The sequence below is a fragment of the Salmo salar genome, chromosome ssa12 (genome assembly GCF_905237065.1).
Source record: "Salmo salar chromosome ssa12, Ssal_v3.1, whole genome shotgun sequence".
NCBI classification, from domain to species: domain Eukaryota; kingdom Metazoa; phylum Chordata; class Actinopteri; order Salmoniformes; family Salmonidae; genus Salmo; species Salmo salar.
In genome coordinates this window covers 47,121,105-47,233,604 of record NC_059453.1, presented here as the reverse complement: position 1 = coordinate 47,233,604, position 112,500 = coordinate 47,121,105, and the positions used below count along the sequence as shown (strand labels likewise).

Genomic DNA, 112,500 nt, shown 5'->3' with positions numbered 1-112,500 from the left:
CCTCTACAGAAATGCAATCAAATATGCCATTGCTCTTTATTTTACAGACTGCAGTGGCCTAATTCAATTAGTGCCAAATTATTCAGCAAATAAAGAGTGATTGTTACCATAAAAGGTGAATGGAGTTTGATTCGTTTTATGACAGGTCTGATTTAAAATGGGTAACATGAATATATGTATGGCGTCCGCCAAGTTGATAAATATATTTCTGTGCATGTGCAGTCTATCAGAAAATGCACATGTAGATACAGTATTTAGTGTGAAATTGCAACAGTTCTAAATGAGGCTGCATGTGCCATTTTTGAAAAGAATATCTAAATAAAACAATATTGAGATTTATAAACTTAGCGCATGCCATACATAGGCCTACGCAAGTTTCCCGTTATAAATCAGACCTGTTGTAAAACAGTGCGGGTGTGAATGAGCATTAAAACTCCATTCACCTTTAATGGTGACAATCGCCCTTTATTTGCTGAATAATTTGGCACTATTGGAATTAGGCCACTGCAGTTTGACCTTTTATGGTGACAATAACACCCTTATCTGTATACTTTGGAAGTATTGTAATCGACATATACTGTATTTCCTTTTATTAATTGAATTTCCATTATCATTGCAGAATAAATTCCTGGGATGGTTTCATAGGCTACTCATGTCACGAAATAGCCTATATGCCTACAACAAGTTACTATCACGAAATAACCTATATGCCTACAACAAGTTAGTATACGATTGGTTGTTCCAGTTTAGATGATTAAGGTAGTCTCATATCTGAATGCAGGTTGCGGGTGAATAAACATTGCAAATGTTGGATATCCCCACTCTGTCTGGATTCCAATAGGAATTACACGTCACTTTGCAAGCCAGCATAAAGTGACTTGCAGGCCTAATTTTGCCTGTAAACCATGAGTTTCAGGCCACTGTATTAGGATAAAAATAGGCCCTCAAAATAAGGACTTACGAATTATGTGTTGTATTGTGTTAAAGCATTACATTTTAATGATAACATATTCGCTTAGGATCTCACTTGGTGAAGGCCACAGGGCTGAAAATAGATGAATGCAACAACCATGTCTCTGTCACTAACAAATAGTCAACAAATAGTCTACAATTCACTCAAAAGGCAAGGCACTCTGGGAAATATTCAAATAAAGGCTTTACACTAAGCAGTGTGTTAATTGAACACTGAAAAGTGTGGACCCATATAGATACTGGACCAGTGTTAAATTTAACACTCAGTGTTGATTTAACACTGGAGAATTTGCTGTGAAGGTATCAGTGAACACCATAACGGTGTACATTTAACACTGACCTGCTGTAGTGTAAAAATTGAATTTTAAGGTGTTAAATACAAGGTATCAGTGAACAACACCATCACAGTGTAACTTTACCACTGAGTTAGTGTAAAATTATAATGCCACTGGTGTTGGAAAGCATCGGTGTTAAGGGGCTTTGGTGGGTGGAGTAGTGGAGAACAATTGGAGGGTTACTTAGTAGCAATACAAATATCATGGTACAGCTATATGGACACTCAATCACTATGGTACTTTTTAATGGTACATTTACAAACATATATTGTGATAAATAGATTTGAAACTTGAATCACATTATGGTAAATGGTGAATAAGTATAGCCAGTTAGATTTGTAATGGCTTAGCAGATAATAAGAAAAGAAGAACAATATTTACCTGGCTCAAAGAGAAGAAATATAATATTGTTTTCAGGAAACTCATTCAATAATTTTAGATGAAGGTGTGTGGAAAATGGACTGGGGGGGGGTGAAATATACTTCTCCCATGGGCAAAGAAACTCAAAAGGGGCGATGATATTAATTAACAGTAATTTTGATCTGAATGTGCAAATTGTCCAAACAGATCCGCAAGGTAGATGGAGGATTTTAAATATGTTACTGGACTATAAACAGATATGGCTCATTAACCTTCACGGAACAAATAATGATGATCCACTCTTCTTTGAAAATATATATATATCATACATTGGCAACCCTGCAAGCAATACAAGACTAATATTATGGTGGGAGATTATAATACTGTTTTAAATACCTCAATGGACCATAAAGGAAATCACACTACAAACTATCACCCTCATGCTCTTAAGGAAATCATGAATGTCATGGATATATTGGAACTAGTGGATATATGGAGGCTTAAATATCCTGACCTAGTGTAACGGCTGTCTTTGGAGAGAGTGGACCAAGGTGCAGCGTGGTTAGTGCTCATCATGAATTTATTAAAAGATCGAACACTTTAAACACAAAAAGCAAGAAACCGACAGCCAAACAGTTCTGTCAGGTGCAAAACACTAAACAGAAAATATCTACCCACAAACCCCAAAGGAAAACAGGCTGCCTATGATTGACTCCCAGTCAGCAACAACGATCTACAGCTGTTCCTGATTGAGAGCCACACATGGCCAAACCAAAGAAACAAACCAACATAGAAAAATAAACATAGAACGCCCACCCATGTAACACCCTGGCCTAACCAAAATAGAGAACTAAAAACCCCTCTCTATGGCCAGGGCGTTCCACCTAGTGAGATATACATGGCGGAGGCTGAATCAAGCTAGTCGTCTTGACTTCTTTCTTATGTCATTCTCGTTGGCACCAAAAGTGAAAAAAGTGTAGAATGCAGACGGACCATTAGATAATTGGCATATACATTACTCTTACTGAATTTCCACGTGGGTGAGGATATTGGAAAATTAATCAAAGCCTATTGGATGATAACTTGGTTTTAAGACATAGGAATTTATAACTGAATTTTTCCGACATAACATAGGTACAGCAAATCCGCTTATTGTATAGGACACTTTTAAATGTGCCTTTAGAGGCCATGCAATTCAGTACTCATCTCTAAAACAAAAGCAATTTAGATCAAAGGAGTTGATACTAACAAAGGAAATAGACGGTCTAACAGAACAGATAGATAGCAATAAAAACTGTACCATAGATGCTCAGAATAAATTAGAGGATAAACAAAAAGAAATGGAGGAACGTATTCAACAAAGATCAAGTGTAATATATTATAATAATAAAGCAAACTGGATGGAATATGGGAAAAAATGCACCAAATTATTTTTTTATCTTCAACATGGAAATGCTGCCAAAAATAATTTACTGAAACTTGAAGTATAAAGATCCAGTACATTTAAAAAATTGTAGGCCCCTTACACTTCAGTGTTGTGATGCAAAAATTCTAGTAAAATGTATAGCACATAGAATTAAAAGGTATTGTCGGACATTATTCATTCTAATCTGACAGGTTTTTTACATGGACTATAAATTGGAGATAATATAAGGCAAGTACTGGAAACAATAGAACACCATGAAAAATCTGGGAAACCAGGCCTGATATTCATAGCTGACTTTGAAAAGGCTTTTTATAAAGTACGACTGGAGTTTATATATAAATGCCTGGAACATTTACATTTTGGAGAATCTCTTATAAAATGGGTTGATATCACGTATAGTAACCCTGGGTGTAAAATTATAAATAATGGCTACTTCTCAGAAAGTTTTAAACTCTCAAGACGAGTAAAACAAGGTTGTCCACTATAGGCATATCTATTTATTATGGCCATCGAAATGTTAGCTATTAAAATCAGATCCAACAATAATATCAAGGGATTAGAAAAACAGGGCTTAAAAACATAGGTGTCATTGTACGGTGATGATTAATGTTTACTTTTAAATCCACAACTTGGATCCATCCACAGCCTCATACAGGATCTAGATAATTTCTAACCTCTCTGGATTACAACCAATTACGTATTGGATCACAAAAAAATACAACTTTTACTTTACCATGTAGTTTACCAATAAAATGGTCTGATGGTGATGTGGATATACTCGGCCTACATATCCCGAAATAAATAAATGACCTCACTCCAAAAGTTTTTTATAGAAAGTTAAACAAAAATAGAATACCTTTCTATTTGTTGAAAAATCACCCCGATTAACTCTTTAGTCATATCCCAGTTTACCTATTTGCTTATGGTCTTGCCTACCCCTAGAGAACCGTTTTTTTAACTATATGAGAAAAAAAGATTCCATTTTATTTGGAACGGCAAGCCAGACAAAATTAAACGGACCTATTTACATAATGACTATGAATTCGGAGGGCATAAATTATTAAATATTAAAGCATTAGGCCTCTCACTAAAGGCTTCAGTCATACTTAATCTGAATTGGTTCTCTAGAAAATTAGTAAGTATGTCTCACCCTATGTTCAAGAAAGGCCTTTTCCCCTTTATTCAGATTACAACCTCTCACTTTCAGTTCTTTGAAAAACAAATCAAATTTTATTTGTCACATCTGCCGAATACAACAGGTGTAGACCTTACAGTGAAATGCTTACTTACAAGCCCTTAACTAACAATGCAGTTTTAAGAAAATTCCTAAAAAAAGAAAGAGATAAGAATAACAAATAATTAAAGAGCAAATAACAATAGCGGGCCTATATACAGGGGGTACCGGTACAGAGTCAATGTGTCAATGTGCGGGGGCACCGGTGTCGTGGTAATTGAGGTAATTATGTACATGTAGGTAGAGTCATTAAAGTGGCTAGGCATAGATAATAACAGAGTAGAAGCAGCGTAGGTGGGTGGGTGGGGCAGCCATTTGTCTGGGCAGCCATTTGATTAGCTGTTCAGGAGTCTTATGGCTTGTGGGTAGAAGCTGTTTAGAAGCCTCTTGGACCTAGACTTTGCGCTCCGGTACCGCTTGCTGTGCGGTAGCAGAGAGAACAGTCTATGACTGGTGTGGTTGGAGTCTGACAATTTTTAGGGCCTTCCTCTGACACTGCCTGGCATAGAGGTCCTGGATGGCAGGAAGCTTGGTCCCGGTGATGTACTGGGCCGTACGCACTACCCTCTGTAGTTCCTTGCGATCGGATGCCGAGCAGTTGCCATACCAGGCAGTGATGCAACCTGTCAGGATGCTCTCGATGGTGCAGCTGTAAAACCTTTTGAGGATCTGAGGACCCATGCCAAATATTTTCAGTCTCCTGAGGGGAAATAGGTTTTGTCGTGCCCTCTTCACGACTGTCTTGGTGTGCTTGGACCATGTTAGTTTGTTGGTGATGTGGACGCCAAGGAACTTGAAGCTCTCAACCTGCTCCACTACAGCCCCGTCGATGAGAATGGAGGCGTGCTCGGTCCTCCTTTTCCTGTAGTTCACAAACATCTCCTTTGTCTTGACCACGTTGAGGGAGAGGTCGTTGTCCTTGCACCACACCGTCAGATCTCTGACCTCCTCCTTATAGGCTGTCTCATTGTTGTCGGTGATCAGGCCTACCACTGTTGTGTCATCAGCAAACTTAATGATGGTGTTGGAGTCGGGCCTGGCCATGCAGTCATGAGTGAACAGGGAGTACAGGAGGGGACTGAGCACGCACCCCTGAGGGGCCCCCGTGTTGAGGATCAGCGTGGCAGATGTGTTGTTACCTACCCTTACCACCTGGGGGCGGCCTGTCAGGAAGTCCAGGATCCAGTTGCAGAGGGAGGTGTTTAGTCCCAGGGTCCATAGCTTAGTGATGAGCTTTGAGGGCACTATGGTTTTGAATGTTGAGCTGTAGTCAATGAATAGCATTCTCACGTAGGTGTTCCTTTTGTCCAAGTGGGAAAGGAAAGTGCGGAGTGCATTAGAGATTGCGTCATCTGTGGATCTGTTGGGATGGTATGCATGCAAATTGGAGTGAGTCCAGGATATCTTTGATGATGGTGTTGATGTGACCCATGACCAGCCTTTCAAAGCATTTCATGGCTACAGATGTGTGTTACAAGGCGATAGTCAATTAGACAGGTTACCTTGGCGTTCTTGGGCACAGGGACAATGGTTGTCTGCTTGAAACTTGTAGTTATTACAGACTCGGACAGGGAGAGGTTGAAAATGTCAGTGAAAACACTTGCCAGCTGGTCAGAGCATGCTGTGAGTACGCGTTCTGGTAATCCATCTGGCCATGCGGCCTTGTGAATGTTAACCTCTGCATAAGGTCTTACTCATGTTGGCTACGGAGAGCGTGACCACACAGTCGTCCAGAACAGCTAGTGCTCTCACGCATGGTTCAGTGTAGCTCGTCTTGTAGGCTTGTGTCACTGGGCAGCTTGTGGCTGGGTTTCCCTTTGTAGTCCGTGATAGTTTGCAAGCCCTGCCACATCCAACGAGCATCAGAGCCGCTGTACTAGGATTCAATCTTAGACCTGTATTGACACTTTGCCTGTTTGATGGTTTGTCGAAGGGCATAGCGGGATTTCTTAAAAGCATCCGGGTTAGTGTCCCGCTTTATAAATCATAGAAGCAGCAGAGATGGTGCTATGACCAGGTCTGAAACCCGACTAATTATCATTTAGAATATATTTCGTAGTTAAAAAGGATCTTAGTTGAGTATTTACTAAGGATGTTACGATTTTAGATAGGCAAGAGAGTTTGGAAATGGGGCGATAATGTTTTGGGTCACATGGGTTACAACCTTTATGAAGGAGGAGTATATGGGCCGCCTTCCAGAACCCAGAGATGGAATCAGAAAACACAGTAAGGTTAAAAATATGTATTTGAGTTTCTGCTATCTGTGGAGAATCAAGCTGTAGCAAGAAAGGATCAAGCTAATCTGCCCCAGTGTTTTTTTTTTTTTACATCAATCTTAAGCAAGGCATCTAGCCCATCACAAGTACAAAATTGTTGAAATGAAAAAGATTCACTAAAAGTTGACTGATCTTCAATCGAGCCAACTGGAGGCTGGGAGGGGGAAGAACAATTGACTGACAGACCAGGGTCAATTAAACCACAATTTATTTCAAATAAAAAAAGCATCACTTATCTAATTTTTCTCACACATGACGCCAGAGTCTGACACAATTTGCTTAGGCAGCGAATTATAGGAAATTCCTGTTTGCTTCAATGCTTCCTCTCTCTGTGTATCTCCTTTGCCCCCTTCATTGCAGCCTGACTCCCCACTGCTACCTGGCTAATAGCCAGACCAAGGTAAAGTTGGTTTTATATTCACACATTCAACAGACATTCGCCAAAAGCCATTTAAAACGGTAAAAATCAAAAACGAATTCATTGATTGTCACAGAAACAAAAAAATAGATATGGTTTATTCTATACATTTCTAGCATACCTTTACAACCTTTGTTTTGAGGAAAGAAATCCAGTTTTGACTTGATAGAAATACATAACATCTATAAAATGCTATTTAAAGCTACATAAATCAATAACGTTTTCAGTGATTATGACAGAATCATCAAACTAGGTATGATTTATTCTATAAATGTCTAGTATACTTTTACAACCTTTGCTTTGTGTAGAAATTCCAGTTTTGATTTGACAATCAGTGATATTGATTGTTATTGTTTTTTACCATTTTAAATGGCTTTTGGCAAATGTCTGATGAATGTCCAAATGTGTGAATATATATAAAACCAACTTTACCTTGGTACTGTAGGTCTGGGCTGAGGTAGTTCGTTTCACCTCTCGGCCCATGTGGTGGGCGGAGTTTCCCGTTGGACAGAGTGGTGAATAAATTGGGGTGGACTGGCAGTGTGGGTGGAATGGGCGAGCTCGCCTGTCAAACAGAGGGCAAAACACGTGAGGAAATGTAACTCGGTAGTCTGCCTGGAAATTAATTGTCAAGACCAATACATTTTTCATATTAACACATTTAATACTTTTTTTCTGTTCAAGAACAAACTTCAGAAAATGTCTGATTTAAGGTATTCCAGTACTCGAATTTCAGAGTACCAAATTCAAGTACTTTATTAAGCACCTCAACCACTTTGTGTGAACCATGAACTTAGAAAGTAGCTTGATTTAGCTTTCTTAATTCAGGAACTGCATTTATTTCTCAATTTCCTGAAAAGCTGAAAATCAGCTACAGAGTCAATTTTTTCCTAGCCTTGGCCCAGGCCTGATTTCTAATCATAATGAGACCTGAAAGTTCTACTCTATGGTGTTTAAAGGGGGCGTGTTTGTTTGCCAGAGATATACAAATAGATGAGACAAATTCTAGAGCCAATTCAGGGTTAGTTACACAGCTGATAGAGGAAAGCTCAGAGCAATACATACAGTATCTCACAAAAGTGAGTACACCCCTCACATTTTTGTAAATATTTGAGTATATCTTTTCATGTGACAAAACTGAAGAAATGGCACTTTGCTACAATGTAAAGTAGTGAGTGTACAGCTTGTATAACAGTGTAAATTTGCTGTCCCCTCAAAATAACACAACACAGCCATTAATGTCTAAACCGCTGGCAACAAAAGTGAGTACACCCCTAAGTGAAAATATCCAAATTGGGCCCAAAGTGTCAATATTTTGTGTGGCCACCATCATTTTCCAGCACTGCCTTAACCCTCTTGGGCATGGAGTTCACCAGAGCTTCACAGGTTGCCACTAGAGTCCTCTTCCACTCCTCCATGACGACATCACGGAGCTGGTGGATGTTAGAGACCTTGCACTCCTCCACCTTCCGTTTGAGGATGCCCCACAGATGCTCAATAGGGTTTAGGTCTGGAGACATGCTTGACCAGTCCATCACCTTTACCCTCAGCTTCTTTAGCAAGGCAGTGGTCGTCTTGGAGGTGTGTTTGGGGTCGTTATCATGTTGGAATACTGCCCTGCGGCCCAGTCTCCGAAGGGAGGGGATCATGCTCTGCTTCAGTATGTCACAGTACATGTTGGCATTCATGGTTCCCTCAATGAACTGTAGCTCCCCAGTGCCGGCAACACTCATGCAGCCCCAAACCATGACACTCCCACCACCATGCTTGACAGTAGGCATGACACACTTGTCTTTGTACTCCTCACCTGGTTGCCGCCACACACGCTTGACACTATCTGAACCAAATAAGTTTATCTTGGTCACATCAGACCACAGGACATGGTTCCAGTAATCCATGTCCTTAGTCTGCTTGTCTTCAGCAAACTGTTTGCGGGCTTTCTTGTGCATCATCTTTAGAAGAGGCTTCCTTCTGGGACGACAGCCATGCAGACCAATTTGATGCAGTGTGCGGCGTATGGTCTGAGAGACAGAAAAAGAGGGAGAGAGTGAGAGAAAGAGGTCAGAAAGTGAATGCAAATCTGGGCAAATGGGAAAAGAGAAGTGAAGAGCAAGAGTCAGCTGGAATTGAGAGAGAGAGAAAAAAACAGAGAAGGAGACCCAGATGGTCAGTCTGGCGCTTGGCTGCAGCAGGCCGTCTCCTGTCTGCTCCCTGCGGGCTGGCCAATGGGATGAGAGGATGGAGGGGGCCCTGGCCTGGACAGTGCCAACGCTGTCGGGCAGTGCCAACATGCTTTGAGAGGGGCCAACCAGGGGCCAAGCTGTCACAGAGGAGCCCTGTGGAGGGTACTGGCAGGGCCGCTTTCACTTTTATCACAGGGCACCGAGAGATGATGGCACCGACAGATGATGGCACTGCCAGCACCAGCGGACTGACGCCAAGGTGTCCTTCTACACCCTAAGAGTATCTATTACATTGACAAGATAGTCGAGTGACTGCTCTAACAATGGAAATACATGTTCTCAAAGATGGAAGCACTGTATTGTCTTTGATGGAAGGCAGGCGGAAGTAGTCAAGATCAGGTGGGACCATTCTAGCCAATGAAAGGGCAGATACGCGTGTGAACAACAGGCACATTTCCAATATTTTAGTTTTTTTAAGTTGCCAAAATGCCACGTACGTCCACTTATATCAGCGCATTCGTAACAACCTAAGCAATATGAAACTTCTATTAGATCAAATAAGCCTCACGTAGCAAATTAGCAATTACATTTTTTGTTGACAAATTTGACACTCTCTCATTGACCTCCAAACAAAAATTCCTCACTTTCTGGTCTTATCTTTGGGCGGAGTAAACCCTCTCACGTCACCTGTTCCTCTCTGACTACACCCTTTCAAATGCCTCCTCGCTTTCTCCCTTTCTTGAGAGGTTCGCTGATGTGTTGGCAATAAGATAAGTGAAGTTGCACAGCCACACTAACGGATTGTGTCAAAAGTCATATATAATTGAAACCTGCATATGGTGTAAACATGTCATTGTCTTTGATTGCACCAGCTGTCATCTACAGTATCTAAACAGAAGTGTGGTACGACTCAGATAGTGAGCGAGTCTGGACCCTCACTCTCAGTGTCGATCAATCGGGTCTGAATAGTTGCACATGTGTGGTCCTATCGACCGCTCTCTTTTCTGACCGTAGACATGAAAGGAAATAAGGAATGACCAGTTGTTTATAGCACACCTTGTTTAAATAATTCAGTCTGGTCAAAGAAAAGGATGTTGTCAGCCCCTGGCTCCAAATCACTTCTAAATCATCATCACCCATCCAGTCTTTATGAGTCACCAGGAGTATTACACACAACGAACTAGGCAGTGGGTGCCACACCTTGAAGGGCTGAGCTGAGGCCTGAGCTCATCGGCTGGAGAGAGAACAGTCGAGTCAGGGAGTAGACCACAGTTTGTGTATGTGTGGCCTGTCACTGTGTGTATGTGTCAGGAAGTGGACCACAGTGCGTATGTGTGTGTGGCCTGCGAGAGTGTGGCCTGTGTGTGTTCGCGCAGCTAGCGAAAATAATCACACGGAGTGTGGTCATCATCGGGTGAGCAGAGATTAGCTCTTTGGCCATGTGCGTTTCTCATCTGTGGATGGGCTCGGTCGGGAGTGGAGAGGATGGGAAGGAGAACAGGATGTGCTAGGCAGGGTTTTGGTGGGATGGGAATCTGTCAAAGGGTGTCTGAGTGTTTAGGCTTCACCATCGGAGTGGCAACTTTGAAAATAAAGCAACCATGTCACATCACTTTGTAGACAGAGCCAGCAGCAGGGCCTGGCCTGGCTTCTGTATGTGAGGCTTTGGCAGGAAAGGTGGAAAATGTTACCCCTTACCTACAACGCGCACACTCGCCTGCACACACACGCAAGACGAAACCACACACACAAGACGAAACCACACACACGCAAGATGTCACTGCTGATTGAAAACCGAAATTATGCTTTTTTTGCCTCATCTCCTTCATTCATGGGGGGAGTAGCCAGGTAGCCTAGCGGTTAAGAGCATTTGGCCAGTAACCAAAAGGTTGCTGGTTTGAATCCCCCCCCAAATAAATCGGTCAATGTGCCCTTGAGCAAAGCACTTAACCCTAATTGCTCCTGAAAAATCGCTCATTTAGCGTCTGCTAAATGACTACAATGTAGGCCGAAATAACACAGGCCTACCTTGGGCACAACACAAACATAGCAGTGCAGTCAAACACATGGTTCTAAATGCCATGTTGTCGCCGTCCCCATTCTTGTTTTAGTCAAAAGTGTTTATTGTCCGTCTTAAAGAACAAGATGTGCTGACAGGACTCAATATAACACCACACCCTATCTAAAGAACTGGGTGGTGACCAGGGCCCGTAGCCACAAAGTCTATCAGAGTAGGAGTGCTGATCTAGGATCAGTTTAGCCTTTTAGATGATAATGAATATATTGACAGGTGGGGGACCTGATCCTAGATCCGCACTCCTGCTCTGAGACGCTTTGTGGATACGGGCCCCGATTCCAGTGGACATGTAACACACAAGCATTAACCACGTAACACACAAGCAGGAACAGCACATGTACAAACACTGGCCATCCTGAAATTCAGGCAGTGCGAGAGTATATTTTCTCTGCGAAGCTCCAAAAGATCTTGCCAATACATCTTATAGGAAATAATCTTCAATATATACCTTCGCCTAATGTACATAGAGCTCCATAGAAGTTACATAGATGTTTCCCCTAGGTACAGATCCAGGATCAGCTTTCTTTTCCAAAATCCTAACCTTAACCATTAATGGGGAAATGCTAAATTGACCCAAGAACAGCATCCAGGGGCAACATAGATGTCCAAGATCAGGACCAGTATGCATCGACTTACAGCCACAACTAACTGGATCTCTTTTTGGAGACTGGTTGGATGACGCGCCAAGATAAAATTAGACCGTGGTTTTCATCAGCTGGTATAATTAACCAGTTAAGTAACGGTTCTGCTGCCACAGTGTTGGCCTGGCGGGGGTTCTCCTCATTAAAAACGGAAACATCTAACATCGACATCACCGATGCACATACAGTGAGCTCCAAATGTATTGGGACAATGACACGTTTGTTGTTGCTTTGGCTCTTTATTGCAGCACTTTAGATTTGAAATGATATAATGACTATGACCCCTCAAAGGTATTGGTACAAATTCACTTACGTGTATTAAAGTAGTCAAATGTTTTTGGTCCCACATTCATAGCACACAATGATTACATCAAGTGTGTGACTCCACAAATGTATTGGATGCATTTGCTGTTTGTTTTGGTTGTGATTCAGACACAGGAGGTTGGTGGCACCTTAATTGATGAGGACGGGCTCGTGGTAATAGCTGGAGCAGAATTACTGGAATGGTATCAAATACATCAAACACATGGTTTCCATGTGTTGTGTCATTTCCATTCGCTCTGTTCCAGAGATTATTATGAGCCGTCGTCCCCTCAGCAGCCTCCACTGGTTTCAGATTATTTTGTGCCCAATAGAAATGAATGGTAAATCATGTATTGTGTCATTCATTATTTACCATTACGTTCTATTGGGCACAAAATAATCTGAAACACAACCAAAAACAAACAGCAAATGCATCCAACAATTTTGTACAGTCACAAGCTTGATGTAGCCATTGTGTGCTATGAATATGGGACCAAATACTTAACTTTTTACTACATTAATACACGTCGAGGCATCCTTCTGAAAATCTGGAGGTGAGCGTGTAAACTCCCACTGCCTTCCATTCTTCTGGCTAACGTGCAATCACTGGAAAATAAAATTGATGACCTACGATTAAGATTATCCTACCAACGGGACATTAAAAACTGTAACATCTTATGTTTCACCGAGACGTGGCTGAACGAAGATACGGACAATTTAGAGCTAGCGTGATTTTCCATGCACCAGCAGAACAGAGACGTTACCTCTGGTAAGATGAGGGGTGGGGGTGTGTGTTTTTTTTTTGTCAATAACAGCTGTTGCACGATGTGTAATATTAAAGAAGTCTGGAGGTATTGCTCGCCTGAGGTAGAGTACCTTATGATAAGCTGTAGACCACACTATCTAGCAAGAGAGTTCTCATTTGTATTATTCGTAGCCGTCTATTTACCACCACAAAACGAAACTGACACTAAAACCGCTCTCAACCAACTCTGAGGCCATAAGCAAAGAAGAAAATGCTCACCCAGAAGCGGCGCTCCTAGTGGCCGGAGACTTAAATCAGTTTCACCACATTTTTACATGCAACCTGCTTACAAGCCAAAAAGCAGGAAGTACCAGTGACTCGCTCAATATGGAAGTGGTCAGATGACACGGCTGCTACACTACAGGACTGTTTTGCTAGCACAGACTGGAATATGTTCCGGGATTCATCCAATGGCATTGAAGAATACACCACCTCAGTCATCGGCTTTGTCAATAAGTGCATCGATGATGTCGTCCCCACAGTGACAGTACGTACATATCCCAACCAGAAGCCATGGATTACAGGCAACACCCACATCGAGCTAAAGGCTAGAGCTGCCACTTTCAAGGAGCAGGAGACTAATCCGGACACTTATAAGAAATCCCGCTATGCCCTCAGACGAACCATAAAACAAGGCTTGAAAACTATTACGGACTACAAAGGGAAACCCAGACGCGAGCTGCTCAGTGACACGAGCCTACCAGACAAGCTAAATGCCTTTTTTGCTCGCTTCGAGGCAAGCAAAACTGAAGTATGCACGGGAGCACCAGCTGTTCTGGATGACTGTGTGATAACGCTTTCGGTAGCCGATGTGAACAAAACCTTTAAACAGGTCAACATTCACAAAGCCGCTGGGCCAGACGGATTACCAGGACGTGTACTCAAAGCATGCGCGGACCAACTGTCAAGTGGCTTCACTGACATTTTCAACCTCTCCCTTACTGAGTCTGTAATACCTACATGTTTCAAGCAGACCACCATAGTCCCTGTGCCCAAGGAAGCGAAGGTAACCTGCCTAAATGATTACCACACCGTGGCACTCACGTCGGTAGCCATGAAGTGCTTTGAAAGGCTGGTCATGGCTCACATCAACAGCATCCTCCCGGACACCCTAGACCCACTCCAATTCGTATAACGCCCCAACAGATCATGCAATCTCAATCGCACTCCACACTGCCCTTTCCCACCTGGACAAAAGGAACACCTATGTGAGAATGCTGTTCATTGACTACAGCTCAGCGTTCAACACCATAGTGCCCACGAAGCTCATCACTAAGTTAAGGACTCTGGGGCTAAACACCTCCCTATGCAACTGGATCCTGGACTTCCTGACGGGCCGCTCCCCGGTGGTAAGAGTAGGCAACAACACATCTGCCACACTGATCCTTAACACTGGGGCCCCTCAGGGGTGTGTACTTAGTCCCCTCCTGTGTTCCCTTTTCACCCATGACTGCATGGCCAAACATGACTCCAACACCATCATTACGTTTGCTGACGACACAACAGTGGTAGGCCTGATCACTGACAACGATGAGACGGCCTATAGGGAGGAGGTCAGAGAACTGGCAGTGTGGTGCCAGGACAACAACCTCTCCCTCAATGTGAGCAAGACAAAGGAGCTGATCGTGGACTACAGGAAAAGGCGGGCCGAACAGTCCCCCATTAACATCGACGGGGCTGTAGTGGAGCGGGTCGAGAGTTTCATGTTCCGTGGGGTCCACATCGCCAACGAACTATAATGGTCAAAACATACCAAGACAGTCGTGAAGAGGGCACGACAAAACCTTTTCCCCCTCAGGAGACTGAAAAGATTTGGCATGGGTCCCCAGATCCTCAAAAGGTTCTACAGCTGCACCATCGAGAGCATCCTGACCGGTTGCATCACTGCCTGGTATGGCAACTGCTCGCCATCTGACCGTAAGGCGCTACAGAGGATAGTGCGAATGACCCAGTACATCACGGGGGCCAAGCTTCCTGCCATCCAGGACCTATATAATAGGCGGTGTCAGAGGAAAGCCCATAAAATTGTCAGACTCCAGTCACCCAAGTTATAGACTGTTTTCTCTGCTACCGCACGGCAAGCAATACCGGAGTGCCAAGTCTAGGACCCAAAAGGCTCCTCAACAGCTTCTACCCCCAAGCCATAAGACTGCTGAACAATTCATAAAATCACCACCGGACAATGTACACTGCTGCTACTCTCTGTTTGTTTGTTACCTATGCATAGTCACTTCGCCCTCACCTACATGTACAGATTACCTCAACTAGCCTGTACCCCACGCACACTGACTCTGTACCGGTGCCCCCTGTATATAGCCTCTTTATTGTTATTCTTATTGTGTTACTTCTATTATTACTTTTTATTTTAGTCTACTTGGTGAATATTTTCTTCTTCTTGAACTGCACTGTTGGTTATGGGCTTGTAAGTAAGCATTTCATGGTAAAGTCTACACTTGTTGTATTCAGTGCATGTGACAAATAAAGTTTGATTTGATTTGTACATGAATTTGTCCTAATACCTTTGGTCCCCTAAAATGGGGGGGACTATGTACAAAAAGTGCTGTCATTTCTAAATGGTTCACCTAATATGGATGAAAATACCCTCAAATTAAAGCTGACAGTCTGCATTTTAACCTTACAGTCATCATTTGATTTGAAATCCAAAGTGCTGGAGTACAGAGCCAAAACAACAAGAAATGTGTCACTGTCCCAATACTTTTGGAGCTCACTGTATATACAGTGCCTTCGGAAAGTATTCAGACCCCTTGACTTTTTCCACATTTTGTTACATTACAGCTTTATTCTAAAATTGATAAATAAATACAAATCTCAGCAATCTACACAAAATACCCCATAATGACAAGCAAAAACTGGTTTTTAGACATTTTTGCAAATGTATTAAAAATAAAAAACAGAAATACCTTATTTACGCAAGTATTCAGACGCTTTGCTATAGAGTCAAAATTGAGCTCAGGTGCATCCTGTTTCCATCGATCATCCTTGAGATGTTTCTACAACTTGGAGTCCACCTGTGGTAAATTCAATTAATTGGACATGATTTGGAAAGGTACACACCTGTCTATATAAGGTCCCACAGTTGACAGGGCATATCAGAGCAAAAACCAAGCCATGAGGTCGAAGGAATTGTCCGTACAGCTCCAAGACAGGATTGTCCCGAAGTGGCTTTGGGACAAGTCTCTGAATGTCCTTGAGTGGCCCAGCCAAAGCCCGGACTTGAACCCGATCGAACATCTCTGGAGAGACCTGATAATAGCTGTGCAGCAACGCTCCCCATCCAACCTGACAGAACCTGAGAGGATCTGAAGAGAGGAATGGGAGAAACTTCCCAAATACAGGTGTGCCAAGCTTGTAGCGTCCTACCCAAGAAGACTCAAGGCTGTAATCGCTGCCAAAGATGCTTCAACAAAGTACTGAGTAAAGGGTCTGAATACTTATGTAAATGTAATCAATTTCAGAATAAGGCTGTAACATAACAAAATGTGGAAAAAGTCAAGGGGTCTGCATACTCTCCTGGCTTGGAACATTTTCAAAAACCCTGAGGTTGGGCAAAAAGGTGAGTTTGCTGCTAATTACTTGGTTAGGATGTTGGGTGGTAGATGAGGATAAACTCTACTTAATGTGGCCAAAAAACAGGTCAGGAGCCACTCACGGCCCAGACTTGAATGGAGGGATTGAAAAGGGGCTTGTGTCATGGTAACTGGGTTAGATCACAGAGGGCTGTCATGTTCCCGTTAGGTCTGTTAGCTCTCCAGAGTTTCCTCTCTGAGTGATTGTTATTCCGGGTGCAACAGTGACGACAGATAGACCTACACGACAGCCTGTTCCCACGTAAGACTCCAGGTGTGGTTGACTGATGTGCGTGTGTGTTTTTGTGAAAAAGCCACCCAGCGTGCTACAGTGCTAGACACGGCACCGACACCCACAGGAAAACGCCAGGCCGGGACATTCCGAAACGAAGCGGTCCACATTCCACACCTAGCGTTACAATTCCGGAAGCTGCGCTTTGCTCATATAAACCCAATGAGTCAGAAGAAATATCAAAATATTTAGTGGAACTTTTCCCTTTGCCCAGACCCAGACGGACCAAACCCCAGTCGACCCAGAGCGTTCCAGAACGGAGATGCGCCAGCCAGTGGCGGTTCTAGACCATTTCAACTGGGGGGGCCAAGCTGGGGCCAGTTGTACTGTTAGAGGGGCCAGTTACATTAGACGTTATTGTTGTCGTATCGTTTTCTTCACTGCATTGCAGGCAGTAGCAGGCAAATGACCATGTTCATAATCATTAGTGTTCCGCGTTGCCACTGTCTAATAACGGATGTAAAAAAAGAACGATAGAAAACTTTGTTAGGTAAAATTATTTCATACTCCACATTTAGGGGGGTCACAAGGGGGTCCAAAATTGTTGTCACAGGGGCACTGCCCCCCCCCCCCCCAGAACCGCTGCTGGCGCCAGCCAGACAACGAGGGGCGGGGTGCACACTGGCACAGACAGGAGTGCAATAGAAAAAGAGAGGGAAGAACGAAAATAACATTTAAAAAATTGGAAAGAAACAAGCACAGAAATGTATGTTTAGTCCTAGGCGTCTCCCACCCTCTCTCTCGCTCCGCTGTGTGGTACCTTGGCCGTCAGAGCAGGTGTTGGGCAGGGAGGGTATAAAGGCCATCTGGAGCGCAGAGCAGTGAGAATTAAGACTTCCACACTCTGACAGGGCTCAGACGAACCATCTGGTCCACCCCTCGCTTAAAGAACCTGTTCCCAGCTTCATCACACACCGCCCTCCGGCACTTGCGCTCTCTCACTAAAAACATAGGCTACCTCTTCACTCACTCGCTTTGATTTGCTGTCGGGAGGTTAGTGGAGTGTGAAGACCTGCTTCTTCGTGGTAGATTTCCCAGTTCATTTTTCTTGTTACTTCTTGGAGCAGAGTCGGGCTGCCATGGCGTGGGTGAGACGTGTGTTTGGACCTGGGATGTCAGTCTGTCTCTGGGCTTTGTGTCTGTCCCTTAGTCTCATCTGGACCTGTCAGGTGACCCAGGCAGCCATCTACAGACACGCAGGTACAGTACAACCTTGATTATATACACTCTTAGAAAAAAGGTGTAATGAAGGGATCTGTTTTTTGCTTCCAGGTAGAAACATTTCACCCAACGAACAACCCTTTTGTAAAAAAGGTTCTACCTGGAACCAAAACAAGGGTTCTCCATCAGGGACAGCTGAAGAACCCGCTCTGGTCCTAAGTAGTGCACCAGAGTAGGCTAACATGTTTCTGGTAACTTGTTTCTCTTTTGGTGCACAAGCTATTTCGTTTTACCTTTTCTGTAAAAAAAGAGAAGTAAAACCTATATAGAATATATTTTGGCTTTGGTCAAATAAAGCTTTTGCACACATTTCTTCCTTCAATTGAATAGTGACTTGACAAAACAAAGCAAAACTCCCCTTAACAAATCAGCGTAGATAAAGATACACATTGTTGTACCATCAATTAAAATTAAAATCACATCTGTGATAATGCATTTTCACATGCATTGTATGAATCCATTTCTCAATTTGGGTCATCACTTATTTGGTATGGAACGCTTTACTGTTCAGCAGTTAAGTGTAACATTTCCATCTACTGGCCAACTGAAATAATGCTGGCAGCGCAGGGTGTGATACAGCAGGGCAGGCATACTTATTCAGGGTCAGATTGGTATCAGTCAGTAATCTCTTGAGTTTATTTGTAAATCCTTGCAATGGTGCATGCCATAGCCAGATAAATTGACAGTGCATTCTAACAACCGGTACGTTTTTAATCAATGTCAATTGAGCTCTGTATTCTGACTGCAGGTCCGTGTATTTACAAGGAGGTTCAGTTTCAGCCTGGACAGACGTTCTACAGGGGCTGTGACAAGTGCTACTGCCACGAAAATGGCTACTTTTGCCTCTCGTGAGTAAACAAAACAAATGAATAGCTAAAGTTAGAAGATACCTTAAAATGTTGAGTACTGGTATGCAACAGTGAGATATAGAAAATCTGCTAAAGCCAAACGGGAATTCTGTTGTTGCCTATATCACAAAGTGCCTCGTTTCTGTTCGTATCCCCAGACCGATGAAACCTACCACGTGGCCCAACAAGTGCCAGCGGGTTTTGACAGAGTGCGGCTACCGCATCGTTTATAAGGAGTTGCCAGAGGTGGAGTGTCGTGCCTACAGCTGGATCCGGTGAAGGAAGATGCCCCCAACAGTCAAAATACAAGACGGCAAGACTCTGGCAGTGGACAACCCTTTAATGAAGCAGTTACACGGCAGAGAACATACTCCACTCGACCTTCAATTTGGGAGTTGGTTCTCTCAAAAGGAGGAACCAATTCCCAAATTGAACAACCCAACTCCCAAAGATTCATCCTGTGAGTTGGGTGCCAGTGTGTGCACAATATTGACTGTAAAAACATTTAACTGGACCAAAGGATCTCCTCAGTTGGCATGGATTCTAATAAGGTGTTATCAAACAAGTACCGCAAAAGTAGCAAAAGTAACCAACTCCAGTGTAGTTTCCTATCGTCCCAATATGCTTGTTCAGATTCCTGCCCGTGGCCTTACTGTAATGACCACTGATACATGGGACCAACTGAGTTGATTGGTGGACTGCGTTGCCCTTCTAAGAGGACAGACCATGTATCACCTCGACAAATGGCGCTGCGTTATACATGTCAACGCTATTACAACTCCGCTGCCCCAAGTGTGGGCGCCCATACCCCAACCAGACACCCTTCATTACCACGCAGTGTTACAAAAAGGTCTATAGCCATTTCCCCATTTATAATTGTCCTATCTGTTCTTTCGTAGGTGTTCAATCTCCTATATGACATTGACTAAGTGGCGCTTTCGCACCCTGATAGGTTTTCAATGTGAAAGGTAGCGAGAGCGCCATCAGTCAACTTCACAAACGTAGGCTGGGTTTACACTTCACTAGGCGTACTCCAGAGGCTTCGCGACTTCACACAACACCGAGATTTCGGTGCATGTCAGAAATTGCAACTTTACGCAAGCATCAGTGACGTATTGCTAAGCTAAGGAAATGCATGCCAATATTTCACTGTTGACTTCATTGTATGTATATAATTTCTTTCTAATAAAAAATGGCAGTTTAACATACTGTGTGGACATTTTTTCCTCTCCATTTCCCTCACAGATTTGGGGGGGAAAAGGTATACACAACATACCATAGATAGGATGGAAGGTAGCCTAGCGGTTAAGAGCGTTGGCCCAGTAAACGAAAGGTCGCTGGGTCGATCCCCTGAGCCGACTCGGTAAAAAAAAAAAAAAAAAAAATGGTTGACGTGCCCTTGAGCAAGGCACTTAATCCTAATTGCTCATGTAAATTGCTCTGGATAAGTGTCTGCTAAATTACTAAAATGTAAACATAAGATTGTCCTTGCATGAAATATCTAAAATGGCCAATTTCAAAATACTCAATGTATTTTATCAAAATGAATTACTTATTTTCGATGGGGAGACCAAATAGTTACCACTATGCTCTGTTTAAAAATCAAAACAAAAAAAAGTTAAACCTCACCAGAAAAAAAATGCACTGTCCAGTTTTTTTGTTGTTGAGTAAACTGGATTTTCTGGACAGACTCAGTCATCCCAATCAGTAAGATCCAGAAAAATAAAGATCATGCTGCAAATTTTGTGTACTATATTTTTCATCATACAGTTTAACACATTTTATACAAGTACACATGATCTTACATTCTCGTTTGTTTCATTTTAGGGTTTTGTCTGTCTTCACTTAAGGTGCTGGTAATATTGGGTCACAAATTTCTCTGAAGTCTTCGGTCAAACATTCATGTAACAAGTGAGTACCCTTTGTCTATGGATGAGGCAATAAGAAAGGTCAAGTGTCCGGTCAAGCTGACAAGTCCCTCTGTCCAAAACCTTCCCTTAAAGCCCCAGTGTGGTTCCTGGCTCCCCAAAGACATTTACTCCCAACCAAACTAGAACGTCCAAACGAGTTCCATAAAAAGTCCATCTTCCTGCGGTCTCGTCTGTCACGAGGAGACTACATCTCCCAGTGTGCATCAGCAATGTCATTTAACATTGATTAAAAGTCCCACTGCAGTGATCATGGCACATGACTTGTTAACTTCGCTGTGTGATTTTCATCTTTTTGTTTTGTATTCAGTTGGTGAAGACCCTACTGAAATGGAGGTACAGCATTCTGTGGGAAGGGAAACGTCTTGAAGCAGCACTTGCGTAAAAATAAGGAGAACACAGCAGCTTTTTTTCCTTTTTTTTATACCATTCAAACAAATCCCGCCATAGATTATCCTCCTAGTTTCTTAGGTGGCATACGGAATGCAAGGATTGGTCAGAGGGAGAGAAAAAAATATATTCTCAATACATTTTTCATAAAAAGAATCCGACAGGATTCAAGAGAGAACAAACCCAACAACGGAGTAAAGAAAAAAAAAAAAAAAGATTATTCTGCTTCTTACTTCTCGCTCCAGCACAATAAAAGTTAACGATTACTAAGATGTATTTCTGGCAAAAGTCTTGATTCCAAATAACAAATGAGCTGAATCAACCGGATGAGTGGAACATAACTGGATTTGAATGTAAATAACTTAACGAAAACAACTGCAGCACCATGAATTACAAGATCTGTATGACTCAAGTACAATATAGCAAATCTACTGTGAAGTAGTAATACATCAAATCAAAACAGTCACGTGGGGAAAAAAAATTAAAATCATTGAACAGTAAAATACAGATCAAGAGTTTTCAGAAATTGGCTAAGTTTGAGACACAAAAAACTGGAAATCATAAGGAATGATTTTTAGGCAGCTCTTATTTGCCACCCTCTGCATCTTTATAATGGATGATACACACATACACTCTTGCTAGTATCGTTTCCCCCTTTCCAAACGAAACACTTATACTGCAGGACTGACCCGGCTTCTAGCCAAATCCAAAAAGTTACCTTGACAAAGTCTCTGCTGAGTTACACCTGCCGTCTCAGCATTATCAAATCCGGTACCAAAACAATAGGTACGCTTCTTTAAAAACAAAAACAAAGAAAACCATGAGTATCTGTACAAAGTGTTGAGTTTCCCCATCTACTTAGCCAGTCTTACACAGTCTGTTCATGTCAGGGCAATTTCAAATTACACATCTTGTTTTGTTGAACATCTCTTTTCATTTGATTCCTTGATGATGTTGAAGTTCCTCAATTAGCCATGTTTAGAATGCAGTAATTTATTTTCAGATAAAACAAAAAGACAGAAAATCAGGAGAAATCCATACAAGAAGCCAAGTCCTTACTCCTCTTAGGTCTGTATATATCCCCTCCCCCAAGCCTAGTTTCTCCACAGGGTTTAAGATAGGAGGTACACAATTTCACTCACACACACACACACTCAAGCAAACAAACACACAACATCCTAAAAGCTTCCTGACTGTGTCCTTACTCCTGACCCCTGTATGGGTGGGTGCTGGAACTGACTGAGGGGTGTCCCGCGCTGTGGGTAGTGTTGGCCGGTGGAGGCCGCCAGGAGCCTGGAGCCGGCCTGCAGCACTGTCTGCCCGGGGCTGCCTGGTTTCAGGCTCCGGGACGCCTGCTGCTGGCTCAGTCTGGAGGCGTGGTGGGACGCCGGGTTCCCCGCAGCACCGGCGCCCAAGTCTGTTTTAGGGTTGCCGTGAGCCCTGGAGCCAGGGGTGGGAGACCCTGACAACCCGCTGTTCAAGAGGCTGGCTTTTAGGTGGCTCCCGCCACTGTACACGTGGGACCCGTCCATACTGCTGCCGCCGCTCAGCTGGTGCAGGTTGCCTCCTGGCGGTCTGGAGGCCCCGCACAGCGCAGAGTCTGCAGTGGAGGTGGTTTGGTTGGGGAAGGAGGACAGGGGGTTGAGGGGCTGTTGATGCTGCTGCGAGGTGTCTTGAGACAGGGCGGAGAGGGAGGACAGGCGAGAGTAGAAGCCCTGGCCTGAGGGAGGGGGAGCCGAGGGGCTGTAGGAACCACGGAATGGAGAGGACACGCTCTGCTGAAGGAAGGCCGGACTGTCCACTGTCTGCTGGTGGCTCTCCGATAAGGGGGGCTGCACCTTAGAATGAGAAAACACGCAAAATTATTCCTGACACCCTAGTACAAAACCAGGCGAAACAAAACACTCAACTCTCACAAATGACAAGGGACACCATACCTGGTGTGTGTAGACAGACGGGCTGTATCTCTGTGGGCTTTTCATGGGAGAGGCCAGGGATACCGTCTGGATCTCATACCGGTGTGCATCTGGGATAAAACATAACAGGACACAAGCTTAACAGGAGAACAGATGGTACATGCGTGCACATTCACTGAAACCTCAGAATCCGAAATGAATTTGGCAAATGTCGTCGTTCCAAACTAGGCTAGATACCTAGCCTACCTTTCAGACAAAACAGACTTAAGACGAGAAAAACCAAGACAAACTAGCCTAAACATGCCTCTATATTTCAGACTAGAGGTCTATGTTTTAGTCTAGTCTAAAATTGGGACAGGAAGACATCTGGCCTGAATTTCCTACTACTTCATTTATGTGAAAACAAAAAAAAAAATGGTAGTGAAAACGAGTGCAGTACCAGGGTCCTTGTCTGTAGCAGAGCAGTCCGTTCTCTTCAGCACACGGTCCATCTTGAGGGAGCCCCTCAGTACCCGCTCTAAGACGCCCTGGCCCTCCCTCAGCCGCTCAACTGTCGTGGGCACCATCCTGGACCAAAGCAAAACACCAACACCGTCATGTACAGTATGTTCAGTCACACACACACTTATGTAGGACCCTATAAAATCTGTACAATATTTCTTTTTTTGTCGATATTTTCAGGTTTCGCTCTCAAAGTCACATTTTTTATTTTTTTTTATAGAAAAAAAACTAACAAATTGGATGTTCCAAGTCCACAACAATGCTTAAACCATGTCAGGAGACCACTTTTGAGGTCTGGGAAAAATCTAAAGAAATGCTTATTTTTGAGTGTAGTTACCCTTTAATTCAACTGCACACCAGCAAGACAAGTGAATGCAAAGTGACAGGGAACAAAGTGCTGTGAGAGGATGTGGTGGCGGTGTCTAGTCTTACCAGTGGCTGGTGCCTTCCTGAGCCCTGGACTGCTGCTGTGTTGGTGGTCCAGGGGCGTGGGAGGTGGTAACGTTGTGGTGGTTATCTGGGGGGCTTACCTCCTCTATCTGGGGGATGGAGGAGTGGGTGGGGGAGGAGAAGGAGCTGTGGGGGGAGGCTGGGGGCTGTAGGTGGAAGGAACGGAGGCCTGCAGGGGACTTGGAGCTGGCACAGATGGAGCTGGGGCGGGTGTCCAGGGAGCTACCCCCGGGCTCTGGGTCCCTGCTGCTCCCCTGCTTTCTCTTACGGTACTCCAGCAGAGACACCTGAGTCGTCGCGGGAAAAGAACCATCCCTAGTCAGTCATATGTACAGCCTTAGTCCTATAACACACACACACACACTACCACTGGTTGCATTGCGACACCAGTGATTACTCACCAGTACAGCATGGTCAGGACGTCATGCATCAACTCAACTGTTAAACAACTTACCTTGAATGCACGTTCGCTTACACATTATCAACGGACTGACCAAACATCCAAAATGTTACCAAACCCTGAACGGAAGAGCAACCACAGGTCACCGATCTACTACTTCTACCATCCTGGGAGTTCTATGGTGGGTCAACATCCTCAGTTGCTGTGGTTATCTGACGTGGATACAGAGGTGCAAAAATACAATACCTTGGCTGACAATTGGAATGAGTTGACTTTGACAATAACAGACAAACAACGAAGCAATCCAGGGTAGCTTTATCACGCTCTCCCTACAGTGTCGGGACAAAACCCTGCTGAATGGCAAAGAAACTGGCTTTTTGTACCAGAGTATTGATACTGGCGTCAACGTGATTACCAGAACCAGGAAGCTATCATATTCTAAAATGGGTTGTGTCACACACACCACCATTCTGTTTTGACTTTTGAAGCCTTTGTTCTTTGTGGATAGTTAGTAACGGGCCAAAATGAAACATCAGCACAGGCAACTTATCATTATCAAATGAAACATCACAACACAAAGCAACCACTGCGAGGTAAGAAACAAAACAGAAAAAGGGGGGGACGACAAAAACAGAACCACAGGGTACTCGCTTACGGTACATACACCCACACTCAAGAGACAAATGAGAGAGAACAGCCCGGCAGAAGGTCGTCATGAAACAGGCAGGAGACTCAAGGAGGGGACGGGGGAGGGGGAGGATGAGAGAGATGAAGGCTGGCTGAATGGACAGCCCGATATCAGGGCTACCAGGAGGCCCCGCCTCGACCCTAAGGACTACTGTACTTGTTAGGGCCTTTTGATTCCGCTTGGGCCCTTAGAACAGCTTCTCGGGCTCCAAAGACTACTTTTATGGAGCTTCTGCTTGTCCTTGGGCCCTTAGGGGTGCCTCTAGAAGGGGTGCTAGTATGGTTCTTAGATGGGCATTGGCCATACAGCTGGCATGGATCTGACTTGGGCATGGATCGAGGCTGGTGAAAGGGGATGCGGGCACAGGGGGACAGAACTATGGATGAGATGGACCATAGACGAATGGCCAGTGTAGCCGACGCCAACAGGGCCAAGCCCAACCTCGGCAGCCTGAAGACGACACCATGCATCATCGACGACGGGGTGACCATGTTTCTGATAGAGATGTTTTGATATAATAGGTCATATTCATGTCGTTTTTGGGGGGGGGGAAAGGGGAGTTTGGGGGGCGGGGCTGTGTATGCGGATGCGAAACAATATTTACATGCACACTTCTAAATGGTATGGAAATATTCACCATATTGTGTACTGTCTTGTATTCACGTCTTACTGCTATAGCCTGGTAACCTGGCTGTCCTGTCAGCAGACTAACGGTTTGCAGGTTGGCCCTCTGCCTTGGTAGAAACAGTGGAAGAAAGACTTGGCAAAGGTTTCAGGAGGAGCATAGGGGGGAGTGGGAGGGTGAGGAGAGGGTCGACAGAACACAAAACCTGTTGGGCTAGCTGCAGTAGGAAAGACAGAATACACATAAAGAGAGAGAAAATGTAAATCATCCTAGAAGTACGGCATTGTTTGTTTCTAAAGACATGTAATGACAATTGTTACCCCACGTCTGTTTTGATTTAATTATCTCTGCGTGGAATCACTGAGCCCACTTGATCTAGTTGACACAAAGTGAATGGGAAAACACAAAGCAAGGAAAGACTACAATGACCGAATAGTCATTCAGTTTCCACATACTCTACCACACTCAATATCACTCTTTCCCCTCAAATGTGGACATTATACCAATAAGCATGTAGGCACTTCTTCCATACTACCACTACAAACATGATCTACCTAGCATACCGCCATTTGGGAGTTTCATTTAAAACACAAATATCTTTGTTAAAATAATACAATTTCTTTGGGGGAAAAAAATAATAAAAAAAAGAAAATCAGGAAGAGGTTGAGAGAGTTGGACTTGCCTTCTTTTTCTGCGGTGGGTTACTGGTGTGGTGGGGAGGGGTGCCACTGTCTGGGTAGCCCCCGCCATAGTGCTGCTCGCCATAGGGCGATAGAGAGCCAGGCCCTGCCTCCGCCAGAGGCCCTTGGCCACTCACGGTGCTGTAGAAGGACTCGGCCGGGGAGAAGCTGCCCTCCGATTGGCTGAGGCGCCTGTCGGTGGTGGCGGGGTTGCCCAGGTTGGCGTTGAGCGGGGAGCAGGTATAGATGAGGTTGAACTCAGTCCTGAAGCTCTGCTCTCTGGCCTGCTGGGCCGACTCGGACAAGGTGCCTGGCGCCAGGGGAGTGAGGAGGCCTGCCCCGCCCACCATGGAGGCCAGCGGCCCCTGCGTGTCGGGGGGAGGAGGCCCCGTTGCCAAGAGGAGAGAGAAGTCGTCTGACATGGCGGGCACAGGGCCATCGAGGCCCGAGGACAGGTTGGGGAACTGCAGGGCGCAGCGCGGGGCATCAACGTCCGGTTGCAGACACGGCTACAGGTGGAGGAGGAGGAAGAAGAGGGAAACAGGGTTACGAAACTTGTGACAAAGGAGAAAAAAACCCACCTGCCCTCATCTGTCCTGTGTTCCCTATCCGGTGACACTAAAGCTAACGCATCTAGCCCCGTCTCCAGTGCTCTCACAGTTACTCTGGGTCTGTGGGGTGAATGCCTACCTCTGGAGAGATGGACTCAGGCCTGTGCACAGGAGAGGCCTCCGGAGATGATATGTTCTTGATGGGTAGAAGAAAGACATGAAATACCATTATAAACAGATAGATAGCACAGCGAAAACAACCATGTCTATGCACTGTAGCGTTGTACGCAGAAATGTCATGTGTTCTGGTACCCCACTGACACACGCTCAGTATGTCGTGTGTGTGTGTGTGTGTGTGTGTGTGTGTGTGTGTGTGTGTGTGTGTGCGCGAGCGTGTGTATTTCTGTATGTCTGTGTGTTTATCCGCATCCTTCCAAAGTACCTCAAACTGCAGTGGCGTGTTGCAGCGGCTGGTTGGCAGCGAGGGCAGTGGCGAGTAGCCAGCCATGCCGTTGGACAGCCGGCGCTCCTCGTCGCCGTAGCAGCCCAGCAGCGCGGCGTAGGAGGCGGGGCTGGGCAGGGGTTGGTCCGACGGCAGCGGGGGAGTGATGGGCGACAGGGGCCGCAGCAGCAGACCATGTTCTTCTGAGCCGGGCAGAGGCGGCGCTGCCTCCACCTCCGGGCCATATATGGACCGCCGCTTCTTGGGGGGCGCCGCCAGTTCTTTTTTTTTTTTTAATTGGAAAGAAAAGCAATAGCGTCAGACGATCTGCTGTGACTGGTGTCAGCGCACACCGATGAAAGATCTTTGTTTGGGGTTAGGTTCACTTAAAATGATGTACATGGTTGACTAATTAGGATAAAGTAAGTAAAACAATACCAGACTAATAATAGCCAACGCTAAATACTGGCATGTCTGAGGAAGTGTGCTCGTCAACAGCAAGACTGTTATACCGGACCCGGGTTCCAAAAACAATTTTTTCAACTATTATAAACCTTTCAAATGCTGCATCTGTGCTTGGCTGACCTCTTGCAATGGAACAAAAAAAATGAAAAGTCCCAAAAGTGCAAACATCGTCGACCTTGAAAATGCTCAAAGTATTTGAAAGACTTGGAATAGTATAAACCAGGTCTGTACTAAACTCAGCAAAAAAAGAAACTTAACATGTGTAAATTTTTGTATGAACATAAGATTCAACAACTGAGACAAACTGAACAAGTTCCACAGACATGTGACTAACAGAAACAGAATAATGTGTCCCTGAACAAAGGGGGGGGGGTAAAAAGTAACAGTCAGTATCTGGTGTGGCCACCAGCTGCATTAAGAACTGCAGTGCATCTCCTCCTCATGGACTGCACTAGATTTGCCAGTTCTTGCGGTGAGATGTTACCCCACTCTTCCACCAAGGCACCTGCAAGTTCCCAGACATTTCTGGGGGGGAACAACCCTTGCCCTCACCCTCCGATCCAACAGGTCCCAGACTTGCTCAATGGAAGAAAAACGTTTCTTTTTTTGCAGAGTTTAGATTACAAATGCTACTAGACTTGTTAGTAGACAGTGAACAGAAAAAAAAAGACGTTTGTAGATACCGGCTTTGAAAGGGTTGGGGGTGGAGCTGCTGCTGTTACTTTGGTGGGAGGAGGTGGACTCGGTGCCGTCCTCCAGGCCCCCCGAGCAGAGCCCGCTCTCATCCTGGGCTTGTTGGATCCATCTCTGCACATAGGGGAGATACAAACAGGCATCAGACAAAATACCGGAACACTGAATATCCTTCAAACCTATGAAGGGTAGTGGACAAGTGCACACTTGGTATGCATCCATTTCTAACAGCCCTGTCCTTCTCAAGCACCCACTACACATCACATTATCCATGTACCCCTCTATTCCCCATTGACCCCAACAACTTCCACAACTCCCTCCACCGTTACCTTTTTGAAGGAGCCGTAGGTGGCGTCCACACTGACGGGCCGGCGCCGGCGCTCAGGGTTGAAAGGCGAGCCGAAGCGCACGTAGTGTTTGGGCGCTGTGCAGATGAGCGGGGAGGCCGCAAGGCCTGGCAGCATGTTGAGTGTAGTCGCCAGCACCGTGGGGTCGGTGGTGATGCGCAGTTGCCGCTCCACCGTGGGTGCCTCCTGCTGGACTACCTTGTCCAGCACTTTGTCGTTCAGCCACTCCGTCACCAGATACTGGGGGAGGGAGAGATCATTATTTGCAAACAAATTCTGGAAGACTCGTTACCGCCAAATTCTAAAAAGGGACTTTTTAGCGAGAAATTTGGGAATTATTTTTAACTAATTGTGGAAGAGACTTTTAAGAGCCAAATTCTACATGTGTGTATATTGGACTATAAATGTTGTAATACAAACACAAAAAACAAAAAAACTAAAGAGTTGTCCTGGTTCATTAAATGTTTAAGAAATAACGATTAAATACAAAACTAGATGGTGGTTGGAAGTCAGCCCCATCCCGCTCACCTTCTTAGTCTTAGGCAGGTTGCGAAGGTTGCCCTTGTTCAGAGCACTCAGGCCTTCTCCGTCGAGGAGTTGCCCAGCTCCCAATGCTCCGTCCCCCAGCCTCAGCTCTGTCCCGGGTCCCCCCAGGGGACCCTCCTGCCCCTCGGCCACCACCGCCTGCTCCAGGGCTGCCTGCTGCAGGGCCAGGGCCTGCCGCTGGCGGCGGGCTCGCTGCGATGAGCTGGAGCGGTAGCGCGAGATGCGGCTCTTGGGCCGTGGCTTGGAGGAGCGGGCCGGGGGAGGCTTGGGGGGCGCCGCGAGAGGGGCCAGGAGGGGAGCAGTACACACCAGGGCCTTGTCTGCGTCGGCTGCTAAGGAGGGTTCCTGGAGAGAGAGTCGGGGGGGGTCAATATTGAAATTGGTCACAAAGTTCAAAGAGAGAGTGGCGGTAAGGGGGATGAAAGTCTGACTCACGGTGACGTAGGTGGCACGGCGGGTGCTTATCCCCACCCCTGCTTGGTGGGCCGCAGCGTTAAGCCCCGTGGGGTTCCCTCCGCTCCCCTCTCCAGGCTCCAGGCCCTCCTGTTTAAACTCGTCTATGCCCCCTGCGCTGGGCGTCCTCTTCTACAGACAGAGAGAGTGGGTTACGAACTGCAGACTTACACTATGATTTGATAGTGACAGTGGGTTGGTTGGTGCGACAGGAATTATGTGGCACATACCGGTCTACTGGAGATGAGGACTCCGTTCTCGTCCAGCTCTTCCTCCTCTCCTTCCTCCAGCTTCACCCCATCTAGGAGTCCCTCCTGTAACACACATTACTTTGTGATTGCGAAATGGCGCATTAATTTTCATTACACACACCCCAGTGTGTCTCTGTAGGAAAGCACCACGAGTTGTAAAATCCTCTACAACCCACCCACCCCGTCTCTATACATACACGTCTTTGCACCAAGACAAACACACACCTCTGTGTCACTGTTGCCCAGGCTGACGTTGCCCTGCAGCGTCTCCCGGACCTCGCCACTCTCCTCGGGCGGCTGGTTACTGTCATCTGACATGCCTAAAGGTCCCTTGCCGCCACCTGGCCCCTCCATCTCTCTCCGCTGGGCCTTCCGCCGCCGCGTCTCGGCCCCCGTGGGTTGGGAGGGCGGGGGCAACGACCCCGTTGCGTGGCAGAGCAGGGTTTCGCGCGGGCTCAGGTTGTGCTTCAGCACGGGGCAGTTCTGCTGGTTGCCCTTGTAGCAGGCACAGTCCACCTTGTAGTTACTGCAATAACGATAACAATAAAAGTATTTTCTAAAACCCAGATGGACACTTTAGGGTCGAGATAGAGAAGAGCGAAACCGCACTTTGTGCTGATATAAAAAGGCTTTACAGATATACTTGATTGACACTGACCAGCTATTGAACTCGTAGTCAAAGCCGATGGTGACCTCGGCGTCCTTGATGATTTGCGTGACGGCGTAGATACAGAGGTGGATCATGCCATCAGCGATCATATGCCGAACCTGGAGGGGACAGAAGACATTTTGCATTAGCTTGGCTAGGACTGTATCCACTTCCCCCTAGAACAGGGGTCTCCAACCTTTTCCAGCATGATAGCAACATAAAAAAATAATAATAATGAAACATGTCACAAGCTACTCTTTTTTTCTAGCTTTCAAATAGGCACATTCTTCTCTTCTCCTCTCCCCTGCAACTCTTCCGCAGGTCCTTACTGTACAAGAGAAAGCAGTGCACTGTTTTCTGTCAATATACCTGGTAAAATTATGGTTAATAAAAAAAACTAAAGGGGCGCACTTTCAAATCTGTGATTTATTATAAAATTATGTTTTACTCACTTGTATTTTTCCTGGTTTTAGATTTTAGTATTTCACTCTCAAAATGACAATTGTTCATAGAGAAACAACAAAATTGGATGTTCTGAGTCAATGGTTAAATCATATCAGAAGACCATTTTTTGTTTAGGTCTGGAAGAAAACTACCAAATTGATTAAGTGTAATTCCCCTTTAATTGCACATCTAGCGAGTGAGGAAAGTGCTGTCTAATGTGCTGGTCTAGTGATGGTTCTGTACTGCTGCTGCTCATTTCAAGGCAAAGTTCGCAAATAACAATAGATTCTCATGATATACTTCTGCCAGGTAAGCCTACAATGCAGTTAACATTTCATTGAGAAGGTTTTGGGGAAAGCACCACAGATAAACAGGGGCAACTTTTCTGGAAATTAATTGGCAGATATTGTTTTAGGTTTGGCTTTTTAAGCCAATGGGTGGCTAACCAGGGGTGGGATAATGTCAGTGTTGCGTTGATTAGATAGTAGTTGGGAGCTTGCGGTGTTTGATACTTGTGAGATTGGTCAATAGGCATACATGGCCTCCTCTCCCTATCTCTTTTCCTTCATCTATACTGATGTAAGAGCCCAGGAAAGGTGAGAGCAAAATTCACCTGGTCTGACATTTCAAATGATGAAGTGAACTAAGGAGAGGAGATGAGGGAGTAAGTGTAAACTATTGAGATACACCCAATGCCTTTCTTGAAGAAAAATTAAACAAGATGGCTGACCTCTGCGCTGGGTGTACAGGACCTCCGGATGAAGCGTGCATCATTCCCAAATGTCCGCGCGTCCACACACATCTCCACGTCGTTGAATTTGGAGTAGAACAGCACGAAAGGGTAGGGCCTAGAAGAAGTCAAAATCATGTCAAAACTTGTATTTTTTTCATAATAATACATCCTCAATTTCCTTCATAAAAACCATGCAATGGTGCAGCATATGAAAACAAATATTCCACCTTAAATGTCAGATTTGACATCTTACATATTAGTTGGTTGGGTTGCAAAAAAAAACAAAGATGCCAAATTTTTATTGGGCCTGCTTGAAAAAGCATGGAAGTTTGGGGAACGTTTAGGGAATTCAGCAACCATATGGAGAAGTGTAATGAACGAATGCATACTTTTTGAAGAAGTGTCCGTTGACCTCAAACTGCTGTTTGAGCATGACCTTGCCCCGGTACTCAATGATCAGAGTGTCTGGCTCTAGATCCCTTGACGCCCGCAGGATCTTCCGGTGCTTCTGCACACGCGTCACCCGCCCCAGTTGTAACTGCATCTGAGAGCCAAGCACCGTGTTGTTGCACGCCAGCTCCGTTCGGTTAATTGTGTCCATGGCATTGGCCGAGGCGTTGACCTGGGCCGGTGAGGTCGTCGTTGTCGCTGGCGTTGTATCACCCACTACCACGCCCTCGGCAGCAACAGTAACGGTGGCGGCACGGTGCAGCTGGAGCAGTGTCTGGACGTCAGCACTGTACTGGTTGGCCGTGGCCTCCTCGTACTGGTCCGTCCACTGGCGGATGCGGCTCTCCCATCCCTCCGCTGTGGTCTCGTCCACCGCGCTGGCCTCTGTAGTGGAGTTCTGGGAGGGGAGTAGAATGTTTTTACTTCAGAGCCGTGTTGTGTTGAAAATACATATCTTTTTATTTTATTCACCTCCATTCTAAGACCTTTCATAAATGACCATGTCAGGTGTACAACCTGTGTTTCTTCCCCTTAGATGAATGTGTTATCATGGGTGGGTGGTGCACTGTGCTCTATATCAACTTAACATATGATAATAAAATGGGTGTATTTGTGTTATGCTCAAAGGAACGTGTCACTCAATAGAACCCTGATGCTAACAAAGTGGCACTGATTTCTTCATCCCATTAGCTACTGTTGTGAAGTGTATTTATACATTGATATACAGGACCAGTGAAAAGTTTAGAAACACCTACTCATACAAGGGTTTCTTTATTTTTAGCATTTTCTACATTGTAGAATAATAGTGAAGACATCAAAACTATGAAATAACACATGTAGAATATGTAGTAACCAAAACAAAATAATAATAATAAAAAAAGTGTTAAACAAATTAAAATATATTTTATATATTTGAGATTCTTCAAAGTATCCACCCTTGGCATTGATGACAGCTTTGTACTCTTGGCATTCTTTCAACCAGCATCATGAGGTAGTCACTTGGAATTAATTAAATTAACAGGTGTGCCTTGTTAAAAGTTAATTTGTGGAATTTCCTTACTTCTTAATGCATTTCAGCCAATCAATTGTGTTGTGACAAGGTAGGGGTGGTATACAGAAGATGCCCTATTTGGTAAAAGACCAAGTCCATATTATGGCAGGAAGAGCTCAAATGAGCAAAGAGAAACAACAGTCCATCATTACTTTAAGACATGAAGGTCAGTCAACCCGGAAAATTTAAAGGACTTTGAAAGTTCCTTCAAGTGCAGTCACAAAAACCCATCAAGCGCAATGATGAAACTGGCTGTCATGAGGACCACCACAGGAAAGTAAGACCCAGAGTTACCTCTGCTGCAGAGGATAAGTTCATTAGTTAGCAACCTCAGAAATTGCAGCCCAAATAAATGCTTCAGAGTTCAAGTAACAGACATCTCAACAGCAACTGTTCAGACGAGACTGCTGTGAATCAGGCCTTCATGGTTGAATTGCTGCAAAGAAACTACAAGTAAAAGACACCAATAAGAAGAGACCAAGAAACACGAGCAATGGACATTAGACTGATGGAAATCTGTCCATTGGTCTGATTAGTCCAAATTTGAGATTTTTGGTTCCAATCGCCGTGTCTTTGTGAGACGCAGAGTAGGTGAACAGATTTTCTTTGCATGTGTGGATCCTACCGTGAAGCATGGAGGAGGTGTGATGGTGCTTTGCTGTTGACGCTGTATGTGATTTATTTAGGATTCAAGGCACACTTAAACAGCATGGTTACCACAGCATTCTGCAGCGATACGCCATCCCATCTGGTTTGCGCTTAGTGGGACTATCATTTGTTTTTCAACAGGACAATGACACACCTCCAGGATGTGTAAGGACTATTTGACCAAGGAGAGTGATGGAGTGCTGCATGAGATGACCTGGCCTCCACAATCGCCTGACCTCAACCAAATTGAGATGTTTGGGATGAGTCGGACCGCAGAGTGAAGGAAAAGCAGCCAACAAGCGCTCAGCATATGTGGAAACTCCTTCAAGACTGTTGGAAAAGCATTCCAGGTGAAGCTGGTTGAGAGAATGCCAAGAGTGTGCAAAGCTGTCATCAAGGCAAAGGGAGGCTACTTCGAAGAATATCAATTTGTTTTGATTTGTTTAACACTTTTTGCTTACTACATGATTCCATATGTGTATTTCATAGTTTTGATGTCGTCACTATTATTGTACAATGTGGGAAAAAAGAAACGTTTAATGAATAGGTGTGTTCAAACTTGACAGGTACTGTATATAAATTAACTTCACAGCAGTAGCTAATGGGATGAAGAAATCAGTGCCACTGTTAGCATCATGGTTCCATTGAGTAACCTTTGACTGGTACTGTATAACTAAACAAAAGATCCTCGGGAAGGAATTCATCTTACCTTCATCCTCATGGACTTTCTAGAACCCTCTCTGAAGGCCTGTAAAGACAGACACTCATTTACACAACATTTCAGAGTCTACTCACAGCGTTTAGACAACATTCAGAGGGTCTCCTACTCACAACGTCTAGGCAACGTTTCAGAGAGTCTACTTGTGTTTACACGTTTCAGAGATTCAGCTAAATAATATAGCAAAAATAACTTTATGCTACTAGAAAAAGACCGCAACTTCTCTCTTGGGCTCTAGAGGTATAATTGGCATATTAAGAGCAAGTTAAAACCAGGAACTTTACCATCTTGGTCCTCTTCCTAGCTGTGGGTTTTGCATTTGCTCCCTCATGCCACACAAAAAAAAGTGTGAAAAGGGGCTTTGGCACACTTGGCCATTTTCCCCATACTTATTGGTGTCTTTAGCAAGGATACTCTTTCCATCGCTACCACCTGCATTTAGCCCACATGGTGGCTGGCACCTTCCGCTAGCACTTCATTTGGCACTCTTGCCTGGCATGTCTCGCATTTCACACACACTTAGGACTCTCTGCTAACTGTGCTCTTTTGAGGACTGTGCTCTTACTCCCAAGTTCCTACCTTTATTTTCTTGCCCTTGGGCACTCCGCGGGCCTTCTCCGTGCTCTTCTTCCTCTTCTTGGACTTGTTCCGCTTGACGCGGTTGACTGTGAGTGTGATGCTGGTGGGCGTGTGCTGCGTTGCTGTGTAGGACACCGTGGCGGGCGACACTTCCTCGTCGCCACTCTCCGTGGCGCTGCTATCGCCCACTAGAAGCGCAAGAGAGACTTGAGCATTCACAGGTACTTGGCAAAGTTAGTTTCCACCTGGTCACGCCAACAGTAAAGACTTAGGGTGGGTTTCCCGGAACAAAAAGCTTTTTAAAATAGAGATTCTGCATTGAACTTTTTAGACCAGGTTTAAGGGTGCTTTCACACCAAATTGGTTTGGAACATTTTTTCCGAACTCTGGCGCGTTTTCTCCCTTAGTTCAGTTCGTTTGGACTGGTGTGAACACTATCCACACTAGTGACCGCACTAAACACACCGTGGTTCGTGCAAAAAGGGTGATCTCGGTACGATTCCATTTGTACTGTGGTGTGGTTCGCTGCAGGTGATCATGCAGTCCGGACCAAACACAGTAAAAGAACCAGAGGTTCATTCAGTATTATTGGTTGTTTGACTGCGAGCATTTGATCAAATGCACGCAGTACATTAACATACGGTGAGTAATAGCACATTTATGAGTGCATTCGATGCAGATGAATGGAGAAGGGGGCTATACTGTAGGCTACTGAGCCGGTAGTGAAATTCTACACACCCCTTGCACACAGTCTTCACATTTTGCGGCCTTAACTTCTTATGGCTTGGGGGGCGCTATTTTCACGTCCGGATGAAAAGTGTGCCCAAAGTAAACTGCCTGCTACTCAGGCCCAGAAGCTAGGATATGCATATTATTAGTAGATTTGGATAGAAAACACTGAAGTTTCTAAAACTGGTTGAATGATGTCTAAGTATAACAGAACTTATTTGGCAGGCGAAACACCGAGGACAAACCATCCAGGAAAAAAAATTAAATAAAAATCACTCTTTTCAATGGGGTTTCCTTGAGAATCTAGAATTCTAAGACCGTTGCTTGCAGTTCCTATCGCTTCCACTGGATGTCAACAGTCTTTAGAAATTGGTTGATGTTTTTCCTTTGTATAATGAAGTAGCAGCCCTGTTCAGAACGAGGGTAGAGTGAAGTGTACTGTTTGATAGAGGCGCGTGACCTGAAAAGCAAGCTCCACTTTGTTTTCCTCCGGTATTGAACGCAGTTTATCCCTTCTTAAATTTTATCGATTATTTACGTTAAAAAATACCAAAAATTGTATTTGGAAAGTTGTTTGAAATGTTTGGATAAAGATTACAGGTAAGTTATGAGATATTTGTAGTCATGTTGCGCGCGTTGGAACCGGTGTTTTTCTGGATCAAACACGCCAAATAAATGGACATTTTGGATATATAACGACGGAATTAATCGAACAAAAGGACCATTTGTGATGTTTATTGGACATATTGGAGTGCCAACAGAAGAAGCTCGTCAAAGGTAAGGCATGAATTATATCGTTATTTCTGAGTTTTGTGTCGCGCCTGGCGGGATGAAATATGTTTGTTTGATGGGGTGCTGTCCTCAGATAATAGCATGTTTTGCTTTCGCCGTAAAGCCTTTTTGAAATCTGACACGGTGGCTAGATTAACAAGAATTTGAGCTTTAATTTGGTGTATTGCACTTGTGAATGTATGATTATTATTATTATTTTTTTTAAATAGATCTTTAAAAAAATACAAAATATTTGGCGCTCTGCCATTTCACCGGATGTTGTCAAATCAATCCCGTTAACTTCTTGGTGACAGGGGTCGTTTGACATGTTTCTATGAACGGTAATGGAACTATGACTTTTCGTCTCTGGTTCTGCGTGTTATGCCTTTGGATTAGTGACCTGAACTCGTGAACAAAACGGAGGTATTTGGACATAAATATGTAGTATTTCGAACAAAAAGAACATTTCTTGTGGAAGTGGGAGTCCTGGGAGTGCATTCCGACAAAGATCAGCAAAGGGAAGATGTATAATACTAATTCTGAGTTTAGTTGACTCCAAAACTTGGCGGGTAACTGTATAGCTTGCTTTGATGGCTGAGCTATGTACTCAGAATAATGATAAATGTGCTTTCGCCAAAAAGCCATTTTAAAATCTTACACAACGGTTGCATTAAGGAGTAGTATATCTATAATTCTTTCAATAACTGTTGTAAAGTCTATCAACGTTTATGATGCGTATTGATGTGCTCATTCACCGGATGTTTTGGTGGGAATACATTTTCTGAACATCACGCGCCAATGTAAAATGGGGTTTATGGATATAAATATGAACTTGATCGAACAAAACATACATGCATTTTGTAACATTGAGTCCTGGGAGTGTCATCTGATGAAGATCAAAGGTTAGTGATTCATTTTAGCTGTATTTCTGGTTTTTGTGATGCCTCTCCTTGCTTGGAAAATGGCTGTGTGGTTTTTCTTGTCAAGGTGATGTCCTAACATAATCTAATGTTTTGCTTTCGCCGTAAAGCCTTTTTGAAAATCGGACACTGTGGTTAGATTAAGGAGAATCTTATCTTTAAAATGGTGTATAATACTTGTATGTTTGAGAAATTTGAATTATGAGATTGTTGTTGTTTTGAATTTGCCGCCCTGCTATTTCCCTAGCGTCCCACATAGCCCATATTAGTTAACGGGATTTGAGCTTTAAAAAGTTCATAAAACATCTAAAAAAGGATTACATAGTATTTTCAAGTAATGAGGTGGCAGCATCCTGTTATGCGTGTCATTGGCAGGGACTGGGGTGTTTCATATGTCTTTTGATCCTGACAAAGGAGCAAAGCTCACGTAAAAAGTTAAAGGAAAACCTGCCTCAGCCTTCTGAAAACCTAACCTTGGGATAGAGTTTTATCAGCAAGAAATTTACACAGATTTCTATGCCAAAGACACACCAGAATGGCTCTCCAAGAGATGTTGCGTGTTCATGAGTGGTCTAGCCTCTGTCCGGATTTAAATTTGTTTGACAATCAGAGTCAAGGATTAAATATCGCTGCGCATCAATGATTCCCAACCAAATTTACTGAGCATGAGAAATTTTTACCAAAACAATGGACATATGTTGCCCTAAGAGTTGTGCAAAGTTGGTAGAACACTCTTCAAAATGATTCACAGCTGTAAACTCTGAGGTGTGAAGACATACGCAACCAAACTTTCACTTTGAGTATGTGGAGTAGGTCGTTCAGATCTGAAGGAACAAAATCCAATGCAATCCATTTTTATATTTAATTTTAAGGCAGCAAAATGTGAAGATTAGTTAAAGTCGACACACCCCTTGCACAGGCACTGGAGTATACTCTTCTCCTCCGGCGGCCGTTGTCACAGTTAGTGGATATTGCGCGGTTTCCTCACGCATTTTGTTGGATGACCAAAGCGAAAGTAATAAACTCAGCAAAAAAAAGAAGTGTCCTCTCACTGTCAACTGCGTTTATTTTCAGCAAACTTAACATGTTGAATCTTATGTTCATACAAGTATTTACACAACAGACAAACTGAACAAGTTCCAGACATGTGACTAACAGAAATTGAATAATGTGTCCCTGAACAAAGGGGGGGGGGGTCAAAATTAAAAGTAACAGTACTGCAGTGCATCTCCTCCTCATGGACTGCACCAGATTTGACAGTTCTTGCTGTGAGATGTTACCCCACTCGGCCCTAGCCCTCACGCTCCGATCCAACAGGTCCCAGACTTGCTCAATAGGATTGAGATCCAGGCTCTTCGCTGGCCATGGCAGAACACTGACATTACTGTCTTGCAGGAGATCACACACAGAACGAGCAGTATGGCTGGTGGCATGCTGGAGGGTCAGGTCAGGATGAGCCTGCAGAAAGGGTACCACATGAGGGAGGAGGATGTCTTCCCTGTAATGCACAGCGTTGAGATTGCCTGCAATGACAACAAGCTCAGTCCGATGATGCTGTGACACACCGCCCCCAGACCATCCACCTCCAAATCGATCCCGCTCCAGAGTACAGGCCTCGGTGTAACGCTCATTCCTTCGACAATAAACGCGAATCCAACCATCACCCCTGGTGAGACAAAACCACAACTCGTCAGTGAAGAGCACTTTTTGCCAGTCCTGTCTGGTCCAGCGACGGTGGGTTTGTGCCCATAGGTGACATTGTTGCCGGTGATGTCTGGTGAGGACCTGCCTTACAACAGGCCTACAAGCCCTCAGTCCAGCCTCTCTCAGACTATTGCGGACAGTTTGAGCACTGATGGTGGGATTTTGCGTTCCTGGTGTAACTCGGGCAGTTGTTGCTATCCTGTACCTGTACCTCCAGGTGTGATGTTCGGATCCTGTGCAGGTGTTGTTACACGTGGTCTGCCACTGCGAGGACGATCAGCTGTCCGTAATGTCTCCCTGTAGCACTGTCTTAGGCGTCTCACAGTACGGACATTGCAATTTATTGCCCAGGCCACATCTGCAGTTCTCATGCCTCCTTGCAGCATGCCTAAGGCACGTTCACGCAGATGAGCAGGGACCCTGGGCATCTTTCATTTGGTGTTTTTTTAGAGTCTGTAGAAAGGCCTCTTTAGTGTCCTAAGTTTTGATAACTGTGACCTTAATTGCGTACCGTCTAAGCTGTTAGTGTCTTAACGACCGTTCCACAGGTGCATGTTCATTAATTGTGAAACAGTGTTTCAACCCTTTACAATGAAGATCTGTGAAGTTACTTGGATTTTCACAAATTATCTTTGAAAGACAGGGTCCTGAAAAATGTTTCTTTTTTTGCTGAGTTTATGAAGCTTGGGACACAAGTTATGCTTCTTGATAAATCTTTCAGTGTTAACTACCATTTTCTCCAATAAACAAATTACTCGTATGAACACATGGTTGTTTAACATTTGGCAATGTGAAACCAACCTGACCAAACGCGAAAAATACAACGTAACAGATAAATCCAAAGTCGGATTCGTACTATAGCTACGAAATGTGTGTGAAAAGCCCTAAACATAATCAGTGTCCAGGAAAACTGGCCCATGGAGTTTACGTGGTTTAGTTGAGGCCAAGTGGCACCATGTATATACGTAACACCAATGCATTAATGTGGTGGCTGTATGCGTTTTCCATACTTGGAATACGCACAGTGAGATGTATGTTATGTAGTCTGTCATTCACCATACCTGATACATTTTCTTGTTTCCGGCGTTGGCCGTCCAGTCCTTTCCTCCTGTCTAGCCCCCTGAACTCACAGAAATGAGAACATTACAATCAGGAAATTGCAGATCTTATAGGCCTTTAGCAAGGTGATATATATACACATGACTTATACTATGTCTATTAATCTAAGACAAATAGAAGTGGTGACCCACCATTAACGTAGATAGATACACACACACAGTTGAAGTCAGAAGTTTACATAAGCGAGTTTTAATGACTCCAACCTAAGCGTTTCAACCACTACACAAATTTGTTGTTAATAAACTATAGTTTTGGCAAGTCGGTTAGAACATCTACTTTGTGCATAACACAAGTAATTTTTCCAAGAATTGTTTACAGAAGATTATTTCACTGTATCACAATTCCAGTGGGTCAGAAGTTAACATACACTAAGTTGACTGTGCCTTTAAACAGTTTGGAAAATTCCAGAAAATGATGTCATGGGTTTAGAAGCTTCTGATAGGCTAATTGACATCATTTGACATCATTTGAGTCAATTGGAGGTGTACCTGTGGATGTATTTCAAGGCCTACCTTCAAACTCAGTGCCTCTTTGCTTGACATCATGGGAAAATCAAAAGAAATCAGCCAAGACCTCAGAAAAACAAAACAAGTCTGGTTCATCCTTGGGAGCAATTTCCAAATGCCTGAAGGTACCACGTTCATCTGTACAAACAATAGTATGCAAGTATAAACACCATGGGACAACGCAGCCGTCATACCGCTCAGGAAGGAGACTCGTTCTGTCTCCTAGAGATGAAAGTACTTGGGTGCGAAAAGTGCAAATCAATCCCAGAACAGCAGCAAAGGACCTTGTGAAGATGCTGGAGGAAACCGGTACAAAATTATCTATATCCACAGTAAAACGAGTCCTATACTGAGATAACCTGAAAGGCCGCTCAGCTAGGAAGAAACCACTGCTCCAAAACCGCCATAAAAAAATCCAGACTACGGTTTGCAACTGTACATGGGGACAAAGTTCATACTTTTTGGAGAAATGTCCTCTGGTCTGATGAAACAAAAATTGAACTGTTTGGCCATAATGACCATCGTTATGTTTGGAGGAAAAAGGGGGAGGCTTGCAAGCCGAAGAACACCATCCCAACCGTGAAGCACAGGGGTGGCAGGATCATGTTCTGGGGGTGCTTTGCTGCAGGAGGGACTGGTGCACTTCACAAAATATATGGCATCATGAGGAAAATTGTGTGGACACATTGAAGCAACATCTCAAGATATCAGTCAGGAAGTTAAAGCTTGGTCGCAAATGGGTCTTCCAAATGGACAATGACCCCAAGCATACTTCCAAAGTTGTGGCAAAATGGCTTAAGGACAACAAAGTCAAGATATTGGAGTGGCCATCGCAAAGCCCTAACGTCAATCCTATGGAAAATTTGTGGGCAGAACTGAAAAAGCGTGTGTGAGCAAGGAGTCCTACAAACCTGACTCCGTTACACCAGCTCTGTCAGGAGGAATGGGCCAAAATTCACCCAACGTATTGTGGGAAGCTTGTGGAAGGATACCCGAAATGTTTGACCCAAGTTAAACAATTTAAAGGCAATGCTACCAAATACTAATTGAGTGTATGTATGTAAACTTCTTACCCACTGGGAATGTGATGAAAAAAATAAAGGCTGAAATAAATCACTCTCCTATTATGGTGACATTTCACATTCTTAAAATAAAGTGGTGATCCTAACTGACCTAAGACAGGAAATGCTTACTAGGAATTGTGAAAAACTGAGTTTAGATGTCTTTGGCTAGGTGTATGCAAACTTCCGACTTCAACAGTACACACACACAGAGCGTACCATGTATTCAGAACCTTTTCTCAAAATGGCTACTGCCGGCTCTCACCTGCAGCTCTCGCACTTAATGAGGAAGCCATCCTGAGTCAGGCTGCAGTGGCACCAGCTGGCCACGGCCCCTTCTTCCTCCGACGAGCTGTCGCTGTCAGCAGAGTTCTCCTCCTGGTGGCCGTTGTCATGGTAGCGGGAGGTAGGGCCGCGTGCCACGCCGTTGAGCTCCATTCGAGGGATGATGGTTTGGGAGAGCGGTGAGGCGGGTGGGGTGGGGGGAGGGGGCGCGCCATAGTTGTGATCCTGACAACACACAACGGAAGACTGTTGCATCTTCAAACAATGGGTGTTCAGGTACAAAAAAAAAAAAAAGAGGAAGGGGGAAACGGAAAATGGAAGACGAATGAAAATGAGGGCAAACAAAATGGTACGTGACAATACAGCATGTTAGCTAAAAACGCACGAGGGCGCTGGAAACGTGTTAATCAGCATTAGCGATTCATAGCATTGAAGCCTTGCGCCGACTATTTTGCTACGTTTTTCTAGATACTTAGCATGTCATGCGGGACTCTCCTTCCTCTCGGATGTAAGACTACGCTTGCAACAGTACTGGCCTTACGCGCTCATGGGCCGACACATTCATTTAGTATACTGCCGAAAAGTCCATAAGGAACATCTTACAAAAAAGGTACTTGATCGGAATGTTGATAGTCAGATATGAGAGAGACTGGCCTATAAAATTGGCCACATTGTGATAAAGGAAGAAAAGAGCGGTGTACTCACAGTATATGGTAGTCCCCGATACCCATGACTCTGTGCACTCACACAGCTGTGGTTGGGGTAGTTTTTCTCATTCACGGCAGGGCTTGCTTCCACTGACTCAGGGCTGAGAGAGGGAGAGAGAACGAAAGCGGTAAGCAGGAGAAACATACATGGACAGTAAAAGAGTAATGGAAACAGACACACCGAGAAATCGGACTGCTGATAGGTACTTAGCACAGTTGGAGGCTGTTCCTTCTCTTGCAAGAACAAAGATGAACTAAATGCTTTACCAATAAATAATTGAATTCACTCTCCATTATCCCATACTGCCAGTGTCAGTTCGCTTGCTAGCGTCGCCATTTAGCACAACACAGCTAGCTACTCCATCGACTCGACAGACAGGCAGCTGCTTCATTCAAAAAACAAATCCATTGTGATTTAATTATAATGTTGCTAACTACACTAGTTCTCTATACAAATATAAAACACAACATGTAAAGTGTAGGTCCCATGTTACATGAGCTGAAATAAAAAGATTCCAGAAATGTTCCATACGCACAAAAAGCGTATTTCTCTCAAATGTTGAGCACACATTTGTTGACATCCCTGTTACTGAGTATTTCTCTTTTGCCAAGATAATCCAGCCATCTGACAGGTGTGGCATATCAAGCTGATTAAACAGCATGATCATTACACAGGTGCACCGCGTGCTGGGGACAATAAGGCCACACTAAAATGTGCAGTTTTGTCACACAAAACAATGCCACAGTTTCAAGTTGAGGGAACGTGCAATTGGCATGCTGATTGCAGTAATGTCCACCAGAGCTGTTGCCAGAGAATTGAATGTTAATTTCTCTACCATAAGCCACCTCCAACATCATTTTACAGAATTTGGCAGTACGTCCAACTGGCCTCACAACCGCAGACCACGTGCAACCACACCAGTTCAGGACCTCCACATCCAGCTTCTTTACCTGCGGGATCATCTGAGACCAGCCACCCAGAGAGCTGATGAAACTGAGGAGTGTTTATGTCTGTAATAAAGCCCTTTTGTGGGGGAAAACTCATTCCTGATTGGCTGGGCCTGGCTCTCCCGTGGGTGGGCCTAAGCCCTCCCAGGTCCACCCATGGCTGCGCCCCTGCCCAGCCATGTGAAATCATAGATAAGGGCCTAATGAGTTTATTTCAATTGACTGATTTCCTTATATGAACTGTAATTCAATAAAATCGTTGAAATTGTTGCATGTTGCGTTTATATTTTTGTTCAGTTTAAATAGCCAAGAAACACAAGGACAGTCTCACTTCCATAGACTTTCGTTTCAAGTAAATAAGTAACAGAGCAGCTTGCTAGTTAGCTTACATTAGCTCCAGCATGCACAAGCCAAACAAGCTACTGCCACCTTGTGGCCTGGAGTACTTAAATGAAGCAAATCGGAGGCAAAACTGTTCTTTGTGAACAACAAAAAGTTAACTGCCGACATTCTGGGCAGAGGTACTAAGTACCTACCGGCAGTCAAATTTCTCAGTGTGTCTGACCCTTAAAAGAGTGTAAAACAAAAGTTGGAGAAATGCAGGAGTTAAAGATAGAACAAGATCCAGATATAGGGAAAAGTTAGGAGATTTAGAACGAAATGTCATATCGAGAAAGAGTAAACAAAACTACAGGGAAAGCCATTTTCTAACTACTAAGCAGCTAAGCTTGGTCATATACATAACGCAACAGACTGAAAACAGAAAAACAACAGAAGACAACCTAAACTTGCCAATAAGACATGCCCGTTGTCACTTATCATCACAAAACGTCTTGGTATAGTTTGTCTTGATGAATACTACCATGTTGGGGGGGTTCCTGCATTAACCTGCTTTACTTGTAAACAACTCTAAGGTGATATCTCCTAGACCTGTTGTGTACACTAGATGGCGCCACAGCCCAAAACATCCTCAACAGCCAAGGGAAGTCTGGGTGAACGATGACAATTCAGGAAATGGAATGTCAGCGGCCATGATGCGTGTTATGCAACTCCCCCGTTGCCCTTTAGCAGAGGTCTTGGTGGGGGGGTGAAGAGAACCTTGTCTTTTTACCCAACAACTAACAGTCCTGGTACACGTAACCCTGCCGAACAATATCAAATGTCAAAAGGCTACATGTCAAAACAAGAAAATATTACATCCCGGCTGGTGATTTTTCTAAATGTCGCCCATGTCTGCTTTTCTGTTTCTCATTGTTTTCATGTGAGGTGAAATCCCCCACCCTGCATGCCTTCCCCTGAGTCAGGTTGGGTTTCTTAGAAGGGAGGGTATGGGGGAGGGGAAAGAGCCTGATCCAGCTACATTCCATAGAAGCTCAGTCATCTGGCTCACCTACAGGGTAGTAGGAGCACTGGGTTCAGGTTGTTTTCCCTGTGCAGTCTGGAGCCATTTCCTCATACAGCACTCAGCAGAGCAGCTGGCCCTTGTTCCAATACTTGTCTGATTTAGCCTCAGCCACCCTAAATCCATCCTTGGGGTCATCACTGATCAGTTACAGACTCCGTCCCAAATGGCACCCTATTCATTTTTAGCAAAAGTAGTGCAGTATGTATGGAATAGGGTGTCATTTGGGTTGAGTGCAAGGCCTGACAGGGGAAGGAGGGTTCAGATCCTAATGGTCCCTCACGCTGCCTTCTGCCCCATAGATAGAAAGTAGGGATGCACGATATCTCGGTGAACATATCGGAATCGGACGATATTAGCTGAAAATGCCAACATCGGGATCGGCCCGATGTCTCGTTTAAACGCCGGTGTGCAAAACCGATCTCAAAGCTGACGTGCATACCTACATAACGTAGGTACAAGACGTAATGACTATGTAAAATTTTGCGCTACACGTGCAACACAGCATTCCTAATCTATACCACGATGTCTGCTGTGTGGATCGAGCAATCAACAAATCGAGCAGTCATTTGAAAGAGTAAAAAAAAAGTCAGCAAGACAACTCAAAAGGCGAAAACCATTAACGCCAAGATAAATGGCATTCATTGCCCTTGAAAATGAACCGTTCCGGTGATGAGCACCGGTAAACATGTTGCCCTAACGGAGTTACACAGTAATAGCTTCACTGCTATTGGCTTCAAAACATTCTATGGAACGCCGTTTGTGTCTTTGCGTGTCATAAGATACCAAGCTTTTAAATTTGACACGTCCAATATCAGTTCTATTATAGAATGTTGTGTGTTCTGAATTTGCATGTGCAAGCCACGCGCCACCACTACTATCAGTAGCACTGTCAAAGCTGTACCAAAAAAGTCTGCAAACAAGCAAACACCGGCCACGAACGACGCATTTACAATACCACGTTGGTAATGAAGCATTATTTGTTTGACCGCAACTTCTGGGGTAGCTAGCTTTAGCTTGATACCTAGCTAGCAGCAATACAGCCAGCCTGAAAACAATGACCAGTAGAAACTGCAGTCATTTTCATTATTCTTAGCAATGATTTAGGAATCCTTGTGAGTAAGTATCACGTAGGTAACGTTGTTCACCTATTGAAATTGAACTTCAAATAAATAGCTAGCCAGCTACTTATCCGTGTTGCTCAAAGCTAACGTTATAAGCAGGCTAGTGAGGCTCGACCGGACCGGGTTGTGTTGTGAAGCTAGCCACAATAAGGATTAGGCTCAACAGTGGAATTTAGCGGTTTGCCTTCAAAATAAAAGTCCCTATTTGAAAGTGCCGCAGAAGGTTACAATTGGTGGAATCATGCCATATTTAGACTAAATAATGTTAAAACAAGGTTGGAATGTGAAGCAATGAAATGGGGTCAGTCTACTCGGTGACACCCACAGAACACAACTGTGAAGAGTTTACGCAAATATTAGCATTGTAGCTCTTATGGCGGGACTCACCTCCCCAGTCAGCCTATTGTGTGTATTGACATTCATATTGCACTGTACAGCCGTACCTAAGGATTGGGGATCAATGAAATGGGTTCCCAGTCTACTCAATACCCAAGATATTTTTTCCCCAACATCATCCTCAGAGAGACTCCAAAACATCCATGCAGTATTGGTTTTCTTCGGGAATACTGTTCAATACACATAGGTTGATAACACATGTGGCTCAATTCACAGTTGTTTCAGAGTCCCGCAATAAGAGCTACAACGTTAATGTTCTCTGGGTGTCACTGAGTTGACTGATACTCCATGTCATTGATCCACAATCCATAGGTAAGGCTGTACAGTGAAATAAGTATGCCCTAAACGCAATTCTAAAGTATAATACATCCAGTGTGATTTCAGATTTGACAAATTAACAAATTGTCTTTTGTTGATTTTATATTAATATTCCAAACTCATTTAGCATGATCTATTCAATTATGGCATAATTGTACTATTTGTATTCATTTGCGTCACTGTCAATGACATACTTATTTTGAAGGCTACCCGCAAAGTCCACTATTGTGGCTAATTCTTATTGTGGCTAGCTTCACATAGATGGGTCTGACCACATTTTAGACGACACCTAGCTATATAGTTAGCTAGCTACTGAAACGGATGTCGTTTTGCTATGTTTTTGGGGATGAACATTGCTTGCATTTTTTTGACCAGCACTGTAGGTGCGCGAGACAACTATACCAGCATCATAGCATACGTATCGATGAAACGTAACACAGGAAATACGAGTGATAGTGTAATAATAACTACGTTAAAAAAATTAATGCGTTAAATTATTATGTGACGTGCAGTCATTTTCAGGTCCAGATTGGTCAACAAGCTTATTTGACACGTCAAATAGTGTTATTTGACACAAAGACCCAAACGGTGTTCCATAGTATGAGATATCCTGGTTGACAATGAAACTGAACAAATTAACAACGAAACAGCACAGCAAGTTAAAGGAATAGGTTTTGATTACGTTTTACTGGTAATGGGGACATATGTAAATGCCAACAAAATAACTTTTTGGTCAGTGTGGTGTATGTGTGTGTAACCTTTATTTAACTAGGCAAGTCAGTTAAGAACAAATTCTTATTTACAATGATGGCCTACCCCAGCCAAACCCGGGCCAATCGTGCGCCGCCCTATGGGACTTCCAATCACTGCCGGATGTGACACAGCCTGGATTCGAACCATGGACTGTAGTGACGCCTGCATCACTAATAGAAAGGCATCCGGTAGTACTCCTGTATTCTGTCTAGGCTTGGGCGGTATATGGAAATAACCACGGGATAGGTTTTCAATACCATTAAAACAATTTAAACATTTTTTTTTTAATAAATGTGAATATTTGTAGCTACTTAAATACCTGCTGTCAACTTGAACAATACGTTAGCAGATAAAGAAGATCATTCTTCATTTCACCTGAAACATTTTTCATTATGAAGTTTACTGGTACTCCCTAGTCACGTGGCATTTGTTTACAAGCACACAACGACGAGAGCACGCGCCAGGTGATCTAGTTACAGTATGGCATTCACAACTAAATGTTTGGAAGCTGGATTTCTTTTAACTATTAAGTTAACGGTCTAAAAATGTGCTGAATGCTCAGCAGTTGTGCATTAGGTTTGCTGATTTATTAACTTGTTAGCTTGATTTTGGAAGAAGCGTCGCTTGGTAACAGCAGAGAACCTCCTCCTTATCAAGAGTCTTGCTGTCTAATATTTGTTTTGTGCATGCAGCAAACTTTGTAGCATTCTTGAGTTACTTGTATAACTTTATGAGCTGGGATGTTTGTCCTGCAAATAATTTAGCTCCGACACTATAAAATGTTCACAATGCACTTGTTAGCATTCTCTATGGGATATTACATGTAATTGTTAGTATTGGATTAAAAAGTCTCAGTGGGGTTTGAAAATAGCACCCTGTGTTCAGTGCTGATATTACCGAATATCCTGGTATGGCAAGGTCGGTATGAAAGTATGACAATCAGGATACCGCCCAAGCATAATTCTGTCTGTGGTGGGCCCCAGCTTCCTGGTTTAGCTTGGAAGGCATTCACTGTGACCTACACTTTCTGATTCTGACCACAGTGAAAACAAAGCAATAGCTAGTTTAGAAACGTTTTGAACTACCGCACATGGCTTGTTGGGTTGTGAAAAGAGACGACACACACACACACACACACACACACACAAACCCTAGCATCCCTATCCTCAACCCCCTCCTCCCCTGTGGTACTCACTCTGATCCAGCAGCCATATCTGAGTAGGACGTTTCTGGTGTGGTGACTCCCAGCGCGATTACTATGCTCATGACGTCCAGCACAGCGGCGCGCAGGGAGGAGGGGGAAGGGGGGAGGGAGAAGGAGGGGGGAGGGTGGGATGGGACAGGGGGGAGGAGGAGAGAGGGGGGGAAATCACGGGGTCTGAACTGTAGTGACAGACCAATCCAGGGGTGGGGCGCCGCAGAGCCGCAGCCGACGGCTCACGGACATGGGGAGACCTGGGGAGAGAGCGAGAGGACAGGAGTGAGACAAACACGCACCCCAGCGAGCGCACGCGCACACACACACACAGACGCCCACACGCCTAAATACACACAAGGAAACAAGTGAAGAGTCAACAAATACTTCTGACCATGAACTTGAGTTGGGTATAGCCTAAAATACAGGTAGAACAATAGAAATATAATCTATATATTCTAGATTATATATTTCTATGGGTAGAACACCAATATATGGACAAGCATAAAATTTGGTCTCCCGCTGCTGTTAGTACACAATTGGACCATTTAATTTGGATTCTCAATGAACTATCGTGAGTCATACAATTTTAGAGGTCATTCTAAATGTTGGGGCTTGTAAATCGATACAACAAGCCTAAAAGAAAGGCTACAGAAGTTGTCCCATACACCGGATAGGTGCAGTTAAATGTTTTGCAGGGTCAGCCATAGGATATGGCGCCCCTGGAGCAAATTAGGTTTAAGTGCCTTGCTCAAGGGCAAGTCCACCGATTTCTCACCTTGTCGTCTCCGGTATTCGAACAAGCGACCTTTCAGTTACTGGCCCAGAAGCAATACTCTGTCTTACCTAAAAGCCAAATGCAAAACAGGGGGCAAACTGCTGCAGCCCCATGTTCTGTAAGTGTGTGTGTGAACAATGAACTTGATTGAGTTTCAATACCATGGGTCGGCAGCTAGGTCTAAATCCTAGACAAGTTGGAGAATAGGCCTAATGTTTATAGGGTGTTTCCACACCAGTGTGGACAGGGAATATTTTTGCCATCTCAGATTCTGCTCTGAATTTTCACAAAGAAAATTAATTGGGAGGAAGGATGTTTATCAATATGTTGTGTCAAATGGACAATGCGCCAATCCTCTCCAAACTGGGATGGTATAATTTGATACAGAATAATTTCTTAATTTATAGACTAATCAACACTGATCAGGCCCGGTCCTGGCCGATATGCCGCCCTAGCCGAGACAAAATTCCCACCGTCCTATCCCCGCAAAGTAGAATAGTAGCCTAGGCTACATACAGTGTAGGCCCACAATGCACTTTTATGAATGCCCATGCGGTAGCCTACCGTTTGTAATTTCTTTCAGAAATTTGTGAACGCGTGTATTAGTCATTTACTGTTCTCATTCTCGGAGTGGAAACGTTGTTTGCAGAGTTCACAACCTGCTATACTTGTGAGAAACGAGTTTGGGTTCATTACAAACCATCGTTTATGTGCGCCACGTGAGCATCTGTCTGGTTTCTCGATCCTGTTAATGTTGACGGTGCGTGCGCTTGAGCACGCATAGAAGTACCTTGCCTGCTTCTCGCAAATGTCATATAGGAAAGTGCCCATTTGGGGGATGTCCGTCTTAACTCACCATGTCCACCAATAATAAGACATTTTTTCATTCACCTCAAAGTATATCAAGTAAGTATTTTTTATAAATATATATATATATCACACTGCTCAAAAAAATAAAGGGAACACTTAAACAACACATCCTAGGTCTCAATGAAATAAATAATCTTATTAAATACTTTTTCCTTTACATAGTTGAATGTGCTGACAACAAAATCACACAAAAATAATCAATGGAAATCCAATTTAACAACCCATGGAGGTCTGGATTTGGAGTCACACTCAAAATTAAAGTGGAAAACCACACTACAGGCTGATCCAACTTTGATGTAATGTCATATATATATATATATATCCATTCAAAATGATAATACTTCGTCACAGTATTTGAAAAAGCTTTCCAACACTCCCCCTCGATAATCAGCGTTGCTGATAAATAGGTTACGGGCATATTGAGTGTATTCGTTTCCATTTTAATGATTGTCAATTTCATCTTCACATTATAGCATAGCTGTACCCCTCGTACTTTCCTTGCCAAATCATTATCTTATAGCCTACTTTCGGAAAGCTTAGGTTTTTTAAATACGCTTTAAGGAAAGGAGAAATATTTGCTTGTGTCTGGCGTATGCTCGTAGCTTTGATTGGCGGGTGCTTTTACTGGGGTGTGTGAGTTCGCTGATTCTCTATACGTCTACTCAGAACAATTCCTAAAGTAGCCTGTCTGGACTCCATCTCTTTAAATCATGACAGAAGCGTTTGATGCTTATCTCATTACGGTGTCCTCTCTGACGAACATGCCAATGCCATTTGACTCTTAATATAAAAATGCAACAGATCCTCTCCAACCTGGAATTTCTTGATATTTTTAAGTAATAACCTGAATGATAATAACAAAGTGTAATGGCTTTTTTCAAATACGTTTTATTAAGAAGCATATCCAATAAGTGTGCAAAACAAGTGTACAGAATTGTGACCTTCCCTTTTTTGACCTCCCCCTGGCCGGTTATGTCGGTGACTTTGTACATTGGCCTGGCCAATTACCATAAGCTCAAATTCCAAAACAGTCACATCCCTAGCATCACCAACACAGTGAATGGGAAAATGGATTCAAACGTAACTCCCTTTGCAATCTGAAATGAGGGCTATGATTAGTTAATTACATATCAATTTCTTTGTATAAAACGTGTCATATTTTCAAAAGTACCAGAGAGCCCACTCTTAAAACGTGATGTGCGTGTAGAGTATGAAAGGGTAGGAAGCATGATTTCTTACTCAAATGTAACAACTAGGGCTACCCCCCCCCCCCCACAAAAAACAATCTTCGTCGAACAAGAGCATTCTTTCAACCAATCGATTGGTCAAAATTTTTAAAACGTGTATTTTTCCATATATAGACACATCCTATGTGTTTTAATCAATTCAACTATATTCACTGAGCTTGTCTGATGCATTAAGCAAACTGTTTGACGAAATAATTACGACACAAATGACTAGAGGGAGGCTGGGCCTGGCTCAGACTTGCTGCGCTGGGCGTGACTGTGACTAGCACCCGTTGTCTCTCGCACTCCTCCCTGCTGCAGCGACCACCACAGAACATCAAAAGTGTGTATCACGCTGTCCGTGTTGCTGAAGCTTTAACATAATTACAGCCATGTCTGACTTAAGTTGTTACCAAAACACCTCATTTGTTTAGGAAAAAACATTTCCCATTCCCTTGCTCTCTTTACGTGCATTCGGAAAGTATTCAGACCACTTGCTTTTTCCCACTGTTACGTTACAGCCTTATTCTAAAGTTGTTGTTTTTGTCCCCTCAATCTACACAATACCCCATAATGACAAAGCAAAAACAAGTTAGAATTTTTTTAGCAAATGCATAATTAAAAATAAAAAGTATTCAGACCCTTTACTCAGTACTTTGTTGAAGCACCTATGGCAGCGATTACAGCCCTGAGTCTTCTTGGGTATGACGCTACAAGCTTGGCACACCTCTATTTGGAGAGGTTCTCCCATTCTTCTCTGCAGATCCTCACAAGCTGTGTCAGGTTGGATGGGGAGCGTCTCTTAAGAGATGTACGAGAGGGTTCAAATCTGGCTTCTGGCTAGGCCACTCAAGGATATTGAGACTTGTCCCGAAGCCCCTCCTGCGTTTCCCTGGCTGTGTGCTTAGGGTCGTTGTCCTGTTGGAAGATGAACTTTTGCCCCAGTCAGATTCTGAGCACTCTGGAGCAGGTTTTCATCAAGGATCTCTGTACTTTTCTCCATTCATCTTTGCCTCAATCCTGACTAGTCTCCCATTCCCTGAAAAACATCCCCACAGCATGCTGCCACCACCATGCTTCACCATAGGGATGGTGCCATGTTTCCTCCAGACGTGAAGCTTAGCATTCAGGCCAAATAGCTCAATCTTGGTTTCATCAGACCAGAGAATCTTGTTTCTCATGGTCTGAGTCTTTTAGGTGCCTTTTGGCAAACTCCAAGAGGCCTGTCATGTGCCTTTTACTGAGGAGTGGCTTCCGTCTGGCCACTCTACCATAAAGGCCTAATAGGTGGAGTGCTGCAGAGATGGTTGTCCTTCTGAAAGGTTCTCCCATCTCCACAGAGGAACTCTGCAGCTCTGTCAGAGTGACCATTGGGTTCTTGGTAACCTCCCTGACCAAGGTCCTTCTCCCCCGATTGCTCAGTTTGGCCGGTCGGCCAGCTCTAGGAAGTCTTGGTGGTTCCAAACTCCTTCCATTTAAGAATGGAGGCCACTGTGTTCTTGGGAACCTTCAAAGCTGCAGAAGTTTTTTGGTACCCTTCCCTAGATCTGTGCCTCGACAAACTTGTGTCGAAGCTCTACGGACAATTCCGTCGACATCATGGCTTGGTTTTTGCTGAAATGCACTGTCAGCTGTGGGACCTTATATAGACAGGTGTGCCTTTTCAAATCATGTCCAATCAATTTACCACAGGTGGACTCTAAATAAATTATAGGCATAGCAAAAAGTCTTCACGTTTTTTTGTAAAGCCTTTATTACAGCAAAGACTAAAAAAACAGTCACATTGATTTCTGAACGCAATTTCCGAAATGGAATGGTTCAGGCCTATTTATTGTTAACGATAATTATTCAATGTTTGCTTTGTTATTTTAAAACCAAAATGCTTGATTGCATTTCAATCATGAATGACTCGTATGCTATGAAAGAGCTGAACAAATAAATGATTGATACAGTAGCCTATATAAACAAAAATATTGAAATAGGCCTAAGTAAGTTACGGTTTTAAGTCTAAACAGGATGCGCTCTTAGGCCTACAGCTCGATGGTGGTTATACAAGGCTGCTATAGGAAGCCTACCAATGATAATGAAATAAATTATTATTATTATATAAAGAAAAAATTAGGGGTTTTATAATTAAGGTCTTAAAAGTCCAGCTTGTGAACTGAGGCTGGCAAGCCTGAGGTGATTTACAATCTGACAAGAAAAGGTCTACGAAAGTGCAAACCCGTGCCATTGGTAGGTTATAATTCAATGAAACTTATATTTTAACCATTTCACATAACAAAATTAAAGAAGTTTAACTCTTCATAGGAAAGACAACATAATGACTTGTCAAGATATAGTAGAGGTAAGGGAGGAATGAGTCCAGCTAGCTCAAATAAACAAGGGAATGAAACGGGTGAATCAATCCCTGAGTCTAGGGGGGTTAGAGGTATACACTGAGTCTACAAGTCATTAAGAACACCTGCTCTTTACATGACTTACACTGACCAGGTGAATCCAAGTCAAAGCCATGATCCCTTATTAATGTCACTTGTTAAATCCACTTTTAAAAAATCCCCCCCAAAAAAATCAGTGTAGATGAAGGGGAGGAGACGGGTTAAAAATTATTTTTATTATTTAAAAAAAAAAAATTTAGACTCGAGAAAATTGAGACATGGATTATGTATGTGGCATTCAGAGGGTGAACGGGCAAGTCCAACAAATGTAAGTGCCTTTGAACAGGGTATGGTAGTAAGTGCCAGGCGCATCGGTTTGTGTCAAGAACCGCAACGCTGCTGGGCTTTTCATGCTCAACAGTTTCCTGTGTGTATAAAGAATGATCCACTACCCAAAGGACATCCAGCCAACTTGACAACTGTGGGCAGCATTGGAGTCAACATGGGCCAGCATCCCTGTGGAATACTTTCGAAACCTTGTAGTCCAAGCACCAATGAATTCAGGCTGTTCTGAGAGCAAAAGCGGGGGTTGCAGCTTAATTAGGAAGGTGTTCATAATGTTTGGTATACTCAGTGTATATACAAGCAGTTTGTGGGACTGGTAACAGATAAAGACTGACTGATGCTGTTGAAATGCAGTTCTTGAGAAGAAACGACCACACTGGATTTGTGTACATCTCGCCAGCCAAGGACGACAAGGCTTGGGTGGCTGCAGGTCAAGTTTTCCATTCCCTGTGTCCTTTTGAGGACAACAAGGGGAGGGGATACCATTTTATAGAGCCTGTGCTGGCAGATAAGGTGTGAGATTAACACAAAGCATGAGCTAATACATTTTTTATACATTTTTATTTTTTTAAACCACTGAATTGAGTATGTTTACTCTGTTACTCAGGTGGACTGCTAATAATATTTTAAGATAAAACATCTGTCATTAATGATCTAGAATGAAATGACTAAAACGTTGTAAATTTGAAGATGGAGTGCAGTGTCATCATTTGCTGTCTTGTCTTTTGGGACCCTGTCACATCCGTAACGCAGAATGTCACATCCATAACAACATTCTCCTTTAGTATTATGAAAGTAAAAATATTTCTATAATAATTGAGATATGCAGCACTAATTCGCAATGACAGATTTTCAAATAAAATAATTGTAAAATATATATTTTTTAGCACATTTGTGCATTTCTGGTTGTTAAGACGGGACCCACGAGTGCCCTTTGATAGCCTATGCAATAACTATTCAAGACACTGGAGATTTCTTGGTTCTTTGAGGTGCACTGCATTTTCAGATTATACAAGTATTATGATTAAGTTTGGTGAAGAAATAATGAAATATACAAAAACTCCTTTTACACAGAGTCACAACCATAAAGAAAGTCATATCCATAACGGTAAAATTTCTCTCTAAAGTATATGACAATTGCTGCATTTTCATTGTGGTTTCATAGTGTCGCCAAGCCTTACTTTCAAAGTGGCTATTCATATTTTACCCTTTGAGATTCGGACATTTGCCGTTGTGTCCCTTCTCGCAAAAATTTCCGTCACATCCATAACGAAAGCTTTGCTATTCCGTTACACAATTGTAAGTAATACCACTTTGAAGTAATTGTGTATACACTTCCCCTATAGGGTTCTGCAAATCTACACATTCTCATTAATGCCTGATAAGTCAATTCTGTGAAACATTTTGCTTCTCATTTTGTGTGCAAATGTCACCTACATCACACTGGAATTGCTCTTCACAGGGTCTTGCAGGCGGAATGTGTAGGTACAAAAGTAAAAAGCATATCAAACATCCTTCTTCCCAATGAAGTTTCTATGTGAGAAATGTCAGAACAATCTCAGATTAGTTGACATTGCTATTGCCAGAACAATATCAGATATTTCAACAGCTTCGTAGCAAAAGAGTGTTCCATACTCAAATCGGGAAGTGGCCATTACAAGTACCTTTCTATGGCATTTGTTGCCACCGCCCCAAACGCAGACAAACAGTTACATACACATACACATCCACGTGTAACTAGTGCATGTACTGCACAAGAGGAAACGTCACAGAGCCACCTATAATACCTCGCATTACACAAACACTATGCTGAGTCATGCTGCCATCTATGACATGGGGTTGTGTGCAGGCCAGGTTGGCGGCCCTGCTCCACCTAGATCGGCGGCCCTGCTCCACCTAGATCAGCCTTGCAATGGCAATGACTGTCAGGGACGGACTTCCCGCGTCCCAAATAGAGTGCACTATTTTTGACCGGAGCCCTACGGGTTACTGTCTGACTGTACGCTCTGGATAAGAGCGTATGTAAAAGTAAAATGTAGTGCACTTAAATAAGGAATAGGGTACTATTCGGGACGCAGGCATTCGCTTCCATACAAAGGCTTCCACTGCCCAAGGCCAGTAGTGCTTTCCAATGTGGAGAAAAACAACCGCCAGATTCCTCAGTCACCACCACCCCGCCCCTACAGCAGGAGCTCTATCTGGGCCTCCCTCTCCCCTCACCAGGAACAGTACCAAGGACAACCAGCGGGGGCAGTGTTTGACCAGACAGACATTACTAGGGGGTGAGTCATCCAGAATTAGGCTGGGCAGCCTGTCATGTGATCCACACTCCACGACTACGCAGACGCTGGAACACTGACCCACACTCCCCCCCTCCCCATCATCTCATCTGCCCAGCCACCTCGCAGGACAGCCAGGAAGCAGAGCAGACTGTGGCTACAGAAAGAAGCAGCAGCCCTGGGAGCGTGTGAACCCAGCAGCAGCAGCAGAGAGAGGATTTGGCTTAGAGCAAGGTCACCTTAAGGCCACCCACACGCACTGACTGACTCTCACACAGACATGAACGCATTCAAAACGTGCACATGTACACACACACAGTCACAAGGGTGTGGCTTTTAAGGCTTCCAATCATTCTTCTGCACTACACAGACCTTGATCCACCCTTGTATAAAGCGCAAGTCACTGTTCAACTGTAGTGGTGGGTCCAGTAATGGGTAGCCTAGTAAAAGTACTGAGATGCGTGGCATTTCTGAACTGGTCCCTTAGCTACGTTTAAAGCTAGCTTGCATGCGTTCCCAGTGCCTAGTTACCAGCATCTAGCCACAACAATGGGTTAGCTAACGGCCTAGCTGCCTCCACTAACGTCAAGGGCGGCTAACTCTGCTGTCCAAAGTTTCTTTCTAGCTGGACAGCGATAACTGTCTCTTGATTAGAGAGGAAATTGCTGATGGCAATCCATAGACGACTGTGGAATGGTTTGGTCCTAGAAATGTTATTTATTTATTTATTTATTTATATATATATATATACACTCTGTTACAAACCGATTCAAGCCTCGTGTTAGGTTTGATATGAAGGAATAATATACAAAGCGTTTAAGGTACAGATCAACAGGCCAATTTTACACTTCCGAGTTGAATTGCCCTTTAAATCTGAGGGACCATTTAGTAACTTTTCTTTTAGATAAAATGCTCATCTATAACAAGTAGACTATATAGTCAGAAAAGTCCAGCCGTATATACAGTACCAGTCAAAAGTCGGCAAAACGACTCATTCAAGTCTTTGAATGAGTCTATTTTTACTATTTTCATCATTGAAGAATAATAGTGAAGACATCAAAACTATGAAATATGTAGTAACCTAGAAAGTGTTAATCAGAAAATATTTTATATTTGAGATTCTTCAAAGTAGCCACCCTTTGCCTTGATGACAGCTTTGCACACTCTTGGCATTCTCTCGACCAGCTTCATGAGGTAGTCACCTGGAATAAAATTTCAACAGGTGTGCCTTGTTAAAATAGTTACTTTGTGGAATTTCTTTCCTTAATGCGTTTGAGCAACTCATTTGTGTTGTGACAAGGTAGGGGTGGTATACAGAAGATGCCCTATTTGGTAAAAGACCAAGTCTATATGGCAAGAACAGCTCAAATATGCAAAGAGAAACGACAGTCCATCATTACTTTAAGACATGAAGGTCAGTCAATACAGAAAAATGTAAAGAAATTGAACGTTTCTTCAAGCGAGGTCGCAAAAACCATCAAGCGCTATGAAACTGGCTCTCATGAGGACCGCCACAGGAAAGGAAGACCCAGAGTAACCTCTGCTGCAGAGGATATGTTCATTATACCAGGCTCAGACATTGCAGCCCAAATAAATGCTACATCGAGTTCAAGTAACAGACATCTCAAGATCAACTATTCAGAGGAGATCTCGTGACTCAGGCCTTCAAATGGTGAAATTGCTGCAAAGAAACCACTAGTAAAGGACACCAATAAGAAGAGACTTGCTTGGGCCAAGAAACACGAGCAATGGACATTAGACTAGTGGAAATCTGTCCTTTGGTCTGATGAGTGCAAATGAGAGATTTTTGGTTCCAACTGCCGTGTCTTTGTATAACACAGAGTAGGTGAACACATGAACTCCGCAGGTGTGGTTCCCACCGTGAAGCATGGAGGTGGTGTGATGGTGTGGGTGTGCTTTTCTGGTGACACAGTCTGATTTATTTAGAATTCAAGGCACACTTAACCAGCATGGCTAACACAGTAGCGATATCCCATCTGTTTGCTCTTAGTGGGACTATCATTTGTTTTTCAACAGGACAATGACCCAAAACACACCTCCAGGCTGTGTAAGGGCTATTTGACCAAGAAGGAGAGTGATGGAGTGCTGCATCAGATGACCTGGTCTCCACAATCACCCGACCTCAACCCAGTTGAGATGGTTTGGGATAAGTTGGACCGCAGAGTGAAGGAAAAGCAGCCAACAGGTCCTCAGCATATGTGGGAACTCCAAATAAAAAAGCATTCCAGGTTTAGCTGGTTGAGAGAATGCCAAGAGTGTGCAAAGCTGTCATCAAGGCAATGGGTGGCTACTTTGAAGAAATTCAAATATTTTTGATTTGTTTAAGCCTTTTTTGGTTACTACATGGTTCCATGTGTTATTTAATAGTTGATGTCTTCACTATTATACTACAATGTATAAAATGGCAAAAAAATAAAATAAAAAATAACACACTTGAATGAGTAGGTGTCCAAACGTTTGATCGGTACTGTATATATTTTATACATTGGTTATCACGAAATTGGGGAATTACCAATTGCAATCTTGTCTCGTCGCTGCAACTCCCCAACGGGCTCGGGAGAGGCGAAGGTAGAGTCATGCGTCCTCTGAAACATGAACCGCCAAACCGCGCTTCTTAACACCCGCCCGGTTAACCTGGAAGCCAGCCACACCAATTTGTTGGAGGAAACACCAACCGATAACCTAAGTCAGCCTGCAGGCGCCTGGCCAGCCACAAGGAGTCGCTAGAGCACAATGAGCCAAGTAAAGCTCCCCCGGACAAACCCTCCACTAACCCGGATGACGCTGGGCCAGCGTTGTAACTTGCGACAGTCTTTTGTGTGTATTTGTATTTCTGTAAAAAGTACACATCATTATTTCCCTGTTTAGCCTTCTTGCCAGGTCATCTTCGTAAAACAGGTTTCTAACCTCAAATAGTTCTTACCTGGTAAAATAAAATCTACGGCCACCGTGCCATAGAGAGAAGCGCTTATTAAAAACGAGAGAGCTATACTATTTTTTTGGACAGAAATAGCCTTTTCCCTGCGAGGCCTCAAAGGGAGTCCACGATTTGGCCTTGTTCCAAAACAACCAGACGGTGAACCGAGAGGTAAATTCCAAAAGGGGAAAGAAAAGGCCTCTTTACCTCTCCCTCTTTCCCTTGTTCGCTCCCCCTAGCCTTGAATTCCAGGCTCAAATTACCAATGGCCTCAGTCTTTTCACTTCACTAGAAGAGGCCATTTTGGAGAGGAGTCTGTGAGGGGGACACAAAATTAACAGCAGAGAGAATACCTTCTCCCTCCCTATCCTGCTTCCGCTCTTCCCTGCCTGTCCCTCACTGACTGCCTCTCTTTTATTTCACTCTCCAGACAGTTAAGCTATGCCACACACACACACTTGTATCGTGTGTCCCTGGAGGGATAGTGTATGTATGGCATCACAAGAAGGGAGAGAGAAACCAGGATGTGTACACAGACACACAACAACTACACACCTAGCTACAGTGTAGCAGGGCGGAGTAAAGGCATCAGCACGCCTCATTTCAGCTGGCGGCCAGCTGAAGTCGGCCAGGCAAACCAAACGAGTGTGCTTGCATACTCCTTTTAAAGACCTTCGCTTGAAAAACGGGAAAAGAGGCAATCGTACGGTTTGTCCATTTTGAGACGCAGTAGCCAGTATACGCAAAAATAAGCTAACTCAAGAAATCTGCCATACATTTTTACATTTTTGCCGAGGAGATCTTAGTCGTGCAATTTTACATCTAAGATGTTTGGTGCAGTATTCTCAATTAAAAAATGAAAATGAGTCATCTCGTTGAATGACAAAGACTTAGTTGACCAATAACGGACGGAAGGGTGTAGACTTCAGCTTCCAAACTTTGGCTGGCCCCGGGGGGAAAAAATGTATACCCAAACATTTTCTTACTTACTGTGGCGTTCATTGAAAGCATTTGCATTGGACAAATTATGCTCGGCCTATGTCTGTCACACAGAAATAATTTGTTACTAGCATGGAGTAGTAGGCGTACACAGACACACCCCGTCAAGTCATTCCCATGTTTGGCCGCCAAAGATTAGCCTACACCAACGCTCTGTCACCCCCGAAAACACACAGCATTGGCTGTGCATATTCTGCAATACCACACTCACATTACCGTACAGACTAGGGATGCACGATATAAATCGGTGAACATATCGGGGAAAGGCCAATATTAACTAAAAATGCCAACATCGGCCCGATGTCTAGTTTAAAAGCCAATGTGCAAAACCGATGTCAAAGCTGACGTGCATACCTATAATAACTTAGGTAGATGATGTAATGGCTGCACGAAAAATACAGCGCTACACAGAACAAAAATCAGAAATATACTAAGCACACAGTTTCAACAAGTAAACAAGTTCAAGTCGAGCAGTCATTTGAAATGGTAAGAAAATTTCAGCGAGACAACAATTGCGAAATCCATTAACATTAGATAATGGAATTCCTTGCCCTTGACAATCAACCTTTCTCTGTTGTGGATGATGCTGGCTTTCGCCGACTGGTCGAGCACCTCGAGCCTTGGTACACATTACCAAGTAGGTGCTATTTTTAAGATGTTGCCCTACCGGAGTTAGACAGTATTGTTGAAACGCACATCTATGAGTGTCACTGCTATTAACTTCACGACTGACATTTGGACCAGCGATATCAGCCCCATGAGCATGCGGAGTCTGACAGCACAGTGGGTTGACGAGGATGTCGTACTGAGGAAAGCCGTATTGCATGCTCATAAATGTGCTGGTTCTCATACCGCTGCTGCCATTTCAATGGCATTTGAGAACATGTTTGTAACATGAACACACTCCTAGCTCCATTTGAACAACTGACTCGCGAAATAAGCTCAAGTGCGTCTGCAGCAGACTTGATACACTCTGTCATGGCACTGAAATGCCTGCTCAACAAAACCCCACGATGTGTGTCGGCAGTTAAAACTTGCAAAAGTACTCTACAAGAGGCTGTGAACAAGCAATTTGGTGGCATTCTCTCTGAGCCTCTACTGTGTCGCCACCATGCTCAATGCTAGGTAGAAGGACTGCTACTTCGATGCAGACAAGAAACAGGGTTTATGTGAAATGTTAGAGAGCTGGACAAGATGGAAACGGACACAGTGACAGTGCACACCAAGGAAGGGAGGCCACGGACAGACTTCACTGATTGACATGTATGATGAAATCCTGGTGGAGACTGAATAAATTAACAACAAAAGAGCACAGCAAGTAAGTGAAATAAATGGGTTTTGATTATGTTTTACTGGTAATGGGGACACACGTAAATGCCAACAAAATAATGTGTGTGCTAACTATGTAACTGTACTGGAATGCTTAAAAAAAGGCAGCTACATTTTTAAATATCAGTTATCGTACCCTTTTTTTGGCAAGGAAAATATTGGATATCGCTATCGGCCAATAATGTCATATCGGTGCATCACTAGTACAGACCTGACGGAATGAAACTTCATGGGCTAGGTGGATTCAAAAACATGCTAGTTTACATGCAAAAACGCCAAAAGGGATACAGTACCTTGGTAATGTGAATGCCGCATAATTATTCTGTTAGCAAAAATGTTGTGAGTGCCCACCAGAAGCTTTTCGCGTAATAGAAGACCACAGCCTAGCACAACGCAGGCCACATTAACCCCCGCAGAACGTTTGAGAAATACACTTGAAGTGTACAAAGTGGTTCAGAAAAGCTAGTCTCACGTTTCGATGCTTCAATGACGTGTTGCTTCAGCACGGGGGTAGGCTATAGCCTAGCGTGTTTCACTGGGGGTTATTTTTAATTGTGGCTGATTGGTATCAGGAAAAAAGGACAAGCGATGCTTGAGGTCTAGATTGAGGGTATGGGCTCAAAGACAAAGGAGCTTACTGATGCACATTGTACTGGCTGAATTGACAGAACATGTGTGGTGGGTGATGAGAAGTAGGAAGGAACATTGATCAAAAGGTGAATAGCTATCTTCTGGGGAACAAGTAAGAAATCAAGGCCTCAGTGAGAAATATTTCCAAACTCACACCTCTTTCGTTTCCTCTTGTGCACACACATTCACACACTGACGTCATAGACTGGTTCTATAAATCAGGTGTTGTACACGGACTGGGGTGAGTGGTTCACATTTGAGCTGCGGGGGGGGGGAAAGTCAAATAACAGGATAGGCTACATTTGTTCACATATTTTTCTGTTTTGGAAAAATTGAAAATAAAAGAGAGGCTAAGGTTCTTGAAGTAGGTAGAAGGGTAAAGGTCCTCACTGAAATCCGACAATATTTGGCAGAATTCGATCGTCATTTATGCAAACCTTTGAAATGAAAATAACACAGTGAGAGAGAGAGGGCAGGGGAATAAGGGCAGGAGCGAAAGTGCAGTTTGCATTATATCGGCTCTTCCATCTCTCTTACCCTCTTTGAATCTAATATCCACCACCCGCTGCTCCCTCAAAAAAACGCAATTACGTGACAACAACCGTCTGCTCTACGCACAACACAATTATTCCCCACGTCGACAGTATCCTGGTCTCACAAGAAAAAACGTCTGCATCAGATAGGACACCAGCTGGCCTCCTGCTAAAAGCAACCCCTGAAAGTAAACATGGGATACTACTGAGAGACAAGCTATCATGATAATAATCCCGCGAACTGGTATGAGTCCCAACTTTAGTATCCTTTTTAGTTAATGATACATTTCAACATCCGATATCAACATATTGTCACATCGTAGAGCCAGCAAAAACTACAAAAGAAAAGTAGAATGACTAAACCGCGACTTCCAGTCGAATTTAGGTCAGCCGGTCGTGTCGTCAGATCATTATGCCGCCATCATGATCTGACCGTTCTCATGCCGTGCGGTCAGGCGGCGAGGAACACATTGCAGCCTTCCATTAACACAACAATGTCCAGCTGTCTGAATGGACCGGGACCAGACTGGGGATGAGAAGGACACAGTGGAGAACAAAGGGGGAGAGAGTGCCATAGGAGGAGGAGGGGGGGGGGGGAGGAGAGCAGGCTCGACAGAAGGGCCAGTACACAAAATCAATCATCTGTTTCGGGAGCAAACAAACCAAGCCACTGTCCACTGGGGCAACAGAGGAAAGGGAGGACGGGAAGGGGTGTCTATTTGGGTACACAATATCCTAGCCTGCCCTATCACATTCTATTAGTCAGACTGAGACATCAGAGCTGCTCATTGAATAAATAAAAGTCTGCTTCTCGACGTTCTGAGGTCTAAGCTAACAAATCGGTTTTGCTTAGCTGTGAATAGAGCCGTACAATGCAAGTCCAGTCAACATTCATCACGGGACGGTTACTTTCTTACATTTGTTGGAACAAAAATGTACGCGTTAGCTACATTTGTTTGAACTCGTTGGCTTCCTGGGTGTAATTTTCCCCTGAGAGAGCGTGTGTGTGTGTGTGTGTGTGTGTGTGTGTGTCACTCACACGGGGGTCAGCCCTTGCGCCACCTCGCACTGACGTTCATCACAACACACATACGTATGCTAACGCTAGGCTAGAGGCAGCATCACAGAGAGGCCATTTTACATGCCTGGGAGCTCCTGTGTTTAGCCCATGTGTCTGCTTCCCACAAAGTATATTCTGTTTGGGGCCTAGGAAATGCAATAATACAATGATTTAAACAGGAACCAAAAATGACAACATACAGTATTTAATAAAGTAAGCATGGCTGAGTGAAAACAAAATCAGACCATTGCATGATTGTGGTCAGGACGGAGTGCACACATCTACTGCTGCCAAACTTTCAATTCAACTGTAACCCATTTTGGGAGGGGGGAGGGAGACATGTAGCAACTCTGGAAAAGGGCAATGAAAAAAGGCAGCCTTCACGAGGCTGCAGTGGGTAGGGAGGTGTTGAGCGGCCCGACTACCATTTCTTTCATCTTCCTCATTTGCTCTCTGCGGTGCAACAACACCCTTTGTGTAAACATACAAGTCAGAAATATGGTTTTGCAATGGTGTCACCTGACCAAGGCAAATGTGTCACTCGGACCTCGAGCTTGTTTTATTGTCCCTGCCACATAAGAGGGGAACATGGCCAAGCTCCTCTTCTCTGAAGAAGAAAAGCTCGTCTCTGCCATACACAACAGGTCTCTTCATTAAATCAGAGCCTTTTGTGAAAAAATGTATGAATAAATAAAAACAAGGAAGGGAGAAACTGCCTGTGTGGGAGAGCAAGACGGAAAGAGAAAGAACGAAAGAGAAAGAACAGAGGGCGAAGGACAGAGCATGAGGGCGGAAAACCAAAGAGAAGAGAGAGAACATGAGAGAAGGGGAGGGAGGGCGTGAGGAGACAGCAAGAAAGAACGAGAGAGGAGAGAGTGTGAGATGATTACGTAGCTCACTCGCCTGCTTCTCCTGGCCTTGTTTTTCCCCCAGCTCTTCCTCCTCCCCCTCCATTATTTTCCCAAGAAGCTTTGCTCCTCACCACACAACAGAATTACCCAGCAGAGCCCTCTGCAACACTGCTCTCCCAGTGCCATGGCTGGGTTGAGGACACGGCGAGCCCCATTGGAGCAACTCCAGAGCGCCTGGGCCAATCAGAGGGCACCAGAGAGCCAGGCGTCACAGCGACTTTTTTTTAACCCCATTGTGCAAGACGAGCCAGCAATACAACACAGAGCAGCTGCCGAAGAGCAGAGAGGGAGAGAAAGAGCGAGAGAAACAGAGAGAGCGAGCGAGAGAAGGAACAAGAGACATAGCAAGAGGGAGGGAAAGAGTCACATACACACCCTTAAACAAACACATATTCAAATGCAGGCAACCTTCACTGGCACGGACATGAGACAATGTTGCAAAAGTAATCAATATCCAGCATGTACAGTACTACCCACATTCTTGCTATCATCCAGTCAGTAAAAAGGTAGACTCAGTCAGGAAAAGCAGCCATAGCTGAGAGCAATCTCCTAATAAAAGAAGCAGAGATAATGGATTCACTGAAAGCCAGTGTTTCCGCTGCAGTCATTTAGCTGTGGCGCTGCACCAAAATCATTGCCACCATGTCCCAAAAATGTGGAATATTAAGAGAGAAAAAGTACTCAGAACAAATAGGAGAAAAAAATAAAAAATAAAATGACAACCCCATAGTAGAATATTTTATCTATATAGACGGCTTGTGGTGTGTTCTATGTGAGAGAAATTGAGGCGTATTCAAGTTACGACTGCCATCTAATATAGACGGCAAAAACAGGCTACATTTATTTAGTAGGCAACTCAAACTTTTAGTAGTCACATCGGTTTACACTTTATATGGCCTGCGTATGGTCTAATGAACGAAAGCCTGAATTCATGTGATCACTGAATAAGCTTAAACAAAATAGGCCTACCTGCTTGCACTTTGTGCAGGCGGTGTATCCATCCACCGCACTGTTGTCCTTCCAAACAGGGGATTTCACTCATGCAGCACCTGTTTCCACAATGGTGTTGTAGCCTAAACCCTCATCATAACCTTGCTTTTTATTTCTCTGGTTAGGCCTACGTTAGCCTAGCTCACGCGAAAATGGCTATCCAAAGAAAGTAAACTTGGCAATATGTCGTAATTTCACGTGGGGGAGAGTGAACAACTCTGCGGTGGACAAATTAGAACGTTTTAGCCCCACACAAATAATGGCCAGTCCAATATGTTAATAATTTTAAAATGAGCTTCAGTCATTTATAAAAATGATCCGGGTGGGGGGGGGAGACACCCCCTTTGAAAGCCATCGCAAATCACTACCAAACAAGGAGGTAGCTAAAGTGAAACCACAGTCTCTCAGACACAAGCAAGCTTCTCTTATTAATTCTCTGAGCCATGAATTCAATCCGTCCAACTGGCCATATAATGATACATTCAAAACAGTGACTGTGCTCTGCATAAGCAGAAACTCACCACTGCATTACCATGTCAATGGACACACCTGCCCTCCATGTAATGAAACGAAGTGTCATCAGCATACAAATGGGGTAGCTAAAAAAAAAAAGAAGCAAATTTCCCCCCTCTCTCTCTTTCCTCTTCCTAACAACCAGCCACATCCCCCCCGGCCTAAAGTAGTCTGCACGACGGAGCTGGGATCCTGTCTTCTTCCTTTGTTGAAAACCGGCCAGCATCCTGCCTGTGTCTCTCTCTCACACACACACACACAAAGGTGATCCAAATAAGATGCAACTATGTCAACATTCGAGAAACAACCTCCCCTTCCATGGATTGGTGTTATGTTAGTTCAACGACACATTGTTGCCCAAACAGTAATGATCACTGAGTTATTTTACAGCTGTGTGTGTGTGTGTGTGTGTGTGTGTGTGTGTGTGTGTGTGTGTGTGTGTAGCCATCTATCCACTTCAATAGGAACACCACAAAAAACCAGGCCAGACTAATCTTGCCCGTCCACACATTCCTTCAGATCTCCGAAAGTTAGCGAGGCCCACTTTTGGGGGGAATTCCACAGCCCCCCCACACACACCCACACAATAAAGCAAAGGAAATCCGAGCAGAGGTTATTCAACAGTACAGTACTTGAAGATAAGCTTGCCAAGGCAAAACACAAGAGTGTACAGCAGCCATTTTCTCTTTCTGAATGACTCTTACGTTAACTCCTTTATGTTGACTGTGTGTTACATGTATGTAGGCTAAATTCTTTATGTTACGTGGGTTGTGGGAAGTGTTTTACCCTCACAAGGTGACCCTGTGTAAGAGGCACCTAAAAATGCAAAATGGTAGGCTATATGAGGCAGGTTATAGAAAAGGAACAAGTCAAGTAAACCATGTGGACATTTCACAATATTTGCAGGTTGGGTTAAGAAAGCGAGCCATTGTGTGTCCATGTCCCAATTCTCCCTGCGTTTCTTAGGGGCTTGTGTGCTTGTCTTTGTCTCTCTTGGTGAGCACACCGTTTGTTCTAGATAACAAGAAGGGTCAGGCCAGGGCGAGTGTGGGGGGCTCAGGTTTCAAATGGTTATGAGTGGCCAGAACGGCAGCGGCGAGGCTATTAAAAGACGGGAAAACATATTCAGAGAATGCGCGCCGGGACCAATCGAAATAAGTCTCTACGCTGTGCGCCTTACCACCGGCATGCTTCGAGAGCAACCAACACATTTCAATCCCGCCTAGTCAGTATGAAATTGGCAAGGTCATGGTAGCCGCACTACTCAGGTTGTGGTAGCCGAACGGTTTGATCAAATCACAAGTCCATCAGTGACATTTAAGTTTTCCATTTTATTCCTGACAATCTGCAAAAAATGGACAGAGTATTTTGCGGTTATACAAAACAGAAGCACTTTCTCTTGATGTGTAGGCCTATCATGCTGTGTTGTGACACTGAAGGCTTCTAATCTAAGCAGAGCGAATCAACAGCAGCATACCTTGCTATACCATCAAATAAAGTACACGTATTCAAATGTTACAGCAGCTCATCTATTTGGGTTGAAATGAGGAGGACTGACAAATGAACCATTATACACTCATTTAATTTGTAGAAGAACTTGGACATTTGAAGAATATTTGTAGAAAACATGGCAAATTCGTATTATTATTCCAAAGGAGGACTAGGTAATGACACGTTGAACACTGAGTCGGACACAACACATTCGCTTTGACTAGGTCGTCACACATCCGGTTCCAGATTGGCCTACACAGGCGAAACTGGGAGGAAATAAAACTGACTTATTTTTCTCACTGTAGCCAACTCTCTGCTCTGGGAGCAACAGACGGCACATGTACAGGTAACTGCCAAAATAAAGGAAACACCAACATGAAGTGTCTTAATAGGGCATTGGGCCACCACTAGTCATTCTGGAAATTCTACAAGTGTCTGGAACTCTATTGGAGGGATGTGACTGGAGGGATGTAACACGAATCTTTTAAGAAAATGTTCCATCATTTGGAATCTCCCATAAGTGTTCATTGGGTTGATATCTAGTGATTGAGACACACACTCTTTAAGCCCCCTAATGCTCCCCTGAGACCCATCTCACAAAGTCAATGAGATATCTTCTAGCCATGGTTACCAAAATAATGGGCAACTGGGTATTTTTATACATGAACCTTAGCATGATGGGACGTAAATTGTTTAATTAATTCAGGAACCACACCTGTGTGGGAGCACCTGCTTTCAATATACTTTGTATCCCTCATTAACTCAAGTGTTTCCTTTATTTTGGCAGTTACCTACACCTCATGGAGTCTACATGGGGCAACTGAGCTTAGCCAAATAACTCAGGCAATGATGAGGGCAGCTATTGTGGCGTCCTAATGAATTTAGCAAACTATATAACATAAGCTCAACGCGCAATAGCCCTGTACTATTGTAACAATGTATAAGTAAAACATTTTAACGGCTGCCAGCCAGTACACAAAATGAAATGTTAAGATCAGTAAGCCTTCTTACTGATCTTACAATTAGGCCAACGTCAACAACAAGAAAGATCCAGGCCAGCCATGGGTGAAGCTAAAAATAAACTGCGAGGGCTTGTCCAAATCAACTCTACAAAGACAAGAAAGATTAATTTGGCTACATTGGTGGCAACTAAGTGAAACAGTTGCCCGTCGAGTTCATCGTGTGTGTCATTACCAGGGCATTGTCCAACATAGTCAAACAGGCCAAAACAGTGTTGAATCAACATCGCAGAAAAACAGAGCTCAGCATCAGCATCCGAGTCTACAGCGATTCCATTCTCGCACAACAATTCTAGCGCTCCGACTCACTTGTTGAAATAAAAATGGAGGCTAAAAAAGGAAACGCGAGCTCCCTTCAAAAATACCACGCATTTCTATTCTCCACCACAGAGGTTGGGGGTTGGTAGATGGGGGAGGTGGAGAAGGAGAAAAGCAAGTCACTACTATTGAGATATGGCTTTCTATTAGCTTGAATCGACAAAGAAAAAGTTATTTCCCCAACCTTAAAATAGCCTACATTTATTTTTATTTTTTTACACCACAAGGCAAATACACTCTACTCAAACGTAGCTAGGGTTAGGCTAACATTAGTATTGGCTAACTTGGAATAAATAACAGAATAGCCTAACTCAATGTAAGCACAACTGTAAACATGTTCAGCAAACGTAGCTATATTCACCATCTCACAACTCAGACTGATAATTAAATACTGAATCAAGTGAGTACACAATCAACTGGAAAATGTCCATAAAGTTAGCTACATCCTTGTTAGCCTAGTCAACTAGCTAACTTCCTTGAGGACATTTCCCCCAATGTTCGTCCAAGGCTGCTCCTAAATACAGAGCTAGCTACTAAGAAAAGCAACTTTGTATCAAACTGATGATTCCAAACCACAGCCATCTACACCCACAATATCAACTTGCTAAGGCAAGCCAAGCAACTTGTAAGCAACCTAGCTAACTAGCCAATCTTGCTAACAAGCTCATATAACTAGCCAACTAGCTAATAAACACCAAACCAGGGTCCCATGGAGCCTACTAAGAATGTCTTCTTGAAACGTGGTTTATTCTAATGTAGTTGGCTAGTTGTAATATAAAACCACTTACTACGTGGACAGTCACTTCAAGGGGAAAAGGTATATAGCTACTAATAGTTAACAACTAGCTAGATTGATTATAGTCTACCTAAAAATAAGCAATGTAGTGAGAACAAAAAAAACGAAAGACGGATATTCATCTTGATATGAATATTCAGCTACTCAGCCATCGTGGGAACCAACCATTAGAAGTTGAAACCTTTGTAACAGTTATGGAAATGATGTAACTAAATAAAATGCACTCATTGCTGAGCTAACGTTACTTCAATTAAAGTAACAAATGCAGAAGAATACAATGTCTCAGGTGATCATAAAACAAGAATACATAGTGTTGATATTAGGTAACGTCAGTAAGCCTAGCTAACTATCAAAGAATTCCAATGAATGCGGCTAGCTAAATTACATGGATTGCACGAGGACCTGGCCAAAACCAAGGATAATCATTGCATACATCAACTGCTTTACGACGTTAGACAACATCAGGAATATTAGCAAAGGAATATAAACTATGAAAGACAAACTACCCCATGAAGGACAACAAAGTGACAGTTACATTAGCTAGAGAACAGGCTTACTGATACAGAATTTCTATTGATGGCGTTATGATACTGAAAGACAAAAAGCAATTCAATGTGTTTAAACTAAAACATTGAAAAGTTGATCAACCCCCAAAAATACACATTTAACATGACTTAACCACTCACCTAGTGAGACATTCCAACCCAGTACAAATAAAATATCCTCCTGTGTTGTCTGCAGATCTTCGAGTATTCCAACATCAAATCGAACTAGACCAGTAGGCCTCCACCTCGGCCTCGGCGTCTCCTGTATCCTTTGCCCCCCAAGATAGCTCCCTCTCCCGGGGTAGGAAACAAACTTCTCTATGTCTCCCACGCAAAGGTTAAAAGTTTAATTCCCTGTCCTGCTTGGGCACCGTATTTCCATCGCGTGTCTATGTTGAATCCCCGGTGCTTGGATCCATTTATTATGGCGTTTTATATGATTTACAATTGATATTTATAAAGGGGTATATACTGCTCTATGTTGTACAGGGCTCTGATTCTGTCTCGGGTTCTAACATTCGCAGTGGCACCCATCCCCCTCCACCGGCATCGACCGCGGGTCCCAGTGAAAGTGACACACAACCATGCCACCGGGTTTCCCAAGCGACGATGCAGGGGCTGATTAATAGGGCGGGTTTTGCGCCGATGTCCTGCCTCCAAAACATTATTAGTCAGTATGAGCAAGCGATTGGGCGACGCATTTTGATTTTCTCTACGCAGAGGGCGTGACGTTCTTCTAGGAGGGGTGTGGAAGCACATTCGGATTCTGCTATGTGTAGTGGTGGCACACAGGAGTGAGAGCAAGTGACGGTAGAATGGATGGATTTGGCAGAGAATTTCATACAAAAAAGCGGACCCGTGTCTACAGTACGAAGAAAATGCTCAAGTAATTAAATGAAAAAGCCGTGGATTTTTTTCTCTCATTATTTTATAGAAGGATTATATTGCTTGAATGTTTTATTTATGTGTTTGCTCAACGCAAAGAGTAAACAACTTCGTTACATACAGATAGAGCTAATAATTAAGAGTAGTCAATTTTAGCTAAACTGGGTCTACGGGGCCCCATAAAAGGGAATACGACAGAATATGAGGTGTCGGGCGCGCTTGTATGATCTGGCATGGGATTGGGCAGGGAAATTGACCAGGGTTGTATGTATTAACTCTGGTCCCTCCTACTGCCCAGCCCGAATTCAGTCGTTCCACACTTGAGTGGGGATAACCTTGGATACGCTTCACGAAAATACTATCTATTCGAATGGCTCATTAACTGCACGAAAATACCATGTTTGCGAGCAGATCGTATTTTCTTATAAAAAAACCGACATTCCATAGCAGTAAAATATATATTTGATTTTAGGCTATATTCTACTGTTCATGTTCGACTGTTCTTACGCCCATTCAAAGAATGGATGAAGTGTTACAGATTCCGCTTCCATTATCCTTCATTGGTAAACAATAAATAATAACTGCGTCTGAGGATGAATGGATGTAATTAAGCGTTCATGCGATTGGCTTCTTAATTTCTTCTGACGTCATGAGACCTGGGAGAATAATTGGGATTGGCTAAAGTGATCACGCTACTGTCATTTTTTTGCAACGGTGGGAAGTGGAAATACTGGTAGACGACATAACGCTGTTTTTTCACGCTTCTCAAATGTATAAATTGTTACGAACCCAATGCATTTTGACAGTAGGTGACAAATGTAACCACAAACAAACAATAAAGATGTTAAACTGTGTACATTTTTGTGAATATAAATTATCAATTTGAGACCTTACATACTGTCTATTTCTGCACGATGAAAACGAAGATTATGTGATCTGAATAAATCAAGGGTTCTTTCGGTTTAAATTTTTTCTTAAATGCATTTTCTATAACATTTTACTAATTTAGCGGACGGCCTTATACAGAGCGATTTACAGTTTTGTTAAACTGTGTACATTTTAGTGAACAGAAATTAAAGTTCCAAAATAGATAGAATTATAGATTGTACGACATCTTGGTTTTATTCCTCGCTTGGATTGAGTTGGGGGAAGGGCAGACCATTCCTACACCCTTGACGTAATTGGCACCGGCTTTGTTAATTTATTTGGCTTTACAGCTCTGCTGATATACGATTGGTGCATTTACTACCTTTTCTCATCGAGGGTAGCTTAATACATAAAACAAGCTAGACATGATGGGCTCCCGTAAACCTCTATTGCCAAATAAATAACTCATAAGAATGCATTCTGACCCTAATATAACAGAAGAATAACACATTAACAAATAATTCCACACTGGTTTCCAGGTTCTCACACCGCTCTAACGAACCGAAAGACGCACCCAGGTTGTGTTTGGTAAAATGTTCTTGGGAAGTTGGGTAAGTGTACAGACAGGATAACCTTTGTTCTGTAGCCCTCACGTGATTAAAGATCTCTTCTGGAGGACCATGTACAAGTTTCCCAGCAACCGTTCCAGATAGAGTGCCTTCGCCAATACTTCTATTGTAAATACGGTGAACAGGCTACAAACGTGGCAGGGCACAACTTCCAACATTAATAGTTTTAATACAATAAACAAAACAGCAAAGTAATTTTGAGCAGTATGACATTGTGTTGGGGTAGAAATGTTCACATAAAACATAAGTTTTATACGGATCACATAACAAAAAAAAAATCTGTGCATTTGGTCAGGAGTCATTTCTAATTGTCTCCTTGGTTTTAATATGAACAAATGGTTGTAACACAGGAAGGCATCAAAGCCCTAACACATTAACATGGATGCAGCCATGGGGTTTTGCATGGTCTCTTAACACAAATAATAATAAAAAAAAACATTTCATATGAGTAACTGTTAGATGCAAGTCATGTCAGTTCCATTTAAATCATTCATATAATAAGCCTTTTCCATATTTAGTAAGACTTCAGAGCCATTTATGGTCCCAAATGGAATCTCATGCCCACAAAATACATTTTTATGTTTTATAGTAAGGAACAAAGAGCTGTTTTAACAGAAACATACAATATATCCTAGGTATCTGTTAGTCAAATGTTGAAGACTAAGTGCAAGACTCAATCATTCATTAAGCGGTCCTTAACAAACGTTAACCTGTATTTGCTACGCCATCTTAAAATGTATGTACCGGTTTGGTAAAAAACTCATAGCGCAACCATTTAGTTAGCTAGCTACAGTGTGCTAACACATTTACACTCAAAGCAGTTACACAAATATTTCACTTGTGTAAACTATTATCCATAATAGTCAGCTAAAGTACATGCACTTAGGCACTGTGCAAGCATCAGCACTGTCACTTATTTTGACCCATACAATGAGTTCCTTACACTCAAATCCTATTCACCAAATACAGTGTTATTTCTGCCAAGCCCCCAGTCAAGGAATTATAACTCAGTGAGCCTCAAGTCGACCTTATCCTTTTTTGCAAGAACAGAAAAATAAAATTAAAAAACACCACAAATTATGTAAAAGTCCAACAGTGATTGTGCGAAACGTTGAGGATGGCACACCCATAGCAACTGATAGACCTCTAGCAGCCAAAAGCCTGTTAGCATGGGCAGCACCATTGAGGGCTTTCATGCTTCCGCCATTTGGATCTAGTCAATTGGGTGGGGATTCCTATGGGTTCTAGCCTCAATGGCGCTGCCCATGCTGTCATAGATGCTATAATGGCACAGATAAAGATGAGCCCTTTATCGCAATGGGCACACCACATTATATATGGCCTGAGCAGATGCACATAAATGCAAGTGATGGCCATTTGACATCAGTATGTAGTGTTATAGATTCTAAGGGACATGGTCTTTGAGAGAGAATGTATACATATACACCTTAATTTTATACATCAAAGAAATAGTAAAGGTATCAGTAAAGCACTCTTCCCAAGCAGTATCTTAAAGGATATTACAATTACATATTTCGCCCCTTGAATTTATGACAACAGTATTTAACAATCACCAAGACTAGGTTCTAACCTTGATTTTTTTCAAACGCTAAAATCATATCTTAAATTGGGAGATGGAATTAAGATTGTCATGGACTTACACCTTTATAAAAATTGGATATGATTCTCTCATATAGTAAATGGACTTTCCCTTAACAAGCAAAACTCCATAATCAAAAAAGATACAAGTAGACACTAAAAGTTGTTCAAACTGCCTTCAACATGGTCAGTTCGGGGAACCAGTCCCTTCCTCTCAACCTAAGCAGCTCTGTGTACATCTCTTCTCCAGTCAGTGGATCGGACAGGAAACAAGAAAAAATGGCTGAGTGTGTTCGTCTTGGTGGTTGGGTCATGTCTGGTTGTTTCTTTTTTCCTGTTTTTTGTTTCGTTACGTTGTTGTTATGCGCTTGCATGTTGAGACCCTTTTGCTGTTAGGGGATGCTGCCCTCTGCTGGTTGCCCCAGTGGCAGTACATGGCCCTGCACCTCCATAGCCGTTAAGTCCCTCAGAGCAGCTTCAGACTTCCAGTGACGTTGTTCACCATATCCTCTTCCCCAACGATGGCCAGGATGGTGCGCGAGCCAGCTTCCACCTGGCAAAAGGTCATAGAATTTAGACTAGCATCCTTGTGGGTAGGAGGTACTAGGAATAGGTTGTAACAACAAAAGTGTGTGGGAAGGCAGGGAAGACAAGGCATTAATTTATTTAATTAAATCTCATTAGAGAACCCCTTAATATTAATTGATGCAGATTGTTTATTATGTTGAATGAATTGCGTTTTTTCCCACCTTGTCCTCTACAGAACTTGTGAGCCCCAAATTTCTGCTGTATTGTCTTTTACAGTGCCTTCAAAAAGTTCACACCCTTTGACTTTTTCCACATTGTTCTGTAACAGCCTGAATTTAAAATTGATTAAATTGAGATGGTGTATTGTGTGTAGGCCAGTGACACACAATCTCATAAAATGGCGCCGACAGAGGGCTGCCGTGCTTCTAGCTCTTAGGAAACTTTGCAGAATTATTTGTATTTTTTAAAAGTATTATTTCTAACATTAGCCCAGAAAATGTGTTATTACATACAGTCGGGAAAAACTATTGGATATCAGAGCGGCGGTAACTCACCAGCACTACGACCAGGAATATGACTTTCCCAAAGCGGATCCTTTGTTCGCACCCCCCAGGGCAATTGAACTGATTCCAGAGGCCGACCCAAAAACACCGCCGGCAGAGGTACTCGGAGTGGTTTTCTAGTCCGACGTAGGAGGCGCGCACAACACCCACCGCTTCCCGAGCATATTACTCGCTATTGTTCAGTCTGGATAAGAAAGTTGACGAGTTCAGGGTGAGGGTTTCTTTCCAGAGAGACATCACGGAAACATGGCTCTCTCTCGGGATATACTGTCTGAGTCAGTCCAGGCAGTTGGGTTCTCAGTTCATCGCGTAGACAGGAATAAATCTCTCTCCGGGAAGGAGGAGGGTGGGGGTGTATGTTTCATCACAATCACACCATGAGTCGTTAATCATAACATACAGGAACTCAGGTCCTTTTGTTCATCCTACCTAGAATAACTTACAATCAAATGCAGACCGTATTATCTCCCAAGAGAATTCTCTTCGGTTATAGCGCTGTTTTGGGCTTCTGAGTGGCGCAGCGGTCTAAGGCACTGCATCTAAGTGCTAGAGATGTCACTACAGACCCAGGCTGTATCACAACCGGCCGTGATTGGGAGTCCCATAAGGCCGCGCACAATTGGCCCAGCGTCATCCGGGTTTGGGTTTGGCCAGGGTAGGTCATCATTGTAAATACGAATTTGTTCTTAACCGACTTGCCTAGTTAAATAAAAAATAAAAGTCACAGCCATGTATACCCACCACTCAAGCCAATACCACGACGGCCCTCAAAGAACTTCACTGGACTTTATGCAAACTGGAAAGCACATATCCTGAGGCCACATTTATTGTAGCTGGGGATTTTAAAGCCAATTTGAGAAAAAGGCTACCGAAGTTCTAACAACACATCGACTGTAGTACTCGCACTGCTAAAACACTCGACCACTGTCACTCCAACTTCCGGGATGCCTACAAGGCCCTCCCTCTTTTCAGCAAATCTGACCACGACTCCATTTTGCTCCTCCCTTCCTATAGGCAGAAACTCAAACAGGAAGTACCCGTGCTAAGGACTATTTAATGCTGGTCTGACTAATCGGAATCCACGCTTCAAGATTGTTTTGATCACGCGGATTGGGATATGTTCCGGGTAGCTTCCGAGAATAATATTGACGAATATACCAATACGGTGACTGAGTTTATCAGGAAGTGTATAGGAGATGTTGTACCCACTGACTATTAAAACCTACTCTAACCAGAAACCGTGGATAGATGGCAGCATTCGAGCAAAACTGAAAGCGCAAACCACCGCATTTAACCATGGCAAGGTGACTAGGAATATGGCAGAACACAAACAGTGTAGTTATTCCCACCGCAAGGCAATCAAATATGCACAACGTCAGTATAGAGACGAAGCGGAGTCGCAATTCAATGACTCAGACACGAGATGTGGCAGGGTCTACAGACAATAACGGACTACAAAAGGAAAACCAGCCAAGTCACGGACACCGAATTCTTGCTTCCGGACAAGCTCAAAACCTTTGCCTGCTTTGAGGATAACAGTGCCACCGACGCGGCTCGCTACCAAGGACTGTTGGCCCTCTTTTGCTGTGGCTGACGTGAGTAAGACATTTAAGCATGTTAACCCTCGCAAGGCTGCCGGCCCAGACACCATCCCTAGCCGCGTCCTCAGAGCATGCGCAGACCAGCTGGCTGGTGTGTTTACAGACATATTCAATCTCTCCCTATCCCAGTCTGCTGTCCCCACATGCTTCAAGATGGTCAACATTGTTCCTTTACCCAAGAAAGCAAAGATAACGGAACTAAATGACTATCGCCCCCATAGCACTCACTTCTGTCATCATGAAGTGCTTTGAGAGACTAGTCAAGGACCATATCACCTCCACCCTACCTGATACCCTAGACATTTCAATTTCCTTACCGCCCCAATAGATCCACAGATGAGCCAATCGCCATTGCACTTCCCAATCCCATCTTGACAAGAGGAAAACCTATGTAAGAATGCTGTTCACTGACTACAGCTCAGCATTTAACACCGTAGTACCCTCCAAGCTCATCATTAAGCTCGAGGCCCTGGGTCTGAACTCCGCCCTGTGTCTGACTGGCCATCCCCATGTGGTGAAGGTAGAAAACACCACCTCCACTTTGCTGATCCTCAACACTGGGGCCCCCAGAAGGGTGCGTGCTCAGCCCCCACCTGTACTCCCTGTTCACCAATGACTGCGTTGCCAAGCACGCCTCCAACTCAATCATCAAGTTTGCAGACGACACTACAGCGGTAGGTTTGATCACCAACAATGAGACAGCCTACATGGAGGTGGTGAGGGCTCTGGGAGTGTGATGCCAGGAAAATAACCTCACTCAACGTCAACAAAACAAATGATCGTGGACTTCAGGAAACAGCAAAGGGAGCACCCCCCTATCCACATCGATGGGACCGCAGTGGAGGTGGAAAACTTCAAGTTCCTCGGCGTACACATCACTGACCAACTGAAATGGTCCACCCACACATACAGTGTGGTGAAGATGGCACAACAGCACCTCTTCAACCTCAGGGAGGTTGAAGAAATTTGACTTGGCACCTAAAACGCACAAAGTTTTACAGATGCACAATTGAGAGCATCCGGTCAGGCTGTATCACCACCTGGAACGGCAACTGCACCGCCAGCAACCGCAGGGCACTCCAGAGGGTGGTGGGTCTGCCCAACGCGTCACCGGGGGCAAACTACCTGCCCTCCAGGACACCTACAGCACCCGATGTCACAGGAAGGCCATAAAGATCATCAAGGACAACAACCACCCGAGCCACTGCCTGTTCACCCCTCTATCATCCAGAAGGCGAGGTCAGTACAGGTGCATCAAAGCTGGGACTGAGAGACTGAAAAACAGCTTCTATCTCAAGGCCATCAGACTGTTAAATTGGCATCACTAGCACAGAGGCTGCTGCCTATATACATAGACATGAAATCACAGGCCACTTTAATAATTTTTACATATATAGCATTACTCATCTCATATGTATAAACTGTAATCTATTCTACTGTATCTTAGTCTATGCCGCTCTGATATTGCTCGTCCATATATTTATATATTCTTAATTCCATTCCTTTACTTAGATTTGTGTGTATTCAGTGTATGTTGTGAAATTGTTAGCTATTACTTGTTAGATAGCACTACATTGTCGGAGCTAGAAACACAAGCATTTCGCTACAGCCACAATAACATCTGCTAAACACGTGTATGTGACCAATAAAATTTGACGACAAAGTGGAATTATGTTTAGACATTTTTACAAATGAAAAGCTGAAATGAGTCAGTAAGTATTCAACCCCTTTGTTACAGCAAGCCTAAATAAAGTTCAGGTGTAAAAATTTGCTTAACAAGTCACATAAATTGCATGGACTCACTGTGTGCAATAATAGTGTTTAACAATTTGAATGACTACCTCATCTCTGTACCCCACACATACAGATAATTGTATGGTCCCTCAGTCGAGCAGTGAATTTCAAACAGATTCAACCATGAAGACCAGGGAGGTTTTCCAATGACTCGCAAACGGCACCTATTGGTAGATAGGTCAAAATAAAAAAAGCAAAGCAGACACTGAATATCCCTTTGAGCAGGGTGAAGTTATTAAATTACACTTTGGACGGTGTGTCCCTACAAATATACAGGCGTCCTCTTCCTAACTCAAGTTGCCCGAGAGGAAGGCTGTTTAATGGCTGTGATAGGAGAAAACTGAGAATAGATCAACAACATTGTAGTTACTCCACAATACTAATCAAAATGACGAAAGTGAAAAGAGGGAACGCTGAACAGAATTTTTTGTCCTTCTCCAAAACATGCATCCTGTTTGCAATAAAGTATTCAATTAAAATTGCAAGAAATGTGGCAAAGAAATTAACTTTATGTCCGGAATACAAGGCTCTGTTTCAGGCAAATCCAACACATCATGGAGTACCACTTCATATTTTCAAGCGTGGTGGTGGCTGCATCATGTTATGAGTATGCTCGTTGGAGAGTTTATTTTTTTTTGGGGGGGGGGGGTAAAAAGAAACTGAATTGAGCTAAGCACAGGCAAAATCCTAGAGGAAAACCTGGTTGTCTGCTTTCCAACAGCCACTGGGAGACAAATTCATCATGACAATAACCTAAAACACAAGGCCAAATATACACTGGAGTTGCTTACCAAGACAACATTGAATGTTCCCGAGTGGCCTAGTTAGTTTTGACTTAAAAATCTATGGCAAGACATGACAATGGCTGTCTAGCAATGATGAACAACCAACTTGAGAGCTTGAAGAACTTTTAAAATAATAATGTGCAAATAGTGTACAATCCAGGTGTTAAAAGCTTTTAGACATATTCTGGGAAAGACTCAGAGCTATCATCGCTGCCAAAGTTGATTCGAACATGTATTGACTCATGGGTCTAAATGAGATATTTCTGCATTTCAATAAATTTGCAAACATTTCTAAAAACATGTTTTCAATTTGTCATTGTGGGGAATTGTGTGTAGATGGGTGAGAAAATAAATATTTTGAATTCAGGCTGTAACAAAATGTGGAATACGTCAAGGGGTATGAATACTTTCTGAAGGCACTCTGTTATTTTCTCAAACTCATTGTTACATTTATGTACCCCGTCTAATCCCATTTTATAATACCGAAGGGTAAATTACAAATGTTGGTTACAAAAAAAGTTATTGCACATTTAGCAGACTATGATGTGAAATAGGCTATTATAAGTGCTTTCTTTAATTAGGCATCGTTAAGGCCGTCTCATGTGCTTATCAATGCACACAGCACCTTTTCCCCCACTCCTATGGATAAAACAATTGTTTAATGTCATACAAAAGTTGTACAAAGCGGGAACTTTCAAATGCACGCTGTCATTACTAAATATGTAATGTGATAGGCATTATTTTTTTACACAAACAATTTGATTAATGAAATATTTAATCTGTCATCTTCAATGACGCAATGTCCGCAAGAGGGAACGAATCTGATTTCATTGGTCCTCAACTCACGTCTCAGACACTTCATAAATGGAGTTAGCCCCTAGTTAGCTTGCCCCGGAGCAGGTTAGTTCTGAAGCATTCGTTAACATATACATTTACCTGGCTATACGGTGAGCCTCTTGTGGTACCGGTTGTCCCAAGTTGAACTCAAGAGTTCACCAAAGTTATCTCGCCAACTCCTCAAACCAGATGGGTATACTACGTTCAAACTCAATACTTATCATAATGGCTGTGCGTACCCCTGAAAGCAGACACTATAGTGTTACGTGGAAATGTAATGGCATCCACGTAACACAGCAGGTGCTGCTGCGGAGCCCCAATGCTGCTGCATGTGTCTGTAAGCAGGAGCTACTATAACTACGAAACCGTCATGGTGGGGCTGTGTGCCTGTAAGCAGGTGCAGCAGTGCTACCATAGAGCCGTAATAGTGGCGCATTGGGTCTGTAACTAGGTCCTGAAACCGCTGCTGTGTAGCCGCACGTCTCACCTGGGTGCGTCCGGCGTCCTGGACCAGATACGTGGGCAGGCTAAGGCTCATTGCCAGGGCCTGCAGCTCCAAAAGGTGAGCCATGTTGGTCCCCTGCAACACCACCTTCTTCGCCCTGCACACCACAAACACACAGATATCCTGCTGTGGCAAACATCGACAGCAGGTTGAACCGGCACATAGAACAGCCAGATAGTGGTATTGCCATTACCAGATGTCATTATGGCGTTATAAAAGTGTCAGGCATTCTTTACCTGATCGGATCCAATTTGTTCGGCAGTATGGAGTCTCAAGTAACACATATGATTATGGTATCGCTCCAGTAAAGCACCGATGAAAAAAAAAAAACGGTCCAGTCAGTTCCTTACCCGCCATGGTCCCACTTCCAGGCCATCTCCCTCCAGCTGTTCTTCTCCTGCAGGGCCTGGTAAAGCCCTATGGCCGCATGGCCCACCTGCGCAGCCACCTACACAACACACACACCAAACACTTTGAGTAAGCAGAAATCTTTTTTTTTTTTAAGTTTAATGTATTAGCTTTGAGTGTGATGCGTGATTCTCATTTAAAAACAACAGGGGCAAACTGGGCCTTTGTGCTTCTGGTTGGAACAAACTATACCACAAAAAGCATACTAGCCAGACAAAATCTATCATATCTAGCTTTGTAATGTATCTTTGTAGTGTTTTTGCACCATGTCATTTAGGGACCACAAATGGCAATAAGTCTGACTTTGTGATATTCCTGTCACGCGTTTACAACGCATACATTAGTTTTCTTCAACTGGCAAATAAAAATCAATCAAAACAACACATTCCAACCCTTATCTTCAAACTGACCTTTCCCACACCCATGGCCAGGTCCATGTTCACCACAAACACCATCTTGAACATGAGGTCGTCGTCTCCTTCTTCCTGAGGGGACGAGAGCGAAAGAGAGACAGTCAGGGTGGGCTCAGACAATACAGGAGAGGTAATGTACCATCGTGTACCTGTGTGAACTAAGGCTTATCTTATGGGCACCTCATTCTCCAGCTTGTTGAAGTAGTACATGGCAGCCTCCTCAGCAGACACATTTCGGGTGTGCAAGAGTGCCTGCGGGAGGTAGAAACATAGAAACATGGCACAAATAATGTTGGATGGATTAGACATGGCACTCATAGCTATGGTACTCTTTACAGTCATTATGGATGCCTTAGTAAGTACATAAATACTGCATTAGAAAATGTAAATGCAGAACCAAGATAACAATTTACATAATACTGCAGATCATATCACAGGAAATGCAAGAGAACCTGTATACAGTAAATTAACCCACCTGCTTGGCAGCCTCCTCTGGGATGTCCAGCTCTCGAAGCTGCTGTAGGTACACAGGGTTGACCTCCTGAGAGCCAGAGTCTGGGCCTGTCTGTTGGTCGGAGGGCTCCATAGTTAGCTGGAGCTAGTTGGATTAGAGTTAGTTTAATAAGGTGCAGCATTCAAAAAACACTCAACATATTCATCTTACGTAGTTCTCCACAAGCTGTGTAAATTAATTAAGAAGCCTAGCACCATGATGCTAAATTATTAACTTTTGGTGCCTGTATTTCCTGTTCAACTAGGCTTGAGGCACAGCCAGAGCACCATGATGCATTCTCATCCTAGTAGACTAGCCATCAGGGTTATTCTCATCCTAGTCATCAGGGTTATTCTCATCCTAGTAGACAGGGCATCAGGGTTATTCTCATCCTAGTAGACATGACATCAGGGTTATTCTCATCCTAGTAGACAGGGCATCAGGGTTATTCTCATCCTAGTAGACTGGTCATCAGGGTTATTCTCATCCTAGTAGACAGGGCATCAGGGTTATTCTCATCCTAGTAGACATGGCATCAGGGTTATTCTCATCCTAGTAGACATGGCATCGGGGTTATTCTCATCCTAGTAGACTAGTCATCAGGGTTATTCTCATCCTAGTAGACAGGGCATCAGGGTTATTCTCATCCTAGTAGACTAGTCATCAGGGTTATTCTCATCCTAGTAGACTAGTCATCAGGGTTATTCTCATCCTAGTAGACTAGTCATCAGGGTTATTCTCATCCTAGTAGACTAGTCATCAGGGTTATTCTCATCCTAGTAGACTAGTCATCAGGGTTATTCTCATCCTAGTACTAGTATCGGGGTTATTCTCATCCTAGTAGACTAGTCATCAGGGTTATTCTCATCCTAGTAGACTGGTCATCAGGGTTATTCTCATCCTAGTAGACTAGTCATCAGGGTTATTCTCATCCTAGTAGACAGGGCATCAGGGTTATTCTCATCCTAGTAGACTAGTCATCAGGGTTATTCTCATCCTAGTAGACAGGGCATCAGGGTTATTCTCATCCTAGTAGACAGGGCATCAGGGTTATTCTCATCCTAGTAGACAGGGCATCAGGGTTATTCTCATCCTAGTAGACTAGTCATCAGGGTTATTCTCATCCTAGTAGACTAGTCATCAGGGTTATTCTCATCCTAGTAAACTAGCCATCAGGGCTAGGGTTGCAAAGGGTTGGAAACGTTCTGGTAAATTTACAGAATTTCAGAAATTTTGCTGAAATTCATAAAAAGTTAGCTTATAACAGTGAACCTTTTGTGGGATACACAAGGCAATTCTAGGTCTTATGGCATATTTTGGTTAAACTATCCCCAATTCAATGGTATTGCAACCCTCTGCATGCACAGTGCATTCTTCTATCACATGTGCAGCTGATTCTCAAGATCTTGCACACTAATGAGATGCTATTGAGCCCACACTACTACACTGTCTGAGCCAAGGACTACATGCTTTCTGTTAAGTTGTGATAACAATACTGGGTGGGGTGAATATATTTAATAGGACATACATGATTTTTTGTTAACTAGTAAATAGTAGCCTACAGCAAAGTGTGTTTAAATAATTTCTAACTTGTTAATTTCTGCTACCATGTGGGTTTTAGCTTGCTTGAGGCTGCTAAGGAGTGTTAATTCACCCGTTTCCATACATGTTTCATTTTAAAACATTTATCTTACAAAAGGAGTTGTTTAATCTAACTGCTTAACTATGTATCAGTACATGGAATTGTATTTGGGTATTGACTTTTTTTCTCTAATCTTTATAGGAAAATGCACGGGCACCATCTGATGTCTGGAGACATTTCACCTCAGCTAATGAAGGAAAAGCTGTGTACATTTCCAAATACTGTGCCAAATCATGTGAAGAATGCAACAAAGATGCAGAATCATCTGGCCAAGTGCATAAAGTTCCCTCAGCACTCACAACAAGCAACCTCTGACAAAAGTCCCTCTACTTCTATTCGAGGTGAACATTATGATTCAGACACCTTATCGATAGCAACAGCTCATGGTCCTCATGGAATCAGAAGTTTTTGACTCAATGGAGGAACGTAGTCATAGAAATGCGGATGAATGTCTTGCTCGAGCTGTGTATGCAACTGGTTCACCGCTGATGCATGCAGGCAGTGTGTATTGGAAGAGATTTCTGAAAGTTCCTTGCCACATATACACCCCTCCAACCAGACATGCTTTATCTACTCATTTGCTGGATGCAGAGTTCAACAGAGTTCAAGTGAAGGTCAAGCAAATTATAGAGAAAGCAGACTGTATTGCAATCATCTCTTATGGGTGGTAGAATGTTCATGGGCAAGGAATAATTAACTACATCCTCTCCACCCCTCAACCAGTATTCTACAAGAGCACAGACACAAGGGACAACAGACACACCGGTCTCTACATTGCAGATGAGCTGAAGGCAGTCATCAATGACCCTGGACCACAGAAGGTATTTGCACTGGTGACAGACAATGCTGTGAACATGAAGGCTGCTTGTTCTAAAGTGGAGGAGTCCTACCCTCACATCACACCCATTGGCTGTGCTGCTCATGCATTGAATTTGCTCCTCAAGGACATCATGGCACTGAAAACAATGGATAAACACTACAAGAGAACCAAGGAAATGGTTAGGTATGTGAAGGGTCATCAAGTTATAGCAGCATTCTACCTCACCAAGCAAAGTGAGAAGAATAAGAGCTGCCCAGCAACACCCGTTGGGGTGGTGTTGTCATCCTGTAGGGGAAGGAGTCTCTCCAAGAAATGGCCATATCACAGTCTGCCGATGGACAGCCCCATCAAGAGGATCCTCCTGGATGATGTATTTGGGGAGAGAGTGGTAAGCAGCCTGAAACTCCTGAAACCTATAGCAGTAGCCATTTCACGGATTGAGCGAGACAATGCCATCCTGTGATGTTCAGACTCTGCTTGCAGATGTAAGAGAAGAAATCCGTACTGCCCTGGCCACTTCACTGTTGCTCCAAGCAGAGGAAACTGTAGTTCTGAAATACATCAAAAAGCGTGAAGACTTCTGCCTGAAGCCCATACACGCCGCAGCGTCCATGTTGGACCCCAAGTATGCTGGCAAGAGTATCCTGTCTGGTGCAGAGATCAACAGGGCCTATGGTGTCATCCCTACTGTGTCTCGCCACCTTGGCCTGGATGAGGGCAAGGTTGTTGGCAGTCTGGAGAAGTACACTTCCAAGCAAGAGCTTTGGGATGGAGATGCAATACGGCAGTCGTGCCAACATATCTCATCAGCCACCTGGTGGAAGGGACTTTGTGGATCTGAGGCTCTTTCCCTTGTTGCCTCCATCATCCTCCAAATCCCACCAACATCAGCGGCCTCAGAGCGCAACTGGTCCTTGTTTGGGAACACACACACACACCAAAGCACACAACAGGCTGACAAATGCATCCCATGTGAAGAGTCAACTCATTTAATTAAAGTTCAATTCGGAACTAAATTGTTGTTATTTTTTTTCTATTGGAAGGATTTAATATTTGAAAATATGTCTACTTATGATAAACCTTTTACCTTATGTTTGTCTTCATATGATATGGTAAATATACTGCTCAAAAAAATAAAGGGAACACTAAAATAACACATCCTAGATATCAATGAATGAAATAATCTTATTAAATACTTTTTCCTTTACATAGTTGAATGTGCTGACAACAAAATCACACAAAAATAATCAATGGAAATCCAATTTATCAACCCATGGAGGTCACATTCAAAATTAAAGTGGAAAACCACACTACAGGCTGATCCAACTTTGATGTAATGTCCTTAAAACAAGTCAAAATGAGGCTCAGTAGTGTGTGTGGCCTCCACGTGCCTGTATGACCTCCCTACAACGCCTGCGCATGCTCCTGATGAAGTGGCGGATGGTCTCCTGAGGGATCTCCTCCCAGACCTGGACTAAAGCATCCGCCAACTCCTGGACAGTCTGTGGTGCAATGTGGCGTTGGTGGATGGAGCGAGACATGATGTCCCAGATGTGCTCAATTGGATTCAGGTCTGGGGAACGGGCGGGCCAGTCCATAGCATCATTGCCTTCCTCTTGCAGGAACTGCTGACACACTCCAGCCACATGAGGTCTAACATTGTCTTGCATTAGGAGGAACCCAGGGCCAACCGCACCAGCATATGGTCTCACAAGGGGTCTGAGGATCTTGTCTCGGTACCTAATGGCAGTCAGGCTACCTCTGGCGAGCACATGGAGGGCTGTGCGGCCCCCCAAAGAAACGCCACCCCACACCATGACTGACCCACCGCCAAACCGGTTATGCTGGATGATGTTGCAGGCAGCAGAACGTTCTCCACGGCGTCTCCAGACTCTGTCACATGTGCTCAGTGTGAACCTGCTTCATCTGTGAAGAGCACAGGGCGCCAGTGGCGAATTTGCCAATCTTGGTGTTCTCTGGCAAATGCCAAACGTCCTGCACGGTGTTGGGCTGTAAGCACAACCCCTACCTGTGGACGTCGGGCCCTCATACCACCCTCATGGAGTCTGTTTCTGACCATTTGAGCAGACGCATGCACATTTGTGGCCTGCTGGAGGTCATTTTGCAGGGCTCTGGCAGTGCTCCTCCTGCTCCTCCTTGCACAAAGGTGGAGGTAGCGGTCCTGCTGCTGGGTTGTTGCCCTCCTACGGCCTCCTCCACGTCTCCTGATGTACTGGCCTGTCTCCTGGTAGCGCCTCCATGCTCTGGACACTACGCTGACAGACACAGCAAACCTTCTTGCCACAGCTCGCATTGATGTGCCATCCTGGATGAGCTGCACTACCTGAGCCACTTGTGTGGGTTGTAGACTCCGTCTCATGCTACCACTAGAGTGAAAGCACCGCCAGCATTCAAAAGTGACCAAAACATCAGCCAGGAAGCATAAGAACTGAGAAGTGGTCTGTGGTCTCCACCTGCAGAACCACTCCTTTATTGGGGGTGTCTTGCTAATTGCCTATAATTTCCACCTGTTGTCTATTCCATTTGCACAACAGCATGTGAAATTTATTGTCAATCAGTGTTGCTTCCTAAGTGGACAGTTTGATTTCACAGAAGTGTGATTGACTTGGAGTTACATTGTGTTATTTAAGTGTTCCCTTTATTTTTTTGAGCAGTGTATATCCGATGCGAAAAACATCACATTTAAATTGTGTTAATATTAATGTGCATATATTTTCGTTAATTCACACGGAAAGTTAACACCTCTGAATATTCCCCAAAATGTGCAACCCTAATCAGGGCATTCTCATCCTAGTAGACTAGCCGGCATCAGGGCATTCTCATCCTGATGGCAGCTGTGATGGCTAGTCTCTTGACAACTAGACACCCCGTAACTAGCCAGGTGTTTTACAAACTAACTTCAGTGAACTGATATCATAACTACCTAAATCAAAATTATGTAGTTAGCCAGACAGTGGTCTATAGCTAGCCAGCTAACTAGCTACGTTGAAGAAGCTAACATAGCCAGGTAACGATAACTTTCTAGCTACAACGCACGCAACTAACGTTCGTTAGCTAAGTAACTAACTAACGTTAGCCAATTAACGTTACCGACAGAGAAGAGCAAGTCGTGTCTAACGTTAGCCAGCTATCTAGCTAGTTACTCATATAATGGCATGAAAGAGCTAATTATATCGCTTACGAATTGGCAGCTCGATTGTGGGATGACATCTAACTAGTTGAACGGTGATCACAAGACACCGAGGTGAAATAATGTCAACCATGAAATAGAAAACAAACCGTAACGTTAGCCAACCAACCAACTAAATTGGCTATAGTGCCTAGTAGCATGCATTGTAACAATATTATTGAACATGAGCATTAACGTAAAGTAATAGCTAATTGCATTTTCTATATTGTAACTAAACATCGTTATAGTTTAGCTAGTTACCTTGCATTTGTTTGCTATGTATTATTTTTCCTGCAAATTCTGCTCGCCAACGTTAGCTAGTTTACAGTTTAAAATTGCGCCAGCCACTCCTACCTGCGCTGCCTAGATAGCGTGTAGCTATAATCCCCGTGAATTAGTGGATGGGAGTGCAAATTTGCAGTATTCACACAGTCCTTTCACTACGATGAAGCCAGGTTGTTGACTGCAGATTACTTGTTCATTCAAAAATGGGCGTGTTGTGGTTTCCCCTCTTTACACCATTTTGAGCACTGTTCGTTCCGAGAGGAAGAGGCAAAGCGAGAGGGTTTACTCCGCCCAAAATCTGTCCACCAAAATCAGACCACGAAGTGAGCAATTTTTGTATGGGGGGGGGTCATTGAATGTCGAATTTGGTCAACCAAAGATGTACTTGCTAATTTGCTACGTGAGGTTTATTCGATCGAATAGAAGCTTCGTAATGGTTAGGTTTTTATAAATGCATTGATGACTTGACGCACGTGGCATTTTGGCAAAAACGTTATCTGAGTTGTGCCCATAGAGAATGATAGAGGCCTCTAGTGGCCAAAAGGCTGTATTTTGTGGACTACATCCAAAAAAGGTATATTGGCGCCACCTACTGGGTGAGGTAAAAACATACTTGAACGAAAAAATAAAACTCATATTATTCTCAAAAAACTAAACAAAAGTCAATGTACTCAGATCCCTACACAGCCTCTGGGGCCTGAAAGGGTGAAGCATCTTCAGACAGTATTCCCTGCAATGTTTCAGCTGTGAAATCCTGGAGATCCAAGAACCTTTTAGCCACTTTCACAATGATTTCCAGTTTCTTCTGTGTTTTGTTAGTTTGTCCTGTACAATTAATCACCTGTGCAATACACACAACAAAATCAACCTTCTTCACGATTAGCGTTTCAGGATCTCTCAACTGGCTGACATCCACAGACTGTTGGGCATCCACTGCCATAGCTTCATCATCTCTACTCGCTGCTTCGACAATTGTCGCTGCCTCTGCATAGGAGACCTTCGACAGTCCTGATCTTTCCTACCTTCACCTCCTTCACCCTAACAGGGCACTAGAAGAACTCTGGAACGTGATTCCCATCACAATTGCAACACCTTGCATCCTCAGACTCTTCAAAAATGATATTCCGTTTGCAAACACTTGACACATGGCCAAACTATTACATTTATGACATTGAAGTGACTTTTGTACATAAGCTCACACCACATATGTATATTTAATATATCCCAGCTTTACATGGGTTGGGAGAAATTCTTCATCAAACATCAATAACACAGAAATGTTTTCCTGCTCCTTTCCATTCACAGTGCGGGTTAAGCGCCGTGAATCAGCTATTCCTGGCATGTTCATCATAAACCATGAAGCCTCAATATCCATCGAGACGCCAGATATGACACCTTTTATCGGTGCCCTACTCCGATAATCATAGCATTCCACTTCATGCGTCGATCATTTGTACAGCCACAGTGCTTTCTCCTTTAGTTATTTTGACACACATGAAATCAACATCAGACCACTCCTGGTCACTGACTGACTCCACTTCTCCCAATGTATCCTTCACCATCTTTGTGACCGCAAACAGGTTCCCCCCCCCAAAAAAACATCCTTGCTCATGAAATGCATTCCAACAAGGAATGAGGCCTTATCATACTGAGGCTAATCTTCATTTACAACTTTAGCCCTTTTAGCTCCATTCTCAGATGTTACAGTATTCCACTAAATTTCTCGATCTTCACCCGCGCCAACAGAATCAAGCAATGCTTCTGCCATTGCTCTAAAAAAAAAAAAAAAACACCCTCCTCAATCTTTCTGGGCAGCGCCATTTAGAGTTTCAACCATTTTAATGAAGTCAACTGGGTCGGACTTCCAACTTCATTGGCTGATCCCTTCTGGTGACCCGGTTGGAGTCATGTCATCAGAAGGGATCAGCCTTTTGTGAAGAAGAAAATTGAGATTTCCTCAATGACACTATATGGTTGTACCTGTTGTTCACTAACTTTACATAGCAGGCCTAGAAAGACACCTGAGCGAAGTTCACACTTTCGTTTGTCAGGGAAAACAAAGATAGATTGAAAATACTGTATCCCTGAAAACCGGATGTTAGCATTTTCTGGTGACTCCGCATCACTGAGGGGTATAATAAGAACTGGAGACTGCCTCCAAGATGTCCGATCATTGTTTTCAAGGTAATCTACTCATGTCTTCTTCTTCAATGACGTTTAACGGCGGTTGGCAATAAATGTTTTATTACCGCCACCGACTAGACTGGAATATAACTCCCTCCCTTATACTTGGAATGTAGGGAAATAAATTGAATACCCTACACTCATTAAAAACCCACCACCCTACTCCACTATTTAAACCGACCTAGTCCTACCTCTGTCCAACAGCCTAAAAGAACAGGACAGCACCACTCAACACACCCTGTAACTCTTCTGACGTCAAATTTCGTACACCCAAATACTTCTCTGCAGCTGCCATCACAACCTCTATTTTCAACGACATACAGTGCAGTTGATGACCATTGCTATGAACGCTAAAAAGCCAATCTTACTGAAGCATACATCACTCGTTGGCCATTCCTTCTGTACTGGTACAGATCTACTACATGCAAAACTTCTCAGGGTCCCTCCCCCTTGACCAGTCTTCCTCAACTTTCTTCACTGCCTCAGCATACAACACCATCTGCTCTCCTCTAACCCTGGTAACCTCAACCTGCCTCTCTCACACCAGACATTTCTGATCCCCAGCCACATGGGCACCCCTACAATTAACACGTAGCGCATCTTTACCCAATGCTGCACATTCCTTTGTCTCATGCCCTTCTGCTCACACCTAGGAACCTCCCTCCTACACACTGCTGCCACATGCCCATAAGCTTGACACCTGTAACAACGTAATGTCTTTGGCACATAAGGTCGTACGGGATAACTGAAACATCCTAACATCACTGTCGGCCAAATACTCAACATCAAAACGACAGACAATTAGTCTTTCACCACTCACGCCACCCTGTTGGTGTTGCACCAAACGACGAGTATCACAAACACTGGGAATCTTTCCCTTCAGTTGATCCACTTTCACATTTACCGCTATCCCAGTAATCACTCCTTTCAATAGCGCCCTTTCCTTGAGAGCAATTCAAGTCACATCTATCTCTTGTCTGAATTCGTTTGGTGCAAAGTGCCTGCTCCCTCTGACCAGAAGAAACACAAACAATTATCACAAGACCACTTCAGGTTATCTTCACCGATTCCACAGCACCCAACTCTGGTTTCACTCACCCTGAAACCACAAATGGATAATCTACTCATGTTCCAGATTGTATCTGGTTTATACAGACCAACATCACATGCGCACTAGCACTCAGTGCGCACAGGGAGCAGTAAAGATATCATCCATAAACATGGCAGACATTGGATGAATATAAAATGTTACTATCTTTGGCTGCGAGTGATAATAAAAACAAAAATGTATAATTCAAATGTATGATGATGACTAAAGTGTCTTATTAGCAATGTTCAAATCTATGTGGCCGTCTATGGAAATTGTCTTTCTGGGCCGTGTCAGTTCAACTGCAGTACCAAAGCAAAACAGTAGGTGCATTCGAAAACAGTGCTTCTTGACCAGAACCCTGGCCCCTTGCTCGGTATAGGCAATAGAAAAGCGTATCTGCCCTCTCCTGCCCTCTGATTGGCTAGAATGGTCCCACCCTCCTCACTCCTGCTTTCCATCTTCGAGGACATGTATTTCCATCGTTTGAGCAGTCACTTGACCATCTTGCCAATATAACAGATAATATTTGGCTCCTTTTCCCATTGAACTCTACCGGGTGGCGTCACTTTTAACCCCCCCCCACACACACACACACACACACACACACACACATCCGGTTCTGCACGAATAATGGGTCGTGTGAGACAAAATGTGTTCCTCCGTCATTAGTTTCTGAAAGTTTCCTAACTTTGTTCAAGTAGTTTCCCATGCATGCTGCTTAGTCACGTTATGACCCTCCTCAAACTGATTTGTTTTGCATATGGTGTGTGAAGGCATTAGGTAATGTTAGAGCGATTTATTTCATTTTTATGACTAAGTGAAGGGCCTTCCATTCCTCATTTCCATACACTGATCTGAAAACAATATGTCAGTGCAGACAAATGAGGAAACAAGCATAGTGGACTGAAATTCCCTTCACTTCAAAACATTACTCCATATGAGACAGATGTAGACAAAGAACATATGATTTTACGAATACTTTATTAACACACCTCCAGATAGTGTGAATTTACACTCTCTTATTAAACAGATTAAGTCGCTACAAGTTACATTATTAAAATCATTATGTACAATGATATTAACAGACAAAATAAGAACCATCCTTACAAATTGCTCATTGCAGAGCCTGCTCTACATAGCTGAATTTATACAGCCTAACAACAGTTAGTTTTTTCCTCAAATGACCTCCACCATCATGGTCTCTCCATCATAAGGCTTCATACATACTCGTCTACATTAAAAGCATATGACAGTACTAATTGTCCATTCAAATGAGACATTAATTGCTTGGTAAGTAGTGTGATGTTAGCCTATAGGCTACTATGATTCGGTTATACTGTGCAATCTAGGGATAATGGTGGTGCACATGAAAGAGCATCAAACTGGAGAACCTACACAATGGCATGTAACAGATACACTCCATGCACTTCTGTTAAAAAAAGGTGCCTCTCTCTGAAATGATTGGCTATCCAAACAGGAAGACACGTGATTGGGTTTTACAGTTAAATGATATGCCGACTCATTGCTATAGCATATGAAGATATAGCCTACCAGGAAGGTGGTGTCAAACATCATCCATAAGTCAGTTAGGCTTATGTGTCGTTAACATTCATGCAACACCTCCAATTCATGTGATAACGTTGTTGCTTGGTACGTAGCTTTACCAAAGGATTTCATCCTAACGTCAACAAACTATTAAAGCTCTGTGGGACAGAATGAGAAGTCTAGGGATGCGTCCCAAATGGTAGCGGATTCCCTACATAATGCATTACTTTTGACCAAATCCGTATAATCCTAACCCTAAATGGGTGCCATTTGGGACGCAACCTAGCTTTAGAAAATAAGTCTGTTGTGTAATGGAGAATGTCGAGGTGAGCAAATGAGGAACAACATAGGCCACGGGGAAACCATTAGAACTCACTTCGGTAAAGTTCAGAAATAGCAATGTGCTTTATAATCCTAATATTTGAATCAAACCTTGGAAAATATGACTAGGTCAAAGAACTTTCTGTGAAACTTCATGTAGAGTAAATACAGCAGTTTACTTGTGTTAGAGCACAAGTTCAACAAATATAGGAGCGGTTGCCATCTTGTGTTCAATAAAAGAACTGCACATATCAATGAGCGGTCTCCAATGTCTACCAGTAGTCTACCTCACAACAGCACAAAGAGAAAAATCATGATTCAATAAAATTTTCTTGGTTGAAAACAAAAAAGGAATGTTAAAAATGTATAACATGGGAAGCTGTATGAACATTCACCATAAAATACTGTTTGTGGGACACGTTTTAACTATATTAAATTCAAAAGTTGAGATTTGGTTGTTTCATCTCTGATCTAGTGTCCCTCCAGTGACCGTTACCTTTTAGAAACATCAAAACAAACAGCGTTAAAGCAACAAAAAGTCGAAGTAAACAATTCATTCACACGGTCACCTATTTTCAGTACCTTTTGAAGACTGCCTCTGCTTTCAGTACCGTTCTTTCAGTCCTGCAGTCTAGTCAGGACAGAGCTGTTTATTTCAACTCTTACAATAACATTTTCCTCCCGTTCCTATAACATGAAGACGAACAACGCACAGATGTGTATGGACGTGGGCGCTACCTGAAAAAGCGGAATGACAATTACAGATTTTAAAAGACTGATTCAAAAAATAATAATAGCTGTCTCAAGAGTGTCATGACTGAGTGAACTATGTGTGTGTGAAAGACACAATTTAACCTTATGATTTGGACGGATATGGAAAAGCTACTGTTATGACATAAAGAGAGTCACGGGGAGAGCACAATCTGGTTTACCATAGCAGACAAACAGTGATCACATGAAACAAGTTTCAATGAGATAAGAGGATAGCTTGAGTATTTAGTTGAGTAAAAGGAGGAAGAGAGTGCTGATAATTGATGAGACTCGAGACCCTTGAAACTACATCGTCACCAATTAATACAGTTGTATAGGGTAGGTTTCCGAGTAATGTTTATGAAATGCTAATAAAACATTTTACTCTGCTTTGAAAAATTGTGTTGTCTTGAATGGGGGGGAAATCCAACTGGGAGTCTGGCAATTGTGCACAAGAGAGAGGAAGGTATATACAAGTAATGCCCAACATATATACAGTACCGGTCAAAAGTTTGGACACACCTACTCATTCCAGGGTTTTTCTTTATTTGTACTATTTTCTACATTGTAGAATAATAGTGAAGACATCAAAACTATGAAATAACACTTATGGAATCATGTAGTAACTAAAAGTGTTAAACAAATCAAAATATATTTTATTTTTGAGATTCTTCAAAGTAGCCACCCTTTGCCTCGCTGACAGCTTTGCACACCCTTAGCATTCTCTCAACCAGCTTCATGCGGTAGTCACCTGGAATGCATTTCAATTAACAGGTGTGCCTTGATAAAAGTTAATTTGTGGAATTTCTTTCCTTCTTAATGCATTTGATACAGCCCGACAGGATGCTCTCGATTGTGCATCTGTAAAACTAACAAACTGCCTGGTATGGCAATTGCACCACCCTTAACCACAAGGATCTCCAGAGGGTGGTGCGGTCTGCACAACGCATCACCGGGGGCAAACTACCTGCCCTCCATGACACCTACAGCACCCGATGTCACAGGAAGGCCAAAACAATCAAAGAACATCAACCACCCGAGCCACTGCCTGTTCACCCCTCTATCATCCAGAAGGCGAGGTCAGTACAGGTGCATCAAAGCTGGGACCAAGAGACTGAAAAACAGCTTCTATCTCAAGGCCATCAGACTGCTAAACAGCAAATCACTAACTCAGAGGCTGCTGCCTACATTGAGACCCAATCACTGTCCACTTTAATAAATGGATCATTATTTACTTTAAACAATGCCACTCTAAATAATGTTTACATATCTTACACTACTCATATCACATATATATACACACTGTATTTTATACCATCTATTGCACCTTGCCCATGCCACTCGGCCATCGCTCATCCATATACTTACATGTACATATTCTCATTCACCCCTTTAGATTTGTGTGTATTAGGTAGTTGTTGGGTAATTGTTAGATATTACTGCACTGTCGGAACTAGAAGCACAAGCATTTCGCTACACTCGCATTAACATCTGCTAACCATGTTTATGTGACAAATATAATTTATTTGATTTGAGCCAATTAGTTGTTGTGACAAGGTAGGGGTGGTATACAGAAGATAACCCTATTTGGTAAAATACCAAGTCCATATTATGAAAAGAATAGCTCAAATAAGCAAAAAGAAATGACAGTCCATCATTACGTTAAGACATGAAGGTCAGTTAATGCAGAACATTTCAAGAACTTTGAGTTTCTTCAAGTGCAGTCACAAAAACCATCAAGCGCTATGATGAAACTGGCTCTCATGAGGACCACCACAGGAAAGTAAGACCCAGAGTTACCTCTGCTGCAGAGGATAAGTTCATTAGAGTTACCAGCCTCAGAAATTGCAGCCCAAATAAACGCTTCAGAGTTCAAGTAACAGACACATCAACTGTTCAGAAGAGACTATGTGAATCAGGCCTTCATGGTTGAATTACTGCAAAGAAACCACTACTAAAGGACACCAATAAGAAGAGACTTGCTTGAGCCAAGAAACACGAGCAATGGAGATTAGACCGGTGGATATATGTCCTTTGGTCTGATGAGTCCAAATTTGAGATTTTTGGTTCCAACCGCCGTGTCTTTGTGAGACGCAGAGTAGGTGAACAGATGATCTCTGCATGTGTGGTTCCCACCATGAAGCATGGTTGAGGTGATGATGCTTTGCTAATGACACTGTCTGTGATTTATCTAGAATTCAAGGCACACTTAACCGGCATGGCTACCACAGCATTTTGCAGCAATACGCCATCCCATCTGGTTTGCTCTTAGTGGGAATATCATTTGTTTTTCAACAGGACAATGACCCAAAACACACCTCCAGGCTATATAAGGGTGATTTGACCAAGAAGGAGAGTGATGGAGTGTTGTATCAGATGACCTGGACTCCACAATCACCTGACCTCAACCCAATTGAGATGGTTTGAGATGAGATGGACAACAGAGTAAAGGAAAAGCAGCCAACAAGTCCTCAGCATATGTGCTAACTCCTTCAAGACTGTTGGAAAAGCATTCCTCATGAAGCTGGTTGAGCAAATGCCAAGACTGTGCAAAGCTGTCATCAAGGCAATGGGTGGCTACTTTGAAGAATCTAAAATCTGAATTCTTTGATTTGTTTAACACTTTTTTGGTTACTACATGATTGCATATGTGTTATTTCATTGTTTTGATGTCTTCACTATTATTCTACAATATAGAAAATAGTAAAAATAAAGAAAAACCCTTGAATGAGTAGGTGTGTCCAAACTTTTGACTGGTACTGTATATCCTCAATTATATAAAACAATGGTGTCAGTGGGCAAGGCATGTAAACCAAAACAAGTTTACCCTTGCACGCATGCACATTTAAAGAGGGAGATGGACAGACATACAACCTCTAATTATGCAACGACACAAACACAAGGCATGGGAAGTAACCTTTTCCATTTCATACACCCAGTGTTTCCCCATTGTGAAATGGCTTCACGTCATACTATCAAGCAAAAATAGTGACCGGTGAGTCCTTTCCATCTCTCTCTCTCACACTCACTCTCCATCTAGCTTCCGCTAGAACCACCATTTTGATACATATAACACGACTTCTTTCATTCATTCATATGAGATTACAGAGTTTTGACTTCAGCACGTTTCCATTGACACGTCACGTAATGTCCAGATTGCGTCCGGATAACATCCAGATCTCCCGAGCCCTTTCTTATAATTCTCCTACTTCCACAGAGAGTTCTAGAAGAGAGACAGACGCAGATGCCACAACGTGGTCCAACTCAGGGCTGAAGGTTGAACGGGTGGGACATACAAACAAAGGCTCCTGGTCTGTATGTCTCCCTTGCCCTTTCCCTCCTGTTTTTTTCCACAGTGGAGAGTGAGAGGAGGGTTTGTGTCCACCACCATCTCTAGAGGGCTTCATGTGTCCAGCAGCCCAATCCCCCCCCCAAAAAAGGAGAGTGTTTGTGTGTAAACACCAGTCACCCATTGGCCCTTAATGTGGAAAAGGAGTGGGGCTTTTTGCTCCTCCCTCTGCGTTTCCCTCCCCCACTCTAGTGGGTAACCTCACAGTGTGCGAGTCTCTTAATGTGGCCCCCCCTCGCCGGCGTGGTCTCGGTCGGTGGTTCTGCTGTCACAAGTCGGTGACTTTGTTCTCCACGGCTGCAGCGACCTGCTGGAGCCGGTAGCCCAGCTGCATTTTCTGGGCCATGCTGTCCTCCTCTAGGGCCCCGATGATCTGAGAGATGGAGGGATGGAGAGAAAGAGAGAGGCGTGGAGTGAGAGAGGGATGAAAGGAGAGAGATAGATGAAAGGAGAGGGAGGGAAGGAAGGAAGGAAGGAGGGAAGGAAGGAAGGAAGGAAGGAAGGAAGGAAGGAAGGAAGGGAGGGAGGGAGAGAGAGAGAGAGAGAGAGAGAGAGAGAGAGAGAGAGAGAGAGAGAGAGAGAGAGAGAGAGAGAGAGGGAGGGAGGGAGGGACACAAATCCAGTTTAGAGCAGGTGCAAGGTAAACCAAAACCAACCAGACAAGCGACTGAATGAAAACTCACCTGGTCATAGTATTTGTTGATGTACTTGTACAACTCGTGCAGGGCGACAAGGTAATTCAACTCTCCTGAGTAATTCTGGTTGGGGGAAAAAACATATTTTCATGTCATTCCAAATAAATAATAAGCACATCTTTTCAAAGATTAACTGAAGTTGAATTGAAAATGTGCTAATATAAAGTTCAATTAACGATAGGACAAAGAACAGCTTAAAGGGATAGTTAACTCAAACTGTCAGCAGTCAAGTTTTCAAGATGGAGTACTTTCAGTACAGAGCAAAAACTTTGATGGAAGATCACTTTTGCGAAGATCGCTTTTGAGTGAACTCTCCCTTTTAAAAGGAACAATACAGTGTGTACTGAACAAATAAACTGAAGTAAAATACCCACCCTGGACAGCTCTGCTAGAGCTGAGTTCATCTCCTGATCACTGGCAGAGATGGTCTGTCTGATGTCAGCGTAGTACCTTTCCACCATCTGCTTGTAACGGGGGATGTCTCGGGCATACAGCAGTTTGTTGATTGGTGAATCCTGGAGAGAGAGACACGGAGGGAAAGAGAGAGAGAGAGAGAACCAGTTTAGAAAAAAAAGATCACATCCTCCATAGTCCTCTCATCCCACCCTGTCCCTTGGTCCCGTCCCTCCCCATCTGTCTCTCTCACTCTGCCCAGCTTGTGCTCAGCGGTGGTGCAGGAGTCCATGAACGTCTGGGAGATGACCGTCAGCACAGCGTCCACGTGGTCCGAAGGCTGAACGTCAAAGATGAACTGGGGGTTCTTCACGATGTTGATCCAGAACCTCAGGGGCAAACTGGAGGCAGGGAACCAGCGTTACAGAACTGTTATTGCCATGATCACATGTTACATATATATTTGTTTAGTTGGATCCCCATTAGCTTTTACAGAAGCAGTAGCTACTCTATACAACAATATACAAACACAACAAAAAAATTGTCTGTGTTAGTGTGTCTGTGTGTCCCCTCACAGTCCCGCCGTTCCATGAGATGTTTAATCAATTTTTTAAAAGGTAATTTTTCTGTTTGTTTGAGTACTAGGAGATGGGAATTCCATGCGATCATGGCTCTATGTAATACTGTGCATTGCGTGAATTCGTTTTGGACTTGGGGACTGTGAAGAGACCCCTGGTGGAATGTCTTGTGGGGTATATATGGGGTGTCTGAGCTGAATTTTATTTGATTATGTAGACAATCTGGAATTGTCATTACAGTAATATTTCTCATAACTAGGAGAAGCAGTTAGTATTTCGTCAACCCTCAACTGGGAAAGACTGGCATGCATATTGCTGATGTTCGTTCTGTATGTGCAGTTAAGGGCAAGGCGTGCTGCTCTGTTTTGAGCCACCTGCAGCTTTGCTAGGTCTTTTTTTGCTGCACTTGATCATATTATCTGACAGTAATCAAGACAGGACAAGACCAGAGCCTGAACAACTAATACAATAGATTTTTGTGTAAAAACATCTTTATAACAGACATAGACCTAGGAGTGTAGATTCCTCAACTTGCTCAATGGTCACACCCTTTATGTACAACTCCAGCTGAGGTTTAGGTCTCAGAGAATCTTTTGAACCAAATACAATGTTTTTAGTTTTAGATGCATTTAAGACTAGTTTATTATTAAATCACCCATTCTGATACCCACTGGAATTTCAGTGAGCTCAATGGCTTTGGGTCATCCTCATACATAGTCATTCTAGTGTCGTGTAAGAACAGTGTCAAATCATTTATAAAAATAGAGAAGCGTGACGGCTCAAGCAGCTGCCCTGTGGGACACCACACTGTATATTTCTGATGTTAGAGAAGCTTCTATTGAAGAACACTCTCTGGGTTCTATTGGATAAATAACTCTCCAACCATGTGATGTAAAGCCAAAGCAAGTGAGTTACTTCAATAACAATTTATTATTAATAACAAAGGCTGCATTGAAATCTAAAACTGCAGCTCCAACTATCATCTTATTATCCATTTCTTAGAACCATTTATCAGTCATCTGAGTCAGTGCAGTACAAGTTTAGTGCCCTCTATATGCATGCTGAAAGTCAGTTTACACATATATATACACATATATCACCAGACCACATACAAACATACACATGTATGCACACACACAGATTCACAAAGACACACATGTTGATCTTCCAGATGTGGACGGCATCAGAATAAGTGTGTGTACATATGCGTGTGATTGAATCTATGTTCGTACGAGTAATGTGTGTCTGCATCAGCGTGTATGTGTGTGTGTGTCTCCCCAGTGTGTGTGTGCGTGTGTGTACCTGTTGGTCTTCCAGATGTGGATGGTTTCGGGGTCAGTGATGGCGTGGTGTTGCGCCTGGTCGTCCAGCAGGTCAAAGAAGTACTTGACGGCCAGCGGAACGGGACGACTGGTAGACAGGATCACAGTGAACAGATCGTCTACAAACTTCTGCAGAGTTCCCTGTGGAGGGAGGGAGGGAGGGAGGGAGATGGGGAAAAGGTTAGGGTTTTAAAGTGGGTGGAAGTGTGTGTGTCTACAGTATCTGGCTCTTCACTTGATTCTTAGTGTGTACTTGTGCATCCAGTGTCTACCTTCATAGAGAGCAGGCGTGTGAGGTAGATCTCTGGTATAGCCTTGGCCCTCTCCCTCTCCCTCACGCTGCCCCGGCGGTGCTTGGGTAGCTCGGGCTCCTCACTGGCCTTGACCAGGTGCCACAGCCTCACCCCGCCCTCGTCCGCGTCCTCCAGCATGGGCGTCTCTGAATGAGGGAGGGGGAGAGAAGAAAGGAGAAGGGTTGAGAAAGAACAAAATAAAAATGCTTATCTTGTATCTTTTATTCCATGTCCACAAAAGTGAACAACGGAGTAAACGTTTCAGCCTAGTGGCCTTTCTCAAGATGAGATACACTGATACTTATTCTACAGAAACTTAGTGGAAGAAACTGGCCATACAGCTAGTTTGGCTGTGCACTGTAGAAGAACAACAAGACATTTCCCAGAGAGAGAGAGGAACTAAAATGCAAGCGGAACTCACTTTCCCCTGCTACGTAGTCATGATTGTCGTGGTGGATGTGTTTGCTGTGGCGCGGGACCAAAGCCACTGTCGCACCATCTGGAACCTAACACACAAAAATAACAACAACAACTGTTATAAATCTCTCAAACGGTTAGTGTATGCACTATGAAGGCTTATGAATGCTTATGAAGGGTTAATGAAATGATACACCGTTAAGTAAAGGCTTAGAAACATGAATGTTAAATCTTAAAGCCATTATGAATGCTTTATAAAGGCTCTATAAATACTTTACGTGTTACAAACTCTGTATGAAGCGTTAGGAAGGCTCTATGAATGTGTGGGTGTAAACCTTGTAGTGTTGTAGTGTATTGAGGCGCTTCCAGTTGCCCTGGACAACAGATGTCAGGTCTTCATCAGACAGGATCAAATGACCAGCTACACCGGACCTCCACTCTGAAAAAATAAACAAACACAAACACACACACACACACACACACACACACACAGTTAGACAGGGCTATAGACAGAATTAAAATAGAACACTATATTATAGAACACTAAAAATGATATTAAAAGAGCGATAGAAAAGAGGCTGTGTGTGTGTGTGAGAGAGAGAGTGCGTGTGTGTGAGAGAGAGAGAGCGTGTGTGTGAGAGAGAGAGAGCGTGTGCGCGTGACAGAGAGCGTGTGCGCGTGACAGAGAGCGTGTGCGCGTGACAGAGAGCGTGTGCGCGTGACAGAGAGCGTGTGCGCGTGACAGAGAGCGTGTGCGCGTGACAGAGAGCGTGTGCGCGTGACAGAGAGCGTTTGTGACAGAGAGCGTGTGTGACAGAGAGCGTGTGTGTGTGTGTGTGACAGAGAGCGTGTGTGTGTGTGTGACAGAGAGCGTGTGTGTGTGTGACAGAGAGCGTGTGTGTGTGTGACAGAGAGCGTGTGTGTGTGTGACAGAGAGCGTGTGTGTGTGTGACAGAGAGCGTGTGTGTGTGTGACAGAGAGCGTGTGTGTGTGTGTGACAGAGAGCGTGTGTGTGTGTGTGACAGAGAGCGTGTGTGTGTGTGACAGAGAGCGTGTGTGTGACAGAGAGCGTGTGTGTGTGTGTGACAGAGAGCGTGTGTGTGTGTGTGACAGAGAGCGTGTGTGTGTGTGTGACAGAGAGCGTGTGTGTGTGTGTGACAGAGAGCGTGTGTGTGTGTGTGACAGAGAGCGTGTGTGTGTGTGTGACAGAGAGCGTGTGTGTGTGTGTGACAGAGAGCGTGTGTGTGTGTGTGACAGAGAGCGTGTGTGTGTGTGACAGAGAGCGTGTGTGTGTGTGACAGAGAGCGTGTGTGTGTGTGACAGAGAGCGTGTGTGTGTGTGACAGAGAGCGTGTGTGTGTGTGACAGAGAGCGTGTGTGTGTGTGACAGAGAGCGTGTGTGTGTGTGACAGAGAGCGTGTGTGTGTGTGACAGAGAGCGTGTGTGTGTGTGACAGAGAGCGTGTGTGTGTGTGACAGAGAGCGTGTGTGTGTGACAGAGAGCGTGTGTGTGTGACAGAAAGTGTGCATGCTTCTCACCCAGGTCTAGGGAGTCTGTGTGTGGCCGGTGGGAGAAGGAGGTGCCCTTGTAGACCTGGTCCAGGAGTTTCTCCTTCACCTGGGTGATGGTGTCTATGTCCAGCACCTTGGAGGGCAGCGGCTGGGTCTCGTTCACTCCCCCACCCTGCATCAACACGTTCAGGGTCTGGGAGAGGGGAAGGAAAGAGAGCGAGGATGAGCTTTCAAAATCACTCACAAAGCACACTTTCTTGGAAGTATATATAATCTATTTATCTATCTCTGGTTTTTCACTGAAGAAAAAATGTGTGTGTGTGTGTGTGTGGTTAGATTGAGTGGACATGTGTGCGCACGTGTTTGAGTGTGTGTCTGAACCCTTGAATGTGTGTGTGAACATGTTTGTGTCTTTGAGTCCGTGTGAGTGTCTGAATCCCTGAGTGTGTGTGTGTGTGTCTGTGTGTGTGAACATGTTTGTGTCCGTGTGTGTGTGTGTGTGTCTGAACCCCTGTGTGTGTGTGTGAACATGTTTGTGTCCGTGTCCATGTGTGTGTGTGTGTGTGTGTGTGTGTGTGTGTGTGTGTGTGTGTGTGTGTGTGTGTGTGTGTGTCTGAACCCCTGAGTGTGTGCATCCTCACCAGGGTCTTGTACTCCACGTCTTCTCGGAGCAGGCGGTTGTCGTTGAGCGTATACTTTGCTTTTCCCGTCACCGCGTCCACCGGCCCCTTGTCCACCTGGTGCTTGATAGCCCTGAACAACATGTACAAGGACTCGCCTGCAGAGTCCTAGGGAGAAACAACAACAGTTAAACAACAAGCATCAGGCAAACCATGCTAACGATCAGGTAAACAATTAGCATCATGCTAACAATCACTGTACTGGGAAAGACAAGGACACGACATTAACCCACATACAGTGATTATGTTTACGCTAATAAATGCTAATGCTACAAGGCATTTTGACCCAGGTAAGATATAGATCGCCAAGTATGCTTCAAACTGGCATGGAAAACATAGCTAAGATTCCCACCCCTGGAATAAAGGCCCTGTTTGAATTCTTCTAAAGTGAATCCTTCCTTCCATGTAATCACGGATTAGAAATGAGTGGACAGGTGAAAGCCATGTGGTGAAGCCGTTTTATTTCTGTCCAATTGTGTCTCATCTGTGATTACTTCAAGGAAGGGAGCAAGACCGTGCACAACAATGCACTTCTAAAGAACGGGGCCCATAATTTCTGTCCAATTGGCTGCGTTTACACAGGCAGCCCAATTCTGATCTTTTGCGCAATTATTGGCAAAAAAGATCTGATCTGTCATAAAACCAATTAGTGGCAAAAATATATTAATTGGGCTGCCTGTGGAATGGGGTCATCATTTCCTCCTCTTTGTGTGACAGTAATTCATGTGGGCCTTCATGTGAGCCGACTCACCCTGAGGAAAGCGTAAAGGCAGATGGACATCCAGTTGGTCAGAAGCTTCTCTACCACTGTCTCCGTTCTGAAAAATGACGCTATGTTAAAAATCAGTTACAGGTCAATGGAGCGCGCACACACACACACACACACACAAAATCCCATCCCCTGACCCACATATCCCCACTCTCTAACTCTTCCTAGCTTACCTTCGCAGCATGAGTTTTGGGTTCTTGGCCACGTACTGCTCCACTAGGTCATTGAGGAGGGTCTTGAGGATGTCGGTGAAGTACTCCAGTTTACCGTGCAGCGCCACCGTCAGGAGAGATGCCACGTAGGCCCGGTCCCGAGGCGAGAACGTCCGCTGGCTCTCCAGAGTATGGATGAACTGGGAGGGAGGGAGGAAGAGGGATGACAGAGTTAGGGGAAAAAAAGAAAAAGGGAGCGAGACAGGCTGGTGTATTCAGGAAGAAGAGGATGGTTCTCTTCTGTAATTTGAGTGTTTTTTTTCTTTCTCCCTTGTTATAAAACTACGCCATATACTACACAATTCAAATTCTGGTCTAAGTCTTGCTAGGTCAGCTACCAATGTTCTTCATCGCAGTCATTGCACCTTGCCTGCTTTCCTTCAAAACAAACTTTCACGAGTCCACTAACGTGGTAAGAATCGCCAATCATCATCCCTGTCCCCCTACCTTGGTGAGGAAGAGTTTGCTGTTGAGCAGGTTGGAGAGCTGCACCAGGCCCTGTTCCACCGTGGCCCGTCGACACTCTTGCACGTCCAGATCCCTCCGCAGGGGCGACTCACGATGGCCCGGGAAGAAAATCCGCTCGGCGTAGCGCCGGTAGTCCAGGAAGGGAATGCCTGAGCCCACCAGGTCACTGGACATGTCCATCATCTCTGTCATCAGGTCTGTGGGGGGAGGGGAGTCAGGGGTTCAAAGGTTAAGGGAGTATGACCTTAAACGGTTGAGTCAAAGTCAGTGGAGAAAAAGGGCCCCTTAGAAGATATAAAGAACTTTCGGCTTTTAAGCCAAAAGGGGTCATCTACATTTTTTATTTATTTATTTCACCTTTATTTAACCAGGTAGGCAAGTTGAGAACAAGTTCTCATTTACAGTTGCGACCTGGCCAAGATAAAGCAAAGCAGTTCGACACATACAACAACACAGAGTTACACATGGAGTAAAACAAAACATACAGTCAATAATACAGTAGAAAAATAAGTCTATATACAATGTGAGCAAATGAGGTGAGATAAGGGAGGTAAAGGCAAAGAAAGGCCATGGTGGCGAAGTAAATACAATATAGCAAGTAAAACACTGGAATGGTAGATTTGTAGTGGAAGAAAGTGCAAAGTACAAATAGAAATAATGGCGTGCAAAGGAGAAAAATAAAAAAATAAATAAATACAGTAGGGGAAGAGGTAGTTGTATGGGTTAAATTATAGATGGGCTATGTACAGGTGCAGTGATCTGTTAGCTGCTCTGACAGCTGGTGCTTAAAGCTAGTGAGGGAGATAAGTGTTTCCAGTTTCAGAGATTTTTGTAGTTCGTTCCAGTCATTGGCAGCAGAGAACTGGAAGGAGAGACGGCCAAAGGAGGAATTGGCTTTGGGGGTGACCAGAGAGATATACCTGCTGGAGCGCGTGCTACAGGTGGGTGCTGCTATGGTGACCAGTGAGTGGAGATAAGGGGGAACTTTACCTAGCAGGGTCTTGTAGATGACCTGGAGCCAGTGGGTTTGGCGACGAGTATGAAGCGAGGGCCAGCCAACGAGAGCATACAGGTCGCAGTGGTGGGTAGTATATGGGGCTTTGGTGACAAAACGGATGGCACTGTGATAGACTGCATTCAATTTATTGAGTAGGGTATTGGAGGCCAAAGTCGAGGGTCGGTAGGATGGTCAGTTTTACGAGGGTATGTTTGGCAGCATGAGTGAAGGATGCTTTGTTGCGAAATAGGAAGCAAATTTTAGATTTAACTTTGGATTGGAGATGTTTGATGTGATTCTGGAAGGAGAGCTTACAGTCTAACCAGACACCTAGGTATTTGTAGTTGTCCACATATTCTAAGTCAGAACCGTCCAGAGTAGTGATGCTGGACGGGCGGGCAGGTGCAGGCAGCGATCGGTTGAAGAGCATGCATTTAGTTTTACTTGTATTTAAGAGCAGATGGAGGCCATGGAAGGAGAGTTGTATGGCATTGAAGCTCGTCTGGAGGGTTGTTAACACAGTGTCCAAAGAAGGGCCAGACGTATACAGAATGGTGTCGTCTGCGTAGAGGTGGATCAGAGACTCACCAGCAGCAAGAGCGACATCATTGATGTATACAGAGAAAAGAGTTGGCCCAAGAATTGAACCCTGTGGCACCCCCATACAAACCAGAGGCCCAGACAACAGGCCATCCGATTTGACACATTGAACTCTATCAGAGAAGTAGTTGGTGAACCAGGCGATGCAATCATTTGAGAAACCAAGGCTATTGAGTCTGCCGATGAGGATGTGGTGATTGACAGAGTTGAAAGCCTTGGCCAGGTCAATGAATACGGCAGCACAGTATTGTTTCTTATCGATGGCGGTTACGATATCGTTTAGGACCTTGAGCGTGGCTGAGGTTCACCTGTGACCAGCTCTGAAACCAGATTGCATATTGGAGAAGGTTCGGTGGGATTCGAAATGGTCAGTAATCTGTTTGTTGACTTGGCTTTCGAAGACCTTAGAAAGGCAGGGTAGGATAGATATGGGTCTGTAGCAGTTTGGGTCAAGAGTGTCCCCCCCTTTGAAGAGGGGGATGACCACAGCTGCTTTCCAGTCTTTGGGAATCTCAGGCGACACGAAAGAGAGGTTGAACAGGCTAGTAATAGGGGTTGCAACAATTTCAGCAGATCATTTTTGAAATAAAAGGGTCCAGATTGTCTAGCCCGGCAGATTTGTAGGGGTCCAGATTTTGCAGCTCTTTCAGAACATCAGCTGACTGGATTTGGGAGAAGGCGAAATGGTGAAGGCTTGGGCGAGTAGCTGTGGGGGGTGCAGTGCTGTTGACCGCGGTAGGGGTAGCCAGGTGGAAAGCATGGCCAGCCGTAGAAAAATGCTTATTGAAATTCTCAATTGTAGTGGATTTATCGGAGGTGACAGAGTTTCCTATCCTCAGTGCAGTGGGCAGCTGGGAGGAGGTGTTATTATTCTCCATGGACTTTACAGTGTCCCAGAACTTTTTTGAGTTTGTGTTGCAGGAAGCAAATTTCTGCTTGAAAAAGCTAGTCTTGGCTTTTCTAACTGCCTGTGTATATTGGTTTCTAACTTCCCTGAAAAGTTGCATATCACGGGGGCTGTTCGATGCTAATGCAAATGAACAGATGTAATTTCTGTACAATATATCATTGGACAGAAAGGGTTCCTCCCCCCCATAGCCTTGAGAAACTTCCCTCAGGGAGCTCGTCTCATGGTTTTTAATGTTGTCAATGTCATTTAGAGCTGGTATACCGTATTTGACCATGTACCGGTATTGATGCACGGACGGGTTGGGGTTTTAACTTTACCTTCTATAACAGTATTGTAATTGTTAGATGTGATACGCCACTCCGACGCGTGTAATGTCAGTCTTTATAGTTTTTTACTCCGTTTGCTACTCGAGTCGCTCTGCTTCCCATCGCTTACTCACCAGCCCTGCCCCTGTCCCTCAAGTACTTGCCGTGCTCAAAGTGCTGCTCACTATATTCCTACCCAATTAGGCCTCGATTTTTTGAAAATGCTCAACATAATTGTTGGTTGAAGTTGGATTGAACAATAAAACAATCAGAATGAATAAAGCCCCGTTGAAAAATAATCATTGAAGTGTTTCCACCCTAGGGGTCATGAACTACTCATAAAGCATATTTAGAACATTTATTATCCAAAAACATACCGTGAAATACCTTCATAAATGTGGAAAATATCTTGATGACATTTTGGCCATATCGCCAAGATTTGGTGTGGACAACAACGTTTTTTCTGTCACTTCCTCTCACCCTCTCTCTCTCTGTCTGTCTCTCCCTCTAACGCTGTCTGTTAGTCATAGTGTTAGGGTCTGACCTGTGAACTCTTTCTTGCACCGGTCTCTCACGCTGGTCTCCAGGTTCTCCAACTGGATCTGTACCTTCTTGTAGTCCCTCAGAGCCTGCTTACTCTTCCTCCTGACAGACAAACACAGGTACAGAGACACAGAGAGAGAGACAGACAGAGACAGAGAGAGAGCGCACACATACAGACACACATTAGAATTACACTCATAGCTCAAGGTACAAAACGTTTATGTAAACAAATGCAAATGCTTGCACCCACATACCCCCACCCCACCTCACACACGTACCTGTAGATGAGGACTATGATGAGGACAATGAGGGCTACAATGGAGGCCCCCACGCCCACCCCTATCTGGGCCTCGAGGGGGAAGGTGGACAGGCTGAGGGTGTCATACTGCACCCTGCCCAGGGAGAAGTTCAGGTTGCCCATGTGGACCTGGAACACACACACACACACACACACACACACACACACACACACACACACCAGCTATGGAGCGACACTGAACAAATATATGAATGCAACAATTTCAAAAGATTTTACTGAGTTACAGTTCACTCTTCTTCAATGGCTTTGCGAAGTTGCTGGGTATTGGCAGGAACTGGAACATGCTGTTGTATAAGTAGTTCCAGAGCATCCCAAACATGCTCAATGGGGTGACATGTCTGGTGAGTATGCAGGCCATGGAAGAACTGGACATTTTAAGCTTCCATGAATTGTGTACAGATCCTTGCGACATGGGGCCGTGTATTACCATGCTGAAACATGAGGTGATGGTGGAGGATGAATGGCACGACAATGGGCCTCAGGATCTCGTCACAGTGTCTCTGTGCATTCCAATTGCCATCGATAAAATACAATTGTGTTTGTTGTCCGTAGCTTATGCCTGCCCATACTATAACTCCACCGCCATCATGGGGCACTCTGTTCACAACTTTGACATCAGCAAACCGCTCGCCCACACAACGCCATACACGCCGTCTGCCCTGTACAGCTGAAACCGTGATTCATCCGTGAAAAGCACGCTTCTCCAGCATGCTAGTGGCCATCGAAGGTGAGCATTTGCCCACTGAAGTTGGTTACGACGCCGAACTGCAATCAGGTCAAGACCCTGGTGAGGACGACGAGCAGGCAGATGAGAATCCCTGAGAGGGTTTCTGACAGTTTGTGCAGAAATTCTTTGGTTGTGCAAACCCACAGTTTCATCTGCTGTCCTGATGGCTGGTCTCAGACAATCAAGCAGGTTAAGAAGCAGGATAGGAAGGACCTGGGCTGGCGTGGTTACACCTTGTCTGCGGTTGTGAGGCCGGTTGGATGTACTAACAAATTCTCTAAAACGATGTTGGAGGCAGCTTATGGTAGAGAAATTAACATTCAATTCTCTGGCAACAGCTCTGGTGGACCTTCTTGCAGTCAGCATGCCAACTGCATGCTCCCTCAAAACTGGAGACATCTGTGTCATTGTGTTATGACAAAACGGCACATTTTGGAGTGGCTATTTATTGTCCCCAGCAGAAGGTGCACCTCTGTAATGATCATGCTGTTTAATCAGCTTCTTGATATGCCACACCTGTCAGGTGGATGGGTTATCTTGGCAAAGGATAAATGCTCACCAACAAGGATGTAAACAAATTTGTGCACAAAATCTGAGAGAAATGAGCTTGGAAATTTTCTGGGATCTTTTATTTCAGCTCATGAAACATGGGACCAACACTTTACATGTTCCGTTTATATTTCTGTTCCGTATAGAATGTGTACAAGCTGGGGCAGTTAGTTTGCTTCTAATGAGGTTTGGAAGTCTAATTGAAACTACTGAGATGCACCCTTGTGTGTCAACCTTAGTCTGATTCACACTATAGGGACGAACCGAGCCAAGTGGACCTGTACTGGGCTGGCCTGGTTACACATGCATCCACCAAAGTTGATGAAACCATGCTGGAAAAGACAAAGTGAAAAGAATCCAAGCCAGCACACTACAGTTTTGGTCAGCACAGTAGTGTGAAAAGAGTAATAGTGTGTTGTAATTGACTTTCTTATCGATCTTGTGTATTGAAATGTGTTTTGAAACGTGTGATTCTGTCTGTTTGGAACAAAAGTGTGTCTAGGAATGGAAACGGCAGTAGTGGAGCACATAAGGTGGACTTACGGTGAACTCGGGCAGCGTGTCGGCGCCCTCGCGCTTCCTGCCGCCGTTGGGGGGTCCCGGGACGGGCTGCTGGGGCGGGGGCTCGCAGTACAGGTGGTTCCTGGTGAGGGTCTTCACGGCACACACACCCTCCCCCACCAGTACCACCACCTCCTCCTTAGAGATGGCCAGGTCCAAGTTCTCACCCTATGTAGGGGGGAGGAGAAAGAGAGAAAGGGAGAAGATATTACCACATTGAGCATCATGCTTGAATCAAGACTTGTGCATTCCTAGCCTCATCTTTGGAACATTCCTCTATTCCCCCCCCATCTCTCATAGGAGTCTAGCCTTCTCCTAAATTTCTGACTGAAGCTTTCAGCGGCAAGGCCTTCCAGGAGACTTCTCTCTCAAGACCGGTTGAGTGGAAAGTAAAAAAAAAAAAAAAAGAATCTTTACATTCTATACCTTTGCCTTGGATTTATAGTACTATCTAGCAGATAATGCTAACCTTCAGCTGTCAACTGTACATGCTGTTAGCCTGAAAGCTGTCTAGCCTCCCGCAGCTAATTTCACAGGTTGAGAGTAGCAGGTAGCGGCTAATGCTAACCTCCAGCTGAATGAAGCTTCCTGGGTTGTAGCGGTAGGGCTTGAGGGGCTCCTGCTGGTTGAGCGGGTGCAGCACGGGGTTGGGCTCGTAGCTGAAGGCCCCCTGGGGGCTGACGGCACCGAACGGGAAGCGCAGGTTGTCCAGGAGGAAGGCCACATCAACCCGCGAGCCCCACACCGAGGGCTCCACCGCCGGGCTCCGACACAGGATCAGAGTGGAGGAGTTCACCTCGCAGCGCTCTATGTACTGAGGGGGGGAGATAGAGAGGAGGGGGAGGTGATATCAATCAATCAAATGTATTTCGAAAGCTCTTTTTACATCGACAGTTGTCACAGAGTGGTTGTTTTTAGCAATCTAGGGCCAGTGTTGGGTCTAACATGTTACAGTAATCAGATTACTTTAATGAGTAAAAGAGTACTATAACAAGGGACTTTATAAATATTGTAATATTATTACAGTTACTTTTTTTTAAGTAACACGTGTGTTACCTTTATGTTACTCTAAGAAAATATTTCCCCACCGGGGGCATGGAGCTTCCA

At 43.9% G+C, this 112,500-nt stretch overlaps 4 protein-coding genes across 10 annotated transcripts in view; 1 reads left to right on the top strand and 3 right to left on the bottom strand.

Annotated features, from left to right (window-relative positions):
* The first annotated feature begins 17,617 nt into the window (after positions 1 to 17,617).
* LOC106565255 (uncharacterized) lies at positions 17,618 to 20,026 on the top strand. Its single transcript, XM_014132160.2, has 3 exons — positions 17,618 to 18,109; positions 18,879 to 18,978; positions 19,137 to 20,026. Exons 1-3 carry the CDS (start codon positions 17,989 to 17,991, stop codon positions 19,255 to 19,257), a joined length of 342 nt encoding a protein of 113 aa, XP_013987635.1. The 5' UTR covers positions 17,618 to 17,988; the 3' UTR covers positions 19,258 to 20,026.
* Positions 20,027 to 20,713: 687 nt separating this feature from the next.
* Positions 20,714 to 72,065, bottom strand: LOC106565254 (histone-lysine N-methyltransferase SETD5). 6 transcript variants are annotated; one of them, XM_014132154.2, is made up of 24 exons: positions 71,604 to 72,065; positions 49,515 to 49,774; positions 43,377 to 43,479; positions 42,652 to 42,926; positions 40,762 to 40,820; positions 35,577 to 35,764; positions 34,989 to 35,027; positions 32,520 to 32,977; positions 32,128 to 32,245; positions 30,963 to 31,072; positions 30,530 to 30,830; positions 30,284 to 30,367; positions 30,036 to 30,185; positions 29,583 to 29,945; positions 29,037 to 29,294; positions 28,698 to 28,821; positions 27,550 to 27,830; positions 27,247 to 27,303; positions 26,559 to 27,065; positions 25,889 to 25,981; positions 24,146 to 24,450; positions 23,652 to 23,779; positions 23,234 to 23,322; positions 20,714 to 23,134 (listed from the first exon to the last, which is right to left on the bottom strand). In XM_014132154.2, exons 2-24 carry the CDS (start codon positions 49,583 to 49,585, stop codon positions 22,475 to 22,477), a joined length of 4,821 nt encoding a protein of 1,606 aa, XP_013987629.1. In that variant the 5' UTR covers positions 49,586 to 49,774; positions 71,604 to 72,065; the 3' UTR covers positions 20,714 to 22,474. The 6 variants fall into 6 exon arrangements, with proteins under 6 accessions (XP_013987629.1, XP_013987630.1, XP_013987631.1 ...); XM_014132155.2 differs by having other exon boundaries at positions 30,036 to 30,182; XM_014132156.2 differs by having other exon boundaries at positions 42,652 to 42,917.
* Positions 72,066 to 73,995: 1,930 nt separating this feature from the next.
* LOC106565256 (probable peptidyl-tRNA hydrolase 2) lies at positions 73,996 to 89,716 on the bottom strand. 2 transcript variants are annotated; one of them, XM_045691432.1, is made up of 7 exons: positions 89,283 to 89,716; positions 83,352 to 83,474; positions 83,057 to 83,128; positions 82,874 to 82,948; positions 82,406 to 82,503; positions 82,038 to 82,152; positions 73,996 to 75,995 (listed from the first exon to the last, which is right to left on the bottom strand). In XM_045691432.1, the coding sequence occupies exons 2-7, from the start codon at positions 83,460 to 83,462 to the stop codon at positions 75,909 to 75,911; spliced, it is 558 nt and encodes a 185-aa protein (XP_045547388.1). In that variant the 5' UTR covers positions 83,463 to 83,474; positions 89,283 to 89,716; the 3' UTR covers positions 73,996 to 75,908. The 2 variants fall into 2 exon arrangements, with proteins under 2 accessions (XP_045547388.1, XP_013987636.1); XM_014132161.2 differs by having other exon boundaries at positions 89,376 to 89,699.
* An 8,180-nt stretch (positions 89,717 to 97,896) lies between these two features.
* Positions 97,897 to 112,500, bottom strand: part of LOC106565257 (plexin-B1) — a 119,815-nt gene continuing 105,211 nt past the window's right edge. The window contains 17 exon segments of the mRNA XM_045691429.1: positions 97,897 to 98,918; positions 99,229 to 99,303; positions 99,615 to 99,755; positions 99,887 to 100,034; positions 101,514 to 101,674; positions 101,806 to 101,972; positions 102,248 to 102,332; positions 102,579 to 102,682; positions 103,781 to 103,946; positions 104,395 to 104,541; positions 105,185 to 105,251; positions 105,376 to 105,554; positions 105,862 to 106,079; positions 109,239 to 109,339; positions 109,516 to 109,664; positions 111,376 to 111,561; positions 111,962 to 112,207. Of these exon segments, the coding sequence (XP_045547385.1) occupies positions 98,814 to 98,918; positions 99,229 to 99,303; positions 99,615 to 99,755; positions 99,887 to 100,034; positions 101,514 to 101,674; positions 101,806 to 101,972; positions 102,248 to 102,332; positions 102,579 to 102,682; positions 103,781 to 103,946; positions 104,395 to 104,541; positions 105,185 to 105,251; positions 105,376 to 105,554; positions 105,862 to 106,079; positions 109,239 to 109,339; positions 109,516 to 109,664; positions 111,376 to 111,561; positions 111,962 to 112,207 (2,445 nt within the window). The 3' untranslated portion in view covers positions 97,897 to 98,813.

Excerpts from the sequence above, each read along its gene's own strand:
- LOC106565255 (XM_014132160.2), top strand. The coding sequence starts at position 17,989 with ATGGCGTGGGTGAGACGTGTGTTTGGACCTGGGATGTCAGTCTGTCTC. Across the intron at positions 18,110-18,878 it reads AGCCATCTACAGACACGCAG|GTCCGTGTATTTACAAGGAG; the intron begins GTACAGTACAAC and ends TTCTGACTGCAG. Across the intron at positions 18,979-19,136 it reads AATGGCTACTTTTGCCTCTC|ACCGATGAAACCTACCACGT; the intron begins GTGAGTAAACAA and ends TCGTATCCCCAG.
- LOC106565254 (XM_014132154.2), bottom strand. The coding sequence starts at position 49,585 with ATGAGCATAGTAATCGCGCTGGGAGTCACCACACCAGAAACGTCCTAC. Across the intron at positions 43,480-49,514 it reads GATATGGCTGCTGGATCAGA|CCCTGAGTCAGTGGAAGCAA; the intron begins GTGAGTACCACA and ends TCCCTCTCTCAG. Across the intron at positions 27,831-28,697 it reads CCCCAACCCTTTCAAAGCCG|AACTGGCGGCGCCCCCCAAG; the intron begins GTATCTACAAAC and ends AAAAAAAAAAAG.
- LOC106565256 (XM_045691432.1), bottom strand. The coding sequence starts at position 83,462 with ATGGAGCCCTCCGACCAACAGACAGGCCCAGACTCTGGCTCTCAGGAG. Across the intron at positions 82,504-82,873 it reads TGGCCATGGGTGTGGGAAAG|GTGGCTGCGCAGGTGGGCCA; the intron begins GTCAGTTTGAAG and ends TGTGTTGTGTAG. Across the intron at positions 75,996-82,037 it reads AGGACGCCGGACGCACCCAG|GTGGAAGCTGGCTCGCGCAC; the intron begins GTGAGACGTGCG and ends ACCTTTTGCCAG.